Source organism: Triticum aestivum, chromosome 4A (assembly GCF_018294505.1).
Source record: "Triticum aestivum cultivar Chinese Spring chromosome 4A, IWGSC CS RefSeq v2.1, whole genome shotgun sequence".
Lineage (NCBI taxonomy): Eukaryota > Viridiplantae > Streptophyta > Magnoliopsida > Poales > Poaceae > Triticum > Triticum aestivum.
In genome coordinates this window covers 329585795-329729973 of record NC_057803.1, presented here as the reverse complement: position 1 = coordinate 329729973, position 144179 = coordinate 329585795, and positions in this window count along the sequence as shown.

The following is a 144179-nucleotide window of genomic DNA, read 5'->3' as shown; positions in this document are numbered from 1 at the left end:
TAATGAGTTAGTTACAGGATGATGCATTACGGAACGAGTAAAGAGACTTGTAGGTAACGAGATTGAACTAGGTATAATGATACCGACGATCGAAAATCGGGCAAGTAACATAATGATGACAAACGAAACAACATATGTTGTTATGCGGTTTGACCAATAAAGATCTTCGTAGAATATGTAGGAGACAATATGAGCATCCAAGTTCTGCTATTGGTAATTGACTGGAGATGTGTCTCGATCATGTCGACATAGTTCTCGAACCCATAGGGTCCGCACGCTTAAAGTTCAATGATGATTTGTATTATGAGTTATGTGATTTGATGACCGAAGTTTGTTCGGAGTCCCTGATGATATCACGGACATGACGAGGAATCTCGAAATGGTCAAGAGGTAAAGGTCGATATATTGGAAGGTTATATTCGGACACCGAAATGGTTCCGAAGTGTTTGGGGTATTTTCCGGAGTACCGGGAGGTTACCAGAACCCCCGGGGAAGTAGTGGGCCTTAATGGGCTTTAGGGGAAAGGAGAGAGGGGACTCAAGGGATGGCCGCCCCCTCCCCCCATGGCTGGTCCGGATTGGACTAGGAGGGGGCGGCACCCCCTCTTTCCTTCTCCCCTCTTCCTCGTTCCCTCCTTCTCCTAGTTGGGATAGGAAAGGGGGGGGGGCGAATCCTACTTGGACTGGGAGTCCAAGTAGGACTCCCCCTTTTGGCGCGCCCCCCCTTGGGTCGGCCTCCTCTTCCCCCTCCTATATATACGTGGGAGGGGGCACCCCAAAGGCACGCCAAGTCTTTTCTTAGCCGTGTGCGGTGCCCCCCTCCACAGTTACACACCTCAGTCATATCGTTGTAGTGCTTAGGCGAAGCCCTGCACCAGTAACTTCATCATCACCATCGCCAGGCCGTCGTGTTGACGGAACTCTCCCTCGTCCTCAACTAGATCAAGAGCTCGAGGGACGTCATCATGCTGAACGTGTGCTGAACACGGAGGTTCCATAAGTTCTGTGCTAGGATTGGTTGAATCGCGAAGACGTTCGACTACATCAACCGCGTTACTAAACGCTTCCGCTTTTGGTCTACGAGGGTATGTGGATACACTCTCCCATCTCATTGCTATGCATCTCCTAGTTAGATCTTGTGTGATCGTAGGAACAATTTTGAATTTGTACGTTCCCCAACACCACCATGATGACATACAAGGACATGGACGAAATATTCAAGATGGCCTTTCATAAATTTTGTCCATAGCTTAATATAGGTGTTATGCCACCTTATTTTTGGGCCCGGCCCATGTAATTTTGAAATACACTTTATAAGTTGTTTTTAGAGTCCATATTAATAGCGAAAACGACTTAGGATAGAATTTAGTCCCACCTTTCCTGGGGTGGATGGAATTCCCCTCTATCTCCCTATAAATGCAGCCCTTAGGGCGTTATTTAGACATGGATTTTGTTTACATTAAAATTTCGCCATAGCTACAACTTCGCATCCTTCGTTTGTGTTCTACGACCAGACCAAGATGTCACAGAACCCCACTTCCATTAATAAAGGTTTCCTCTTATATTCACAATATTTAGATTGCAACTTTAGTTTCTTGCTTGTTCCTCGTTTGCATGCAGGAAATAGACCCTCGTGGTCAGGTTAATCCTGCTCCGACGTGGTTAGTGACCTCTCGGAGTTGGTTTAGAGATTTCTCAGGTGCGATGTCCTCGCAGGTTCGTAGTCAGATCATGAAAGTCTACTCCTCCAAAAATGATAGCCACCATCTCATGGAAAGATAGGACACCTTTTCCCCTATCAACAGGCCAGTAGGAATTGGATGGCGAAGAGCTTGGGGTTCATCATTGCGTCCAAGGCCAGCAAATGGTACTTTTGTGCCTCGAACGCCAACTGATACTCTGCCCATAGTGCTAGTGTGCGAGAGTTGCACCTATTTTTGCATCTCCACCTTGGTGGTGAACTCTTCCCAAGTGGGCACGCTATGGGTCTGGCAATACTCTTGCAACCAATGTTCCGCATGCCCTTCGATGTGGAGCATCGTTGTGGTCTCCAGCTATGCGGCGGAACACAGTACATGTCGAAGTAGGCGATGCATTGATCGATCCAGAGGTTGGGCGCTTCCCCTTTGAAGCGCAAAAAACCGTGCTTGGGTGGCTTGACTGTGTATTCCTCCGCCTGGTGCCCTTAGATGATGTCCCGGGACACCATGGTCACCACGGTCGAAGCTGCGCCCAAGAACATCTTGGACGATCGCATGGAGAGGAGGGGCGGCCCAACATTGACGAGGTGCGTGTGTGCCCCTAGATGGGAGGTCCGCATCGCTGCTCCAGAGATAGCTGGGGTTCTCTATCTTGGGTCGTTGCTTGTTGTCGCTAGAGCACGGCGGCACACCGGGACAATGGGGGATCGTGGTGGTCCGGCACCTCATCAATGTCCGCTAGAGTAAGATCCATCTTTTTGTGGAGATTGGCCAGATTGGTCGAGACATGTGCATTGAACACGAGTTGCGATTCGAGTTCCTTGTCAGAAGTGAGCTTGCTCTCATCGAACCGTGTCAGGAGGGACTGCAGAAGTGTTTTGAGATCATCGATGGACTCATACATGGCGGCGACGATGTGATGTGCTTGCGTAGATGGTTTGGATGGGGCACCGTCGCACTTGCTCCAAATCCGGCCAACCCCCATGGGAATTTTTTGCGGATCTCACCGGGGCAAGCCGGCACCCGCAACGGTAGATGTTATGGCAGAGCGAGAGTATGTGAGGTGCAACGGCAAAAAAATTTGTGGGGTGGGGGGGCAAAGCCAGGCTCTGAATACCAGTTTTTCACGACCTTGGAAGGGATTGAGATCAAATAGATGGGGAAGTGGATGAGATCCAGACTTAGCAAGGAAGTTTTCTTTCTATGGAAGAAGATGAGAGACATAGTAGGTGAGGATCAGGTTCAGGTACAAATCACGCATGCCTTGCTTTTTCTCCACTGACAGCTAAATACTCTCTTCTCTCTCGCTCGTGGGACCATGCCAACAGGGCAGAGGGTGTCCTACCATCACATGTCCATAGCATCGTCCACTGCGATGCAGGTGTGACATGTCCTTGCCCATCTCTGCGTCTTGCGCGGCGAGGGGCTAGGTGCGGGCGATGGCATCATGGATGGCTTGAAGGCGAGGACGACGACACCAACGACTCCTAGTTATTCTCTATCCCATGAGTGAAGGGCGAGTCAATGGCCTCGCGGATGGCTCGGCCTCCTCATCCATCTCTTTGTCACCCATGCTTGTCAGCTACTTCTGCCGCCGGGAACAAGAGTGGAGTGGGAGGATGCGAGAAGCAAGAAGCAAGAAGGGAGGATGGGGTGGCGGCCATGGGTGGGCATCCTTGCAGGAGCATGGATGTGGGCAGGGGTACCAACCCTAGCTGACAAGAGATAAGAAAAGGCCGCTGCGGTGCTGCCCAATGAGAGATGTGTTTGATCGCTTACTCTTTTTGTCTATCTATATCACAGGTCAATAGTCCAAAACGCGCTGGTGTCGACACACCAACACACCAATCTATCGCTCCAATTGTCCATCGCGAACAGTGCTAGCCATGCGGACCGCATCTTAGAGCATCTCCAACAGGATTGCTATTCTAAATTGCTAAACACTTGGTATAGTAAGAAAGAGAAGACTTAGCAACCCCAAAAGTTTTTTACTCTAACAACATTGCTATAAGTTTTAGCAATCCTCCCAATGACATGTGGGGACCGGTGCCAGGCGCAGGTCAATAGGAATCTAGGGGGCGGTATGGTCCACTTGTCAGCGGAACAAAGGGATGTAGGGAACCACAAAAACTGGGCTGCTAAAAATTATAGCAAGTGCCTCTCCACTTTGTAAATATACAAAGTGTGGGTGCAAATATAGCAAGCTTTGAAAAAATGTGGGGGGACCACTTGTACAAAGGATGTTGTTGGAGCAACGTTTTTGGACCAAATTGCTATATTTTCACTTTTTAGCATTCCTAGCCAGATATAAAAAGGCTATTAGATATGCTCTTTGTTTGATGCTTGCTAGTATTGATGTCAGAACTGCTCCAAGAGAATAGTCAGGTGATTGATGTTGGGTGTAACCCTAATGGTCGATCTTTCATGAAATGGAGGGGATTTCCCGAAGAACACGATAAACACACAAGAGGAAAACAGTCAAATCAACTTGATCCAATCACAGATGTGCTAGGTCCAAGTACACAATGAGGAAACAAAGGTCCAAATCCAACAAAGGGGATACAAAAGGGAACTAGTTCATCTCCATGAAGGAGGTCTTGTATCCATAAAGGATCTTCCCTCAAGGGGGACTTGAATACAATTGAGGGATCTTCTCCTAGGAGGCCTTGATCTCCAAAGGAGTAGGGGTACAAGTGGATGAACAAAGCTCTATCTCCAAAATGAGCTATCACAATGCTAACCCTAAAGTGGTGGAGGAGAAGGAGTACATATTCTAGGGGCGAAGGGGTAGATGGGCTTCGGCTCAACTCATGCACGCAGGCAGGGCCCGGATGATCCGGATGGTGGTCCAGATGATCCCGGCTTTGGCAGTTCGGATGATCCAGGCGATCGTCCAGGTCGTCCGAGGATGACGTAAAGGTTGTTGGTGGTTCGGATGTCCGGGTCCCAGTCTAGGTTTGTTCGGATGATCCGGCTTGATGTAGTCATCGGGCTCTGTAGCTGAAGCGTCCAGCTCCGTCCAGATGATTCGGGCGACCGTCTGGATCATCCATGGGTGACGTAGAGGCTGCGGGTAGTCTACATGTCCGGGTCCGTCTGGATGATTCGGACCGGGGTACGGGTGATCCAGCTTCTCTTGGAGGCTTATTGTAGTCTTTGAGCTCTATAGCCTACAACATGTGCCATCTCCATCTAGGTTGCCCCGCCCGGTCAATGGCGACGTCCACGACTCCTGTGCCCGGCTCGCTCACTCACGACTCCCGCATTCACACGCCAGTCTGCCGTCCATGGCGAAGTCTGCGCGCCCTCGCCCACATGGCCTACTCTAGAACAGGTTGCCCCTTTGTAGTGCAAATTGGGCACCAATCTCTTGACTAGATCGGATCGGGACTCCGGGCCGTCAGCCATCACCACCATATCCAGGAGGACGTCTATTAGGTACCCAGTACTATATTGACTCAATCACCATGAATTTGCTTACATCTCTCAAGTTACATGGAGGAAGAAGGATATTAGAGGAGGGAGACGATGAGGAACCAGAGAAGAGATAGAGAGATGCTAGCCAGCCAAGCCAAGCCGAAGCCTTCCGATCCAATCTGAGTCGCTCGTTGCGGTCTCCACGCGCATTTGTAGTCACTGCTTCCTGTTGTATGTGCAGGCCCAAGTCCCAAGAACAGCCCAATGTCCAGTCCAGGTAACACGATAGGGGAGGTTGCTGACAATCCCTCCCCCATAAAATACGGCTTGTCCTCAAGCCGATAGCATACTCGCCCTCCTGGATCCCATGTCATATGCAAGAAGATCTTCGCAGAACATTTCTGATTGTCAGCACATGGGAGTCTCTTAGTTTGACCAAAGTTGAGACAAAAAATTATCATCAGAGGTGGTAGCACTGAGTTTGGAAGGAATGACTGGAAAAACTGGTTGCCACCATCAAGATACAACAAGTGAAAAGACCATGCAATTTTCCATTGGAAATCTCAAAACGATTGTGCATATTCGGTTCATTCTTTAGTAGCATGGAACTCACACATGGCATTGGATAATTCCAAGAATTCATATCTTTTGAACATAAGTCTGCATACTGAATCTTTGTGAAACATGGCCATACTATCGAAACACCCAGGATATGTTGGTGAATCCAATCTTTCAGTTTGACAAGACACCATCTCGCAGCTTCATCAACTAATGGTCCGGTGCAAGAAGAAGGTCCGATGCAAGAAGAATTATCACTGTCAGACTCCCAAAAGTAGCAAAAGCTCATCTCTCCATGGTTAGATGTTCCCCAATAGCAAGCAACTCCATCATTTTGGTGAATTGCAACCTGTAGGAGGATATCTCCTGACCAAGACACTGCTCGTCAGCCATATTTCCACTGATGGCTCCTCTGTGATTCGGCTTGTACTCTAGTTGAATTTGCGATTTGCATGAGATTTTCGATGATACTCAAGGTTAGGAATGATAAGGATAGCTCCCAGGATGGCCAAGGTTTCACTTCTATTAGGAAAAGTGAATACTTCTGTAACTTCTCAATGCATGGATTACTTTCCAACAAAAAGAGACCATTCCTCAACCCAAGTATCTCCTCACCTAGATCCAGAACACCAAGAGGGAACAAAATCCATGACGTCAAAAATATCAACAAGGATTGACCTGGAAACATTTGCGAACCAACCATGCAAAATCTGGGAGTCTGAACTATGTTAAAGTTTACGTAGATTACAACATTTCCCTTCCTCCATAGGTCAGCCACAAGAAACATGGATGTTGACTCCTTCGGAGTTAATGGCCGGACTGGGGAAGACATATTGGTGAAAGTTTCACTTCCTCCAAATTTGGTACGAGCACAGGATGATGACACAATCAACCACGCAAGTTCCCATCGGCAATAGTAAGGACCAGAATATGAAGCACCTGTTGGGTAAATGTTCAGAGCTAGTACCCCGGATGTAATTTGATGTTGTAGCTCAGAAGAAAACTACCATGGAGGGCCTGGCTGTACATATTTGTCCTCTAACTGTTGTCCACCATCCATGAAAGTTTCAATCATAGAACCGGGTGTAGCTTCATTCCAGAATAAGTGCATAACTGCCCCTATGAACAAGACTTGCAAAGGAATTGCAGTGTTGTGTTGTACAAGATTATGAGCTTGAAAATTTGCATTAGTGCCACCTCCTGGAGATCAACCCAACTAAAAATTGTTGTAAAACCACTTGCACGCACATACTGGATTAAACCCGTAGCACTCACTCCAAAAACATAACAAACTTGCCCAACGAAACCCTCAAGCAATGCACTAGCTAGCTGCATATACTGAATAGATGAACACCCTTTTTGAATGCCCCCAAGTTCATCATCCAAGGACCACAACAAAATAGGATTGCACAGACCACTGACATCACCAAATAGGAGCAGCATATGTGATTCCAGAGCAGCAAGGGTAGTACTAATTAACCGCTCTTCTCTAGGAACAAAACATGTATGTTTGATCATTAAAGGCCCTTTGTGAACATATTCCTGAACCAGATACTTGGACTTGTAACAGGCTTGGCCACATCTCATAATGAAACCAAAGAAGGCCTCCCAAAGAGCAATCGAAAAATGACTTGCTCCTTTCAGAGTATTGGTCCTCAATTCCGCGCACTGCACCATATCGGTCATAGATATTTCAACTCTAAATGAGAGCCATCCATTGTCACTAAACTGCTGCATAAGTGGCCAAAAAATGCAGGATACTCTCAAGTGCATAACAGGCTTCAAAAATCGCAGAGAAACCCAATAAGGAGTACCCAGTAGACTTTCAACAGTTATAGTGGAATGGTCTTGCTCACAAGGATCCGCAGAAGAAACTAAGCCTTCCAGTAATTTGTCAATTGATTCTTCCATTGAAGCACAACCATACACAGGCTCATATTTCCAATACTTCCAGTACTCATCAACAGAAAGTAACTCAAAACTAAAGTTTCCAAACTCCACATTCAAACAATGGTAACGAGGGGAACTAGATGTACTCAAGGTAATTCCGGTAGCATAGTAATTGAGATTTTCGTACGGCTGGCTCAGGAATAGCTTCTCAAATATACCTTGAGGTGGTAGTGGCCAAGGTGGTTCCCAATGAACTGGAGAGCACTGGTATGTCGATGACACATGGGACGATATGCCGTCATCACTTTCAGAACACGCACTCAAACCGGTTTTGAGCAGAACCAAGGAAGGATCGACCGTGAGCTTGCCCATAGAGGTCGCGATCTCGGAGAAGACATCAAGGGCCATCAGGAACTGGTCCACCATGAGCAAGGGCACCTCAATGACCTGGATATGCCCTTTGTCGGGGTCACGACCCGTAGTCGAACAGGTGGGGTGCGCCACTGAGGAGCAGCCACCAGTTGCAGCGAGCTCAGGAACGATGTCGGTGGTGGTCATGGATGAAGGTGCTGCCGCAGATGATGTGAGCACTGACTCCTCAGACGCATTGCCGCTTGGGCACCCCATCGAACATGTGGTGTGTGTTGGAGAGCTACCATGGTGGAGTCAATTTCAAGCACCTCGTCGCTCACAGCGAGCTCCAGAATGGTGTCACCGGTGGTTGTGACGGGGTGGATGCTGTAGGAGAGGCGAACTCGGAGGGAGTCAAGCTGATGGCGCCCATGGACGCCTTGAGTTGGAGCTCATCAGTGTATGTAGCGGGCACCTCATCATGGCGCTCGACCGCGGCCAATGCTGCAGTCCACTCCGCGTTGGGAGTGTCGTCATACAAGCACGAGGGCGCCATCCCGTCATCATTCGGCATGGTGATGGTGGTGTAAACCAGCAGGACGAGGTCAACGACAAGGATGCAGCAGCCCTCGTAGATAGCATGGCCATCCAGGGCATCTTGAGCTCGCGCCGCCCTCCATCGAGACTGGAACTTGATGTAAGCCTCCATGCCGTACATCCCGTCCACCATCTGCTCGTACGCACAACTCACATATCCATTACCAGAGCGATGGAACAACTGGCGAATCGACTAGATGGAGACCACCTGACGAAGATCGCTGATCCGGGCATGTAGAACGCCCTTGGGGCAGGTGAATTTGTGGATTGGCATTTTTCCAAATAGGTTGTAGGCAGTGCTGGAGAAAATTTTGATTTGGAAATTTGGGGCTAGGATCTATGGCTCTAAATACCAAATGTTAGGTACCCAGTACTATATTGACTCAATCATCATGAATTTTCTTACATATCTCAAGTTACATGGAGGAAGAAGGATATTAGAGGAGGGAGACGATGAGGAACCAGAGAAGAGATAGAGAGACGCCAGCCAGCCAAGCCAGGCTGAAGCCTTCCGATCCAAGCCGAGTCGCTCGTTGCGGTCTCCACGCGCATTTGTAGTCGCTGCTTCCCGTTGTATGTGCAGGCCCAAGGCCCAAGAACAGCCCAATGTCCAGTCTAGGCAATAGAATAGGGGAGGTCGCTCACAACGTCATCGACTTCCAGGTCGCTGGCCGCTGCTCCCCGCCGGCCAAAGCTCCTAGGCCGCTGCTCTAGTTCGGCTAGGACGCGCGCTGCCTCTGCTCCTATAGCCGAGGCCCTCCAGGCCGCATCGCTCGAGCTGACTCCCTCGACCGCTGCTATCAAGTGGTCATCATCTTCGTTACCGGCCGCTTTTGGGCTGATTGGTATGCGTGCTTGAGCCAGAACGGGCCAGGACTCCAGGCCGCATCGCTTGAGCTGACTCCCTCGACCGCTGCTATCGAGTGGTCATCATCTTCGTTACCGGCCACTTTTGGGCTGATTGGTAAGCTTGCTTGAGCCAGAATGGGCCGAGACTCCAAGCCAGTGATACCTATTGGCTGCTTTGGATTGTTTCCACTATTTTGGGCTCCATTGTTTTGGCCTGATTTTTGTTGGTTGTCTAAAAATAAGAAGAGAGACACTAAAAAAGAGTAATAATGATGTCTCCTTCAGGCTTGCATCTCCGTCGCTGCCCATGGTCTTCTGACGGTGTTCGTTATATTGATCCTGTCTCACACATGCAATGTCGCTCAATGCTTGGTGCTCGTCCGTCTGTGACGCTGTCCACTACAGCTTCTTAAGCGGGTTGTGCTGGTTGCTATTCGTCGACTCTTCTCGCAACTTCTTCTCGCGATGGTCGTGCCTGCTCTACATGTAACACCCACGATGCGGCTATATCTCCCACGTGTCAGAGCACGACTTAGAGGCATAACCGCATTGTAGGCATGTCGCAAGAGGTGTAATCTTTACACATCCCATGTACTGAATAAGAAAGAGATAAAGAGTTGGCTTACAATCGCCACTTCACACAATACATAAAATAGCATTACATCATCCAGAATACAATCAAGGTCCGACTACGGAACCAAATAAAGAAAGACTACCCCTAATGCAATAGGTCCCCGATCGCCTCCTCCTTGCTGCCTCGCATGTCGCGTGCAGGAGCTCCGCCGCCGCGACTTCTGGCTCCGGCCTCCGCCGGCCGCTCCTTCCTCGGCCTCGGCCTCGTCCCCGACTACCCAGGCCGGAGTTCCCACAGCAGCGCCTTGGACAGGAGGTCCCTCACGGCCGCCCGCTGCCGTCCTTGTCCACGCCCAGAGGAGCGTGTCTGCCGAGCTCTATTAAGCCCCTCGTCGGCCCTCCTCTACGCCGTTGCCTCACCAGCACGCTATGCCTGCGTCTCCTGCGATGCTACCAGAGGTCAACTCCGGCGACCCCGCACCTGCATCTTCGCCGACGCCGTCCATCTCCGTCGCGCCCTTCTTCCTCTACTTCGACCATAACCCCCGGAGGCCGCCCCTCGCTTCGGTTGCACATCCACTTTTTGTTGCGGTTGACGCCAAGTTCGACCACCGAACATGGATTAGCGCCAAGTACCCCGGCGGCCCTCCAAGAATTGGATTCGACAAGTTCGACGATGCTCTTGTACAACTATGTTACCGAGACAGGCAAGACCGACCACACGAAACCCCCAAGTACCACTACGCACGAATGCGTCAAGGTTGCCTCAGATATCGCCAAGTACACCACCGAAAAGACCACACGGATGCTTGAACGAGTACTGAACGAAACGCCGAGTACCACGACACGACCATCGACATGTACCCCTACACCGCACCGAAATGCCAAGTTCGACTACCGCCAACATGTGCAACTACCACCACCGAGATCATGAGAACCTCTACCGTCGACCCTAGAGCATGCGAGAATGACTACTTCCACTACGAACGTCCCAAAAACGTATACTTCCCCTACACCACATCAAACTCGAACCTCTCCAATAACGCACGCTTCAAAGTTATAACCCCAAGACGACCGCCCGTGAATGAATGCATGTGTGATGTATGAGATGCTCGTGCATGCTTCGTGCTCAAATTGTCTGTGCATGTTGCCCCTCTTTTGCCTTGTCACCGTCGTCGACCCGTGGGAACCCGGTAACCGGGATCACCCCATCATCTTTTGGCACGCTCCCGCCACACTTTCTTTTGCACCGACGTATCACTGAGTTGTCAGAACCGGAATGTTGCCATTGTAACATTTCCGTTTCGCCGCCGTGGCACCCCTTGTTCCTTCCACCATGGCGACAAATGCCTCATATCTTATCATGTTAACTTTTCCATAAAACTTGCATAAACTTGCGCATGTCATTCGCATCATGATAACAATATTTAAAGTAGGTAAAATTGTTGTTTACATTAAATTGCTAAATGCACATGAGGATTTACCGGAATTGTTGTTTGATGTTTCCGGCCTCATTTAAAATGCCTAACTGTGTATTTTTACTCATGTTTCACCTCTTACCATGCTTAACAACATTTAATATTGTTGAGTACATAAACGAGATCGAACTAAATAACTTGTTGTGGTGTTTCGTCAATATGCAACTCGTTGCATATTGAGCTCCACTTAATTTGTAGAATTGCTTGTGCATTTTGCCATGCCATGCCTCTTTAAACCGGACATGCATCATACTTGGTTGTGCATCATGCCATGTGTATGTGGTGGTTGTTTACTATGTTGTTTGCTTCTTTCTGATGTTGCTTCTTTGGATTTCGATAACGTCACGTTTGAGAGGATTTGTTTGACTCCGTCCGTTTGTCTTCTTCACGGACTCGTTCTTCTTCCTTGCGGGATCTCAGGCAAAATGACCATACCCTCTAAATCACTTCTATCTTTGCTTGCTAGTTGTTCGCTCCTTTGCTATGCTGCAATACCTACCACTTGCTATATCATGCCTCCCATGTTGCCATGTCCAGCCTCTAACCCACCTTGTCCTAGCAAACCGTTGTTTGGCTATGTTACCGCTTTTCTCAGCCCCTCTAATAGCATTGTTAGTTGCAGGTGAAGATGAAGTTTGTTCCTTGTTGGAACATGGATATGTTTGGGATATCACAATATATCTTGTTTACTTTAACGCACCTATATACTTGGTAAAGGGTGGAAGGCTCGGCCTTATGCCTGGTGTTTTGTTCCACTCTTGCCGCCCTAGTTTCCATCATACCGGTGTTATGTTCCTTGATTTTGCGTTCCTTACGCAGTTGGGTTATAATGGGAACCCCTTGACAGTTCGCCTTGAATAAAACTCCTCCAGCAAGGCCCAGCCTTGGTTTTACCATTTGACACCTAAGCCTTTTTCCCTTGGGTTCTACAGAATCAAGGGTCATCTTTATTTTAAACCCCCGGGCCAGTGCTCCTCCGAGGGTTGGTCCAAACTAGAGCACCGTGCAGGGCCATCCCTTGGCAACTTGGGTTACGTCGGCTCCTGTACGCTTAGCTTATCCGGTGTGCCCTGAGAACGAGATATGTGCAGCTCCTATCGGGATTTGTCGGCACAGCGGGTGGTCCTGCTGGTCTTGTTTTACCATTGTCGAAATGTCTTGTAACCGGGATTCCGAGTCTGATCGGGTCTTCCTGGGAGAATGAATATCCTTCGTTGACCGTGAGAGCTTGTGATGGGCTAAGTTGGGACACCCCTGCAGGGTTTTGAACTTTCGAAAGCCGTGCCCACAGTTATGGGCAGATGGGAATTTGTTAATGTACGGTTGTAGAGAACTTGACACTTAACTTAATTAAAATGAATCAACCGCGTGTGTAGCCATGATGGTCTCTTTCCGGTGGAATCCAGGAAGTGAACACGGTTTTGGAGTTATGTTTGAACGTAAGTAGTTTCAGGATCACTTCTTGATCACTTCTAGTTCACGACCGTTCTTTGCTCCTCTTCTCACTCTCATTTTCGTAAGTTAGCCACCATATATGCTAGTGATTGCTGCAGCTCCACCTCACCACCTATTTCCTACCCATAACTTAAATAGTCTTGATCGCGAGGGTGTGAGATTGCTCAGTCCCCATGACTCACAGGTTACTTCCAAAACCAGTTACATGTGCCGATGATGACCGTGTAGGTGACGGAACCGAGCTCAAGGAGGATCTTGATGAAGGTCGTGTTCGTTGTGTTGTTTCATTTCAAGTCGATCAGTAGTGGAGCCCAGTTGGGGCGATCAGGAACCTATTGCATTAGGGGTAGTCTTTCTTTATTTGGTTCTGTAGTCGGACCTTGATTGTATTCTGGATGATGTAATGCTATTTTATGTATTGTGTAAAGTGGCGATTGTAAGCCAACTCTTTATCTCTTTCTTATTCAGTACATGGGATGTGTAAAGATTACCTCTCTTGCGACATGCCTACAATGACGTTATGCCTCTAAGTCATGCTCCGACACGTGGGAGATATAGTCGCATCGTGGGTGTTACACTACACCAACTACTCTCTCGACTTCTGTGCACGATGGTGACCGCTCTACGTCGACTCCCTCAATGGCTGCCACATGCGGCCCTGCGTCGACTCGCTACTCTCGGTTGACTCTACACGCGGCTTCCATGCATGGTGGTGACTGCTCATCATCGGCATGTGTTTCTACCTCAACTTCTCCTGTTGTGTCCTTCTCTGCGCGTGAGATTGCGTAGCTACCATGTGATGCGGAGCATCCTACGGACATCACCATGTCAAGAGCCCGTTTGACAAGTGACATGTGTGACATCGGCTTCACATACATAAAGATGAATCATCTCCTTTACATGTACTCACTTGACCCTTTTGAGGATGGTATACTACTTGACACTTTTCCCATGTGCATGCATAGTTATTATCGAAGCTTCACGTATGTTGACGAAGAGTGCAAGCACCAAGGAATGGCTACACCATCCGCGAGGGAAGCCTAGAAGAGAAGAAGAAAGAAGACGATGCTGCTGAAGCTACAGTAGCCGGACATCCGGGCCAAAGGGTCGGACATCCAGTGCATGTGCAACCACGCAGGAGCTGCATCAACAGACGACCAAGACATCAGCAGCCAGACATCTGATCCGTGTGCCTGTACATCCGTCGCCTTCCCACCAACCTGACATCTGGCCTTCCCCCAGAAATCCGGCATCGACAACAGAACAAATCACTAGTTAGGCCACCGTTGGGCCAGACATCCGGCATCCCACAAAGCCCCGGACATCCGGCCCCTAGCTAGGACATCCGGCGCCTGCTTGCCCGTCGTGTCGAGCGAGAGGCCCATGTATCCCCCTTCTCACTTAACCCTTCGTGGACTTGCCTATATATACTCATCCCCCTTCCTCTAGTTAGGGATAGCAAATAGGATAGCTCATTTGTATGTGAGGTTTGCTCCTTTACCACTCCTCTTAATAGAGAGAGGAGAGAGAAAGACCACTCCATGGTGATCAAGACCTCCATGTGAGAAGATCCCTAGTGGATTCATGACCCCATCTAGGTAAGATCCTTCAAGGATTCAAGACCTCCTTCATGGAGATGAACTAGTTCCTTTGTACCCCCCCCCCAACTACAAAAAAGACACATTTGTGACATTTTGGGCCGAACGAAAAAAATTTGTGTCATGCTTAGGACACTTCTATGATGATAATTGTGACAAAACATGTTATCATCATAGATGCGGTGGCTCCTACTTCTGTGACAAAAAATCATGATAGAAAATGGGCTTTTCGTCCTAGGCGGGCAAGAGACACACCTGCATGACATTCTTTGGGTTGTCCATGATGGAAAAAATCATGGTAGAAGCAAGGGCGGGGAAAATTTCAGGGAGTTCCCGGTTATGGTGGGTGGTCCGGTCTGAGTGATGCACGGAGGGATTGCGTGTTTCTCTCGTACACGTACGCGCGTGGGTGCGAGGCGTTGTGCTCTAACTGAACCCGAGCGAGGCGTTCGCCTACTAAACCCGAGCGATTGCACTGGCTACGAGTTACTGAATCCGCACGATCGATCGATCCCTGGCTATTAACTAAACCCGATCGAGGGATTCCTTAGCTACTGCTGCTAACAGAAGCCGATCGAACCTGCTGCCTCTTGATGAATAGTGAACGTGGTGGTTGGTTGACCGAGTCGACATGTGGTGGTTGGATGAACAGTTCCTGGTGGGGGTTGGATGAACAGGACCCCGTGGTAGTAGTAGTAGTAGGACGTTGTCACGGGATGAACAGGACCTCGAGAGGAGGGCCGCCATAGCCGAGCTGGTTGGGGGTGGATGAACAGGACCCCGTGGAGGGCTGGTTGAACAGTAGCGGGGGGAGGGCTGGATGAACACTAACCCGTGGATGAACGATAGCTTGTGGAGGCAGGAGGAAGACGCGGTGGATGAACAGTGCAGGTGGTAGCTGAAGGAAGTCGACAGTGGGTGAACAGTAGACCGTGGAGTCCCGCTTTGCGGTATGCCACACCCCTCCGATGAACAGGACCCCCGCCTCGACCATAGCGCTTCAACACAAGTATGTTTCCTCCATTTTGCAGTACACCACACCCCTCCTGATGAATAGGACCCCCATTTCGACCGTAGTGCTCCAACACAAGTATGATTCCTTCATTTTGTGGTACGCCACACCCCTCCCGATGAACAGGACCCCATTTCGGCCGTAGTCGGTCGAACAGAAGTCCGTTTCCTCCGTACTGCGGTACGCCAGACCATGTTTCGGCTGTTTCGTCCAAGCCGGTTGGCTCCCATTGAACAGGACGAGTTCTGACCCAGTCTGTTCCCTCTTGATGAACATGACATTGTTTCTCCGGTCCGACCCTGCCGGTTGACTACCCGGTGAACAGGACGTCATTGCTGCCGTCCGTTCCCTCTCCATGTACATGAGCCTGGTCGTACGTATGCGCGAGTACGCGTTCGAGACCCCGCCCGTATGTATGTACGTGGCCGTATTTTTTGGCATCTGGCTGTACGTGCGTGTACACGGTTTGGAAGGGACTGCCCGACTGCTATGTCGGGGCTCTACTACTACACGTGCCGCTGCTTGCTCGGCCACGGTTCATCGTTGTAGAGAGATCGGTCGACCAGTATGTACGTACAAGTTCATGACCAGAATGACAACGCTATGTACGCTTCGACCAGGTGGGTCCCAGCTATCAGGGAGGATAATGAGGCACTTCCTTGCGTGCGAAGTTATTGATGGTGGGTCTCAGCTGTCAGGGGGAAGGATTCATTTTTTTCCCGCCTAATATGGAGGCACTTCCTTGCGTGCGAAGATGTTGTTGGTGGGTCCATCTATCAGCCTCACCGTGTACACTACTCTTCCGATGGTTGTCGTTCGTTGACCATGTTGACCACGCCGTGCAGATAGCACCCAGGCGGTGGATGACAGCGAGGCATGGGAAGGGAACGATGTTGAGCCAGGGAAGATGAGGCAGGTGGATGCCCACACGGAGGGGAGTACGAGGGTTCACTGGTTCGGCTGCAGTGTAAGGTTGCCATCGCCGGAGAATAACAGGGGTGTGGGTGAGTAGAGGGAAATCCTGCCCAGTAGTAGTATGGTCGGGCAGTGAGGCCTATGCGGCAGCACAGCCGACCATGGGAGGCTGGAGCAGGCGGTACGGCGGGTGCAAGTCTAGGTGGTTGGCGCAAGAAGACCAGAGGTTGAAGACGCAGGTTGGCCGTTGGATTAACATCCAACGGTCAGTGCAGCTAGAATCGTTTATTCACTAAGTTGACAAAGCCCTGCGTACGCGTTAACTTAGAAGGCCCTCAAATCAGCCTCCAAATCTGGTGGGTCCCAGCGAGCAGGGGGAATCAATTTTTTTCGCGTAATAAGGTGGCACTTCCTTGTGTGCGAAGATGTTTTCTGGGTTTTTTAATTTCTTCTTTTTCGAGTTAGAATAAAAAGAAAACAATTTAGCATCTTCGATACAATCTATATTTTCATGAAAAGGATCATAATAAAGCTGGTGGGTCCCAGCTATCAGGGAGAGAAAACTTTTTATTTCCAGTTAATAAAGGAAGCACTTCCTTGCGTGCGAAGATGTAGCTGGTGGGTCAAATCTGTCAGGGGAGAAATTATTTGTTTTCGCATAATACAGGAGCACTTGCTGCATGCGACCATGTGCCATGTTGGTCCCTACTGTCAGCCACTCCTCATACATGCCTCATCCGATGGTTGTTGTTTGTTGACAAAGTTGACCACGCCGCACTGAGAGAACTAATGCAGTGAATGATGGTGAGTCCTACAAAGGGAATGACCCGGAGCCGCCGAAGACACGACAGTGGATGCCCACGCGGAGGGGAGTATGAGGGTTCGCTAGTTCGGCTACGGTGTGAGGCTGATGTCACCGAAGAAGAACATGAGGAGTTGGTGAGTAGAGGAATGGCCTAGACGGCATTTGGGAATAGAGTGGGCCGATTAAGCCTTCGTGGCAGCACAGCCGGCCACGGGAGGCGGTACCGCCAGCGGTGGTTTGGGCGGCTGAAGCAAGAATATCCGAGATCGAGGAAGCACTACAGCCATTCGATGGACATCCAACGGCCACTTCTGCTAGAACCGTGTCTTGACTATAAGTTGACAAAGCCTTCTGTACGCCTTAATAGGCCCACAATCCTTCCGTACGCGTCACTGAATATAATTCTGAAAAAATAGTAGGCCCACATGTGAACATCACATCTGTGGCAGAGAACATATAGCCCATTTGCCATTTGTAATAATGTACAACCCATTTTTGAACTCTAATGGAATTTACTACAACCCATTTACACTCTGTTAAAATTACAACCCATTTTCTAGCCAGGACAACGATTAATAATTTCAACCAACCTCTCAAAATAGAATTCAACCAAAAATCCCACATTTTGATGGGATCCAAAATATTTTTATCCCGAAATTTCGAGTCAGATTAAATATAATTTCAAAATGAATTTGTATTAGGTAAAAATCTAACGAAATATCACGCGTGCAATAAGTAATAAAAGTAAGATTTCCAAATTCAAAAGATAATATTTTTGAAACTAATTACCTGTTTGGTGCGTTTTGTATATTTACAGCCCAGTTTTTATAATGACATCTCATTTATTATTTCTTAAAGCCCATTTTCTTGTTTGACCTAATGCATCCCTCCTAGCAAAGATTTACAGCCTAGCGGGGCGAAGAATAAAAAGTTGATCTTGGTTGGGTATTCCGCAAAAAATATAGCTGGGCTAGCCATTTTCAGCTCGAAAAAAAATCTAGGCTGGATACTTGGTCGACATAAAATAATATCCTAGGCAGTACATGCCACATCCCACTCAGTTGATTCCCTGCTCCTCTGAACAACAACAAAAACATCGCTCGAGAAAAACTCCGCTTACACCTAAAAAAACAAATACTACTCGACCTGCTGGGTCCCAGCTGTCGGCCGTGATGGTGTGGGACCGTTATGTCAGGAAACCAGGAGGAAGCAAAAAAAATTATAGTTGTATATAATAAGGAGGAACTTGCGTACGTCCGACTATGGCCCTGGTGGGTCCCTACTGTCATCCTTTCCAAGTAAAGTCATCTCCTGATTCCTCATGTTCGTTGACCATGTTGACAATGCTCGGCGCCATGGCGAGTGCAACAACTCTAAGGAAGACCGAGAGGTCCTCGTGGGCCCTATGGATGGTCTGATACAACACCCGCTGCTCATTCAGGAAGCCAGGATCATCGGACACCTATGAGCACCATCGAGAGACTGAGCCGGCATGAAACGGTAAGGCCGTGCTTGGGAGCTCTAGATTGTTTGTCACTTGTATTAAGATAAAAGTGTAATTTACTCATCACCGCAAACAACGCATAAAATACAGGCGTAATGAAACCAACGGCCCAAGGTCTCTAATGAAAACTGGCAAGTTACGCGTATAATTTGAGAGACCAGTGTATATTTTACTAGTCGAAATCGACCAACCAAGCACTTCGCCCAAGACCATCTGCTTTTATGTACAAGCATCAGTTTTACAAGCGGTTTTGGTTGGAAAACGACGATCCAATCACGGCCTAAGATGATGAGTTGGTCGGAAGATCATATGGTTTCACCTCTAACCTGCCCGAGTTGTCGTATAGGCTATGAATGAAACATAAGACGATGAACTTCTTAAGCAAAGAAACAACAAAAGAGGATGATCTTCTTAACATGCAAATCACTGGCATTAGATCAACATGCAAAACAATATGAAGCATTATTCTCAGGGGGCATGGTGAACAGCTCGTGATGCCGCATGACATGACATCCCAAGCTAAACTTTGCAATCGAACTCACAAGGTCTGGCATTACATAGACAACATTCAGAACAAACTCTTAAAATACCTTACATAAGTCAACATTCATGTGACTATGCATCTCAGGAGAGTAAATATTTACTTCTAAACTGAACACAACAATAGGAAAAAATGATCGACGCTGCTCACAGCAATGGGCGTCCCACTAAAAAATATCAAATGTATGTCTTTTGGCTAACATCAATGAGCAAAATTTGACAAGGTTTTCCAATTCCAATATATTAAACTAATGTATTCTTGCTAAGATCAATGATTAAACTTTGACAAAATTTTCGCATTCAAATATGTAATGCCTATGACTGTGGAAAGGGCAGGGTTTGTCATCAGTTTCCACATTGAAATGGGACATGGAGCCGGATTAACCAGTGTATACTTTTGTGCAGTTCAACTGAAATCAAACAATGTCTTGTGTAGCAAAATGGATTTTGTATTTATTTGCTGCAAGAAAACAAAGACACATCAGCACACACATGAATATTGGCCAGTGTCAACCCACCAATTGCTGGACTGACAAACTAAAAATATGGTAAGTAAATTACCATTCCCAGGTGCCCATCATTGTTGCTTAGAGTGACATTGACAGACTTGGAGTCCTGTCCTAGCTTCTTGTACTTGTGTGGGTACTTGTTTGCCCAGTGTTCCTCTGAACCACAAGTAAAGCAGCCATCTCTCTTATTATCTTTCTTATTACCCTTCTTTAAGGTAGTATTCTGCTGGACAGAGTTCTTTCCCTTGAACTTGTGGGAATTCTTCTGCCTTGAAGACATTGGTAGCTCCATTTAGACAGGCATGGTTTGTCATCAGTTTGCACATAGAAATGGCACATGGAGCAGGATAACCAGCGTATCTTTTTGTCCAGTTCCACTGAAATCAAAAAATGTCTTGTGTAGCATGGTGGTTTTCGTATTTATAAGTTGCAAGGCTTTGAACATGTTGGCAGCTCTACTCAAGTACATAGTCCGATGGCTCAAGGTGAAAATGAATGATTAGAGAACCATTCGATGTATTGTGCATGATGAAGTATTATGGAGGACACGAACCATCTGAACATTTTGTGCAGTTCCACTAAAATCAAGTTGAGCATCCCTGTCTGCATAAATACAGAAAAAAGCATGATGAATATAATAGTGGTACTAGTTGATTAAACATATGCTTACAACTATAATCATCTTCATTATCTTAACAGGAATAGATAGCAATACAATAGCTTGAATTAAACATTTATTCAAACAAATAAAATAATATAAGTAGCATAACATAACAAAGCACAATCATGTGGATGAAGGCCTATACTGACCTTGTTTGTTATAGTTGCGTCGGCAACTGACTTGGTCATACCTTTCCTTGTGGAGTGAACTTTGCACTCCATGTGTTGTTGAGTTGCCCATGCTCTCTACACACTAGTCATGTCACCAGCATCTACTAACACTCTGTAAAGATTCCCGATCATTCCTTGTGTAATGTAGCGCAAACAGTGACTGTTCTTTCTGCAAAGTGGAAAGACCAACTGGGCCCAGTAATGGAACAGTTTGCCTTAAACACATTGGCTCCTCTTGTGTAGTTCAACTGAAATCAAAGTCGAAATAGAACCAAGCAGAAGTTTTGATATCCCTGTATGCAACAATAGGTATAAGGGAAACAATTACTAAGAAATAACGATTGATGACTTATAATCCCAGAAGAAAAAACATGTACCTTATCTTAATGGGAAACAAAGTAGGAGAGTAGCAATTCTCAAACAGTGTGATTCATTCATATTAACTAATACATTATCTTAACAATGCCTTGTTTCAACATGTACAAAGAAGGACAAAGCAGAAAAGTACCATTCCTAAAACAATGCGACTGATTCATATTAACAGAGACATTATCTTAACAATACCTTGGTTAAACATGTAGAAAGAACTACAAATCAGGACGGTATCTTTTGCAAAACAATATAACAGATATATAATAACAGAGACATTATCTCAACAATACATTTCTTAAAGATGGACTTTGGCCGATCCCTAACAGAAATGGTACTCCCACCGATCCCTAACAAGTGTTGTAGTTTTGAACTAAGATTCAGTAGTAAGTTCTGAGAGTGGCATTGTTTAATTTTACCAGTGGCATTAGATTAACAAAAAGCATAAACAATTCCAGGGAAGAGTGGGCGCAACAACACCATGTGCTTCCATCTACTTATAAAGGGAGTGATTGTAACGCCCTGAGACCGATGTGCCAGGTGTCTTCCAGTTATTCGTTGTTGTTGCGTTGTCATTGCTTGCATGTCATGCATTGCATATCATGTCATCATGTGCATTTCATTTGCATACATGTTCTTCTCATGAATCCGAGCATTTTCCCCGTTGTCCGTTTTGCATTCCGGCCCTCCTATGTCACCTGGTGCCCCTTTCTACCTCTTTTCGTGTGCGGGTGTTAAACATTTTCGGATTGGACCGAGACTTGTCATGCGGCCTTGGTTTACTACCGGTAGACCGCCTGTCAAGTTTCGTGCCATTTGGACTTTGTTTGATACTCCAACGGTTAACCGAGGGACCGAAAAGGCCTCGTGTGTGTTGCAGCCCAATATCCTTCCAAAGTGGCCCAAAACCCACCTAAACCTCCTCCATCATCTCGGTCGTTCCATCACGATCGCGTGGCCAAAAACCGCACCTCATTTGGACTCTCCTAGCTCCCTCTACCTATAAATATGTGTATCCCTCCGAATTTCTCGCACGGGCAAACCCTAGATCCAACTCCCTCCGCGCCGCCGGATATGTCCGCTCGCCGGCGGATGCGTCCATCCCGCGCCACCTCACTCCGGTGAATGAGGCATCGCCACGTCACCCGCACCGCCGCCTCAGCCAATCCTGTGCCGCCACCTGTCGCCGCCACCGTCCCCGCGCCGCCGGGCCTGAGACGCCCAGATCCGGCCTGCCCGGCCCGGATCCACCGCGCCGCCCTCCCGATCGAGCCGTGCCGTCCGCCCCGCCGTCTTCTTCGCTTCTGGTCGCCGCCTAACACGCCGTGCCCCACGCCTCCCGCTGCCCTAGTCGCCGCCCCGCGCCGCCCGCGTTTCTCCGACGCGCCACCGCACGCTTCGCTGGCCGCCACCTCGCCGGACATCGTTGTAACGCCGCTGCCTTCCTCGGCTCCTGCACCGCTCATCGCGCGCCCGCGCCTCTTCACCACCCTCGCGGCCGAGCTCTACTGCTCGATCTCGTCGCTGCTCCGGCAGGCGCTCGCCGGAGTCTTAGCCGCCCCTCACCGGAGTTCATGCAGCTCACCGGAGATCCTCCTTTGTCACTGGATCCGGAGAAGAAGCGGGACCAGATCCACCGGTCCCTTCAACCAAACGGCTGCTTCCCCACGCCCCGGATATCCTCATCCCGTGTTGACTTTTTGCGGAGGTAAAATATCCACCAAGTCCCCGAAGTTTCCAGATTCATATGCCCATTTTCATCGCATCATAACTCATCATCCATGACTCCGATTTGTGCGTGTAGCATATCAAAATGTTCGCCTCGACGAGTACATCATTTGATCTCACTGCATCATTTTCATTTGATCTCATCTTGATACCCAAAATGCTGTTGGAAGAGGGCTATGTGGTGAATTTGTCAAATATGTTTCAGCAAATGGCATTTTGTCATTTTTGCCATGTCTAATGTGTGCATGATATGATCCTGAGCTCTACATGTGTCTTGTTATATTCCATGCCATCTTTACAGAGATGCTTGCCATGTATTTTTGTGATATTTGTGGTGACTAGAACAAGCTTGCAAAGTAGCGTAATCGGTAATGCTGATTTCAGGGACTTAGTTTTTCACCAAGTCCTTGTTCTGTTTTTGTCGGTATGCCATATGTTCATGTTGTTTCCTAGTGATCCATGCCTCTTTTGAGAATCATCAGTAAGGATGTTTTGTTAACATTGTGGTGCTCTATCCATCCATGTCTTTGTTTGCAATTATGGAGCAACCTAGCTTGAGTCAATCGAGCTCTACTTTTGCTATAAAGTGAATCCTGGCAGATCGTTGACATGTTTAGCGATTTTGCCGAGGATGTTGCTATTGGTCCGTGCATGCTATGTTGTTGTTCTTGCCATGTCTAGCTTCTATGCCATGTCTTCTTGTTGGGTGTATGCTTTGTTTGTCATGCCATGCTCTGTAGTGAGTGCATCGAGCTCGTAAACATGCCTACTCGTTAACTGATTTGCATGCTCCAGTTTTTCACTAAGTCTGAATCTGTTTATGTTTTTGCCATGTTCACATGCTTGCAATTGTATTTTTTGATCCCTTTTGGCTCAAGGTCACTAAGGTACTTTTGTTCAGTGCTTTGAGTAGCTTCATGCCATGCCTTGCTTTGCCATGTTTAGTTCATGTAGCATGTACTTTTCATGCTCTAAAGTGTGCTTCCTGATGATAAATTCCAGACTTGTGTTAATTTCACAAAGTCTGAAACCTGTTATCATTTGCACTTTTGCCATGCTTGTTTGAACCTGTTATTGAGTGAATTAGCCGTAGCTCAGTATTCATCTTTTTTCAAGCATCTTGAGTGGATTCCTGCCTTGTATTTTGTTGCCATGTTTGAGTGCTGTAGCTTATTTATCTTGATGCATTTAGATGGCTACTTGCTGTTTATCGCAGACCGATGCCATATTTGTTTTGCTTGCCATTTCCAAACTGTGCATCCGATTCCGGTGATCTTTATATCGATTTCAACCGAAATCATCTCACCTTTCCAGTGGCACTCTTGGATTTCCAAGTTGAGGCCAGGTTCAATCATTGCTTTCCAAACCTTGCATATGCATCACATATCGCATCCTGCATATCATACCATGTTCATGTGTTGTTTGTTTACTATGTTGTGTGCTTCTTTCCTGTGTTTGCTCCTTCGGGTTTGTTCCGGTAACGTTGCGTTTGTGAGGACCCTTTCGTCTACATTCGTTTGCCTTCTTCATGGACTCGTTCTTCTTCCTTGCGGGATTTCAGGCAAGATGACCATACCCTCAAAATCACTTCTATCTTTGCTTGCTAGTTGCTCGCTCTTTTGCTATGCCTATGGTGCGATACCTGCCCCTTGCTTATCATGCCTCCCCTATTGTTGAACCAAGCCTCTAACCCACCTTGTCTAGCAAACCGTTGTTTGGCTATGTTACCGCTTTGATCAGCCCCTCTTATAGCGTTGTTAGTTGCAGGTGAAGATTGAAGTTTATTCCTTATTGGAACATGGAGATGGTGTTCCTTGTTGGAACATGTTTACTTGTTGGGATATCATAATATCTCTTATTTAATTAATGCATCTATATACCTGGTGTTTTGTTCCACTCTTGCCGCCCTAGTTTCCTTCATATCGGTGTTATGTTCCTGGATTTTGCGTTCCTTATGCGGTTGGGTTATAATGGGAACCCCTTGATAGTTCTCCTTGAATAAAACTCCTCCAGCAAGGCCCAACATTGGTTTTACCATTTGCCACCTAGCCTTTTTCTTTCCCTTGGGTCGGCCAGCCCAAGGGTCATCTTTATTAAATCCCACGGGCCAGTGCTTCTCTAAGTGTTGGTCCAACCTAGAGCACCGTGTGGGGCCGTCCCTTGGCAACTTGGGTTACGTTGGCTCCCGTACGCTTAGCTTATCCGGTGTGCCCTAAGAACGAGATATGTGCAGCTCCTATCGGGATTTGTTGGCACAGCGGGTGGTCTTGCTGGACTTGTTTTACCATTGTCAAGGATGTCTTGTAACCGGGATTCTGAGTCTGATCGGGTCTTCCCGCTAGAAGGAATATCCTTCGTTGACCGTGAGAGCTTGTGTTGGGCTAAGTTGGGACACCCCTGCAGGGATTTGAACTTTCGAAAGCCGTGCCCGCGGTTATGGGCAGATGGGAATTTATTAATCTCTAGTTGTAGAAAACCAGAAGTTGACCTTAATTAAATGCACCAACCGAGTGTGTTACCATGACGGTCTCTTTCCGGCGGAGTCCGGGAAGTGAACACGGTGTTGGAGTTATGCTTGACGTAGGTTGTTCTAGGATCACTTCTTGATCATAGTTTTATCGACCGTCCCTTGCCTTCTCTTATCGCTCTCATTTGCGTATGTTTAGCCACCATATATGCTAGTCGCTTGCTGCAGCTTCACCTCGTACCTTTTACCCTTCCTATAAGCTTAAATAGTCTTGATCGCGACGGTGTAAGATTGCTGAGTCCCCGTGACTCACAGATACTTCCAAAACCAGTTTGCAGGTGCCGATGTTACCGAGCAGGTGACGCAACCAAGCTCAAGGAGGAGCTCGATGAAGATCTTGTCCTTTGTCTTGTTTCGTTTCTAGTTGATCAGTAGTGGAGCCCAGTTGGGGTCGATCGGGGGACCTTGTCGCATTTGGGGTTGCTCTTTATTTTGGTTCCGTAGTCAGACCTTGATTGTACCTGGTTGATGTAATGCTTTATTCATGTAATTGTGTGAAGTGGCGATTGTAATCCAACTATGTATCTTTTTCCCTTATGTATTACATGGGTTGTGTGAAGATTACCTCACTTGCGACATTGCTTTCAATGCGGTTATGCCTCTAAGTCGTGCTTCGACACGTGGGAGATATAGCCGCATCGAGAGCGTTACAAGTTGGTAATCAGAGCCTTCCCCGACCTTAGGAGCCCCCTGCTTGATCGAATTGCTTGCGTATTTGAGTCTAGAAAAATGTTTTCAGTCATTTAGGAATTATATATATCAGAGAGTTAGGAATTCTTTTTACTCCCCAGTCCCTTCGTCGCTCTGGTGAGGCATCCTGACGTAGAGTTTTGACTCTTCTCTTCTCAAATTTCACTAAAAAAAATTAGGATCACGTGGGTATCTTGGAATCGTTCCGATGGTTTTGTGACGAGAACATTGTTCTTGGTGCCTCCTGTCATTTAGGGGTTGTGGTAGTGTCCCGGGGAGTTGAGCTCCGAGGTGTTGTCGTCACAATTTTATCGTTGCAGTTCTGGAATACCTGAGTTTAGTTTTGCCGACATCGAAAATCTCTTTTATGCAGTTGTTGGTGAATAACCTCGACGCCACCCAGTACTGGGGCGGGAGTTCGGGAGTATCGCCATAACTCGTATAACGGATGCTTTTCGAAGGTTGAGGTAGACGATTTCCGAAGGTTTCTTGGTTATGTGTTGAAGGATGGATACAGCTGGATGTAGGATTTGCTAGTTTTGGGTGAGATATTATGCTTCCCCTGTATCCCCAACACCTGATTGCATAACCGGAAAATTTCGGGAGTTTATAAGTGGGAATTCAAGTAGCTCTTAGGATATCTTTCCAACAGATGTATGATATGAAATTGGGGTCCGACGTCTAGTGGTCCGCCTATTCACGGTTGGTTTTATAGTGGTCTCGTTGTGTCTTAAAGAGTCCTTGGCTATGCCGACTCGGGGACGCTTCGTATGTCATGTGCACTGCCTTGTACATGATGGTGTTGTACGATCGAGCCCGTGTAGGCCCCACCACGAAAACTTCGGACGAAATCTCTATCATATGTTTGTTCCGGCTTATTCTGCAAGCCAATCCTTTGTTTTTGTTTTGAGTTGTGGTATTTGAGTTGCTTCAAAGTCAAATGTTGATTCCATACCTTTCCTAAATGGTGTTCTCATACTCCTATGTGAATACTAATCCTTCTTGATTATCGAGATTGTCATGTCAATCCTTTTCAATGGTGTGTTTCTCTTCAAGTGGATCCGTTCATTTTCAACATTTGCAAGATTCAATCTCAGCTTTCTCAACGGTGTTCGTTTCATCCGGCCCAATTTGTCTTTTGTTTTACCCGCCCATCCACCCTTGTTTTTCTTCAAGGACTCAGATTTCTTAATCAAGTATCCTTCGATTCATGTGATGTCTCTCCATTCTTTTCCTTCATGTTCTTACCCGGTGATTCGCATCAAGATTCTGACAGAACCTCAAGTTATCATTATTCGTTCTTTTTTCTTCTCCAGTGGATTCAATTCAAGCTTTGGTATTGAGCATAGTCTTTTCTTTTGCCCAATGCTTTTCTTATGCTGGTGCACCTCATAATCATTCCCCATTTTCTATTCAATTGTTCCGGAGTGCTCAAGATATTTCGAGGATATTCTCTCATTCAAGCCATTTATTTCAACCGGGGCAATCTCTCTTTGAAATTATTCAACGGTGGTGTTTATTTTTGAGTGGGCCCTAACCCACAGGTCATTTTCCAGGATCTTACCTGACTCTTCTTATTTTTCCCGGAGCTATCCTCAAATTTCTTTTTGAAGTTTGACGTAAGAATGATTTATCATTAGTCAAATGTCTTTCTCCAAGATCTTCCAAATTCTTTTCATCATCGGTTCAACTTTTCTATTCTTCTTTATTCCGGAGTGTCTCAACAATTCACGGTGGTGTTTCTCGTCGTCTTTTTGATCATTTGAAGACCGAAGAAGAGTTTTACCTCCCTATCTTATCCATTCTCTCAGAGATTCATGGTTCTAGTTCAAGGCCATCCTCTCATAATTTTTTGATCGCGAAAATTCTTTTCGTTCCTCCAGAGCCCATCATTTCAGAAGACTTATTCATTCTCAGCCTTCAGCTATCATTCTCCAAATCTTATCGGTGCATCATTCAAACATTCTCTTTTCAGTTCGTGATCTCTTCGTTCTTTTGTATCTAAACTCTCTCATGTATCTTCGTTCATTTGTCAATTCTTACCCAGTGTTTGTTTATCTTCTCTTCGTTCAATTTAATTCTTACGGTGGTTCATTCAAGATTTCTCTTCCTTGTTTATCATATCAATTCATTTGTTGTTTCAATTCTACCGGTGGTTCGTCAAAGACCTTTCCAAGTGTATGTTATATCTCTCTTAATCTTTTCTACGAGAATAAGTAATATGTCAAGTACGTTGCTTGTCATCAATTAAATTGGTGAAGGTTAAGCATAATATAATTCTTATTCTTGTTTCATCCATATGTTAATCTTTTCTTCCGGAGTTCGTTCACGATGATTAAATTCTTGATTTCAAGTGCTCGTTTTTCTTTCCTGGAGTTCCAAGCTCTAATTATCACGGAGATCCATATAAATCTTTACAAGGTTTCTCCTTGTGTTTCCAACTTCTCTTTATTTTTGTTATTCTTTTTGTTTACCGGAGTTCTTCATGAAGGTTCTACATGATGGTTCATAAAGGATGTTATTTCTTCTCCAAGTTTTTCATCAAGATTCTTTTCTAAGAAGCTCAAGCTTTCTTCATATTGTAATCCGGAGTGCAATTCTTTCTTCCGTATCATTGGAGGTGGTATTATGTCATTCTTGATAATTTGAATTCATGTTTCATGATTCACATGTTGTCATGAATGAGATATTTTAAATCCATCAATCTCGTCATGTAGTCGGGCCTTGATTGTATCTGGTTGATGTAATGCTTTGTTCATGTAATTGTGTGAAGTGGCGATTGTAAGCCAACTATGTATCTTTTTCCCTTATGTATTACATGGGTTGTGTGAAGATTACCTCACTTGCGACATTGCTTTCAATGCGGTTATACGTCTAAGTCGTGCTTCGACACGTGGGAGATATAACCGCATCGAGGGCGTTACAGTGATGCAGAGTTTGTTGTAACAAAGAAACAAGCATCATGTCTAGGTTGGTCCCATTTTTGTTCACTTAATGGGAAAAGACAGCAATTCAATAGCTTCAAGTCAACATTTATTTAAAACAGTACCAATACAAGTAGGACAACATCTCAAAACACACTGCACGATCATGTGGATGAAGGCAGGTACTGACCTTTCATGACACGGTCAAGATCACCTATGAATCTGCCAACACGAATAGGAAATGCAGTATCGTTTTGTGTAGTTCAACTAAATCAAGCAAAGTCACCGGTGTGACATTTTAGTTCACTATAGCAACAAGTTGCATAGATATCCCTGTTTTAACATAGGCAAAAAAAGGCAACAATTACCGGCCAATAAAGGAGGATGAAACATACGACGACAAAAAGAAGCATCTAACTTATCTTGATGGAAAACAAAGTAGGACAATACTATTTCTAAAACGGTTGCATTGATTCATATTAATAGAGACATGCTCTTAAAACAACATTCGTTAAAAATGTAATTGTAGCGATCCGACCTCAAACAGTCAAATCTCTGTGCATAAGTGTCATCCCTGGATCGGTAATGCTGACACACACAGTACTTCTAAGGATTTATAACAGAGTTGCAATCACACACTTATTACTTCAATAGTCTCAAGAGAGAACTTAATACATTAATATGGCTTAAGGCCATCTAAATACGATAACAGCGGAAGGCTTGGAAGATAAAGTGAGTCCATCAACTCCAATGGCATAGTTGAGTGCACGACAATGACTTAGCGCACCTTACTCTTCGTCTCAAAAGTCTGCAACATAATATGTTGCAACTCAAAAATGGGCCAGCACATGGAATATGCTGGCAATATGACACTGTAGAGCAAACGAACAAGTAATAGCTACAACTGTATGCATATTTGGCTGGTGGAGGCTCTACGGTTAATAAGTTTTTGCGAAAAGCCAATTTTTCCCTACAACAAAGGAATATAATTTGTTTAACAATCATGCTAGTTGATAAACATTTAGAAGGTTCCTCCAACTCAATCCCAATTAAGCAGCATTAGTAACCCAACAAATTAATTTAGAGTGTTGAGATCAACATGATAATCCAAGAACCAGATACTCAAGATGTCCATAACCGGGGACACGGCTAACCATGATTAGTTTATAAACTCTTCAGAGGTTTGCGCACTTTTCCCCACAAGATTCGATCTCCTCCGCTGGATTTCTCGCACTACATGGTGTTTGAGAAACGGATGACCGAGACACAGTCTTTCAAAAGCATTAACTCTTTACTCTGGGTAGACAGTACCACCTACATCCCCTACATCTGCTAGCCTACCACTAAAAGAGGTCACACAACAAACTCAACTAAGCCAGAGACCATAATGGCTTGTGGCTGCACACGGAAGTTTCTAGCATGAATAATCTTATGATCCCTTTGAGCCTGGGTGGCGAACCATACAATGATCACACTGGTACTCCAGGATATCCTAGGACAACATTGGATTCTCCATGTGCCCGCAACCAATCCACCTAGATATGTATTTAAGTAGCCACCTTAAGTTAAGCATTAAATAACAATCTCACATCTGTCATGGATACACTCAAACCCAATCCACGTCTACAAGCATAGCATAGCAGTATAAGCATATCGTATAAGTAACTCCCAGGGTTTGATAGTAAAAGGGTAATAGGTTCTACCTCATCATATACTTCCCAATACCCACATGTTAAGAGATCCTACTCATGCAATGTTTGAGGGTTGTAACTAATGCATAAGAACTGGGTGATAAAAAGGTATGATCAAAGTGTTACTTTCCTTGCTGACAATCTACAAACCCGAGAGACTCGTAGTAGCACGCTTCGCACTCCAAAAACTCTATCGCAAACAAACAATAGCATACATAAGCAATCAAGCAAAGATGCAAGGGTAAAACTCAAATAAAGAGATCCAAACTGAAAGTTCAACTGAAGAGCTTCGATTTGCAAAAAGAATCAATCGAATCGGAGCTATGGAACTGAAACTACGATCAAAAGAACTTCAAAATCAAATATGCTTGAAACCAAATTTTAATTTATCAAAATCATGTTCAAGTTATTAACTGGAAAGAGTGCTTCAAGACGAAGATTTTGGCGTTGGTTTCATTGGATTTGGACGAACGGTTGATAAGTTGCAAGGGTTTGAAGCTCAGGGGCTAATCTACGATAAAAGTAATCGCGGATAGGTCCCTGGCAAAAATAAAACAGAAAAAGAAAAATATATCAGATGAACGTCCGCTAATAGAGGCAACTGAACGAAATCGTTCGTTATCAAAACTAAACGAACGAACTTTCATAAAATAAATCTAACTGAAGAAAACCGATCTAAAAACCCGATCTAGGGTTTTAACAAAAAACGGCTGCGGCTTTTGCGGTTTTACCGGTTCGCGAGCGAAAACCGGCGGCAGCAGCATCGGAAACCGGTGAGGCGGGGCAGCGGTGCGGTGCGGCATGGCGGCGGCATGGCAGCTACGGGCGGCACGGCTCGGGGCTCGGGAAGGGTGGAGAGGGGCGGCGGCATTTATAGGTGGGGGGCGGCGCTAGCTTCGGGGAGGGGCGACGCGGGGCGGCTCAGGATCCAACTCTGGTAGGAGTCCGTCACGGGCACGGCGACGAAGGGCGGCGAGCAGGCCGCCTGGGCCTTCGGCCCAGTTCGGTCCGGGAGTTTTTTTAAAACAAATTCCGTCGAAGAAAAATCCTAAATAAATATTAAAAAATTGTAAAAATGCCAAAAACAATTTTTACCATCTAAATAAAATATTTAGAACAAAGTGAACATTTTTCTGGCCTAACAATGCAATTTTGAAAAATGCATATTTTTCAAATTGAAATAAAATAGCAATAAAATCCCAAATAAAATATTTATTTAATTTTTAACATTTTTCCTCCCATATTTATTTTATTTTGGAGAAGTCCTTTTATTTCCTCTCATTTTATTTATATTGGAAATATTTCGGAGAGCAAAATATTAAAACCAAAATGATCCTCTTTTCAAATTTGAGAAGAATTCAAATATGAAAATAGTGAAATCCCAACTCTCTCCATGGGTCCTTGAGTTGCTTAGGATTTCAAGGATCACAAACGAGATACAAATAAAATATGACATGCATATGATGATCTATGTATAACATTCCAAATTGAAAATTTGGGATGTTACAAACCTACCCCCCCCCCCTAAGATGAATCTCGCCCTCAAGATTCGGGTTGGTTAGAAAATAGGTGTGGGCTGTCTTTTCGTAGATCATCCTCTCGTTCCCAGGTGGCTTCATCCTCAATATGGTGGCTCCACTGAACTTTGCAAAACTTGATAACCTTGTTGTGCATAACTCGGCTTGCCAACTCGAGAATCATGACGGGTTTCTCCTCATAGGCCAAATCACTGTCCAACTGAATTGCTTCCAGGGGCACTGTATCTCTCGGAGGAATATCAGCCATCTCTGCATGGCACTTCTTTAACAGGGAAACGTGAAACACATCATGAACTCCTGATAGTCCTTCGGGTAACTCCAACTTGTAGGTAACTTCTCCCATACGTTCCAAAACACGGTATGGTCCTACAAATCTCAGGGATTACTTTCCCTTAACTCCAAAACGTTTAACTCCTCGGAGAGGTGACACACGAAGATATGTACTATCTCTGATTTCATAGACTACCTCCTTGCATTTTGAATTTGCGTAACTCTTCTGCCTGGACTAGGCTACCTTCAGTCTGTCGCGAATCAACTTAACCTTCTCTTCGGATTCTTTGATCAAATCCGGTCCAAACAACTGGCGATCTCCGACTTCATCCCAAATCAACGGTGTCTTGCACCTTCTCCCATACAAAGCTTTGGAAGGTGCCATCTTCAAACTAGCTTGATAACTGTTGTTGTATGAGAACTCTGCTTAAGGTAAATTATCATCCCAACTATATCCATAATCTAATGCACAGGCTCTCAACATGTCCTGCAGAATCTGATTGACTCGCTCTGTCTGTTCATCTATCTGTGGATGAAAGGCTGTACTGAACTCTAGCCTGGTGCCCAAAGTCTGGTGCAGCTGATTCCAAAACTTAGAGGTAAATTGTGTCCCTCTATCTGATATGATGGTCCTCGGAACTCCATGCAGACATACGATCCTGGTCATATATATCTTGGCCAACTTCGCACTCATATAGGTGGTCTTCACTGGGATAAAGTGAGCCACTTTGGTCAAACGATACACTACTACCCATATACAATCATATCCCAATCACGTCATGGGTAATCCGGTGATAAAATCCATGCCAAGCTTGTCCCACTTCCATTTGGGTATCGGCATAGGCTGCAGTAATCCTGTTGGCTTCTGATGTTCTGCCTTCACTCTCTGACATACATCACATACTGCCACATACTCGGCAATATCCGTCTTCATACCCGTCCACCAGAAATGTTCCTTCAAATCCAAATACATCTTGGTGTTTCTGGGGTGTATCGAGTATGGCGAGTCATGGGCATCCTGAAGTATTAACTTCCTGATCTCCGCATTATTGTCTACATATACACAGTCCTCAAACCATAAAGTGTCGTGCTCATCCTCATAAAAACCTTTGGCTTTTCCTTCGCTCATTTTCTCCTTTATCTCAGCAACCTCCTTACCATCCTTCTGAGCTTCTCGAATCTTTCCCAATAATGTCGACTGAACCTCCATTGCTGCAACAAAACCTCGTGGAACTATCTCCAAGTGATGCTCCTTGAGATCGTCAACTAGCTCCTGCAGAAATCTTCCGCTTACGAGGGTATTGGCATAACTCTTTTGGCTCAAAGCGTCTGCTACGACATTGGCCTTTCCTGGATGATAGTGTAGCTTCATATCATAATCCTTTATAAGCTCCAACAATCTCCTTTGTCTGAGATTCAGCTCCTGTGTGAAAATGTACTTCAAACTCTTGTGACCCATGTACACATCACAATGGTTTCCAATAAGAAAGTGTCTCCAGTTCTTAAGTGCATGAACTACAACTGCTAACTCCAAGTCATTCATGGCATAATTCAATTCATGCGGTCGAAGCTGTCGTGAGGCATATGAAACAACTCTTCCGGCTTGCATAAGTACACCTCCAAGTCCTAGGCGAGAAGCATCACAATATACTTGGAAATCCTTGCATATATCTAGCAAAATTAGCACTGGGGCTGTAACCAAACGTTTCTTCAACTCCTGAAAACTTGCCTCACATTCATCTGTTGTAACAACCCGGATGTAACTTGCCATATTTGTACTTTGACTCTTGCCATTTTCAGCCTTAAGTTATGAGATTCCCTTCGTGGTTGGGTTTTGTCTTCGTTTTTCATTTTGTTCATGTCATGCATTTCATATCATGTCATCATGTGGATCTCATTTGCATACATGTTCGTCTCATGCATCCGAGCTTTTTCCCCGTTGTCCGTTTTGCAATCTGACACTCCTACGTGCACCGGCGTCCCTCTCTTGTCTCTTTTTCGTGAGCAGGTGTTAAACATTCTCGGAGTGGACCGAGATTTGCCAAGTGGCCTTGGTACACTACCGGTAGACCGCCTATCAAATTTCATGCCATTTGGAGTCCGTTTGATACTCCAACGATTAACCGGGGAACCGTAAAGGCCTCGTGTTTGTTGCAGCCCAACACCCCTCCAAAACGGGCCAATAACCCTTCCAAACCTCTCCCATGTCCTCCGCCGTCGGATCACGATCGCGTGGGCGAAAACTACACTCCATTTGGACACTCCTAACTCATCCTACCTATAAATATGTGCACCCCTCCTCAAATTCGGGTCCAAACCCCAGATCAAATCGCTCCCGCCGCCACCGGACACGTCCGCCGCCGCCCGCAGCCAACCACAGCGCGACACGTCACCGCCCCTGTGCCCACTTCGCCGCCTCCCGCGTCAGCCATGCCGCGGGCCCAGATCCGGCCTTCGCCGGGCCCGAACCGGGCCGCGCCCTTGCGTCGCCGCCCGCCCGCGTCTTCACCGCGCGCCGCCGTCATCCTCCACGGCGCCCCTGCACCTCCCACCGTCACCGACATGCCCTTGCGCCTCTCGCCGCCCGCGCCCACCGGAGAGGCTCGCCGCCTCCGCCGCACCTCTGCCCGCTCCGGCGCCGTCCCCGGCCTCCTCCGGCGAACCCCTCCTCGTCCGCAAGCGCCGGCGACCACCCCTCCAACTCCGGCGACCTCCAACTCCGGCAATCCTCGATCTGCGTGCCACTCAAACCTTAGATTTGGTTGTCTGAGAGGTTGATTTCTTCTAAGTCCCTAATGTTTTTATGCTCTATTCATTGCATCATAACTCCATGTCTGTAGCTCCATTTCATGCGCATGATATACCAAAATGTTCGTTGGGAGATGCTCTTCATTTCATTCCATTGTGACATGCTTGTTTGAGTCCATCTTGAGGCCCAAATAACTAATGCAAGAGTTCTATAACATGTTTGCTCCTGTTACTTATCAGTTTGGGGTGATTTGTCATTTTTTGTCACATTTGTTGTGTGCATCATATGGGCATGAGCTCTACATGTGTTTTGATCTATGTCATTCCATATTTACAGGGGTGCTTGCCATGTATTTTTGTGATCTTTGTGGTGACTAGCACAAGCATGCAAAGTAGCCTTCGTGATATTGCTGATTTCAGGGACTTCCGATTTTGCTAAGTCCTTGTCCTGCTGTTATTTTTATGGCTTGTAACCATGTAACCATGTTCTCTATCCAACCATGCCCCTGTTTGTAATTATGGAGTGCCCTAGCATGACCTAATATTTCTCTACTTTTGCTATAAAATGTTCCTGGCAGACTGTTTATGTGTTAATCAATTTTTCCATGGTTGTTGTAGTTGATCCATGCATGCTATGAACTTTTCATGCCATGGTTAGCTTCACGAACATGTCTTCTTGCTGGTAGGATGCTTATCTTGTCATGCAAGGCTTTATGGTGAGTGATTTAAGCTCGTAAAGATGTCTTCATAATTCTATTTATGCCATGCTCAGTTTTCTGCTAAGTCTGGATCTGTTAACGAAACTTGCTACGTTTACATGGGTGATGTCATATCTTCTGTGCCTTTTTGGCTCATGGTCATTAAGGGACTTTTGTTCTGTGCATTCAGTAGATTCATGTCATGCCTTTTCTTGCTATGATATGTTCCTGTATCATATTGTTTGCTTGCCCTAAACATGGCTTCCTGATGTTATTCCTAGCATGTTAGTATTTTCACAAAGTCTATGAAGCTGATATCTTTTGCTCTTTTGCCATGCTTGTTTGAACTTGCTCTGGTGTGTTTTAGCTGTAGCTCAGTGTTCATGTTTTGTCAAGCATCTTGAGTAGATCACTGCCATGTGCTTTGTTGTTATGTTGGAGTGGAGTAGCTTAGTTTCTTGTTGCATTCTAGATGGCATCGTGCTGTTAATCGCAGAATTGTGACATTCTTGTTTTGCTTGCCATTTGCAAACCGTGCATCCGATTCCGGTGATCTTTATATTGATTTTGACCGGAATCATCTCAACTTTCCAGCGGGACACTTGGTTTGCCAATTTGATGCCTTGATCAATCTTTCCTTTACGAAGCACGCATATTCATTGTATATCACATCTCGCATATCATGCCATGTTTTGCATCATGTTGATTGAGCATTGCACCGTGAGTGATTGTTGGTTCCTTTGCTTGTGTTCTTGCCTTGGGTAGAGCTGGGAGAGGAGTATGTGACCGAGGAACCTGTTAAGTACGCTTACGAGGATCAAGTTTTCGTCAAGTCTGAGAACTCTGCAGGCTAGATGACCATACCCTCGAAATCACTTCTATCTTTGCTTGCTAGTAGCCCGCTCTATTGCTATGTCGCGATACCTACCACTTGCTATATCATGCCTCCCAAATTGCCATGTCAAGCCTCTAACCCTCCTTTCCTAGCAAACCGTTGTTTGGCTATGTTACCACTTTTGCTCAGCCCCTCTTATAGCGTTGCTAGTTGCAGGTGAAGTTGAAGTTTGTTCCTTGTTGGAACATGGATATTGTTGGGATATCATTATTATATCTTGTTTACTTTAATGCACCTATATACTTGGTAAAGGGTGGAAGGCTCGGCCTTATGCCTGGTGTTTTGTTCCACTCTTGCCGCCCTAGTTTCCGTCATACCAGTGTTATGTTCCTTGATTTTGCGTTCCTTACGTGGTTGGGTGTTATGGGAACCCCTTGACAGTTCGCCTTGAATAAAACTCCTCCAGCAAGGCCCAATCTTGGTTTTACCATTTTCCACCTAAGCCTTTTTCCCTTGGGTTCCACGAACTCAAGGGTCATCTTTATTTTAACCCCCCCAGGCTAGTGCTTCTCTAAGTGTTGGTCTGACCTGGGCGATGTCCAGCGCCCCCTGGGCAACCAGGGTCTATGACAACCCGACGTCTTGCCCATCCGTTGTGCCCTGAGAATGAGATATGTGCAGCTCCTATCAAGATTTGTCAGCACATTCGGGCAGCTTTGCTGGTCTTGTTTTACCATTGTCGAAATGTCTTGTAACCGGGATTCCGAGACTGATCGGTTCTTCCAGGGAGAAGGAATATCCTTCGTTGACCGTGAGAGCTTGTGGTGGGCTAAGTTGGGACACCCCTGCAGGGTTTGAACTTTCGAAAGCCGTGCCCGCGGTTATGGGCAGATGGGAATTTGTTAATGTCCAATTGTAGATAACATGAAACTTAACTTAATTAAAATGCATCAACCGCGTGTGTAGCTGTGATGGTATCTTTCCGGCGGAGTCCGGGAAGAGAACACGGTCTCATGTTATGCTTGAACTTAAGTAGCTTTAGGATTACTTCTTGACCACTATTAGCTTCTCAACTGTGCTTTGCTTCTCTTCTTGCTCTCTTTTGCGTAAGTTAGCCACCATACATGCCAGTGCTTGCCGCAGCTCCACCTCACTACCCTCTTCCTACCCTTAAGCTTAAATAGTTTTGATCATGAGGGTGTGAGATTGTTGAGTCCCCGTGACTCACAGATACTTCCAAACAGATGCAGGTGCCGATGATGCCAGTGCAGGGGACGTTACCGAACTCAAGTGGGAGTTCGACGAGGATTCGGGCCGTTACTATGTTTCTTTTCCGGATGATCAGTAGAGGAGCCCAGTTGGGTCGATCGAGGATCTAGCATTTGGGGTTGTCTTTCTTTATTTTGGTTCCATAGTCAGACCTTGTTTGTATTCTGGATGATGTATGATATTTATGTATTGTGTGAAGTGGCGACTGTAAGCCGACTCTTTATCCCTTTCTTATTCAGTACATGGGAGTTCGACTATAAGATTACCCCTCTTGCAACATGCCTACCATGCGGTTATGCCTCTAAGTCGTGCTCCGACACGTGGGGGATATAGCCGCATCGTGGGTGTTACAAGTTGGTATCAGAGCCTTCCCAGACTTAGGAGCCCCCTGCTTGATCGAATTGCTGACGTTGTTGAGTTTAGAACAAAATGTTTTGAGTCTTAGGATTATATATATCGGAGAGTAGGATTCTTTTTACTCCTCAGTCCCTTCGTCGCTCTAGTGAGGCCTCCTGGCGTAGAGTTTTGACTCTTCTCTCCTCAAATTTCACTAAAAAAATTTAGGATCACGCGGGTACTTGGAATCGTTCCGATGGTTTTGTGACGAGAACATTGTTCTTGGTGCCTCCTGACATTTAGGGGTTGTGGCAATGTCTCGGGGAATTGAGCTCCGAAGTGTTGTCGTCACAATTTTATCGTTGCAGTTCTAGAGTACCTGAGTTCGCCGACATAGAAAATCTCTTTTATGCTGTTGTTGGTGAGATAACCTCGATGCCACCCTGCACTGGGGAGGGAGTTTGGGAGTATTGCCATAACTCATATAACGGATGCTTTTTAAAGGTTGAGGTAAATGATTTCCGAAGGTTTCTTGGTTATGTATTGAAGGATGGATACAGCTGGATGTAGGATTTGCTAGTTTTGGGTGAGATATTATGCTTCCCCTGTATCCCCAACACCTAATTTCATAACCAGAAAGTTTCGGGAGTTTATAAGTGGTAATTCAAGTATATCATAGGATATCCTTCCAACAGACACATGATACGACATGGGGTCTATCTTATGCTTGTTTCCGGTTCTTTTGCAAGTCAATCCTTTGTTTTGTTTTGAGTTGTGGTATTCGAGTTGCTTTGAAGTCAAGTGTTGATTCCATACCTTTCCTAAGGGGTGTTCTCATAATCCTATGTGAATACCAATCTGTCATGATAATCGAGATTGTCATGTCAATCCTTTTCAACCGGCGTGTTTCTCTTCAAGTGGATCCGATCATTTCAACATCCGCAAGATCACCTCTCGGTTTTTCCCAATGTTGTTCGTTTCATCTGTCCCCAAGTTGCCTTTGTTTTCCCGCCCGCCCACCCCTTTTTCTTCGAGGACTCAGATTTCTTAATCAAATATCCATCTTATTGATGGGAATCTCTCCAATCTTTTCCGTCAATGTTCTTATCCGGTGATTCTCAGGAAGATTCAAACGGAGCTTCAAGTTAATCATTATTCTTCCTTATTTTATTCTCCGGTGGATTCAAGTCAAGCTTTGTCGATCATATCCATTCTCGTTTCAAATGCTTACCCATACCAGTGCATCCCCAAATCGTTCACCTCTCGCTATGCATTTGTTCCGGAGTGCTGAAGCTATCTCAGAAGATTTAAGCTTCCATTCTCAATTCGCTCAAGTTCTTTTCAGGATGTTATCTCATTCAAGCTATTTAATTCAACTTGTGCAATCTCTCTTCAAAACCATTTCAATGGCGTATCTTTTGAGCGGGCCCTAACCCACAGATCTTTTCTCAGGATCGTACCTGACTCTTCTAGTTTCCCGGAGTTATTACCAAATTCTTTTCCAAGTTTGACATAAGAATGGTTTGCAATCAGTCATATGTCTTTCTTCAAGATCTTTCAAAAAAATTCATTGTTGGCTCAAACTTTCTAATTTTCATCCTAGAGTATCTCAACAAATCATGGTGGTGTTTCTCGTCGTCATTTCTTGGATTTTTGAAGACCGAAGAAGAGTTTTTCCTCCAAATCTTACCCCTTCTCTCAAAATTCATGGTTCTAGCTTGATGCCATCCGCTCATAATTGTTTCCGATTGTGAGAATTCTATTCAACCAGCTGGAGCAATTCAGGAGTCTTTTTAGTTTGATTCTCTGGAGGCCATCATTTCGGGTTTATTCATTCTCAGCTTTCAGCTCCCATTCTCCAAATCTTACTGGTGCATCGCTCAAGTACTCTCTAATCAGTTCATGATCTCTTCGTTTCACTTGTATCTAAATTCCCTCAATTATCTTCATTCGTTCTCTAATTCTCCCCAGTGTTTCCTTATCTTTTCTTCATTCATTTTCAATTCTTACGGTGGTTTGTTCAAGATTTCTCTTCCTTTGTTTTTCATATCAATTCATTCGTTGTTCAACCCCACCGGTGGATCCATCAAGACCTTATTCAAGTATGTGCTATATCTCTCTTCAATCCTTTTCAACGGGAATAAGTAGTATGCCAAATCCGCTGCTTGTCATCAATTTAAATTGGTGAAGGATAAGCATATGGTAATTCTTATACTTGTTTCGTCGAGTGAATTGAATTCCTTATTCCGGAGGTTCAGCAAAATTCTCAGTTTCTATTGTTTCATCTTTTCTTTTCCCGGAGTTCCAAGTGCTCTCTATTATATCATCACGAAGATCCATCTAAATCTTTGCAAGGATTCACCCTGTGTTTTCAACTTATCTTTCCTTCTATCATCCTTTATTACCGGAGTTCTTCATGGAGGCTCTTCATGTTGGTTCATCAAGGACTTAATTCCTTCTCGAAGTGGTCATCAAGATTCTTTTTAGAGGAGCTCAAGCATTCTTCATCTTGCAATCCGGAGTGCAATTGTTCTCCCTTATCTTTTGTGGTGGTAATATATCACTCTTCCTTCACAAGAATGAGATATTTAAACCCATCACTTTCTTCCTTAGAGTTATCTTGGTATAGTTTTCACCTAAAGCCTTCCATTGGGAATGTTGCTCCTTGTCGTGATTACCTATGATCCATGTTTTCTTATCACCTTGGTGGAAGAAGATTTTATCTTTTCTAGCTCTCAATCAAATCTTTTTCTCGTGAGTGGCAGGTTGTTACCTCATAATTTTGAGATGTATTCCTTAAACCCATATCAAGCTTATCCTTTCATTGTTGATAATCCAACAACTCTGTTCTAGCATTTGTTGTAAGCGTGCTCTCCCAAGATCTTGTTTCCCTCCGTTCATTCCATTCTATTCTTTCATTTCTTCCAGAGGCATTGTGATGTTGCTCTTTTCTCCCATCATCTCGAATGGTGACGATCGTGTTCTTTTCGTGCTTATCCATTTAATCAGGGTGGTGTGCCCTCTGCTCAAGTTCTTTTCGCCTTATCAAGTCTTGCATCTCTTTTCAACCGGAGTACTGTCCGAATTTGTTCTTCCTTGTTCCTCTTTTCTAATGGAGTGTTTTCAACTTCCTTCATCTCCGTTGTATTCTTTTCTCAAAATTGTTTAACATCTCAAGGTTCTTTGGTTTCACTCGTTTGTCAAAGAAGCAACTTAGTTTTACCTCTTATCTTCCTCTTCCTTTTCCCTCCGGTGCCATGTGATTATCAAGAATTGCCTAGAACTTTATCAATTGTTTCCCCGGGCAAGAAAATGTTAGCTAATAATTGCGTCCCGAATGTTTCTATCGAGATGGGCGTCTACAAATTTCTGGCTTCTCCAATTGTTCTTGGCGACTCTGATATTGATCTAATTCTCGGCATGGACTAGATTTCTAAGCACAAGGCTTAGCTTGATTGTGTTGCCAGAGAAATTCAATTGACACACCCTTCTGAGGAAGTGATCATCTATGCCGCTCGTGATGAAACCATTCGGTTGTTTTCTCTCAATGAGAAGGGTGAGTTGAATGCCATCTCTCAGATTCTAGTCGTTTGTGAATATCAAGACGTCTTCCCAGAAAAGCTTCCGGGGATGCCTCTTCACTGGCCAGTTGAATTCTCTATTGATCTTGAGCCTGGCACGAAACCTGTTTGCAAACGTCCTTACAAGCTTGGACCAAAGGAATTGAAGGAATTGAAGAAACAACTCGATGAACAAGAGCGTCTGGGTCTGATCAGACCGAGTTCAACTCCATGAGGATGTGGTGTTCTTTTTGTCCAAAAGAAGGATGGCACGGAACGACTTTGTGTCGACTACTGCCCATTGAACAAGAAAACAATAAAGAACAAGTACCCACTTCCCAACATCAATGAGCTTTTCGAGCAACTTAAAGGTGCCCAAGTATTCTCCAAGCTTGACCTCTGCATGGGTTATCATCAGATTCGCATTCGTAAACAAGATATCCCCAAGACAGCATTCAGAACAAGCTCTGGTTCTTATGAATATACTGTCATGTCTTTCGGCCTTGTCAATGCACTTCATCTTCAACCCTTACACAAATGATTTCGTCCTGGTGTATCTCGATGATATTTTGGACTTTTCCAAGAACAAGGAGGATCATGCCAAGCATTTGAGATTGGTACTCGACAATCTCAGAGAACATCAATTCTATGCGATGTTTTCCAAGTGCGAGTTCTAGCTTGATGAGGTTCTCTACCTTGGACATATCATCTCCGCCAAGGGCATTGTTGTTAATCCCGCGAAGGTTTCTGCAATTGTGAATTGGGAGCCTCCTCAGAATGTGAAGCAGCTCTACTGTTTTCTTGGGCTTGCAAGCTATTGTCGAAGATTCGTTGAGAATTTCTCTAAGATTGAAAAGCCTCTTTCCATCCTCCTCCAGAAACATGTCAACTATGTCTGGACGCTTGAGTGTGATGTGGCTTTCAACACCCTGAAAGAGAAGCTAGTTACAGCTCCTGTTTTGACTCCTCCTGATGAATCCAAACCATTCAAAGTTTTCTGTGATGCCTCTCTGCAAGGTCTCGGTGCTGTGTTAATGCAAGAGAAGAAAGTTATGGCTTATACTTCTCGCCAGTTAAAGCCCAACGAAAAGAACTACCCCACTCATGACCTCGAGTTGGCGGCAGTTGTCCATGCTCTATTAACGTGGAGACATCTCTTATTGGGAAGGAAAGTGGACATCTTCACTGATCATAAGAGCCTCAAGTACATCTTCACTCAGCCAAACCTCAACCTCAGGTAGACTCGTTGGGTCGAAATGATTCAAGAATACAATCCGAGTATTGAATATACTCCAGGCAAGGCTAATGTCATTGCAGATTCTTTGAGCAGGAAGGCTTACTGCAACATCTTAATTCTCAAGCCCTTCCAACCGGACCTTTCTGAAGCTTTCCGCAAACTGAATATCCAAGTTGTTCCTAAAGGCTTCCTTGCCAATCTCCAAGTCTCTCCTACTTTGTAAGATCAAATTCGTGAGGCACAATTACTTGATGCCATGGTGAAGAAGGTGAAAAATGGGATTGCCAAGAGTCAACCCAAGTACAAGTGCTATCGCCTTGATGACAAAGATACTCTATTCTTCGAGGATCGAATTGTGGTTCCTAAGGGTGATCTACGTAAAGTCATTATGAATGAGGTGCACAATTCCCTTCTATCCATTCATCCTAGAAGTACAAAGATGTACCATGACCTCAAGCAGTCGTATTGGTGGACTCAAATGAAGCGAGAAATTGCTCAATTCGTGAATGAATGTGATGTCTGTAGAAGGGTGAAAGCAGAACACCAATGGCCAGCTGGTCTCCTCCAACCTCTTGTCATTCCAGAATGGAAGTTTGACCATATCGAGATGGACTTCGTGACTGGATTTCCCAAGTCCAAGCGTGGCAATGACGCTATCTTTGTTGTCATCGACAAGCTTACAAAAGTGGCTCATTTCCTTCTTATCAAAGAATCTATCATAGCAGCTCAGTTGGCAGAGCTATACACCTCCAGGATTGTCTCCTTGCACGGCATTCAATAGTTGATATCTTCAGATCGTGGAAGCATCTTTACTTCTAAGTTATGGGATTCCTTACAGAAGACCATGGGCACCAACATTCGCTTCAGCACAGCCTTCCATCCTCAAACTCGTGGACAAGTTGAGTGAGTCAATCAAATTCATGAAGATATGCTCAGGGCTTGTGTCATTTCCTTCGGTATGAAGTGGGAAGATTGTCTTCCATATGCCGAGTTCTCCTACAGCAGTAGTTTCCAAGCGAGTTCGGCCAAGGCGCCATTCGAGATACTCTATGGAAGAAAGTGCCATACTCCTCTTAATTGGTCAGAGACCGGTCAACGCCAACTTCTTGGCAATGACTTAATCACAGAAGCTGAAGAAATGTGCAAAGTCATCCGTGAAAATCTCAAAGCCGCGCAATCATGCCAGAAGAGTTACTATGATAGCAATCATCGTGACTTGGCTTTCGAGATCGGAGACCATGTCTACCTCCGCATCTCTCGAATGAAAGGTACTTGTCGCTTCGGTATCAAAGGGAAGCTTGCCCTAGAAACGTGGGTCCTTTCAACATCATTGGCAAAAGAGGCGATCTCGCCTGTCAACTTGAGCTTCCGTCCAACTTCGCAAATGTGCACGACGTGTTTCACGTGTCACAGCTTCGCAAGTGCTTCAAGTCTCCTGACCGCACCATCAACTTCGAAGAGATTGATCTCCAAGAAGACCTATCTTATCATGAGCATCCCGTTGCTATTCTTGAAGAAACCGAGCGCAAGACTCACAACAAGTCTATCAAATTCCTGAAAGTGAAGTGGTCACACCATTACGACCGAGAAGCCACCTGGGAACGCGAGGACAACCTCCGTTCTGAATATCTGAAGTTTTTTCAGTCCTAGATCTCGGGACAAGATCCTTTCGTAGTGGTGGAGTGTTGTAACACCCCGAATGTAACTTGCCTTATTTGTAACTCTGACTCTGCCACTTTCGGCTTTAAGTTATGAGATTCCCTTCGTGGTTGGGTTTTGTCTTTGTTTTGCATTTTGTTCATGTCATGCATATCATATCATGTCATCATGTGCATCTCATTTTGCATACGCGTTCGTCTCATGCATCCGAGCATTTTCCCCGTTGTCCGTTTCGCAATCCGACACTCCTATGTGCACCGCCGCACCCCTCTTGCCTCTTTTCATGAGCGGGTGTTAAACGTTCTCGGAATGGACCGAGATTTGACAAGTGGCCTTGGTACACCACCGGTAGATAGTCTGTCAAATTTCGTGCCATTTGGAGTCCATTTGATACTCCAACGGTTAACCGGGGAACCGTAAAGGCCTCGTGTGTGTTGCAGCCCAACACCCCTCCAAAACGGCCCAAAAACCCATCCATACCACTCCCATGTCCTCCGCCGTCGGATCACGATCGCGTGGGCAAAAACTACACTCCATTTGGACACTCCTACCTCCTCCTACCTATAAATATGTGCACCCCTCTGAAATTTCGGGTCCAAACCCTATTCTTCTTCCACCTTGCGCGGCCGGACAAGTCCGTCCGCGCCGGACGTGTCCGCCGAACGCATCACCCCGGCCAATCCACAGTCGCCAAATCAGCCGCCGCCACCACGCGCAATCCACCGCCGCCACGTCAGCACCGCGCCTCCCTCTCTCTCCTCCGCGCCCGTCGCCGGCCCGCGAGGCCCGCGGATCGCCTGCGGCCGCCCGACCTGCCCCGCCGTCGTTCGCCGCTTGCCTCCTCGCCCGCCTCCGCGCCCGCGCTGCCCCGTTGCTCCGGCCGCCGCCGCCGCCACCGACCCGCTTCACCGGCCGCCGCCCTCCGCCCGACGCAACCTCGCCGGCCCTCTCCTCCAACTCCGGCGACCGGATCCGGTCCCCCCCCCAAGCGTCTCCGGCCACCTCCGCCTCATCTCCGGCCACGTGGGACGAAGTTCGGCGAGCTATTCCGGTGAGTACTCCGGCCGGGCTCATTTTCCTTGCCAGATCCGAACCCTAGATCTGAGGTTGACCCCCCCTTTTTCTTCTATGTCTTTACCTGTGTTGATTTTAGGGCCCTGTTCATTGCATCATAACTCCATGTCTGTAGCTCCGTTTCATGTGCATGATATATCAAAATGTTCATTGGGAGATGCTCTTCATGTAATTCCATTATGGTCTGCTTGTTTGAGTCCATCATGGTGCCCAAATCGTTGATGAAAGAGTGCTATAAAATGTTTGCTCCTGTTACTTAGCAGATTATGAGGATTTGTCATTTTTGTCACATTTGTTGTGTGCATCATATGGGCATGAGCTCTACATGTGTTTTGATCTATCCCATGCCATCTTTACAGGGGTGCTTGCCATTTATTTTTGTGACCTTTGTGGCGACTAGCACAAGCATGCAAAGTAGCCTTCGTGACATTGCTGATTTCAGGGACTTAGAATTTTACTAAGTCTTTTTCCTGTTGTTATTTTGATGCCATGTATACATGATGCTATAGTGAGATCCATGCTTGTTTTGAGTTGCATCAGTAAGGATGATTTGGACATATGGTTATGATCTATCTATCCATGCTCCTGTTTGCAATTGTGGAGTGCCCTAGCATGTCTTAATCTTGCTCTACTTTTGCTAGAAAATTTTCCTGGCAGATTGTTTACATGTTAATCAATTTTGCCATGGTTGTTATAGTTGATCAATGCATGCTTTGTACTTGCTCTTGCCATGGTTAGCTTCATGAACATGTATTCGTGCTGATGCTATGCTTATCTTGTCATGCAATGCCTTGTGGTGAGTGATTTGAGCTTGCAAAGTCTGAATCTGTTTATAAAACTTGCTATGTTTACATGGGTGCCATCATATCTTTTGTGCCTTTTTGGCTCATGGTCAGTAAGGGACTTTTGTTTTATGCATTTAGTTGATTCATGCCATGCCTTTTTGTGCTATGATCTGTTCCTGTAGCAAGTTGTTTGCTTGCTCTAAACATTACTTCCTCATGTTAATTCATGGCATATTAGTATTATCACTAAGTCTGTGATGCTGATATCTTTTGCACTTTTTCCATGCTTGTTTGAACCTGCTCTTGAGTGATTCAGCCGTAGCTCAGTGTTCATGTTTTGTCAAGCATCTTGAGTAGATCACTGCCATGTGCTTTGTTTCTATGCTGGAGTGCGGTAGCTTAGTTTCTTGTTGCATTCTAGATGGCATCATGATGTTAATAGCGGAATTGTGCCATTCTTGTTTTGCTTGCCATTTGCAAACCGTGCACCCGATTCCGTTGATCTTTATCTCGATTTTGACTGAAATCATCTCATCTTTCCAGCGGCACACTTGGTTTGCCAAGTTGATGCCTGGTTCAATCTTTCCCTTCCGAAGCACGCATATGCATTGCATATCACATCCCGCATGTCATGCCATGTTTTGCATCATGTTGATTGTGCATTGCACCGTGATTGATTGTTGGTCCTTTTGCTTGTGTTCTTGCTTCGGGTAGAGCCGGGAGACGAGTACATGTTTGAGGAGCCTATTGAGTACGCTAATGAGGATGAAGCTTTCGTCAACTCTAAGAACTTTGCAGGCAAGATGACCATACCCTCGAAATCACTTCTGTCTTTGCTTGCTAGTTGCTCACTCTATTGCTATGCCGCGATACCTACCACTTGCATTTTCATGCCTCCCATATTGCCATGCCAAGCCTCTAACCCACCTTTCCTAGCAAACCGTTGTTTGGCTATGTTACCGCTTTTGCTCAGCCCCTCTTATAGCGTTACTAGTTGCAGGTGAAGATGAAGTTTGTTCCATGTTGGAACATGGATATTGTTGGGATATCATTATTATATCTTGTTTACTTTAATGCATCTATATACTTGGTAAACGGTGGAAGGCTCGGCCTTATGCCTGGTGTTTTGTTCCACTCTTGCCTCCCTAGTTTCCGTCATACCGGTGTTATGTTCCTTGATTTTGCGTTCCTTACGTGGTTGGGTATTATGGGAACCCCTTGACAGTTTGATTTGAGTAAAACTCCTCCAACAAGGCCCAACCTTGGTTTTACCATTTGCCTACTTACCACCATATACCTTCCCTTGGGTTCTGCAGACTCACTGGTCATCTTTATTTTAACCCCCCCCCCCCTGGGCCAGTGCTCCTCTGAGTGTTGGTCCGAACTAGAGTCCTTTGCAGCGCCACCTCGGGGAAACTCGAGGGTTGGTTTTAGTTGTACGGAGTGCTCATCCAGTGTGCCCTGGGAATGAGATACGTGTGACTCCTATCGGGATTTGTCGGCACATCGGGCGGCTTTGCTAGTCTTGTTTTACCTTTGTCGAAATGTCTAGTAACCGGGATTCTGAGTCTGATCGGGTGTTCCTAGGAGAAGGAATATCCTTCGTTGACCGTGAGAGCTTGTGATCGGCTAAGTTGGGACACCCCTGCAGGGTTTTGAACTTTTGAAAGCCGTGCCCGTGGTTATGGGCAGATGGGAATTTGTTAATATCCAGTTGTAGAGACCTTGACACTTAACTTAATTAAAATGAATCAACCGCGTGTGTAGCCGTGATGGTCTCTTTTCGGCGGAGTCCGGGAAGAGAACATGGTCTCGTGTTATGCTTGAATGTAAGTAGCTTTAGGATCACTTCTTGATCATTTTATAGCTTCTCGACCATGCTTTGCTTCTCTTCTCACTCTCTTTTGCGTAAGTTAGCCACCATATATGCTAGTTCTTGCTGCAGCTCGACCTCACTACCCTTTTCCTACCTTTAAGCTTAAATAGTCTTGATCACGAGGGTGTGAGATTGCTGAGTCCCCGTGACTCACAGATACTTCCAAACAGATGTAGGTGCTGATGATGCCAGTGCAGGGGACGCTACCGAACTCAAGTGGGAGTTCGACGAGGATTCAGGTCGTTACTATGTTTCTTTTCCAGATGATCAGTAGAGGAGCCCAGTTGGGGCGATCGGGGATCTAGAATTTGGGGTTGTCTTTCTTTAATTTGGTTCCGTAGTCGGACCTTGATTGTATTCTGGATGATGTATGATATATTTTATGTATTGTGTGAAGTGGCGATTGTAAGCCGACCGTTTATCTCTTTCTTATTCAGTACATGGGATGTGTAAAAGATTACCCCTCTTGCGACATGCCTACCATGCGGCTATGCCTCTAAGTCATGCCCCGACACGTGGGAGATATAGCCGCATCGTGGGTGTTACATGTCTGTCCATTTGAACTTAGTGTCCTTCTTCAACAACTCCGTCATGGGCTTCGCAATCTTCAAAAAATTCTCAATGAATCTCCAGTAATATCCCGCGAGTCCTAGAAAGATGTTGATCTCCCCTACCGAGGTGGGTGCTAGCCAATCAGTGACTGCATGAACCTTGGTAGCATCTACTACTATACCCTCTCCCGATATAACATGTCCAAGAAATCCAACTTCTTTCAACCAAAACTCACATTTTCTGAACTTCGCATATAACTGATGTTCCCTGAGCTTCTCGAGAACTAAGCGCAAAAGCTCCTTGTGTTCCTCTTCATTCTTCAAGTATACCAAAATATCATCAATGAACACCATTACAAACTTATCCAAAAACTCCATGAACACCTTATTCATCATACTCATGAAATCAGCGGGGGCGTTAGTCAATCCAAATGACATGACAATGTATTCATATAGCCTGTACCTAGTGGTGAAAGCTCTCTTTGGTATATCCTCTTCTCGGAACTTCAGCTGGTGATATCCTGATCGCAGATCGATCTTGGAAAATACTTTAGCTCCATGCAGCTGGTCAAACAAATCATTGATCATCGGTAGTGGGTACTTGTTCTTGATCGTCACCTCGTTTAAGGCATGATAATCAACTACCATTCTTAAAGATCCATCCTTCTTCTCAACTAAGAGCACTGGCGCTCCCCACGGTGACCAACTTCGTCGAATTTAACCTTTCTCCAATAACTCCTTAATCTGCTTCTTAATTTCCTCCAGATCATTTGCGGGCATCCGGTATGGTCTCTTTGATATTGGTCCGGTGGCTGGCAACAACTCTATCAAAAATTCAATGTCTCGATCCGGCGGCATGCCTGGTAGTTCCTCTGGAAATACATCTGGATAATCCTTCACTACAGGCACTTCCTCCTAAACAACTCCCGAGAGGGCATTTTCTTGGGTTCTTCTTGGCGCATGCCTGGATACATACTTAATCATTTTTCCCTCCGAGGTGGTGAGCAGAATTGACTTACTAGCCTAGTCAATGTTCCCTCCATACTTCGATAACCAATCCATGCCCAGTATTATATCCAATCCTTGTGACTTCAAAATTACTAGGTCAGAGGGGAAAACATGGCTATCAATGGTTAAGGGTAACCGATCACACCATCGGCTGGCCATATACTCTTCTCCTGGCGAGCTTACTAGCATGGGTGTCCTAAGGGCTAAGGTGGGTAACTTAAACTTTTCCACGAATCCCCTTGATATGTATGAATGCGATGCACCAGTATCAAAAAGAACGAGAGCGGTAAATAACTTAACCAAAAACTTACCGATAACTGCATCTGGTTATTCTTCAACCTCCTCTACGTTGACGTGGTTCACCTGACCTCTGGTGAAAGGATTGGGCTTCTTCCCAGAGCTTCCATTGCCATTTCCATTCTTTTCTTCAGAACACTTGGTGGCATAGTGTCCAGTCTTCCCGCACTTGAAACAAGTAATGTGACTTAGATCCTTCTTGGCGGGCATTGCTGGGTTGGAAAGGTTTTGGCTGCTGCTTCCTCCATTTCCATTCCCAATCCTGGGCCCACTATGGTTATGTGAACTTCCTCCATTGTGAGTATGGCCTCCATGGTTATGGGTGTATCCTCTGAGATAGGGGTAAATCGAGGATTGTACTGAGCTCTAGAAATGTACTTCCTCTCTCCATTCTTTCGTTTCTGGCTCTCTATCTGCTGCTATTTGTTTTCATTCATCCGGGCCTGGTCTACGAACTCCTGGTAGTTAGTGAATGTTGCCACCATCAACTGCATAGTCATCTCATCATTCAGCCCTTCCATAAACTTCTATTGCTTCGCGGCATCTGTGGCCACATCATCTGGGGCATAATGGGCTAACTTGCTAAACTCATCCACGTACTACCCCACAGTACGGTTTCCCTGGCGTATGTTGCAAAACTCATGCTTCTTCATATTCATTTCTCCTGTAGAGACATGGGCTATGCGGAATGCTTGCTAAAACTGATCCCATGTGACATTAGATATGGGAAAAGTGGATGTGTAATTCTCCCACCATGAGGCTGCGGGTCCATCCAGTTGGTGTGCGGCAAAGCGCAGCTTCTCCGCATCTGTGCAACCTGCGGTGGTCAACTCCCTTCCAATCCTCCGTAGCCAGTCATCAGCAACAATCGGCTCGGTGCTACTGGAAAACACTGGTGGGTTGAACCTCAGAAAACATGCTAGGTTGTTTCCTTGGTTCTGGACTAGTAGCTGCATCAAGGCATTCTTCTGTTGGATCAATTGAGTGAGCTCCGGTGGGAAGAGAAATCCGAGGTCACGTCTCGAAAGCATCTGATGGGTTTAGAGGGGAGAGTTTAGAATAAAGTGAGTTATAGTGAGAAAGTACTACCCATATGCACATGAGGCAAACACATTCATATCACACCACTCAATTTCAAACAAGGGCATACAATCGATCTAGCTACCGTTACAAAATGCTCAGACTACTTCTATATACATGGGGGTAATTCTACTGATAATATGGTGGTCATCTAGAAATTTTGATCGGTGGAAGACTCCACGATATCAGCTCCAGCTTCGTCTTTGTAATCATCATCACTACTGTCGGGGTTGAAATCGGTGTCCTCGATGATGATGTAGTCCTTGATATGGTCGTCATCTCCTACTCGCGCAGGGTCTCTCATGAATACTCCTAGCTTCCTTGTAAGGTCGTCATTCTTTTCTACTAGTATTGCGACTTCCTCATCATATCCGTCACGTGTAGACTTGAGTTCCTCTTCAAGCTCCATGTTCCTTGTCATCACCTTCTTCAGATCTATCATGCTTACACACATTTGGTTCTATTGACAACGAGTATGTTGGTTTAACTCCTGGATGAAAGCTACAATGGACCTGTCCCTCCTGGTGCTGATTATCTCCCATTGCTCATCTCGGTGCCAACATATCTGGTAGATGGTGTACTTAAGATCCTTGTGATAAACTTCACCGATGCATCCCATGGCAATGTGGGCTGCCATGCTCTTTCCTAGACTCCAGGTTGGTGCATCAAAGGAAAACTCTACGGGCTTAGTAATTGGCGTGAATGTCCTTGCTGGAACTTGAACTCGAATCATCCAACACTCCTCTTCTGGTAAAGTGGCAGTGTATGTCCCGGTGAAGCTTGGTATTCCGATGTTTAGGTACCTGGTGACTTCCTTCAAGTGTCGTCCAAAGGGTGTATCTTCGTCCGGTTGTGCAAACTTGTTCCTTGGGTCTGCCATCTATAGAGTGGAAAATGTAGAGGTGTCAGAAATCTTGAGTGACTGATGGTTTATCTTAGTGGTCGCGTCCTACAATCAGCGTGTGCTCTGATACTATCTTGTAGTGATCCGACCTCAAATGGTCAAATCTCTGTGCATAAGTGTCATCCCTGGACCGGTAATGCTAACACACAGTACATCGAAGGATTTATAACAGAGTTGCGATCACACACTTATTACTTGGATAGTCTCAAGAGAGAACTTAATACATTAATATGGCTTAAGGCCATCTAAATATGATAATAGTGGAAGGCTTGGAAGATAAAGTGAGTCCATCAACTCCAATGGCATAGCTGAGTGAACGACAACGACCTAGCGCACCTTACTCTTCACCTGAAAAGTCTGCAACATAATACGTTGCAGCCCGAAAACAGATCAGCACATGGAATATGCTGGCAGTATAACACTGTAGCGCAAAAGAACAAGTAATAGCTACAACTATATGCATATTTGTCTGGTGGAGGCTCTACGGTTAATAAGTTTTTGCAAAAAGCCAATTTTTCCTACAACAAAGGAATATAATTTGTTTAACTATCATGGTAGTTGATAAACATTGAGAAGGTTCCTCCAACTCAATCCCAATTAATCAGTATTAATAACCTAACAAATTAATTTAGAGTGTTGAAATCAACATGATAATCCAAGAATCAGATATTCAAGATGTCCATAACCGGGGACACGGCTAACCATGATTAGTTTATACACTCTGTAGAGGTTTCCGCACTTTTCCCCACAAGACTCGATCTCCTCCGTTGGATTTCTTGCACTACTTGGTGTTTGAGAAACAGATGACCGAGACACAGTCTCTCAGAAGCATTAAATCTTTACTCTGGCTAGACAGTACCACCTACATCCCCTACATCTGCTAGCCTACCACTGAAAGAGGTCACACAACATACTCAACTATGCCAGAGCCCGTAATGGCTTGTGGCTGCACACGGAAGTTTCTAGCATGAATAATCTTATGATCCCTTTGAGCCTGGGTGGCGAGACATAGGATGATCACACGGGTACTCCGGGATATCCTAGGACAACACTAGATTCTCCAGGTGCCCGCAACCAATCCACCCAGATGTGTATTTAAGTAGCCACCTTAAGTTAAGAATTAATTAACAATCTCATTTCTGTCATGGATACACTCAAACCCAATCCACATCTACGAGCATAGCATAGAAGTATAAGCATAACATATAAGTAACTCCCAGGGTTTGATAGTAAAAGGGAAATAGGTTCTACCTCATCATCTACTTCCCAATACCCACATGTTAAGAGATCCTACTCATGCAATGTTTGAGGGTTGTAACTAATGCATAAAAACTGGGTGATAAAAAGGTATCATCAAAGTGTTACTTGCCTTACTGACGATCTACAAACCCTAGAGACTCTATCGCACACCGGAAACTCTATCGCAAACAAACAACATCATACATAAGAAATCAAGCAAAGATGCAAGGGTAAAACTCAAATAAAGATATCCAAACTGAAAGTTGAATTGAAGAGCTTCGATTTGCAAAAAGAATCAATCGAATCGGAGCTACAGAACTAAAACTACGATAAAAAAACTTCGAAATCAAATCTGCGTGAAACCAAATTTTAGATTATCAAAAGCAAGTTCAAGTTGATTAACTGGAAATACGGCTTCAAGACAAAGATTTTGGCGTTGGTTTCACTAGATTTGGATGAACGGTTGAAAAGTTGCGATGGTTTGAAGATATGGGGCTTATCTATGATAAAAGTAATCGCAGATAGGTCCCTGGCGAAAATAAAACCAAAAAAGAAAAATCTATAGGACGAACGTCCGCTAACAGAGGAAAACGAATGAATTCGTTCATTATCAGAACTAAACGAACGAACGTTCGTAAAATAAATCTAACCGAAGAAAACTGAGAAAACCGATCTAGGTTTTTTTTAAAACGGCGGCGGCTTTTGCGGTTTTACTGGTTCGCGGGCGAAAACTGGCGGCGGCGGCGTCGGGAGCCGGTGAGGCGGGGCAGTGTTGGGTGGCCGGGCTCCGCGGCGGCGGCGTGACAGAGGGGCGGCGGTGCGGTGCTGTGATGCGACGGCGGCGGCGCAGCGGCTGGGCGGCTACGGGCGGCGCGGCTCTGGGCTCGGGAAGGATGGAGAGGGGCGGCAACGACATTTATAGGTGGGGGTGCTGGCTTGGGGGAGGGGCAACGCGGGGCGGCTCGGGATCGGACTCCGGCCGGAGTGCGTCGCGGGCAGGGCAACGAAGGCGGCGGGCCGGTTGGGCCTTCGGCCCAGTTCGGTCCGGGAGTTAAAAAAACAAATTCCGTCGAAGAAAAATCCTAAATAAATATAGAAAATTTTAAAAATGTCAAAACAATTTTCACCGTCTAAATAAAATATTTAGAACAAAGTGAAAACTTTTCCTGGCATAACAATGCAATTTTGAAAAATGCATATTTTTCTAATTCAAATAAAGTAGCAACAAAATCCCAAATAAAATATTTATTTGATTTTTAACATTTTCCTCCAGTATTTCATTTATTTTGGAGAAGTCCTTTTATCTCCGCTCATTTTATTTATATTGAAAATATTTTAGAGAGAAAATATTAAAACCAAAATGATCCTCTTTTCAAATTTGAGAAAAAATTCAAATATGAAAATAGTGAAATCCCCAACTCTCTCCGTGGGTCCTTGAGTTGCTTAGGATTTCTAGGATCGCAAACGAGATGCAAATAAAATATGACATGCATATGATGACCTATGTATAACGTTCCAAATTGAAAATTTGGGATGTTACAATAATTTACTTTTAATAGTGGCATTGCTTCAATATTCCAACGGCATTCTTAGATTAACAACAACAAAATAGTTGTATGAGACATGGGACATGGGAGATGCTAGCACCATGTGCGTCCACGGGTATAAATGGGTGATGCAGAGTATGTTGCCAAGCAGCATACCTGCGTTGGTCCCATATTTTTTATCTTTGAACCTTTTTCCTATGTGAGGATAGCAAATCTAGTCCTGCACAACCTACCCGACCCCCCAGTTTCTTTCCTTTTTCAAAAAAGAGATCGGTTCCTTACAGATGTGTGTACTGGGTTACCCCCTTTTTCCCTTTTCGGCCAACAAAGCGGCTAGATAGCCAATCTGCACTACTTTCCCTCCCTCGTTTCCTCATTGAACCACGTCTTAGATTCATGCTCCACCCCACCCCACCCTTCTTTCCTCTTTGAACCAAGACCTAGATTCGACTACAGAATCAAAAAAGATTCGCATGCAGCTAGAGCATGACGGTTTCAAAGAAAGTTATACCTTAGGGTCGTCGGGATGTGGCTAGGCGTGCGGCGGGAGGCCGGATCTTCCCACACTATGTATGGCGGCAAGGAAGAAGGGATCGGTGTCCCTCCCGCACAGGCGCTGGGTGAAAGAGAATAGCGCAGCCAGCAGTGGATTGGCTCCCTCACCGAAGGCGATAGAGTGAACATTGCACCTCCTCCCCTTCCTAGTGCGACAGGATCCGGACGGCTCCTTCACCTGTTGTGTGTGGGGAGAGAGAGACAGAGGCCAATGCAATCTTTTTTAGATCTGGTGAAGAGGGTTAGAGACAGTGAATATAGCAAACCCTAGCAAAGGAACGCTGAGCCTCGAGCGTGTATATATATATGTAGTGCGGCGAGAGTGTGGAGAGTGCAAACACTAGCGAACAAGCGCTAAGGCTCTAGCTTATATAGTGCTTACTCCCTCCATTCCTTTATATTAGGTGCATTTGTTTTTTGATAAAATTCCACAATGTAAGGTGCATTTGTTCTAATTCCTCGTAATTCCGTTCCTGGCCCTCCAGAAATAGGAAATTATCTCTCACCTAATTAAATATATCTCTCTTTGTAGGCGAAAAAAAGGAAACTATCTCTCTCCCGATTGCATGTATCTCTTTCTTTCCTTGCCAAACTGATTTACTTGCAGCAAATCAATCAATTAGACAAGGGTAATTTCATCCTAAATTGTCTATAGTTGCGTGCCTTGGTCACCGTGCAAAAATAATACACCTTACATAAAGAAATGGAGGGAGTATATAGTACTCGTGTATACTACTAATATATAGTGGAGTGGTTTTCTTTTTCTCTCATAACAATTGTTTTAAATTTTGTAAGTACGAAACAAAACTCTTTATTTTACGTACCAGTGAAGAAAACTACTTACGATCAACTAACGATCCACGCGTCCTGGTTGCACTTCCTGTCCTTCAGGTGCAGTACACTACCGTCCATTAAGTGAACAACCACTCACGCGCCAAATTATCAGAAAGGTCTGAGAGTGTGTACAAATAAAGAATTTTAATTTAAGTTACCGAAAAGTTTGAGAGTATGTACAATTTGCCCTCTCTAAATAATTATGGTTTGTTGTGTTCGGCCCAAACTTGGTCAAACTTTACAAATTTTGACTTCAGTCAAATCTAATATGTAGAGTAAATAAAAATGGAGGGGTACTACGTCCAACCGGGTTGTTAGTCCACACCATATTTTTAATCAAAGTCTGACCACATATTTAGTTAATAGCTGGATAAATAAAATTACAGGGGTGCTGAAGACAAAGTTGTGAGAAGGCTTAGAAATCAATACAAAACTTATGCTCTTAGTACCAACATCGATGCTACTTCGAGGAAACATTTGGTTCATAGCCAATTGTGCGATAAAATTGCACCAGCGTGAAAGACGACTACGTCTCCAACGCAACCATGGTGACCTGATGCGGGATATCATCCTTGTGGGTAACAAGCAAAGAGCATTGATGGAAGCCAGCTTGTTTTCCATTGAAAATCAATTAGCTTCACCAGCCGATGCAACCATGAGACGCAACCATGAGCATCGATAGGTCATCTTGGTGATGCATCATCCATTTGGCATCAAGTTTGGGTGAGGCACCAATGAAGTTCGACAAATCCTCACTGTGGTCTGTTTCTTCTCGGTAATCAAGCTCGGGGAAGGAAGAACCACATGGCAGATAACTTTGAGGCGGAACAACAATGGCCATCCAATTTTGTGCAGTTCCACTAAAATTGAGGAAGACATGCCCGGGTATGGAGATACGCATCGCTGTTTGCAAAAATATAAAAAACGATATAGTGTTGTTACATTGTTTTAGCAGTGGTACAAGATTAACAGTGACATCTCAATTGTCAATAAGAATTAATGAAAAGTACACCAATAAACAGAAGCATCGTGACTATTTTGATGGGAATTAAACCAGGATACCCGAGAAAAAAAAGCAGGACAGAAGCATTTATCGATGCCTCTGGATTGACAGCATTACTTAAAAGGGACGTCACTTTAACATGGGCATTGCTTCATTTAACCAGTGATAGTATTAGATTAGCAACAGCAATAGGAGCATATGGACAATGACCGCACAACACCATTTACTTTTTGTCGAAAAAACATGTATACCTCCACCGAGGCATAAACCAGGACAACTTTTTGAGTGGCATTTCCTCTATAATAGTAAAAAATAGGTGATGTTGGACCAGCCGACGAACGCTAGCTACTTTACATGGGGAGCTAGGGAGTAGTGGCATAGAAGAAAACTCGTACGCAGTGACCTAGGTAGCTGGACCAGTACAATGAAGCATGAAATCCAAAAGAAGTTATACCTCAAGTGGGCGAGATGTCGCTTAAGCGGGTGGGCAGGATCTGCCCACACGACGACAGTCAACAAGGCACGAAGGACCTTCGTCCATGCCAGCGCCGACTCAGAGAGGACGGTGCACATTGGCTTCCTCCATCGCCGACGGCGACAACGTCAACGCTGCACCTCCTCACCTCCCGCATCGGACGGGATTTGGCCGGATCTGTGACCAGCGGTGTGGAGAGAGATAGAGTTGACACTGTCGTCTTGTTTAGATATGGAGAGGGTGAGTGAGCGAGACGCGAGAAACCCTATCAAACAAGAGGCTATATATACAATGGAGTAAAAAACGCTCCATACCAGTGGTTTTAAATAGAATACGCGCGTTCCCAGAAAAAAGAAACGAAAACTAGCTGGCAAATCTTTTTTTAACGTACCAAGAAAGAAAATTCGATCAAAAATACGCCCCCGCTTCTAGGTCGTAGTTTGTATCGCTCACGTGTGGTCCCCAACTCTCCATTATTAAGTGAACAAATTAAAGGGTCAAATTATTACGTATGTAAGCTACCTCTTCATGTAGAAATGCGCTCCATCATGTACTCGCAGGTATCTCGAAGGCAGAGTGAGTGCGTGTACATTTCTTCTTGTACATCGTAATCCATTTATCTCACTTCATATTATTTCCCACTCCTATGATATTCCTGTCCAAGGAACAAAATGAGGCGCTACTAAGTGTGTGTGTGTAGGGAGTACGAGACATCGATGGTGTGTACGAGTAGTCGCGAGAGTCGTTGCGCACACACACATAGACATAGCCATGCATATCCGTGTTTACGTAAAATTCCATCTGCATCTCCAATCATATTTGTCCAACTGGCACATTATTTACATTATTAATTATATACGCAGCAATGTTTACGTACAACATATCTTGTTTGCGGGCATCCGAACCGCTGCCACGCCAGCTCCTGACCGCTCGGGCCAATCCCAACCCTCTTCATCACCCGCACGTGCTTCCCGCCTAAAATGGTTAGTGCCGCATTCATGCCCGGCCAGAGCGGATGCGACCTCTCACTGGCGCCGACATTGAAGCGGCACACCGGCCGAGAGAGCACCGCCCGTGCCGCTTCCCGGTGCATGCAACTGCTCCACGTTCAAAGGTCGCCACGGCTGGCCACAACATGCATGTAAAAAGTTCTTCGGAGTCCATGCTACAGCTATCTGTCCTCCCCCTCCTCGTCAATCTCTTCCATTAGTGCTAGTACTCCATGGCACGATCCATTGACAAGCAGGTGGGAAAGTTATCATATACTTGGTTTGCAGTGAGTGGCATGTCGAGTGACCGTGTGGGGTGGAGCCGCGGAGGAGGGTGAGACACGAATGCGACAGACGTGATTTAAATGTTGGTTTTCTTGATGGCGCGATCAAACAAAACGTAATGTTGGTTTCCAAAAGAATACTATACTTCATGAGAGAGATAGAGTGATGGTTTGCTTCTTCCGTCCAATAACTGTACCGGGTCTATGTGAATTGGCGGCACATTGGTCACTATTAATGCGGTGGTAGAGCGTCGTAGAGCGCCTGCACTCTTATTTATTTATTTATTTATTTATTCTGTGATAAAACTAACTTTCTCCACTCTTACACCGGAGGAGTACGAAACACGGCAGCCCAGTGACTGCATGGCCCACCTCCCATTATCACCATATTCCTCGGACATCATGCGACACCTCCGGTCCTTTTTTCTTTGTGTAGTTGTATATTTTACCACATGACCCACCATACACTCTCACATACTACCTCTGTCCCCTATGTAATTTATGCATGATATTAGTATATGATACTCCCCACTGTGAGTAGCCTTATACGCATACAAAAAAGGACCGGAGGGAGTACGAAGCTTTATGATTTTGTTTCATGTATGTATCCTGACTCCAAGGTTGCCCCATTACAACATTCCATAAAATACAAAGGCAAACTAACACGCATATTGATGCATCTCAATGATTCATAGATCATAGCCAATATTTACTTCACAACTAAAGACAAAAGTTGTGAGAGTGTGTACAAAAAAATTATTGATGTGGTCACTATGACCTAAACCCTAAACAGGATTTAATTTCTTGGCTAGGTAGAACCCGTCGAAGGAAAGATGGCTAGCACCCTCGGACCATACGATGATTTTGTGCAGTTACACTAAAATCGAGCTGAGCATCCCTGTTGGAAAAGATATTGAAGAAGTGTGATTAGAATAACAGTACTGGCACTAGTTCATGAGACATAAACTCATTACAAATAGAAGCTAGTAGAAGTAGCGAAAGATCCACATGGAGATGGAGCTACGTGGGGAGCTGCGGTAGTGGAGCAAGCCGACTCCAAAAGGAAGTTGTACCTGGGACGTTGGGTTGTAGCTTGAAGGGCGGTTGGGAGGCGGCAACAGCCCATATCGTGGGGACCCCCGATCGGGATGCACCGACAGTGGGTTTTCTCCCTCGCCGCTATCGACCGTGTCTATGCAGAACATTGTGCCCTTCCCCCACCGGCGGGATCAGGCCGGATCTGTGACCAGTGGTGTGGCCACCGTCATCCTATGCTTATGAATAGAGCAACCCAAGCAAGCAGGCTTGTAGCTTAGGCTCCTGCTAGTGTATATATAGCGGGCTGGTTTTCTTTTTCTCTCCATATCAACTGTTTTATATTGCGTACGTGTCATTGAGGAGTGAAATGATGGTTGCGTCTTCTGACTAACTTACTATGTGATTTGACTGCTCCTGAGTGGCCCCTACACGTACCCCCCTACGTGTATGACCGTTCCTGAGTCTCACTTGTAATTATCTCTATTTTCTTGCATGACACATAGACAGGATGGGCATAGAGGAATTTTTTTACTGCACATTGTTACGTAGTACTACTAGTACCTACTCCCTCCTTGCGGTTCACTACTAGTACTCCCTCCATCCTGGCTTATTGGTCCCCTTTATGCTCAATTCATGGGCTCGTTTTCCTCAAGAAATCGTCTTTACCAACGTATTAATATCGGGAATGCATGCATGAACAACAAATGATTAAACCTTGCATGCAACATTTTGACAAAGCATTGACTTAGGAACATGTGAATGTGAGGGACTACAACCTCGTGCATGCATGTAATAGTCACACGTACACATGGATGCAAAAAATGCGCGCGACACCCTAATGCATGCATGTCCGAGAACACAACAGAACACACATGGTCACACTCAAGTGCTCAACCTACACATGCATGCACACACATACTCAGCCAAGGTGAGCTAGTGATTGTTTAAACACCGGAAAATGTATATATTGTCCGCAATGAGCATATTATGAAGTCCACTGACTGCATTTTTACAAATATACAGTGCCAGACAGTGTATTTATCATGTTTCAAATGAATCCATATTAACCGAAAAGGAGGCAGTATGGACTAGCATTACTTTGTTGTGTCCTGTCAACTTGCCGAACAAGGAGAAGCTTGTAGGACGGGAGAAGCTTGTGCGTGCTGGCTCCTAGGACAAGGAGAAACTTTTGACTAATGCAAGCTCTCCCTCGCTCAAGCGGTGGACGTGCAATAGTTAATTCGGTGTCAAATTGCCAGAAGCATACACTGTACTAGTACAATTATTGTTCGACTTCCCGAAGAGGCGAACAACCAAGCGCAAAGTTTACTACTCCAAGTACTAGTACTACGTAGTACTACTAGTACTACTATACAGGTATGTACTACTAGGAACCGGATGGTGGAGCGTCTGCACTCTTATTTTATTTTAATTTGTGATAAAGCAATCTCCAACACATTTGGTTCTCTTCGAGGGTTCTCGCATGTGATAATGGAAGTTGATTGCATGGAACACTCACCAAAATTCTTGCTTAATTTTGGCTCCTATCCTCTTAGAAATAGGAGCACTTGGTATTATTTTCTGTTTTTTGTTATTCAGCATGTAAACGGGCCAGCAAACCTTGCAGTGCATCTTTGTGCGAACCGTGCTTACTGCATTTTGAATGTGACCAAGAGATGGCTTGATGAAACACCTCACTTCCTTCTTATTTTCTTGTGGGGTACCTCGCTTCCTAGTGACCAGTCTCTTGGCTGATCGTCCTAAGAATGCTTATATATGAATAAAGCTCTCTCATTTACCCGCAAAAAAGATTAAGCCATGTTAACCAGAAAGGAGAGAGTATGGAATAACACTACTTTTTGGTGTGTCCCGTCAACTCGCAGAATGAGGAGAAGTTTGCAGGACAAGGTGAAGCTCTCTTATGCCATCTCCGTCTACCTCAACCCTGGTGGCTCGCTGGACAACGAGAAGCTTTTGACTAATGCAACCTACCATCGCCCAGGCGGTGGACGTGCAGCAGTTCATTCGATGTTAGATTTCTAGAGGCATACACTATAGTACCATCATTATTCGACTTCCCAAAGAGGCGAAGAGCCAAGAGCAAGGTTTAGTAGTACGAGTAGTACAACTACTAGTAGGCTGCTGCCAATGCATGGGTGCTTATATGAGATTCTAAGCACATTAAATAGCTTAGCAACTATACACCCCAATACATAGGTGATTAGCTTATGGTAGCTAAACTTGCTTCATTTAATGATTTAGCAACTAAAGCTCTTCATGTATTGGTGGGCTTCCTTCATTTAAATGTTTTCCTAGGTTCACACGCTTAGCATTATTTCTTGCTGGGGTCACCACACCCATCTCTCTCCTCTTAAATAACTTGCCACATCAAGAAATTTGCCCATGTGGAAGGCTTAGCACATATACAATGTGGAGCATTGGGAGGGGACGTATATAGGTACTAGGAATCACATGGTGGAGCATTTGTACTCTTATTTTATTTTAATCTCTGATAAAGTACACATATATTCAGGAGAAGTGCGGAAAACGACAGCCCAATAGTACTATTAAAAACATCGAACATGTAATGATATTGATCAACCATGCTCAAATATATCTTGGCCTCTATGCGAGCCCATCTATGTGTTCTCACTCCTCGTCTCTCAAGGAACAGCGGGTTGGCCATTTTGCCGTCAATTGAGATCGGTTTGCTCACAATCTGGTCCCACATGTCAGCGATATGCTAAGAGGAAGTGCGTTGACCGACTGGCCATACGCATACTTGGTTTTGCACCTTCATACTACTCCCTCCATCACAGTTTATTGGGCGCGCTTCATTCTCATGCATTTCTCTCCATGCATTTCCACCACCAGAGAGATTTTAGACGCATTTGGTTTAATGCTAAATTAAATAGGGCGTGGTAATCGCAATCAAGTCCACAATTTTCTCTCAACGTAGGTGTGTACACGGAGTGGAGTAAGTGCAGCATGTGTGTACCCGGGGTGGAAGCACTACATGCATGTGTGTACGTATTATTTCCTCTAGTAATAGACGCCGTACTATAACTACCAATGCTATTTTCAGGCCGATCGCTAGTCACCTTGGTCCCAGAGATTGTTGTAGCGTGCTTTATAAACAGTGACGGAGGGAGTAATATGAGCGGATTCAAAGAAGAGCGTATTGATGGTTGCTTCTTCCGAGCAACTTACTGTGGGAAAGGTGGGGCTTATGATTTGACTGCTCATTACTCACTATTAGTGCGGCGCAACGATCGGGCGGAGTCTCCCATTTGGCTTGGTACTACTCGCTTTGTTCTTAAATTTTGTCTTTCTAGAGATTTCAACGAGTGAATACATACGAAGCAAAATGACTAAATCTACACTCTAAAATATGTCCATTTGAAATTTCTAAAAAGATAAATATTTTGGAACGGAGGGAGTATAATTTTGTGCATGGCATATGGACCCGGATGCGGAAGAGGTTTCTAGCAATGCTATCAAGCTTCCAACATTTGTTTACATAATTGACATACTATACAAATAATTTTGCAGGGCCATGAAATTGTGCAATGCTCTAAGATTTCAGCTTTTGTTTCGTGTGTCTTGCCATCCATGCTCTTTCGGAAAAATTAAAAAAACTAACTTCCTTGCTAATGCATCTCAATGATTAGCATATCAGAGCTAAATATTTACATCACAACTGAAGACAAAGTTGTGAGAAGGTGTTAAATTAAAATTGATCCATGCTTTCATTGGCAGCAACTTTCCCCTAGCTCTGTCTAAATCAACAAGGCATGTTGGGAAAAATTAGCTTTCAGGAGCATGCAACTTTCTGATCATTTTGTGCAGTTCCACTAAAATAGAGCTGAGCGTCCCTGTTCCAAAGATATTAAGTGTGATTACAATAATAGAGGATTGTTTATGAAACAATATACACACAAATAGAAGATGATCACCTTTGTGGTCTCTCTTAAGACTAACTAGTTGGAGAAGATTAAGCAAATAGTTGGAGAAGATTAGGCTCGGAGCTGGATGAGGAGGATAGAGCAAAACCAATCTCCCTTTGTGCAGTCGGACTGAAATGTAGAGACATTGCCCTTGTGACATTTTAGCACAACTGCATAAAACACTCTTAAGAAAAAGTGATTTATGCAGCTCACTAAAAGGTCGCAATAGCAACGAGGTGAAATGGATAGCCCTGTTTGCAAAGAATAGGTAGAAAGGAAACAATTACTGGCCAATAACAGTTGATGACACATACGGCAACAAAAAAGTAGCATATTCCTTGTCCTAAGGGAAGATAACAGCATGGTTGTGTTTATCCAAAATAGTGTGAGGACGAGATTGCAATATGGAAAGTACGCCGGACGAGCTACATTTTGGGCAAAGAACTAGGGAAGATCCACATGCAATATTTTCCACATGTAGTGACGTGGGAAGATGGCCAGTGGAGCAAGGCTGAAGGGGATACCTGGGGGTCATCAAGATATAACTAGGAGGGCGGAGGCGTGTGGGATCTACCCATACTGCGGCAGCGAGCAAGTGGCGTAGGACCTACCGTGTCAGAGCTTGGTCAAAGAGAACGGTGGGTACCGCAGATCGTGACGTGCTGCCTCGGCACCGTCGAACAGAGAAACAATGCACATCCTCCCTTTCCGCCGGCGGACGAGATGCAGTAGGATTAGTGACCAACGGTGAGAGAGAGAGGCCACCGCCGCCTTGTGTGAGATACTCTAAAGAGAGACAAACCCCGACAAGCAGGCTCCATTGTATATAGTGGAGCAGACTACCTTTTTCTCCATAAAAATCGTTTTATATTCTATGTACATGCCATTGAGCGATATAACTTTATTTAAAAATAACGCGCCAACGCATCAAGTCGAAATTTATTTCGTGCACGCGTGGTACACGACCTCCGTAGGTAAACAACCGCTACAAACGCTCAAATTAGCACGCGGGCTTCCATTTCGTACAGAAATGAGCTCCACTGTGTACCCGTGCGGGTGTGGCTGGGCATGAAGCGTGAGTATGTGCACCTATTCTCTTTGTGTACGTACACCACCTACGTGGTTTTGTGTGAGAGATATACAAACATAGAGAGACATAGTGTGTGGGTTGTGAGTGTTTTTTTGGGGAGCGTGAGAGATAGACAGGGAATATGTGTCCATGATATTTCAATCAAAAAATGTAACATAGGCAATGTGTGTGAAATAGAGTCTTGGATATATCATATATATAGAGGGGGCGATCCATGAGAAGAGAGGGGAGGTATCATCAGCGTTAGGTATCCATTGAATCAAAGAGAGGGATGATGTGTGTGTGTCTATGTGTGTGCGCGCGCGATTGATAAGGAGTGCCATCGAATTTGTGTGTGCCCACATCAATGATATAGGGTGGCTAGCCTGCCTAAACGTGAGAGGGGACAGATGCATTTTGTCTCTATGGCATGGATACCTAACTACAACGCACGGCTATTAGTGTGTGTGGGGGTGGGGGCAGAGACCTAACTATAGAGGTAGAATGGCTGGTATATGTGTGGAGGAGGAGAGAAACCTATTTTATGTATTGAGGGAGATCGTTCGGCATCCATGCATATGTGTAGGGGATGAATAATGTTGGAAGAGAGACAGAGCTAGAGCGTCAGAGGGGTTGGTGGTGGAGTTGCTCCTCACAAATGGTGGGAGAGGCTTGCTAGACAAACGGAGGGCACACCTACAATATTAATAAGAGAGGGGATGCCTACCTGTCTGTGCACCTGCATGTGAGAGACGGGTCAGGAGGCATGCATGAATGATGAGGGGGGACGATGTGGTGGTAAGCAAACGTAACTAGATAGGAAGATCAATCATCCTTTGTCGGAGAAAGGAGAGATAACTTGTGAGGTACATCGATGATGCATGGGGAAAAATAGTTAAAGTCTACCTAGCTAGGTATATGCAGGGAGATCGATCGGCATACATGCATGTATGTGTTAGAAGAAAATAAGGCCCAGAGAGAACGATAGAGAGACAGGGATGCACAGCTAGGAGGTGGTGCGTGAGGCATACTATATCAAGGGGGAAGGAGTGTGCGAGTACGAGATCGATGAAAAGAGGGGCGGGAGTGAGGCATGGGCGATGAGAAGAGAAGAGGGAAATCTTGTGTTTGTGGTAGGCACACCTGGCTAGAGGCTTATCGATCGGTGTGTGTCGGAAAGAAGGACCTGGGGGCCTACACACACTGCGGGTGAACGACCTACAGTGAAAAGACGAATTTGCGCAATGGAGCTAGAGAATGCTGAGGGAGGGTGAGAGGGAGGCGGATGTGTGCATGCATGAGAGAAAGTTAGCGCTAGCTACAAAGGTAAGAGGATTGTGTGGATGTAAAACATGAATAGAGATCATAATTCATTATAAAAGTGTATTCGGATGTTTGAAGAATTTATCATAGTGTTTCAAACCGACGCATGTGTGAATATATATATATATATATATATATATATATATATATATATATATATATATATATATATATATATATATATAACGGTGATACACATGGTGTGGTTATGAACATGTTATACTACATATAATATATTTCTCTACTCATATAAAAATCCTAGTCGGTGATGATGGTGTGCCTGCCATCTTGTAATATGCACCGTCCGATCTATATTTGACAGATAGAAAGCAAACTATGACAATTTTACAAAAGATACCCGCACCTCTCTCCACATTTATAGATAAGGCCTTGCCTCGTTCATACTTATCTCCCACAACCTCATTGCTGAGAAATTAAAAAAAGGAAGTCTCTAGAACAATCTGGCATGGTGGCCGCTGCCGGCGCCGTCCATCCCCATGGCCTCGGCCTAGTCCGACCACCAGTCACCACCATGCCCCACTCCTCCTCACCTTATCTCTCACCTTTATCGAGATATCATTTTTTCGATGAAATTTTCCAGATACCATTTTTCTGATAAAATTCTCGAGATATCATTAGTTTTTACACATGGGATTAATCCTGCATGGGTTAATCACAACAGATGTTTTGTAAAAAAATGCATCTTGATGTTCCGTGCAATGCATGGGCATCTTGCTAGTTATATATAACAGAGTTGGTGATGATGGTGTGCCTGCCATCCTGCAATATAGGTCCTCCGATTTATATCTGATAGATAGGAAGGAAACTATGGAAATTTTGCAAAAATATACCCACACCCCTCTCCACATTTTCTCCCACAAGATAAACTACTCAAACAAATGCATCTTGATGTTCTGTGCAACGCATGGACATCTTGCTAGTACTACATATAATATATATAGAACATTGATTATAATTTGTGATAATGTGTGGCTTTTGCAGCTCAGGGCTAAATACTTGTCATAATGTAGGGGGTGGGGCATTATACTTTGTCTGATAAAGACGGTATACGTATGGAACATGGTTTAGATTATGAAGATCTAGTTAGTACATCAAATGTACTATTATTTGGAATCAACATCAAGTGTATTCAAAAATTTGAATTCAAGTTCATATAGTACACATAGTTCATATCTACCTCTATAATAATCATGTGGTGTGTTGTTAAGATAATACACAAATGATGGTTTAAGTTGCCAACAATCATGATTGTAGATTCTTATTCAAATAGAGAAACAAATTCAAATTTAGTTCGAGTTGCAGCGGTAGTATAGACATTTGGAATGCACTAAAATGTTCGTATGAGTAGATTACATGCATTTTACAGCCATCAAAAAATTTAATTGGACATAAAATGGATTCATAGCTTTGAATATCATTTGTACAGTTAAACGGGACAAGACTCTCTCTTTGTCTGGTGTGAATAGTTTTTTTTGTTGTTTTTTTGTTGAGGTAAGTGTGAATTGATTTGGTATGTACTCCCTCTATAAAATGATATAAGAGTGTTTAGATCACCAAAATAGTAATTTAAACGCTTTTATATTAGTTTACAGAGGGAGTACAGTATTACATATTAGGCTTGTCCCTAAAATTCAACCCGCGCCTTGTTATATCTTGAAAATTTAGATATCGTGCTCCCAAAACTCGCGCCTTCACAACCCGCGCCTTGCTATCCCAAAATTACAACGCGCGTGAAAACTCCCTCTAGCTGCCAAATCCCGACACACAAAATCCCCCTTCTAACCCTGAGCTGAAAGGGCCGCTAGTTCAAATTGGTTGGGGTACTTTTGTAACACACCCTACATTTTTGACAAATGCGTCCCTAAGTCATGGTCCCACCCTCCTCCGTCCGCCACCTCACCGCTACCCGGCCGAAGCCTCTTCCCTGACAACGTCGTCCACCGCAACAACTCAACGTCCCCCATCCACCTCCCGGATGAGGATCCGTCGTCGATCTCATCGTCCCGCCGGTTCAGCCGCCCGACCTCCACCTCCAAGGATCTGCTTCGATGATCGCCTTGTCTATCACGGCTGCTCCATCCCCACAGCGCCGCCTTAACCTGCTCCACCGGAACCGTAGCATCCTACCGACTCGTCGGACGAAGCAGAGGCCTACTTGGCCCACCAATTAGGTTGTACACTCATTGCATCGCACCTTCTCCTTAACTCGACCTCCTGGCACCGATGGTGCTCCATCCCGCACCCCCATGGCGTGGCTACCTCGAAGCCGACGCTGCGGGTGACATCTCCATGGTGGCTCTCACCTAGTGCGAGGCCCCTTCGGCGGAGGCGGCCATACCAGCCGAATCTGCTACTGCTCTAGCTCTCTCTCGCTCGCGCTGCTGCTGCTACTCTGGCTCTTGCTTGCTCACTTGCACTACTGCTCTATTCTCCCATCACTCGTGCTGCTGATGCTGGTACACGGGTTGCTGTAGCTACACGAGTTGCTGCTCTGGCTCTAGTTCGCGCTGCTCCTCTAGGCGTTGCTGCTCCGACTGCTATCTGCTACTATCTCCCCGTCAATCGCCTGCTGATTTAGAGCGGCCTAAACTACATGTGAAGTGCCTCTCTGCTACCAGTGCATTCAATTTTGACAGTAACATTCTGATTCCACAGTAAATTTCAGTTTCGACAGTTAAGTTCAGAGTCAACAGTTTTTACCTCTTCTGTTGTAGTCAGGTGTTTTTTGGTGATCTAAATTTTACATCTATCACTTTTTGGTAATTACATCATCTATTGGAGATGCTATTAGAATCCCACTTGAGATAAACGATGTACATCTTGTACTGCTTCAGCCTCGACGTCTTATGATACATCTCCATCGTATCTATAATTTTTTATTGTTCCATGCTATTATATTATCTGTTTTGGATGTTTTATATGCATTAATATGCTATTTTATATGTTTTTTGGGACTAACCTACTAACCTAGAGCCTAGTGCCAGTTTTTGTTTTATCCTTGTTTTAGAGTTTGGCAGAAAAGGAATACCAAACGGAGTCCAAACGGAATAAAACATTCGCGATGATTTTTCTTGTACCAGAAGACACCCAGGAGACTTGGATTGCAAGTCAGAGGAGCCTCGAGGCGGCCACAAGGGTGGAGGGCGCGCCCCCGACCTTGTGGGCCCCTCATAGCTCCACTAACCTAATTCTTCCACCTATATATACTCTTATACCCCAAAAACATCTAGGAGAGCCACGAAACCACTTTTCCACCGCCGTAACATTCTGTACCCGTGAGATCCCATCTTGGGGCCTTTTCTGGTATCCTGTCAGAGGGGGAATCGATCACGGAGGGCTTCTACATCAAAACCATTGCCTCTCTGATGAAGCATGAGTAGTTTTCATCATATAGCTTGAGTTAATTCCTCTACATCATGTCATCGTGCTTAATCCGTTACTCTTTTCTTATGAGCTTAATACTCTAGATGCATGCTGGATAGCGGTCAACGTATCGAGTAATAGTAGTAGATGCAGAATCGTTTCGATCTACTTGACCCGGACGTGATGCCTATATTCATGATCATTGCCGTAGATATCGTCATAACTTTGCGCTTTTCTATCAATTGCTTGGTAGTAATTTTTTCACCCACCGTAATAATTTCTATCTTGAGAGAAGCCACTAGTGAAACCTATGGCCTCCAGGTCTATTTTACATCATATTAGTTTTTCGTCGACTTGCCAATTCATGTTGTCGTTTCCTTACTTTGCAGTCTTTTACTTTCCGTTCCATAAACCAAAAGTACCACAAATATTACTTTACTGTTTATCCATCTCTATCAAATCTCACTTGGCAAATAACCATGAAGGGGTTGACAACCCCTTTCGTCGCGTTGGTTGCAAGTTGGTGTGTGTTTGTGTAGGTATTCGGTGGCTTGTTGCGTAGTCTCCGACTGGATTGATACCTTGGATCTCAAAACTGAGGGAAATACTTATGCTCCTTTGCTGCATCACCCTTTCCTCTTCAAGGGAAAAAACAACGCAAGCTCAAGAGGTAGCAAGAAGGATTTCTGGCGTTGTTGCCGTTGAGATCTACACCAAGCCAAGACATACCAAGTACTCATCATAAACTCTCATCTCTCGCATTACATTATTTCCTATTCGCCTCTTGGTTTCCTCTCCCCCACTTCTAAAACAATTTTCAAAAAGATTTTCCTTTTCTTCGCCCTTCTCCCGTTCGTCTTTTCATCTGCCTTGATGTATTATTTGGCTCGTTTGCTCATTTGGTTGCAATAATTGTGTATTTATTAAAAATCAGAGAACCTAAGATTTATGGATCCTCATCTGCATGCCAATCTTTTTAAGAGATCCAATTATGATGACCAATTGCTTGTTAGTTTTGTGCACTAGATTAACTTTATGAAGTTTTGCTTGAAATTTGTGAATCTGAAAATTGTGATGAAGTACTTTATGAAGTGATTCACGATAGATCTTTGAATAAAAAGCATGGTTGCAATGATGTTATTATTAATTATATTAATGTTAATTGTGCTAATAATATGCAAAACCCTAAGCTTGGGGATGCTAGTTTTGCTATGTCCACTACTTGTTGCAATAATCATGATTGGGGTGATTCTTCTTATGATCTTGAAAATTTATTTAAGCACCATGATGAATATGAGATTGATAATAATGTTTGCAGTAATATTGAAAGTGGGTTTGTAAGAGTGTCAACTTTAGATCCCACATATTTGGATAATGTTCAATCTTCTGAAGTTTTTGATAAAAGTGGGTTCGGAGAGGTCATGACTTTATTTTATGATAATCCCACTATTTTGGAATAGTGTCAACTTTGCATACATGTGGTTCATAAAGAGATTATTTTATGTGATAGATATATTGTTGAATTTTCTTATGATACTCCATGTAATTATTATGAGAGAGGAAAATATGGTTGTAGAAATTTTCATGTTACTAAATTACCTCTCTTCATGTTGAGATTGCTGTCGTCTCTTTCTTCTTCCTCGCATATGCTAATTTTTGCTTGCCTTGATAAATTGTTTAATTATAAAATTCCTATGCATAGGAAGTTTGATAGACTTAGATGTGTTTTTCACATGCTATATGATGCTCTCTTTGTTCTTCAATTCTTGTCTTTCATGTGCGCATCATTAAAATTATCGATGCCTAGCTTAATGGCTTTAAAGAAAAGTGCTTGTTGGGAGACAACCAATTTTTTACTTGTTGTTTTCCATTAAATATTTCATCTAGCCTCTAGTTAGATGTGGTCTTATGTCTTAATTAGTGTTTGTGCCAAGTAAGACCTTTGGGATAGCTTACGGTGATAGATGATTTGATCCTGCTGAAAAACAGAAACTTTTGGGCCTAGGAGATTAGTTTTCATTTTTTATAGAAGAACGATCAAATACTTAGTATTTTTGCAGATGATTTATAAAGAAATTATCTAGTACTACCTAATTTCTCAGAATTTTTGGAGTTACAGAAGTATTATAAATATCTAGATTGCTATAGATTGTTCTGTTTATGACAGGTTCTGTTTTTCGCGTGTTGTTTGCTTATGTTGATGCATCTATGGCTAGTATCGGGGGGGGGGGGGTATGAACCATGGAAAAGTTGGAATACAGTAGATATTACACCAATATAAATAAAGAATGAGTTCACAACAGTACCCAAAGTGGTGATTTATTTTCTTATACTAACGTAGCTAACGAGATTTTCTATTGGACTTGTGGGTTGTGAAGTTTTCGAGTTTTGGGTAAGGATTTGATGGACTATGGAATAAGGAGTGGCAAGAGCCTAAGCTTGGGGATTCCCAAGGCACCCCAAGGTAATATTCAAGGATTTCAAAAATTTGAAGCTTGGGGATGCCCTGGGAAGGAATCCCCTCTTTCGTCTTCGTCTATCGGTAACTTTACTTGAGGCTATATTTTTATTCACCACATGATATGCATTCTGCTTGGAGCGTCTTGTATGATTTGAGTCTTTGCTTTTTATTTTGCCACAATCATCCTTGGTGTACACACCTTTTGAGAGAGACACGCAAGAATCGTGATTTATTAGAATACTCTATGTGCTTCACTTATATCTTTTGAGCTAGGCAAAAATTTGCTCTAGTGCTTCACTTGTATCTTTTTAGAGCACGGTGGTTGTTTTATTTTATAAAAATTGATGAACTCTCGTACTTCACTTATATTATTTTGAGTGTCTCTAAACAGCATGGTAATTTTCTTTGGTTATAAAATTAGTCCTAATATGATAGGCATCCAAGAGGGATATAATAAAAACTTTCATATAAAGTGCATTGAATACTATGAGATGTTTGATTCCTTATGATTGTTTTGAGATATGAAGATGGTGATATTAGATTCATGCTAGTAAGTATTTGTGAATTTGAGAAATGCTTATGTTAAAGTTTGTGAGTCCCGTAGCATGCACGTATGGTGAACCATTATGTGATGAAGCTGGAGCATGATTTATTTTTTGATTGTCTTCCTTATGAGTGGCAGTCGGGGACGAGCGATGGTCTTTTCCTACCAATCTAACCCCCTAGGAGCATGCGCGTAGTACTTTGTTTTGATGACTAATAGATTTTTGCAATAAGTATGTGACTTCTTTATGACTAATGCTGAGTCCATGGATTATACGCACTCTCACCTTCCGCCATTGCTAGCTTCTCTAGTACCGCGCAACTTTCGCCGGTACCATAAACCCACCACTATCCTTCCTCAAAACAGCCACCATACCTACCTACTATGGCATTTCCATAGCCATTCCGAGATATATTGCCATGCAACTTTCCACCATTCCGTTTATTATGACACACTCTATCATTGTCATATTGCTTTGCATGATCATGTAGTTGACATCGTATTTGTGGCAAAGCCACCGTTCATCATTTTATACATGTCGCTCTTGATTCATCGCACATCCCGGTACACCGCCGGAGGCATTCACATAGAGTCATATTTTGTTCTAAGTATCGAGTTGTAATTCTTGAGTTGTAAGTAAATAAAAGTGTGATGATCTTCATTGTTAGAGCATTGTCCCATGTGAGGAAAGGATGATGGAGACTATGATTCCGCCACAAGTCGGGATGAGACTCCGGACAAAAAAAGAGAAGCCCAAAAAATGAGAGAAGGCCCAAATAAAAAAATGAGAGAAAAAGAGAGAAGGGACAATGTTACTATCCTTTTTACGACACTTGTGCTTCAAAGTAGCACCAGGATCTTCATGATAAAGAGTCTCCTATGGTATCAATTTCATATACTAGTGGGAATTTTACAGTATAGAACTTGGCTTGTATATTCCAACGATGGGCTTCCTCAAATTGCCCTAGGTCTTCGTGAGCAAGCAAGTTAGATCCGCACCCACTTAGTTTTCTTTTTGAGCTTTCATAAACTTATAGCTCTAGTGCATCCATTGCATGGCAATCCCTACTCACTCACATTGATATCTATTAATGGGCATCTTCGTAGCCCATTGATATGCCTAGTTGATGTGAGTCTATCTCCTTCTTTTTGTCTTCTCCACAACCACCATCTATTCCACCTATAGTGCTATGTCCATGGCTCACGCTAATGTATTGCATGAAAGTTGAAAAAGTTTGAGAACATCAAAAGTATGAAACAATTGCTTGGCTTGTCATCGGGGTTGTGCATGATTTAAATATTTTGTGTGATGAAGATGGAGCATAGCCAGACTGTATGATTTTGTAGGGATAAGCTTTCTTTTGGCGTGTTATTTTGAGAAGACATAATTATATTAGTATGCTTGAAGTATTATTGTTCTTATGTTAGTATTAAACTTCTGTTTTGAATCTTACGGATCTGAACATTCATGCCACAATAAAGAGAATTACATGGATAAATATGTTATGTAGCATTCCACATCAAAAATTCTATTTTATCATTTACCTACTCGAGGACGAGCAGGAATTAAGCTTGGGGATGCTTGATAAGTCTCCAACATATCTATAATTTTTTATTGTTCCATGCTATTATATTATCTGTTTTGGATCTTTTATATGCATTAATATGCTATTTTATATGATTTTGGGACTAACCTATTAACCTAGAGCCCAGTGCCAGTTTCTGTTTTTTCCTTGTTTCAGAGTTTCGTAGAAAAGGAATACCAAACGGAATCCAACCAGAATTAAACTTTTACGATGATTTTTCTTGGACCAGAAGACACCCAGGAGACTTGGAGTGCAAGTCAGAGGAGCCTCGAGGCGGCCACAAGGGTGCGGGCGCGCCCAGGGGGTGGGGCACGCCCCCCGATCTTGTGGGCCCCTCGTAGCTCCCCTGACCTAATTCTTCCTCCTATATATACTCTTATACTCCAAAAACATCTAGGAGAGCCTCGAAACCACTACCACTTTTCCACCGTCGCAACCTTCTGTACCAGTGAGATCCCATCTTGGGGACGTTTCCGGTATCCTGCCGGAGGGGGAATCGATCACGGAGGGCTTCTACATCAACACCATTGCCTTTCAAATGAAGCGTGAGTAGTTTACTTCAGACCTACAGGTCCATAGCTAATAGCTAGATGGCTTCTTCTCTCTCTTTTAATCTCAATACAAAGTCCTCCTCAATGTTCTTGGAGATCTATTCGACGTAATACTCTTTTGCGGTGTGTTTGCTGAGATCCGATGAATTGTTGATTTATGATCAGCTATGAATATTAATTGACTCTCCTTTGAATTCTTATATGCATGATTTGATATCTTTGCAAGTCTCTTCGAACTATCGATTTGGTTTGGCCAACTAGATTGGTTTTTCTTGCAATGGGGGAAGTGCTTAGCTTTGGGTTCAATCTTGCGGTGTCCTTTCCTAGTGATAGTAGGGGCAGCAAGGAAAGTATTGTATTGTTTCCATCGAGGATAAAAAGATGGTTTTTTCATCATATTGCTTGAGTTAATTCTTCTACATCATGTCATCTTGCTTAATGCGTTACTCTGTTCTTATGAACTTAATACTTTAGAAGCATGCTGGATAGCGATCGATGTGTGGAGTAATAGTAGTACAGGCAGAATCGTTTCAATCTACATGACACGGACGTGATGTCTATATTCATGATCATTGCCTTAGATATCGTCATAACTTTGCGCTTTTCTATCAATTGCTCGGCAGTAATTTGTTCACCCATTGTAATAATTTCTATCTTGAGAGAAGCCACTACTGAAACCTATGGCCCTCGGGTCTATTTTACATCATATTAGTTTTCCGTCAACTTGCCAATTTCTGTCGCTGTTTCCTTACTTTGCAATCTTTTACTTTCCGTTCCATAAACCAAAAATACCACAAATATTACTTTACTGTTTATCCATCTCTATCAGATCTCACTTGGCGAATAACCATGACGGGATTGACAACTCCTTTGTCGTGTTGGTTGCAAGTTGGTGTTTGTTTGTGTAGGTATTCGGTTGCTGGTTGGGTAGTCTCCTACTGGATTGATACATTGGTTCTCAAAACTAAGGGAAATACATATGCTCCTTTGCAGCATCACCCTTTCCTCTTCAAGGGAAAAACTAACACAAGCTCAAGAGGTAGCATCTTACGGCTCGCCGGAGCTGCTCCAATGACAGAACCATACATCACAACAAAGCAGTGCCCTGGACGCCAACCACAGATTCCTCAGATCTTCCTCCACACCTCCGACAACCATCTTTGCCTCAACTTCTTCATCAACCAATCCAATGATGCCGAGGTCGACACGGCTATGGTAAAGAGGTTGTACACTTGTCGCATCACTTATGACTCTACATTCATGTCGATTCATTAGGGCTATTTTGGTTCAAAGGAAAAACTGAAGGAAAAATATAGCAATAGGAAATTTTCCTATGGCACTCTACTATTCATTTATTCATGCATTTTGTTGAAAGGAATGGAGCAAAACATCCACGTGGACCTACTTTTCAAAATCCTATTCTTGGAATCAAGACCAAGTGCATTAGTGGCAGAATAACATTCTAACTGTACACGCTTTCATATGGTTTCACTTTAATTTGGCCATGTTTCTTTGCATTACTCTGCTCTTCCAATTCCTGTGAACCAAACACCCAAGTTGACAGAAATCATGTGTTTACAAATGCTCTGTTTCCCACATGCATTCTTATCATATTCCGGTGTTTTTCCTATCCTTGCATTTTTACAATCCTGCAAGCCAAAGAACCCCTTACAAAATTACTTCAGTTACAGGTAGGTGTCGAAGAAAACTGTGTGTGGTTTGTCCTGCTCCTGCTGCGACATCGTCCACCTCACCTGAGCTGATCCATCGACAGAAACATCCACCAAAGCAGACATCACGACTCATGACCATCTTTCACCGCCTCAGATCTCCTTCCCTGCTGCCGGCACCCACCGCAATGGCATCACCATCATCGACTCAGGAGATGAACCTGAGGAGTACACGGGTCCATAAGAGAGGTCACACTCTTTTGTTTCTGCTTATGTTATGCATTGCTTAATATTACCTACTACTTTATCATCCTGTTCACCTCTTAGACTCCAAGTTAGATCCAAATTAATTTTCAAAATTGAGTTTAAAATTACTTGTGGGGCACATATCAAGGCAGCAATGAATAGTATCTATGTCTATTGGCTGGTTCACCTAGGGTATGCCTATGTTGTTCATCTTGGGTGGGACACAAATAGTAAAGCAATAATCATCTGTCTTTTTATTAAATTAAAGCTATCATCAGCTTGCTATCATTATTTTTGGATCCATCCACTGGTTGTTACCATCACTCTAGATTTCTGCATGCTCTCCTTACACAATCTCACTATATTTTTTTGTATGCATGACAGATAATGTACACAGTGATGCTGAACATGTAGATAAAAAGAAAAGAGTTTTTGCACGGCAATACAATGTCATGCAGACATCGCTCCATGTGGGTTCAATGGCAAACCGTCCCCCCTCTCCAGATTGTAATCCAGAGGAAGATATCTGTTCTAAGGTGGATCCAGACGCAGCTAACCACTCCTATTTACCCCCCAAGGTGTTTTATCTAACTTGGCATGATGATGTTAGTCATATCATGCATATGTTACCTTGCAGTGCCTACTTTCGACATCATATGTCTTATTTACTTAGTTTAGAAATGTTATGTAATGCCACCTGCTTAGTTTCTATATCATATATGGGAATTATGCAGTCTCATCTCTTTTACCCAGCCGTAATATATGTGAAATATGCAATGCCATCCTGTTTAAATAGGCATTATATATTCGAATGATATCTTGCCCATCCTTTTCTTCATTACATTTCCATTTGTCGAGAATGTTTGTACATTAAACTGCTCTTCGTGTGAATCATCCATTTGAGTTGGTGATGGAAAAATCTGGAGTGAAAACAAGGTCTTCAGAGAAGACAATGCTACCTATCAAAGTAGATCTCTTGCTGGGTCCAGATAGCTCCTCAGAGATGGATTCAGATACAGATGACCAGTCATATTCCCCCACCGAGGTGTATGCTCTAACTTGGCACGGTTATACTGCTCATATCATGCCTATGGTGTCTTGCATTGCATAGTTTAGACATCATATACACAATATTCAACAACATGTTCTTAATTCAGACATCATATATGTGAATGCCCTCTGATTAGCATACAAATCACATATGTGAATTAAATCATCTGATCCTGATTACTTAGACATGTATGTGAATTATGTCATGCGAACCTGTATACTAAAGACATCATATAATTATCTTATGCCATCCTGTTTAGTTAGGCATCATATCTTTGAATTATGTCATGCTATGCTACCCACTTTAGATAGACATCATATATGTGAAATTATGTCAAGCTATCCTTTTTAGTTAAACAATATACATGTCAACTATTTCATGCCCTCTTTTTTCCACACTATCTATTGCATATGTCTCTCGTACAATGTCTGTACATTCAACTATGTTTCTTGTTTATCAGCCATTTGAATTGGAGCGCGTGATGGAAGTATCTAGCAGAGTAAAACACGTGTTCAAATAAACCAGTGCTACCTCCTGGCGGAGATAGAACCCCGATTGTACATGCACGAGAACCATTCCTACCACCCATAACCTAGACTCTCGCAGATTGTACCCCTATTGTGATGGACAGAGAACCAGCTTCACCCGATCTAACCCCAACCCCAGCAGATAGTAACTCAGTTCCTGTTGACACAACACCATCTCCACCATAGAGCTCCCAAACAAGAGCAGTTAGTAAGGCATCTCCAGTGCCCAAAGTGCCAGTACTACTACAGCTAACCCCAACTCCACCAGTTAGTACTCCTATTCCTGCGGAGGAAGCACAACCAGCCATTCGTAGTTTAGCATCTATCACATTTGATGTTGTTAAATCCTATGTGTGTATCTTCCCACCATGGAAATATTATAGTGAAGATGAAGGAAAATGCCAGTTGTAGGTGCTGTCCAGGAGTTATGTGTAAGTAATGTTATTCATGGCAATTAATTTGCTTTGTCCCATACATTCTACCTCCATGATGGTTATAATACAACAAATATTCCCATTTTTCTCTATAGAGAAGGACTGATTTGGAAACCTAGGATGAGTTAACCTATGCTAATACCTCTGCTATCTTGAAGAATGCTTGGTGGCAATATCAGAATTACCTGAAGAAAATGTACTTCACTGGCAAAGAAACTCATCAAATTCCCTTGCGTTCTCCTAAGACACATTACTGGACGATGACTGGGAATACCTTGTTCTGTACTGGTCCCGAACCAAGAATATGGTAAGGTCTATGAGCTCATTTTTTATTTTTTAAGTACTATATGTCGGCGTCTTACTATATCTGTTCATGTAGAACAAGTGCTTAAACCTGAAGAACAACTATTCTCATTTAAGATTCTGATGCTATCATGTATACTGCTTTGATCTTTTATCACTGTATTTTATCATACAAACTTATTTTTAAATTAAAGGATCCAATCGAAACTCCAATGGCACAATAGGTATGTTTACGGATGTTTCTTTAACAGGTTTCCTCTTATAAATAGCTCTCTTGATTTCAATTTCAATTGTGTATACAGTTGACTTCTCATATCATGCACATTACTAGCATCACAATAGAGCCAATAGTGTTGTTGTACATGTAGACCTGGTACCCATCTAAAATCTTGTTGTGCCATGTAGTTTCCCATGCTTTGTATTCTTTCAGTGTTGCATTGTCTTGAACTGATATGATTTCAACCGTGTCTCTATTTTGATCTGGCAAGACAATGAAGTGACCATAGGACATAGATATTTGTTTGTTTGATGCTTTTATTATGTACTACTTGGCAATAGAAGACTTGGTATTTTAATCATGTCCACCTTACTAATGAACTGGTTCACCAAAATGAGTTTCACATACTAGTACATGCTAAACCTGTTATGTGTCTGCTTGTTTCTTATTTTAGAATGCTAACAGAATATTGGGTAAGGGTGCCTTATTAAGAAATGGTAAAGAAGTAATGTAAATAAGGTTCAGGATAGTGAGGCATCCTTGTTGGTCTCCAACAAAGCTGATGAAACAGCTAAGGAATACTATCTTGAACATAGTGAGACAACCCCAAAGTCCTATCTTGGTTTAGTGTTCGAGTTACTGGCCACTACCGCTAGCACAAGCTATTCATACTCATAGTCTGAATCGGTTCGGTTTCTTGAGTCTCAACTACAAGCTGAAAGATATCAATTAGCTGTGCTGCGACAAGAAGCCGAATGATTGAGGAAGTCCCAGGAGCATTCAGATGCATACTTTCTGGTGTTACAACAAGCGTTGGAAGATTTTAGCGCCAAACAGGACAAAGCTAATAAGCTTGCTAAGATTATTGCCAGCATGGTGGATACCTAGGATAACGTTTCTTGAGCTCTTCTGTAGTTGTTCCAGTTATGGACTTGTTTTGTTGCCGCGTTTATTTGCACTGGTGGCCAATTTAGACGGCCAGTGTATGTAATATGTTGCTTTGTTCCCTATATTTGCACTGGTGGCGAACTTTGATGCCCAGTGGATGTAATATGTGTAATAGCCTTAATAGCCTAGCATTAGTTGCCTGCTTATTTATTTCCTTATTATCTTGTTTAGTTTTTTGCTTGTAGTCGCTGCATTTCTTTTTCCGCGTTTTTCTAGTGGCCACAATAACCTATTTTTATAACTAGGCCACAATAACATGGCAACACACGGACTGTTGTAACCATGGTCCTGCTACCTTCTGTAGTAACCATGGCCCACCTACGGGCCGTATTGTCCATGGGCCTTCTACGGGCTGTAGGATCCATGGGCCTTCTACGGGCCGTCTAATCAACGGGCCTTCTATGGGCCGTATAATCGTTTCGCCAAACATGGGCCATACTATTCACGGACCAATAACGGTCCGCAAAATGGGCCGTAGACAGGCTAGAGTGGAAATCGTCTGTTTTATGGCTCGGCCATAACAGGTCGTTAATAGGCCATATTTGATGACGCTATGAAAACAACCCAACGGGTTAACTGGCCACAAACAGGCCGACTGTAGCCACGGGCTTGATACGTCCATTTTGCACCATGTTTTTCTACTGTTATTTTATGATGTTTTTATCCATAATAATGCTTTTTGGAGTAATTCTAATGCCTTTTCTCTCATAATATGCAAGGTACACACAAAGAGGGAGAATTCCGGCAGCTAGAGATCTGGAGCTGGAAAAGCTACGTCAGGCTACCTATTATGCACAACTCCAAACAGTCTGGAGAATATTTATGGAATATATGAAGAATATTGGAGCAAATAAGTACTAGAGGGGGCCCACCAGGTGGGAACAACCCACCTGGGCGCGCTAGGGAGCCTAGGCGCGCCCTAGTGGGTTGTGCTCACCCAGGCCCACCTCTGGTGCCCATCTTCTGGTATATAAGTCATTTTTACCTAGAAAAAAATGAGGGGAGGACTTTTGGGATGGAGCGCCTCCGTCTCGAGGCGGAACTTGGGCAGGAGCACTTTTTCCCTCCTGGAGGGGGAAATCATCGTCATCATCATCACCAACAACTTTCCCATCTTGTGGAGGGCAATCTCCATCAACATCTTCAACAGCACCATCTCATCTCAAACCCTAGTTCATCTCTTGTGTTCAATCTTGTTATCGGAACTATAGATTGGTGCTTGTGGGTGACTAGTAGTGTTGACTACATCTTGTAGTTGATTACTATAAGGTTTATTTGGTGGAATATTATATGTTCAGATCCATTATGCTATATAATACCCCTATGATCTTGAGCATGTTTATCACTTGTGAGTAGTTACTTTTGTTCTTGAGGTCACGGGAGAAATCATGTTGCAAGTAATCATGTGAACTTGATATGTGTATGATATTTTGATAGTATGTATGTTGTGATTCCCTTAGTCGTGTCATGTGAACGTCGACTACATGAAACTTCACCATATTTGGGCCTAAGGGAATGCACTATGGAGTAGCAATTAGATGATGGGTTGCAAGAGAGACTCAAGCTTAAAGCCTAGTTTATGTGCTATTCCGTAAGGGACCGATTGGATCCAAAAGTTTAATGCTATGGTTAGAATTTATTCTTAACACTTTTCTCATACTTACAGATGCTTGCGGGGATTTAATCATAAGTAGGAGGTTTGTTCAAGTAAGAACATCACCTAAGCACCGGTCCACCCACATATCAAATTATCAAAGTACCGAACACAAATCAAACCAACATGGTGAAAGTGACTAGATGAAAATCCCGTGTACCCTCAAGAACGCTTTGCTTATCATAAGAGACCGTTTTGGCATGTCCTTTGCCTCAAAAGGATTGGGCTACCTTGCTGCACCTTTGGTACTATTATCGTTACTTGCTCGTTACAAATTATCTTGCTATCAAACTACTCTGTCACTTACAATTTCAGCACTTGCAGACATTACCTTGCTGGAACCACTTGTCATTTCCTTCTGCTCCTCGTTGGGTTCGACACTCTTACTTATCGAAAAGAGCTACAATTGACACCCTATACTTGTGGGTCATCAAGGCTATTTTCTAGCGCCATTGCCGGGGAGTGAAGCGCCTTTGGTATGTGGAATTTGGTAAGGAAACATTTATATAGTGTGCTAAAATTTACTGTCATTTGTTACTATGGAAAGCAATCCTTTGAGGTGTTTGTTCGGGGTATCTTCACCTCGACCAGAACCACAATTAGCTACCCATCAACCTACTGCGCCTACTGAACATATTGAATATGAAATTCCTTCAGGTATGATAGAACAAGTACTAGCTAATCCTTATGCAGGAGACAGAACCGAACATCCTGATATGCACTTGATATATGTAGAACAAATTTGTGGATTGTTCAAACTTGCAGGTTTACCCGGAGATGAAGTTATGAAGAAGGTTTTCCCTTTATCTTTGAAGGGAAAAGAATTGCACTTGATATATTGGATCTTGGAATTGGAATCGATTGAAATTGGAGTTCCATCAAAAAAATTATCCTATCCATCTAGTTCATCATGATCGGAATTATATATATAATTTTTGGCCTCATGAAGGAGAAAGTGTCGCTTTAGCTTAGGGATGGCTTAAGTTAATGTTATATTCATGCCCCTATCATGAGCTCTCAAGAGAAATTATTATATAGAATTTTTATGCTCGGCTTTCTCATAATGATCGATCCAGGCTTGATACTTCTTGTGCTGGTTCTTTTATGAAGAAGACTACTGAATTCCGGTGGGATCTTTTGGAAAGAATTAAATGCAACTCTGAAGATTGGGAACTCGACGAAGGTAAAGAGTCAGGTATTAAGCTAATGTATGATTGTGTTAAATCTTTTATGAATACCGATGCTTTTCAAAAATTTACCACTAAATATGGACTTGACTCTGAGATAGTAGCCTCCTTTTGTGAATCATTTACTACTCATGTTTATCTCCCTAAAGAGAAGTGGTTTAAATATCACCCACCAATCAAAGAAGAAATTAGAGAATCGGTACCAGTTCTAGAAGAAACTATACTTTATAATGTTGATCCAGTTGTTCCTACTGCTTACATTGAGAAACCACCTTTCCCTAAGGATAAAGGAACATGCTAGAGTTGCAACTATGGTCAAAAAAAGTTACATTAGAGCACCTAAACTTGATGAACAAATTAAAGTAGAACCTTTTATTTCTATGGTTAAGGATCTTTTGGAGGAAAATGTAGATGGGCGTGTTATTTACTTCTGCAAAGAAGCTGCTAGAATTGCCAAACCTGATAAAATGGATAAACATAGACCTGTTGTTGGCATGCCTGTTGGCTTAGTTAATAGGAGATCATTGTTATCATGGTTTATGTGACATAGGTGCTAGTGTGAGTGCTATTCCTTATTCCTTATATCAACAAATTATGAATGACATAGCACCCGCAGAGATAGAAGACATAGATGTTACTATTAAACTTACTAATAGAGACACTATATCACCAATTGGGATTGTTAGAGATGTTGAAGTCTTGTGTGGGAAAATAAAATACCCTATTGATTTTCTTGTTCTTGGTTCCCAGAAGATGACTTTTGCCACATTATCTTTGGTAGACCTTCCTTGAACACCCTTACTGCTAGAATAGACTGCAAGAAACAAACTGTTGGTGTTAGTTTTGGTGATGAGTCTTATGAGTTTAATTTTTCCAAGTTTAGTAGAAAGCTTCTAAAAAAATTTCCTAGTAAAGATGAATTAACTGGTCTTGCTTCTATTGTTGTGCCTCCTACTGATCCACTAGAACAATATTTTCAAGACCATGAAAATGATTTACATATGCATGAAAGAAATGAAACAGATAAGATTTTGTTTGAACAATGTCCTCTGCTTAAACACAATTTGCCTATTGAAACTCTAGGAGGTCCTCCTCCACCTAAAGGTGATCTTGTGTTTGAATTAAAACAATCTCCAAACACTTTGAAATATGCTTATCTTGATGAAAAGAAGATATATCATGTTATTATTAGTGCTAACCTTTCAGAACATGAAGAAGAAAGATTATTGAAAGATCTAAGGAAGCACCGAGCTGGTTTTGGATATACTCTTGATGATTTAAAGGGGATTAGTCCCACTCTATTCAACACAAGATTAATATGGAACCTTATGCTAAACCCGTTGTTGATCACCAACATCGGTTTAATCCAAAGATGAAAGAAGTGGTAAGAACGAAAATAGTAAAAGTTCTGGAAGCAGGTATAATCTATCCCATAACTGATAGTAGATGGGTAAGTCATGTTCATTGTGTCCCTAAGAAAGGAGGTATAACTATTGTTCCTAATGATAAGAATGAACTTATTCCACAAAGAATTGTTACAGGCTATAGAATGGTAATTGATTTCATAAAATTAAACAAAGCAATTAGAGAAGATTGTTACCCTCTACCTTTTATTGATCAAATGCTAGAAAGATTATCTAAGCACACACATTTTTGCTTCCTTGATGGATACTCTGGTTTTTCACAAATACTTGTTTATCAACCTGATCAAGAAAAGACCACTTTTACTTGGCCCTTTGGAACTTATGATTATAGACATATGCCTTTCGGTTTATGCAATGCACCTGCTACCTTTCAAAGATGTATGACTGTTATATTCTAGGACTTCTGCAAAAACATCGTTGAGGTTTTCATTGATGATTTCTATGTTTATGGGAAGTCTTTTGAATATTTTTTAAGAAATCTTGATCGAGTTTTGCAGAGGTGTGAAAAAGAAAATCTTGTCTTGAATTGGGAAAAGTGCCACTTTATGGTTAATGAAGGTATGGTCTTGGCCATAAAATTTCTGAAAGAGGTAGTGAAGTGGACAAAGCTAAGGTTCATGCAATTGAGAAAATTCCATGTCCTAAAGGTATGAATGGTATTCGTTGCTTCTTAGGTCATGCTGGTTTCTATAGGAGATTTATCAAAGACTTTTCTAAAATTTCTAGGCCTCTCATGAATCTTTTGCAAAATGGTATTCCTTTTGTTTTTGATGATGATTGTTTAGAAGCCTTTGAAACACTCAAGAAAGCCTTAATTTCTACACCTATTATTCAACCACCTGATTGGGACTTGCCTTTTGAAATTATGTGTGATGCTAATGATTATGCTGTTGGTGTTGTTCTCGGACAAAGAGTTGATAAGAAACTGAATGTTATTCATTGTGCTAGTAAAACTCTAGACAGTGATGAACGAAACTATGCTACTACTGAAAAATTATTCTTAGCAGTGGTGTTTGCTTGTGATAAATTTAGATCTTATATTGATTCAAAAGTAATTGTTCACACCGATCATGCTGCTATTAAATATCTTATGGAAAAGAAAGATGCTAAACCTAGACTTATTCGACAGGTTCTCTTGCTACAAGAATTTGACTTACATATCACTGATAGAAAAGGAGTTGAGAACCCCGTAGCTGATAACTTGTCTAGGCTTGAAAATGTGCTTGATGACCCACTACCTATTGATGATAGTTTTCCTGATGAGCAGTTAGCTACAATCAATGTTGCTCATAACACTCCTTGGTATAGTGACTATGCTAATTACATAGTTGCTAAATATTTACCACCTAGATTTACAAACCAATAAAAGAAAAAATTCTTTTATGATTTAAGACATTACTGTTGGGATGACCCACATCTTTATCAAGAAGGAGTAGATGGTATTATTAGACGTTGTGTGCCTGAGCATGAACAGGGGCAAATCCTACAGAAATGTCACTCTGAAGCTTATGGAGGGCATCATGCTGGACACAGAACTTCTCATAAGGTATTACAATCTGGATTTTATTGGCCTACTCTCTTCAAGGATGCCCGTAAGTTCGTCTTATCTTGTGATGAATGCCAAAGAATAGGTAATATCGGTAACTATTAAGAAATGCCTATGAATTATTCACTTGCTGTTGAACCATTTGATGTTTGGGGATTTGATTACACAGGACCTTTTCCTTCCCCTAATGGGTATACACATATTCTGGTTGTTCTTGATTATCTTACTAAGTGGGTAGAAGCTATTCCAACCAGTATTGCTGATCACAACACCTCTATTAAAATGCTTAAAGAAGTTATTTTCCCAAGGTTTGGAGTCCCTAGATATTTAATGACTAATGGTGGTTCACACTTTATTCTTGGTGCTTTCCGTAAAATGCTCGCCAAGTATGATGTTAACCACAGAATTGCATCATGTTATCATCATCACTCTAGTGGTCAAGTTGAACTTAGCAATAGAGAAACAAAGTTAATTTTGCAAAAGACTGTCAATAGGTCTAGGAAGAATTGGTCTAAGAAATTCGATGATGCACTTTGAGCTTACAGAACAACATACAAAAATCATATGGGATGTCTCCTTATAAAATAGTTTATGGAAAAGCTTGTCATTTGCCTCTAGAGTTAGAAAATGAAGCATACTAGGCAATCAAAGAGCTCAACTATGATTTCAAACTTGCTGGTGAAAAGAGGTTATTTGATTTTAGCTCTTTAGATGAATGCAGAACCCAAGCTTATGAAAATGCTAAGTTGTTTAAAGAAAAAGTCAAAAGATGGCATGATAAGAGAATCCAAAAGCGTGAGTTTAAAGTCAGAGAATATGTTCTTTTGTACAACTCTTGTTTCAGATTCTTTGTAGGAAAACTCCTCTCCAAATGGGAAGGACCCTATGTTATCGAGGATGTTTATCTATCTGGATCTATCAAAATAAATAATGCCAAAGGTACTAACCCAAAGGTTGTTAATGGGCAACGAATAAAACATTATATCTCGGGTACGCCCATTAATGTTGAAAGTAATATTGTCCAAATTTTGACACCAGAAGAACACATAAAAGTGTCCTTCCGGAACACTCCAGAATCATGAAAATAAGGACCTACGTGATACGGTAAGTAAACAGACTACGAAAAATCTGCAAAATATTTTTTTCAGTTTTAGAATATTTAGAAAAATAAGAAACTTCTAGGAAGTTTACCCTAGTGGGCACAAGACACCAGGGCGAACCTGGCTTGCTTGTTTCCCAAGATAAAAAATCTTTATATACCCCCCGAACCTATTGACCACCGTATCACGGGGAAATCTTCTGTTCTCTTTTCTTGCTATTTTCGGTCAGATCTGTTGAGCCAGGCATCATGTCTTCTTCTTCCTCCAACAACATGGAAGAGGATGCTTGGTTGATGAAGATTGAGCTAAAGAGAGAAGAGCCTGCAGAAGCTATCAAGGGAGACGATAGCAAGGAGGCTACCGTAGGTCAACCCCCGGTGTTCGAGCAAGCACTGCCAGCCGAGGAGGAAGAACAAGAAGATATCCTTAAACCTCACTATGCTCATCTTACTCCTACCGAGACTGAAGCCTTTTACGTCATTGAAACGGTTCGTGTGTAAAATAAGTATCCCACCCATGAAAATATTCTGCATCAAGAGCACATCATCCACCTCTTGGGCATCATCCATCGATTAGAGAATCTCTTGATCCTTAAGGACATGATTGCTTCATCACCACCACAACCGTCTTCTTCATCACCAAAAGAAAATTGAGTATCGGGTATGGGCACTCCCCTTGGCTTCCGCCAAGCTTGGGGGAGGTGCCCCGGTATCGTATCATCCCCACTATCTTTTGCCTTTACTTATTTTAGTTCGATCTTTTGCTTTTGATGGATAAAAGTTTAGTTCAATCATTTCTTTTCGAGAGTTTTCTTAGTGATCTATCCTTGTAATCATGCGCGAGATATATATAAAGTTTAGTTTGAGTTTTTGCTTTCTTCACTTTCATGTTGCAATTAAAAGAAAGGAAATAAATGAAAGAAAGGAAATAAATGAAAAAGATCATATGCTAATCTTATGGAGGTGATGACACCACATAAGGAAAAGTATAAGTAGAAAATTTTGTTAGAGATTGACAAACATAGCATTAGTCAATGATGCAACTCATGAAAGAATTAATAAGGGAAGAGAAGATTCACATATAAATATACTATCCTAGAAATGTTTTGTGATTGTGAGCCCTCATCAAAATATTATATGCCAAAATTGTTGACGTTGGACAAGGAAGACAACTTAATGGTTTATTTTTGTTTATATTCACATATAAGTAATATTGTAATGGATACTTTAACATGTGGTGCTTGCCCAATATCTTTGCTAGCCAAAAATTCCACACTATGTAGAGATACTACTTGTGCATCTAGAAACCCTTAAACCCAAATCTTATTTTCAAGAGTCCACCATACCTATCAAGGGATTGAGAAAGATCACTCAAGTAAGTTGTCATCAGTGCAAAAAGGCAATAAAAATTGCTTCTATAAGTGTGAGATCATTTAGTGCAAGAGAAAATTGAGCGTTGTACGAACTTGTGATGGTGAAGAATAAAAGCGACAGACTGCATAATAAAGGTTGCTATCACAAGGGGCAATACAATGTGAAGTTCTTTTGCACTAATGGGTTGAGCATACAAACAAATAAGCGCATGGGAACCTCTGCTTCCCTCTGCGAAAGGCCTATCTTTTACTTTTATGTATTTACTTTTATGCAAAGAGTCCAAAGTTCTCTCTATTCCTTTTTTATTTTTCTCCTTTGGCAAGCATCATGTGGTGAGGAAACATCTAGGCACATATGTCTAGTTGAATATAGATAGCATGAGTTATTATTATTGACATCACCATTGAGGTGAATACGTTGGGAGGCGAAACTACAAGCCCCTATCTTTCTATGTGTTAGGTTGAAACGTTTTGCTCATGTGTACGCGGTGAGTGTTAGCAATCATGAAAGACTATATGATGGTTGAGTATGTGGACTTGCCGAAAGGCTCTGATACGTGACCCTTCTTGAAAAGATGATGAACTGTAGTTACAAAGTTGACTGACAACACAGTTTGTTAGTTTCTAATAGAGTTTTTGCTTTATACTTCAATAGTGTGATGAATTGTCACTTGTTCATGAGAAGTCGATGATAAAAGTTATATGATAAGAGTCTTATGTTTGAGTTTGTTGCTGGTATAATAATCAACATGATGGTGTCTGTATTTTGTTTTTATCAACACCTCTCTCTCTCTAAGCATGTGGACATGTTTTTCGATTTCGGTTTACACTTGAGGACAAGTGAGGTCTAAGCATGGGGGAGTTGATACGTCCATTTTGCATCATGTTTTCCTACTATTATTTATGATGTTTTGATCCATAATAATGCTTTTTTGAGTAATTCTAATGCCTTTCCTGTCATAATATGCAAGCTATACACAACGATGGAGAATTTCGGCAGCTGGAAATCTGGACCTAGAAAAGCTATGTCAGGCTACCTATTCTTCACAACTCCAAAGAAGCTGAAACTTCACGGAGAATTTTTATGGAATATATGAAGAATATTGGAGCAAATAAGTACCAGAGGGGGCCCACCAGGTGGGCACAACCCACCTAGGCGCGCTAGGGAGCCCAAGCGAGCCCTGGTGGGTTGTGCTCACCCAGGCCCACCTTCGGTGCCCATCTTCTGGTATATAACTCATTTCTACATAGAAAAAATAAGGGAAGGACTTCGGGGATGGAGCTCTGCCATCTCAAGGCGGAACTTGGGCAGGAGCACTTTTGCCCTCTGGTGGAGCGATTTCGCCGGGGGAACTTTCCCTCCCGGAGGGGGAAATCATCGCCATCATCATCACCAACAACTCTCCCATCTTGGGGAGGGCAATCTGCATCAACATCTTCAATAGCACCATCTCATCTCAAACCCTAGTTCATCTCTTGTGTTCAATCTTGTTACCGGAACTATAGATTGGTGCTTGTGGGTGACTAGTAGTGTTGATTACATCTTGTAGTTGATTACTATATGGTTTATTTGGTGGAAGATTATATGTTCAGATCCATTATGCTATTTAATACACCTCTGATCTTGAGCATGTTTATCACTTGTGAGTAGTTACTTTTGTTCTTGAGGTCACGGGAGAAATCATGTTGCAAGTAATCATGTGAACTTGTGTAACATCCCAAAATTCTAAATTTTGGAATGTTATATTAAATAGATAGATTTGATTGGTTGCTTGATTGTTGTGTGATTGATTGAGTGAAATTCGTAACTTTTTGAAAGTTAAATGAGAGGGGATAAAAGGACTTTCCCAAACTTTAATTTTTGCATTTTGATCTCCATGAATTCAAATGCTTTTCAACACAAAACCCTAAAGAGAAGATGACATGACTTCTTCCATTTAAATCAAATGAAAAGGGTTGTTGAAAATATTCGAATTGCATTTGAAAATATTTCCAGTTCTGAAACTTAAACAACTCAATGATTTTCATGAGAGAAGATAAAATGACTTCTTCAAAATATATGAAATATGAGTTGGAAGTTTTAAAAGAATTAAATTCAAAGTTCTTTTGAATTTATTTTCAATTTGGAGTTATTTGTGTTTTATTCAAATTATTTTTTTCCAAAAATAAAATACATGGAAATTAGGGTAACATAATTCCCTACATCAGAAAATTGGAGATAAATAAGTTTGAAATCATTTTTGTATTTTTTTAAATTGATTTTTATTGGATTTTTTAATGCAGGAGCACTGTTTGAATTATTAGAATTTGTCTGTATTTTATTTAATGCTAGAAAAATGTTCATGTTATAGAAAATCTTTTTCTGAAAATTTTGGTATATTATATGCCTATGTAATATTTTTATTTTTGTCTGAGAAAATGCTTTATAAAAAAGCCCAGCCGGCGCAGCGCCGCGCCGTCCCACCCCGGGTCATCCCCGATCACCAGCGGGAGACCCGCCCGACCACGTCGCTGGAGACCGCCTCGCCCACGACTCTGCCGCCGCCTCCGTTTACCCCCCCTCCACGCCACCTCCTCCTCTCCCCTTAAATAGCGCGGCCCCGGGCCCCGCCTCTCTCTCCTCGTCGCCACGCGTCGCATCTCGCCGAAGCCGAAGATCGCTGCCGCCAACCGCAGCCGCCATCGCCCCGCGCTGCCGTCGCCCGTGCCTCCGTCCGCCGCCTGCTTGCGCGCGCCGCCTTTCCGCCTCGCCTCGCCGCTGCTGCCGCCCACCGCCGCACCCCGCCGCGAACGCCGGAGCTCGCCGGACTCGCCGTAGTCCGCAGCCTCGCCAGAGAGCTGCCGGTTTTCCACCGAAGACCGCCGAACCGCCAGGGACCGGTATAAAAACTGATCCCTAGATCGGTTATTTTGGGTTTCTCGGTTTTTCTTTAAAACGCGGTTTTTTCTTTTAGTCTATTTATTTGACGAGGTTCATTAGTTAGGGTTTGCACCGAACGGTTCTTCGTTCGTTAGCGTCCGTTAGGGAACGTCCGTTTAGTAGCCTTTTCGTTTTATTTTATTTCTACCAGGGACCCGTCTGTGATTAAAAGTTTTTACAAACTAGTCCCTAAACTTCAAACGATCATTACTTTTCGCTCGTTTGTCCAAATCCAACGAAACCAATGCCCACTTCTTTGTTGTGATCTCCTCTATCCAGATAAACAACTTAAACATATTTTTGAAAGTTTAAAATTTGAATTAGACTAGATTTGAATTCAAACTTCATTTGATCATAACTTGAGTTTTATAACTCCGTTTGAGTTGATTCTTTTTGCAAATTAAAGCTCTTGACCTAAACTTTATGATAAGGCAAAATTCACATAATTTTGGTACTGTTAGAAATTTTTTTATGTTACAAGAGTTATTTGCTTGGTTTTGATGTTTTCCGAATTATTTTCTTTGTTCTCTCCGATCTTTGAGTGATTGCTTATGTGTGGTTACTATTGCTTGCTCACGATAGATTGACCGGAGTGTGACCAAGTAGAACCATCAGGAGTTTTGAGTGCGAATCATCTTCATCAACATTGCAGGCAAGTTCACACTTTGATCATATTCCTTTCATACCCAGTTTTTATGCATTAGTTTCACCCTCAAACATTGCATGAGTAGGATTGATAACACGTGGGTATTGGGAAGTAGTTGATGAGGTAGGAACCTATTGCCCTGCATTCAAACCTTGGGAGTTACTAGTATGATATGCTTATATTGCCATGCTATGCTCGTAGACGTGGATTGGGTTTGAGAGTATTCATGACAGATGTGAGATTGTTAATTAATGGTTTACTTAAGGTGGCAACTTTAACACACATCTGGGTGGATTGAGGCACCTGGGTATTCCAGCGATTGCCTATTTAGGCACCTGGTATTCCAGCAATTGCCTGTATTTTTTGGACCGCCACCCAGGCTCAAAGGGATCATGAGATTATTCATACTAGAAACTTCTGTGTGCAGCCACAAGCTATTAGGGGCTCTAGCATAGTTGAGTAAGTCGTGTGAACTCTTACAGTGGTAGACTAGTAGATGTAGGGGATGTAGGTGGAACGGTCTACCCATCGTAAGGTGCAAACGCTTCTGAAAGACTGTGTCTCGGTCATCCATTTCTCAAACACCATGCAGTGCGAGAAATCCAACGGAGGAGATCGAGTCTTGTGGGGAAAAGTGCGCAAACCTCCACAGAGTGTATAAACTAATCATGGTTAGCCGTGTCCCCGGTTATGGACGTCTTGAGTATCTAGTACTTGGATTATCATGTGAATCTCATCATGTGACTTTAATTAATTTTGCTGGGCTTTAATGATAATGCTTAATTGGGATTGAGAATGCTGTCAACCATTCTCGATGTTTAACAACCACCATGATAGTTAAATAAAACTTATTCCTTTGCAGTACGGAAAAATTGGCTTTTCCCAACAACCTTATAACCATAGAGCTTTTCCACCAGCCGTATATGCATGGAGTGATAGCCATTGTTCATCATTCTCTATGGTGTGAATTTGTCAGTACATTCAATGTACTGACCCTTTGTGGCTGCAACGTCTCATGATGCAGGATTATCTTACGACAAGTAAGTGATACGTTAGGTTTACGATTTCTACACTCAACCTTGCCGTTGGTGTTGATGGGAATCCACAACCTTGTTACTTCCGCTATTTTGGATTGAGGTAATAGTATTTATGTTACTTTATACATGTGATTTACCTCTGTTATAAATCCTCGAGTACTGTGTGTTAGCATACCGATCCAAGGATGACACTTGAGCACAGAGACTTGATCCATTCGGGTCGGGTCGCTACAAGATGGTATCAAAGCACATGTTGACTGTAGGACGTGACCCTAGAAACTGGCAAGCCCATAGGAAAGATTTTTCTCTAAAACTTTACTTTTCAAAAAGATCTTTTACCTCTCTTCTCTTCTAAGCTTATTCAAATATCCCCTTTTAGTTAGACCATACCCCCTTTTCCATTTTGACCACACGAAGATTCGACTAATGAGACCACTCCAAGAAGTACAAGATATCGGACAACCGAGATTATTCGGAATGAAGAGGATTTTACCATACATTATGATAATGGAAACTACAACTGTTGAACACTCTGAAGACTAGGAGAATTGGAGGCTCCGAAGAATTTCCAGATTTGTGTGACCTAGGAAGGCTACCCTTATGGAACTTGGCAGACTATGGAAGTTGTCAATACCCGAGATCAAGGTGTATCGGAGAAAGACCGGAGCATGGAGAGTTAAAAACTCAAAGTTCTGTCAAGGAAAACCCTAAGGCAGGACATATCAACTATGGAGAGATAGCTCATGGAAATGACAAGAGCAGAACCACAGCATCCATGAGGTTATCGCATGCTTATGATATTTTCACCATGCTAAGTTAAGCATGCATATGCATGGAAGGATTGGATGGTAGAAGGCTGATGGAGCATCTATCAACAAAGGATGTAGTTTTAACCTTAGCTGGTGTATCACCAGGATCTGGAGAATTACATCAGGAATTTTAAGACGGACCCGCAGGAAGCCGTATTTTGACAAAGGAAGCATTTTGTGAAGAACTTAGGTCCAAGAAGCTGAAGTAGCCAAGCTGGAGGAGCAAAACCTCGAGATACCGGAGATTCGTCAGAAACTAAAGGACAGTAGGACCATGGTTCATGCGAAGGATGTTGAAACCGGAAGTTTGGAACGCAAGTCCAGAATATTCAAGGACGTCACGAGAGACTTCGCGTCAACGGAGTTGATCTGGCAAAAGAACTTGAGAAAGACAAGCATGATCGGAAGAAGCCATTAGAGGCATGAATAAGGCTTGAAGAGTTTGGAGATGTTGAAGCTTTATTGACCTTTAGAAGACCCAACCCCTGTTATATGCCTACGCTAGATGTGACGTTTGTGAGCTGTCATTTGTTTGATGTTTTTCCGACAGCCACAGATAAAATCTGTCTTTTCAAATCCATTGTTTGTATTTGTCGGATTTCGGGTTCTGGCAGACCCTTGAGGTTCGAACACTAGGGTGCGCGTGGAAATTTCGCCTCCTACCTACCTGCACCCCTCCGCCATGCTAAGATCTAAACTAAGGAAAGAACAACACAAGAGACACATGGTTTATACTGGTTCGGGCCACCGTTGTGGTGTAATACCCTACTCAAGTGTGTGGTGTGTGGATTGCCTCTTGGGCTGATGATGATGAACAATACAAGGAAGAACAGCCTCGCGAGGGTCTGTTCTTGGCTGAGGCCATGAAATGCTGGGAGGAGTTCAGCCACCTTTCTCTCTCTCTCTCTCTCTCTCTCTCTCTCTCTCTGCCCTGCTCTCCTTTGGCCGACCGATCCCCTTTGTTGTGTGGGTGGCTGGTCCTATTTATATAGGCCCTGGTCCTCTTCCCAAATATTGAGCGGGAAGGGAGCCAACAATGGCGGGCTAATTTGAAGGGGGACAGCAAGTATCAGCTATCCTGACAAAAGTAGTCTTCGCCTGCGCAAGGCTCTGGTGATGACGCCGTCTTGGGCTCCACGGTGACCTCCATCTCATAGTCCTCCTGGTCTTGGTCTCGTTGCACCGAAATGGCAACCTTTGCCTGATGCCTAGGTACTCCGCGGCTGCGCTTGCCCCCTTTGCACCAAAGAGGAAAGGAGGACACTACGCGGGCTGGCACCCGCCTGGCGCCCTGAGTTGTCATGGCTTGCGTCATGGGCAGGTCGTGAGGTACCCCGCCTTGACCTCTCCGCCTCCTCGTGAGCCAGCCTGACGAGGTCGTGCCTGAGGAAGATTCGCATCGTCCGCCTTGCGAGGCTTGGCCCCTTGCGAGGGTCTTGGGTTTGTGTTGGTGAAGATGGGCCATGCTGGGCCCCCTTTGAGCCACGCCACAGGCCGCAGGCAGGCAAGTCTGGGGACCCCCGTTCCCAGAACACCGACAGTAGCCCCCGGGACCAAGGCGCGCCCGGGCTTGGCCGTACAGGGAGGCGGAAGGGCGAGAGCGAAGCGCCGCGGGCCCTAACAGCCTGCGGCCTTGGGCGCCGCGTGGCGGTTGACTGGACGTGGGCGCCTTAGCAACCGCGTGAGTTGATAAAGGAGTGGCATCCGCCTAGGCCCTGCTTCTTGCTTCATCCGGCTGCTGCTCAGATCCCCTTTCTTCCGCCTCTCCTTCCTTCCTCCGAGATTTCCAGATCTGCTCTGACCGCGCGGCCTAGGGAGCCATGGCGCCTCGTCAGCCCCCGGCCGCAGCTTGGTACTCGTCCGCCTTGGACACGCCGAACATGTCGGAGGCGAGCCTTGCCCGGTTGCGCCAGATGGCGATGGCGTGGGGCATCGACGGGGAGAAGGTGTTCAAGGCCGGCTTCGCCACCCCTGAGGGTCAAAGGAGCACCTTCTATCCGCTCTTCGTAAGTGCCATTGTTGCTGGCCTGGTGCCTCCATTCTCCGAGTTCTTCTTCTCTGTCCTCCGCCATTACAAGTTACAGGCTCTGCATCTCCATCCCAACTCCGTCCTTCTCCTGGCAATCTTTGCTTATTATTGCGAAGCACATGTTGGCGTGCCCTCACTGGCCTTGCTGCGCCACTACTTCTACCTCCGGACCTCTCGTGGGACTGCTTCCGCGTGCGCGAGCTTCGTCGCGTCCGGCGGCGCCATTGCCATCTCGAACTCTGGGAAGAGGATTGAGGGCTTCAGGAGCAAGTGGATCTTGGTGGATGCTGGGCGCATCCACCCTCGGCTGATCCTGCCCACGGAGCAGCCCACGAGCTCCAGCGACTGGGGTCGAGCGGAGCTCACGGATCCCCGCGCGAAGACGGTGTTGGAGAAGATGGACGCGGATCTGAGGCCGGCCGACATGGCGGCGGCGAAGCTGACCGGCGCGTCGCTGCTGAGGGAGTTCCTGGAGCACCGGCTGGCTCCACTTCGGCAGTACTCGCTTCCAATGTGGATGCCCCGTCCGAACCCAGCGGCCTTAGCCGCCGGAGACCTGGCTGCGGTTCTCCAATCTGTGGTCGGGGGCAATGTGGCGAGGTTGGAGGGCGCTCCTACGCCCTTGTTCCTCCACAATGACTGGGAGCAGGTGGTGAAGTCCATGCCCGTCTTCAACGGGGATGGGCCAGTGCCCCTGGAAGCTCCCGAGGAACCGGTGGACGTGCCCTCCGGTGACTCCAGCGGAGAGGAAGAGGGAGGGGAGCGCGGAAAGGGGCCTGACTCCGAGGCGACTGACGGAGAGTCGAGGGCTCCCCTCCCCCGGTGTAGGTCCCGCGTTCTCCGCCTCTCTCCGAATGATGACGACGAGGATGATGATGAAGACGACGACGAGCAGGACGGCGGGAGCTCGCCCCCGATCCCGAAGAAGGACAGGACCGGGCTGATCTCCCGCGGGTCTCTTCCGGCCCCGGGGCGAACCGCAGACGCACCTTCTGCCTCCAAGCTTCCTGAGGTCAACCCTTCCAGCCAATTTTCAGGCTTCAAATTTGGCCGGAGGCCGCTTGAACTCACTGGCGGCGACCCGTAAGCATTCGATTCTTGTCTTTATCTCTTGCTCTACTTCTGAGGCTTGACGTCCGCATCTTTGGATAGGTTGGCGCCCGCAACAAAGAAGCCTAAGGGGGCTCCCGAGGTCCCATCCGTGGTGGCGCTTCTGCCCGCGAAGGAAGGTGACCGCGATGCACAGGCTTCTCCTGCCCGGTCGTCCTCGCGAGGTTTGGCTGGGCCGGCTGGGGCGAGCTCAGCCCCCACAGCCCAAGTGGCTCCCGAGGTGCTCTTGCCTGCCGCCGCCACTACAGCTGCCGGGGCGCGGCAGACTCCGCCTCAGGATGCTGCGACTGCGCTGCCGCCTTCTCCTCCTACTCCACCGGCCGCTGTCCCTCCGACTCCTTCTGCCGTTCTGGATCGTGCTGTTGCTGAGCTGGACCGACTGCAGCAGGATCTTGTTGGCGCCGACCCCCGCTTGGTGGTCGGGCATTTGGAGCTGGCTTCTGGATGGGTTCACTCCGACACCTCGATTCGGGCGGCGCTGGTCCAGGCCTCGACGGCATGCGACGAGGAGAAGCAGGCCGTCCTGGAGGTGAAGGCTGCCCGTGATGCAGCCTTGGGGGAGGTGGTCGACATCCGCGGTCGCTGCAAGGCGCTGGAGGGTAAGCTACAAGGCCTGCGGGATCGGCTCGCGGAAGAGGTCCGCCTTCACCAAGAGCAGGAAGAAGGCGTGAAGGCTCGCGAGGCAGCCGTCGAGGGCCGGGAGGCCAAGCTCAGGAAGCGCCGCGCCCACCTAGGCGCGCTGGAGCAGGAGTTGGGGGCGAGGAAGGCCGAGCTGGACGGCAAGGCCCTGGTTCTTGCCGAGGACCGCGCGGCCTTCACGGAGTTGGAGGTGAAGGCTCGCTCCTCGCTGAGGACACTTTACGACAGCGGCCTGGAGAGCCCGCTGGCTGGCGCCGAGGACGGCCCCGCCAAGCTGCTTCCCTTCCTGGTTCACGCTCTTGAAGATGTCGCCCTTGGCCTTGGTCCCACGGCCGAGGCTGAGGCGCGTGTCCTGTCTTCTGCAGCACTGACGCGGGTCCTCACCCACATCTACCTTCGCGATCCCGGTGTCGACCTCGACAGCCTGCTGGAGCCAGTGAGCGGTGAGCGTGCCGCTGCCGAGGCCGTGAAGGGTCGCGCGGAGGTTCTGCTGGGGAAGTTCCGGGCCTTCAGCACCAAGCCGGAGCAAGGACGGGGCCATGGTCCCGATCGGAAACCAGGACGGGGCCATGGAGTGAGGGCCTACGTGACCAGTTAGGCTCCTGAGTCGCGATGCTCAGGAGTTCCCCTTGACGCTCAAACGGCCTCGTACCTTGGCTTCGCTCGGGGAGAGACGCGCGACGAACCAGGCCCGCGGGGACCTGGCCGGGCGGCGTGCGTCTGGGTGTGACCCAGGCGCAGCCCCCATGCCCAGCCCCCTCGCGCGGCACTCCCGAGGGGAGGCGTTACGATGAGGCTAGACACTGAGCTCTGCGCTCCCTGAGGTTGATGCGGCCCGGGGGCCACCCTCAGTTGTTTATCACCAGCGCGGAGCATAGTGCTACCGTATGTGTACGGGCATAGCCGCTGGTACATGGGAGGGGGCCCCCTCCGGGAGGAGCCCCCGAGGCGTGTACAACCCCGCCCTGACACGTGGCTGGCACGGTAGGGCCTGGCGAGGTGTATCTGGGCATCCGTGAGCCAGCGCGGGACTCACAGGGCCCTACCTCTAGGCGGGTTGGGCTTGGCACTGGGCCTTATCTTGTGATGTGTCCCTACAAATTTGGTTAGATGTCGGCACTCTACGTCCTCGGGTCCCGGCCCTCGAGCTGGTCTCAGCCGTCGCTGGTATGCCAGGTCGTGATGCCATGGACAAGGCCAGAGGGTGAGGGCTGGAGAGCCAGTAAGAGCCTTGAGTCGCGATGCTCAGGTGCCCCCCCTTTAACGTGCAAGTGGTCGGCACAGAGGAGAAGAGGTGTCGTGGACCAGCGTCAAATAATCAAGCATGGTGGGTCTAACGCATGATCGGAAATAAACGCATTAGGGATACATGCCACTGGGCCTGGCCCGAGCGGCTTGGGGATCATGCAGCCTGAGGGGCGCCCCCAACAAGGTAAGCTAAAAACATGGAATAAAGGGATACACGCCGCAGGGACGGACCCACGTGGCCTGGGAATAATGCAGCCCTGGGGGCACTCCCAGCTGGAAGTAAAACTCGAAAGATGTCACCTGATGATGTTGAGGACGAAGGGGTGTTGGTGTAGCAGGCTTGGGGGGCTGCGGGAGCCGATCCTCATGAGCCCCCAGGCCTAGGGGCCTTGGGAAACTCTGGAGGCGCTGTCGGCTCCTCGCGGGCCATCTCCATCTCTGCCAGGGCTGCGGAACGCCTGGCCTCTCGTACCTCCGTGATGCCCCTCATGAGGCGCTGGTACGTGTCAGCCGCGTTCGGCAAGCCGTAAGGCATGTGAACGTAGCTGTGGGGTGGACCTCCGCAGCACCCCACTCGCGAGGGCTAGAGGCGCTCCAGAGAGACGACTTGGTTGAGCCCTGGTATGTCGATGCAGACGCGCAGCCCACCATCCTCGCATGGATGGGGGGCCACTGCTGGTAGGCGGCGGGCGCCTCTCATGACTCTTGACTCCTGTAGCTCCTGAATGGCCTTGCTGACGAATTCCTGTGGGTCTGGATCTCCTTGCCTTGCTCCTTCTTGAGGGAAACGTGCTTCAAAACACGCCTCCATGTGGTGCCCAAGCGCCTCCCTCGTGACCCTAGCTAGGTCGGTGGCCCTCCAGGGGGGAGCCCCCGAGCCCTGCCTGGGGAGGGCGCTGGGCGCGCTTTCCTAGGCGACGGAGGGAGGTTCCCCTGGGCAGGCGTGGGCCCTGAGGGGCATGCCTCCTGAGGGGCTGGGCCGGACGATGTCTTCTTCTTCTTGGGGGCGGTCTCGGGAAGCCTCCTGCTTCCGCAATCCGAGTCTTCCAGTGATGCGGCCTAAGAGGCTCGTTCCAGGGAACACACCGCGTCCTTCTCTTCACAGGGCACCGTGATGACTCCGCCACTTCCTGGCATCTTGAGGACATTGTAGCCGTGGTGAGTTACGGCCATGAACTTGGCCAGTGCTGGGTACCCAAGGATGGCATTGTACGGCAGGCGAATGTGAGCGACGTCGAAGTTGATGAGCTCGGTGCGGTAGTTGTCGCGTGCCCCGAAGGTGACAGGGAGGCAGACCTGCCCAATCGGGACCGTGGAGCCGTCAGTGATACCGGAGAAGGGCTTGGTTGGCTGAAGCTGGCTGTAGGGCACTTGGAGGTTGTTGAACGTCTCCACAGACAGGACATTCCTGCCCCGCCATCGATGAGGGTCTTGGTGAACACCATGTTGCTGATGATTGGGGAACAAAGCATCGGGAGGACTCCGGCTGTTGCCGCACACTTGAGCTGATTTGCTGAGCTGAATGTGATGGCGCACGCCGACCACCTGAGAGGGCGTGTGGCTTCGAGTCTGGGGAGTACTGCGTTCACTTCGCGGGCGAACTGCTTGAAGATGCGCTGAGAGGCTGGGGCTTGTGCTCCGCCCAAGATGCAGGCGATCGCGCGCGGCTCCTGGAAGCCCCCAGCCTCCTCGTCCTGATGGCGGTCCTCGTTTCTCCTTGGCTGCGGTGGCAGTGGTGGGAGGCCTGCGTTGCCTAGCGGGCGATCCTCGCGAGGCTGATCCCTCCATCCTCTCTCACAAGGCGGGTCTTGCCAGCGATCCTCGCGAGGTTGGTCGCGCCACCCTTGGCGCGGCCCACGGTCTTCCTAGCATCCTGCGTTTCTTCCTCCTCCTCGACCGTAGCCCCGGTCACCGCGGTCGGGGCGACGGCCGATCCTTCCTTCACGCACGGCTCAGAGTTCTTGGCATTCATTGGTGTTGTGGGTGTGGAGGTCGTGGTACACGCAGTACCGGCTGCCCTTGGGAGGTTCGGGCTGATCTCTGCCCTGCTTGGTGTCTGGTTCTGCCGCGAGCACTGTAGCCCCCTTGCGCTTCACATCCTTGGCCTTGAGTTTCTTCTCTTCTGGGTCTACGGCAGGCAGCTGGAGGAGGGAGAGACGCCCCTCCTCAGCCCTGGCGCACTTGTTTGCCAAGTTGAACAGCTCCAAGAAGTGCACAGGTCTTCATGCATCGCCAGCTCCTCCTTCATCTTGACATCGTGCACTCCATCGGAGAAAGCTGAGATGATGGCCTCCTCAGTCACCTTGGGGATCTTGTGGCGTGCGTTGTTGAAGCGCTGGATGTACTTCTGTAGGGTCTCCCCGGGTTGTTGCTTGATGCGGCGCATGTCGCTCACGGCGGGCGGCCGGTCGCGAGTACCTTGGAAGTTGGCGATGAAGCGGGTGCGCATCTCTTCCCAGGAGGAGATTGTGGCTGGAGCCAGGTTCAGGAGCCAGGTGCGGGCCCCGTCCTTGAGCGCCATGGGAAACCAGTTTGCCATGACCTTCTCGTCTCCGTTGGTAGCTTTGATGCCTAGCTCTTAGAGCTGGAGGAACTTCGCAGGGTCGGCCGTGCCGTCGTAGCGAGGAGGCAGGTCTGGTTTGAACTTGTCGGGCCACGCAACGCTGCGTAGTTCGGTGGTGTAGGCGCGGCAGCATGCTGTGGCCATGGGAGGCCTTAGGTGACGGAGATCCTGGTCTTGCATGTCCCCACGCGCTGGAGTAGGGGGATGGTCGCGACTTGCTGGGGCAGGGAGCGCCCGGGCAGCTTCTGGCGGGCGAGGGACTTCTTGGCAGCTCTGTTCTTGCTGCGCTGGCACCTGACGGAGCGGGTTCCGCCCAGGGGCCATGCGCCTTGGAGCCATGGCATCTTCTTGAGGAGGAGGCGGCCGGGGCGCCGCCGGAGCCTCTTCACCGGCGCGGGGCGGGGTGCGGTGCAGCGGAACGGACGGCGTGGAAGAGCCCCCTGCAGCGCGGACGAGCTCGCCGACGCGGTCGAGCCATTCTTCGTAGACGTAATCGACGGGATGGTAGCGCAGGAGCTCGTTTGCCGCGATGAGTGCAGCCCGAGCCTCCATGGGCGCGCGGAGCGCGCGGGACGAAGATCCAGCTGGGGCGAGCGAGGGGGTTGCGATGCGGCCGTCTTGCCGCACGGACGGATGCTGGGACGATGCTTGCCGCTCGTCCCCTGCCAGGCCGGTGGCGGTGTTGAAGGCAGGTGACGGGGAACGGCGTGGATGCCCGCCGACAGGGGCCGTCTGGGCGACGCGGGAAGTGAGTGCGGCCCGGCGCTCGGCATAGGCCCGACGAGCGTTAGACATGGGCGTGACGGTCGGAGGAGAACGGGGCGGTGGAAGACGAATTCCGGCGCACCACTACCTGGCGCGCCAAATGTTGGATTTCGGGTTTCGGCAGACCCTTGAGGTTCGAACACTGGGGTGCGCGCGGAGATTTCGCCTCCTACCTACCTGCACCCCTCCGCCATGCTAAGATCTAAACTAAGGAAAGAACAACACAAGAGACACAGGGTTTATACTGGTTCGGGCCACCATTGTGGTGTAATACCCTACTCCAGTGTGTGGTGTGTGGATTGCCTCTTGGGCTGATGATGATGAACAATACAAGGAAGAACAGCCTCGCGAGGGTCTGTTCTTGGCTGAGGCGATGAACTGCTGGGATGAGTTCAGCCACCTTTCTCTCTCTCTCTCTCTCTCTACCCTGCTCTCCTTTGACCGACCGATCCCCTTTGCTGTGTGGGTGGCTGGTCCTATTTATAGAGGCCTTGGTCCTCTTCCCAAATATTGAGCGGGAAGGGAGCCAACAATGGCGGGCTAATTTGAAGGGGGACAACAAGTATCAGCTATCCTGACAAAAGTAGTCTTCGCCTGTGCAAGGCTCTGATGATGATGCCGTCTTGGGCTCCACGGTGACCTCCATCTCGTAGTCCTCCTGGTCTTGGTCTCTTTGCACCGAAATGGCAACCTTTGCCTGATGCCTCGGTACTCCGTGGCTGCGCTTGCCCCCTTTGCACCAAAGAGGAAAGAAGGACGCTGCGCGGGCTGGCACCCGCCTGGCGCCCTGAGTTGTCATGGCTTGCGTCATGGGCACCTCGTGAGGTACCCCGCCTTGATCTCTCCGCCTCCTCGTGAGCTAGCATGACGAGGCCGTGCCTGAGGAAGCTTCGCATCATCCGCCTCGCGAGGCTTAGCCCCTCGCGAGGGTCTTGGGTTTGTGTTGGTGAAGATGGGCCGTGCTGGGCCCCCCTTTGAGCCACGCCGCAGGCCGCAGGCAGGCAAGTCTGGGGACGCCCGTTCCCAGAACACCGACAGTACTATGTGCATCCCTCTCTCTCTCTCTCTCTTACCCCAAACCCTTGGACCCAATAGAGGATGAATGGAGATGAGCTTGTACTTTCTAGACCAATGAGTCAGTTGGAGACAGACCGATGGATTCAGAACATGGAGGATCATATGAAGAATAACCCTATAGTTGAAAAGGATATGACCCAACATGCTCTTCAGTGTTTTGAAAGAGGTGCTGCTACTTGGTGCAGGATGTACCAAACCATCAATGGATGGCAAGGAGTAACCACTTGGAAAGAATTTAAGTTGACCTTGCCAAAGTCTTGGTTTGTGTCCCAGAAGTTGAAGTCTTATGGAAAGGATATGAAGGAACCTTGTGCATGCAAGATTTGTGGAGAAATAGGACACACCCATAAAGAACACAAGGATGAATGCCCTATTGTGAAGGAAGTTACCCAGTTGAAGAATGCCCAACTAGGCAGATTACTTGTTTCTTGTGTGAAGGGACTACCCACTACCCTGCTCAGTGTCACATTTACCCCATGGTACAATGACCCATGCAGCAGAAGAAAGGAGTAATGAAAGGAGCCCTCATGGAAATTTTAGAAGAAACTTTAATGAAGGAAGAGGTGGAGGACACACCCAAACAAGAACCAATTAAACCCTACACTAAGTCTTGCTTTTCATGTGGAGAAGAAGGACACATCTCCCAAAATTGTTTGAATGGGGATCTAGTAGAATTCCCGACAGAGGAAGTAGAATATGACCCACAGGAAATAGAAGCCCTGATTGGAATGGAAAAGTCCAGGAAGAGAAACCGATTGGAGCCCAGGAGGGACCTGAGTCATATCACCTGTTACAGGTGCAAGGAGTCAGGGCACTACCTCAACAGTTTCACAAAAAGGAAACCCCGATACTTGTCAGAAGTAATATGTTTTAGTTGTAATGGAGTAGGGCACTTTGCCAGAGAATGCCCCAAGGAGAAGGAAACTTGTGCTAGATAGTTGAGTTTGCAACAAAAGAAATGGAGTAGTAGAAGTGGGAACATTTTCTTTTATATTGAGGTGTTGAGTTGAGACATGTAATGGAGAAGCGAGAGATTGTAATCATTTGAGAATGAATAAAGTAGCATCATTGGTACTGATATGGATTTTATGAGTTGTTACCCTATGAAGAAGAATTTTGATCATTTTTGAGGATATGAAAAATATGGTCTATGGAAGATTTGTGCATTTTAAGGGTGGTAGTACCCTGTAAGAACCCTTGACCCCTGGAAAAGATAAGGATACTCCACTGAGTGGATTTCAGATAAAATGAATATGAGTTTTGTCTCGATATGTGTGATGCCCCAAGAGTATGTGGGATGAAGTTGGAGACCGTCAGTTGTTTGGACCAAATGTGATCAAGGAGTCAGAAGAGAATGTTAAGTTGATTCGAGATAGACTAAAGGTAGCTCAGTCTAGGAAGAAGAGTTATGTAGACTCAAAAAATGCAAGGAGGTAGTCTATGAGATTGGAGACAGAGCATGTATCCGTCCCCACTGCGAGGAGTTAAACGATTTGAAGTTAAGGGAAAGTTAGCCCCGAGATTTGTAAGACCATACCGAGTTTTGGAGCGTATGGGAGAAGTGGCCAACAAGTTGGAGTCACCCGAAGGACTGTCAGGAGTTCATGATGTGTTTCACCTTTCCCAGTTGAAGAAGTGCCATGTAGAGATGGCCAATATTCCCCTATAAGGACGCTTGACCCTGGAAAGGATAATGATATTCCACGAAGTGGAATATGGACTTCATAAGTATAAGTTTTTATCTCGGTATGTGGAATACCCCACGAGGATGAAGAGATGAATTACTATTGGATATAAAGGAGGTATGATGTTGGTATTATGGAACGATTATAACTCCATGATGAGTTTGAGTAATCACGTCTTAGTCTTGTACAAATAGAAGGAAGGGAGACAATACAATTGGATGGATTTTAAGTATGCTAGGAAGCTGGAAGTTGGATGTTTTAATAATGATCAGTTGCCCGATGATAGGTTCAAGGTTTACAAGTGATGAGATGGGCCATAACCCACAAGCCCCAGGACTTGCCAAGAAGCAAGGACACTCTTGCTGAAGGAAAAACCCTGGAAGAAGTTACAATTTTATCGATAGACAATCTTATAGGAGTAACGCAAAACCTGAGGGTTGGGAAGGAACGATAGATGTTTGTTTGGCTTGCAGAATCAATGGATTTATCCGAACTTGGTTCATCGACAAGACAAATTCTGCAATGCTTGTGAGGATGACCGAGTCTTCGAATGCGAGATTCGCTAAACCATGTACAAGGTAATGATTTGGGTGCGGGATGGATTGATCACCATACCGACTTACTCTTATTATTCGCCTTGCTTTATGGGATGGTAAATCTGAGTGACTTACCTATAGTAGAGAGACGATGATCAAAACCCTGTTTAAACCTTAGGATGGTATAAGAATTTTTTCCTCCTTGTACAAGGCAGCTTTTGCCAACCGTAGGTTATACAGTGAGGATCAACCGAGACCTAGTTCCTGCAGGAGAAACCATAAATAGTTGACCACCATGAGATATCGATAGCTGTTAGGTATTGGCGTCAGACCCGTCAGCTAAGAAGACCCAGTCTCGAAAGAACCTTACCAAGATTAAAGACAGAAGAATTGAGGAAAAGGTTATGCCACTACCTAAAGAGCCCAGATAAGGAATTATCCTGAAGATCTGAGAAGACCGGCCCTGTCAAGAATAAGGATGGAGTATATGAGTATTGATGGGATCGTAATGATGTTTCAAAGGGTGGTAGCACCCCAGACCCCTGGAAACGATCGATGGATTTAGAGAAGACCCCAAACCTAACCTATTTCTTGCTAGCCTCTCCGAATCTCGAGGACGAGATTCATTTTAAGGGTGGTAGGTTTGTAACATCCCAAAATTCTAAATTTTCGAATGTTTTATTAAATATAAAGATTTGATTGGTTGCTTGATAGTTGTGTGATTGATTGGGTGAAATTCGAAACTTTTTGAAAGATAAATGAGAGGGAATAAAGGGACTTTCCCAAACTTTCATTTTTGCATTTTGATCTCCATGAATTCAAATGATTTTCAATACAAAACCCTAGAGAGAAGATGACATGACTTCTTCCATTTCAATCAAATGAAAAGGGTTGTTGAAAATATTCGAATTCCATTTGAAAATATTTCCAGTTCTGAAACTTTAAGCAACTCAATGATTTTCATGAGAGAAGATAAAATGACTTCTTCAAAATATATGAAATATGAGTTGGAAGTTTTAAAAGAATTAAATTCAAAGTTCTTTTGAATTTATTTTCAATTTGGAGTTATTTGAGTTTTATTCAAATTATTTTTCTCCAAAAATAAAATACATGGAAATTAGGGTAACATGATTCCCTACATCATAAAATTGGAGATAAATAAGTTTGAAATCATTTTGTATTTCTTAAATTGATTTTTATTGGATTTTTTAAAGCAAGAGCACTGTTTGAATTATTAGAATTTGTGTGTATTTTATTTAATGCTAGAAAAATGTTCATGTTATAGAAAATCTTTTTTCGAAAATTTTGATATATTATATGCCTATGTAATATTTTTATTTTTGTCTGAGAAAATGTTTTATAAAAAAAAGCCCAGCCAGCCCAACGCCGCGCCGGCCCACCCCGGGTCGTCCCCGATCTCCAGTGGGAGACCCGCCCGACCACGTCACCGGAGACCGCCTCGCCCACGACTCCACCGCCGCCTCCGTTCGCCCCTCCTCCACGCTACCTCCTCCCCTCCCCTTAAATAGCGCAGCCCCGGGCCCCGCCTCTCTCTCCTTGTCGCCCCACGCCGCATCTCGCCGAAGCCGGAGATCACCGCCGCCAACCGCCGCTGCCGCCGCACTTTGCTGCCACCGTCACCCCACGCTGCGCGCTACCGCCTCCCGCGCCTCCGTCCGCCGCCTGCTTGCGCGCGCCGCCGTTCCGCCTCGCCTCGCCGCTGCTGCGGCCCACCGCCGCACTCCGCCGCGAACGCCGGAGCTCGCCGGACTCGCCGGAGTCCACAGCCTCGCCGGAGAGCTGCTGGTTTTCTGCCGAAGACAGCCGAACCCCCAAGGACCGGTATAAAAACCGAACCCTAGATCGGTTATTTTGGGTTTCTCAGTTTTTCTTTAAAACGCGGTTTTTTCTTTTAGTCTATTTATTTGACGAGCGTTCGTTATTTAGGGTTTGCACCGAACAGTTCTTCATTCTTTAGCGTCCGTTAGGGAACGTTCATTTAGTAGCCTTTTCGTTTTATTTTATTTCAGCTAGGGACCTGTCTGTGATTAAAAGTTTTTACATACTAGTCCCTAAACTTCAAACGGTCATTACTTTTCGCTCATTTGTCCAAATGCAACGAAACCAATGCCCACTTCTTCGTTCTGATCTCCTCTATCCAGATAAACAACTTAAACATGTTTTTGAAAGTTTAAAATTTGAATTAGACTAGATTTGAATTCAAACTTCATTTGATCATAACTTGAGTTTTATAACTCCGTTTGAGTTGATTCTTTTTGCAAATTAAAGCCCTTGACCTAAACTTTCTGATAAGGCCAAATTCACATAATTTTGGTACTGTTAGAAATTTTTTTATGTTACAAGAGTTATTTGCTTGGTTTTGATGTTTTCCGAATTATTTTCTTTGTTCTCTCCGATTTTTGAGTGATTGCTTATGTGTGGTTACTATTGCTTGCTCACGATAGATTGACCGGAGTGTGACGAAGTAGAACCATCAGGAGTTTTGAGTGCGAATCATCTTCATCAACATTGCAGGCAAGTTCACACTTTGATCATATTCCTTTCATACCCAGTTTTTATGCATTAGTTTCACCCTCAAACATTGCATGAGTGGGATTGATAACATGTGGGTATTGGTAAGTAGTTGATGAGGTAGGAACCTATTGCCCTGCATTCAAACCTTGGGAGTTACTATTATGTTATGCTTATATTGCCATGCTATGCTCGTAGACGTGGATTGGGTTTGAGAGTATTCATGACAGATGTGAGATTGTTAATTAATGGTTTACTTATGGTGGCAACTTTAACACACATCTGGGTGGATTGAGGCACCTTTGTATTCCAGCGATTTCTTGTTTAGGCACCTGGGTATTACAGTGATTGCCTGTTTTTTTGGACCGCCACCCAGGCTCAAAGGGATCATGAGATTATTCATACTAGAAACTTCCGTGTGCAGCCACAAGCTATTATGGGCTCTAGCATAGTTGAGTAAGTTGTGTGTACTCTTACAGTGGTAGACTAGCAAATGTAGGGGATGTAGGTGGAACGGTCTACCCATCGTAAGGTGCAAACGCTTCTGAAAGACTGTGTCTCGGTCATCCATTTCTCAAACACCATGCAATGCGAGAAATCCAACGGAGGAGATCAAGTCTTGTGGGGAAAAGTGCGCAAACCTCTGCAGAGTGTATAAACTAATCATGGTTAGCCGTGTCCCCGGTTATGGACGTCTTGAGTATCTAGTACTTGGATTATCATGTGAATCTCATCATGTGACTTTAATTAAATTTTTTGGGCTTTAATGATAATGCTTAATTGGGATTGAGAATGCTGTCAACCATTCTCGATGTTTAACAACCACCATGATAGTTAAATAAAACTTATTCCTTTGCAGTACGGAAAAATTGGCTTTTCGCAACAACCTTATAACCATAGAGCTTTTCCACCAGCCGTATATGCATGTAGTGATAGCCATTGTTCATCATTCTCTATGGTGTGAATTTGCCAGTACATTCAATGTACTGACCCTTTGTGGATGCAACGTCTCATGATGCAAGATTATCTTACGACGAGTAAGTGATACATTAGGGTTACGATTTCTACACTCAACTTCGCCGTTGGTATTGATGGGAATGCACAACCTTGTTACTTCCGCTATTCTGGATTGAGGTAATAGTATTTACATTACTTTATACATGTGATTTACCTCTGTTATAAATCCTCGAGTATTGTGTGTGTCAGCATACCGATCCAGGGATGACACTTAAGCACAGAGACTTGATCCATTCGGGTCGGGTCGCTACAACTTGATATGTGTTTGATATTTTGATAGTATGTATGTTGTGATTCCCATAGTGGTGTCATGTGAACATCGACTACATGACACTTCACCATATTTGGGCCTAAGGGAATGCATCGTGGAGTAGCAATTAGATGATGGGTTGCGAGAGTGACAGAAGCTTAAACCCTAGTTTATGCGCTATTCCGTAAGGGACCGATTGGATCCAAAAGTTTAATGCTATGGTTAGAGTTTATTCTTAATACATTTCTCGTAGTTGTGGATGCTTGCAGGAGGGTTAGTCATAAGTAGGAGGTTTGTTTAAGTAAGAACAGCACCTAAGCACTGGTCCACCCACATATCAAATTATCAAAGTACCATACACAAATCAAACCAACATGGTGAGATTGACTAGATGAAAATCCCGTGTACCCTCAAGAATGCGTTGCTTATCATAAGAGACTGTTTTGGCCTGTCCTTTGCCTCAAAAGGATGGGGCTACCTTGCTGCACCTTTGCTACTATTATCGTTACTTGCTCGTTAAAAATTATCTAGCTATCAAACTACTTTGTTAGTTACAGTTTCTGCACATGCAAACATTACCTTGTTGAAAACCACTTGTCATTTCCTTCTGCTCCTCGTTGGGTTCGACACTCTTACTTATCGAAAAGAGATACAATTGATCCCCTATACTTGTGGGTAATCATGGCTGAATTTGGCCCACAAGTGGAACAGGCCAGTAACGGATTGTAAGTAACCAAATTCTGTAAATGAGCCGAAGAATAAATGGGCCCTTAGAAGGCCGAAAGTTAACATGGGCTGGAAATAGCTGACGAAATAATGGGTTGTTAATGGGTATAAAGCGATACAATGTTCATTATGGGCCAGTTTCATCTCAGGCCTTTAAAGAGCCCAGAGTTACAAAGGGCCTCCTATGGGCCGAAAGACGTCAAGGGCCATACATGGGCCGGAAGTTACGACGGGCTGAAATCATATTGGATGGCCCAAATGACGCTACCGGGCCAAATTTGGGTAGGCCGTAAAGGGTCGTGAGTTAGCGGGTTGTAAATGGGCTATATGCAAACATGCCGTTGACAGGCTTTCCATGGGCCGGCCCGCTACCTTTTGACCAAGTCAAACGGGCCGGCCTTTTCACTAGAATGGGCCTCTGCTGGGCCATGCCACGTGTTGACGTATCATAGGCGCCTTTGGTCCAATGAGTGGATGACATCTGTCCCAACGGTGAGCCGACATATGGTACCTCTGGCCATTGAGAATTTTACACATGGAAAATCCTCATTGGTCCGGGCTGTTAACTGGTTATCGAAGCCAAACCGGAACCCGATAGCTTAACAGTGACCTGTTACGGTGGATGCCACCTGTTCGTTACCCTTGACGAAAGCAATTCTATGACGTGCGATTTATCGTAATGGAAGTGGACACTTCCGTGATGATAATTTTGGTAATGTCATGGAACACTTCTACGATAGCACATGTATGACTATCTTGATTCTGTCATAAAATAGTCATGGATGTACATGCATGACAGAAAACGTGACCTACTATGACAAACATGTATCATCACGAAAGTGAATTTTTTGTAGTGCCCATTGTTGGATTTGGACCTTTGTATCCCTCTTCGTGTGTTTGGATCTAGCACATGAGTGATTGGATCAAGTCAATTTGACTGTTTCCTCATGTTTCCCCTCCTGTTTTCCCTTGTGTGTTCATCGTGTTCTTCACAGGATCCACTCCAATCATGAAAGATCAGCCCCTAGGGTTCCACCCTACATCATCTTGGTATCATGAGCCACGTTGATCATGAATTTCGAGTCCCTACCCCCGCTTTCTAGCCTAATTTTGCTTGATTTTGTCCTAAATTTGAAAATCCCCACCAAAAATATCCCCATTTTTTGTGATTTGTTGATTTAATGATGTTTTGTTGGATTTGATCCATGAATTTGACATGTTTCGAGTGGATCTAGCTTCTCCACAAATTTCTCCACTTTCCATCCATGAAATACATCAAAGTTTGCCCCTGAGATCATTAATTTCCGCCCCAGAATTGAGTTCATCCTCGGATTTGGAGCATGGACATCCGATCCGTGGCCCTAGACATCTTGCCCCCGGATAACTGGCTTGTAGCCCGAACATCCGGCTCTTGGAGCTCAAATTTCCTTGCGGTTCTGGACATCAGGCCCCGGATTTCCGGCCAAGCCCCCGAATGTCTCTTGTGTCACAAGATTGTTCCCGCATATACACAATTGTTATCTTGGTTTCTGCATTTCGCACAGTGGACATAACAAAAAATAGAATAATATTTTAAGAAAAGAGAAAAACAAAGAGCTTGTAAGAAATAGCCATAGCACTGCCACATTGCATATCATACTACCATATTGATCATCTTGGATCATCGTGTGAGAAACACCGGGTACCACACATACATAACATACTTGGGATAGAAAGTTGGTACATTTTGCATCTTATAGGTTGTGCAAAAGTGTCATATCCGCCTATTGAGCAATCGTGCTAGCGTCTCTCTTGAGTTGTGCAACACGAGCGTTTTCCATGGATTCCACATTTTGTGCTCATTCCTTGGTTGCACTACCCCATCTATCCATCCGTGTGTGTTTTTCCATGTACCATTTATTGCTATTGGTCTACTTGTTGCACTTGCGACTTTGTGAATCTCTTTCCACATTATTGAGTCTTGCTAACAATTGCATCAATTTTTTTCTATCACTATCCTCACCAAGCTACTCAATAAGTCTTACTTGTCTAGGTGTGAGAATTGAAAAGATCCGGTACCAATTGTGTTATTTCCATATTACATATTTGATGATCATTGATCCATCTTCAATATTGGATAAGGTACATTGGTCTAGTTCTTCCCTTTCTTCCACTCACATTTTCTCGAATCTTGTGCTGGATAGGCAAAGCACATCTACTTCGGTCTACAACAACAACAACGAGTTTGGTGCCATGAAAAACAACTCAGACGCCAACATGGATGCTCAAATGGAGGAGATCAAAACCCTCATCAAGTCCTACAAGAGATGTTCCTCATCTTTGAGAAGAGGCTCAAGTGCACATCCTTCCGAGCTACCATCTCCGGCAAGGTCACATCGGCATCAACACCATCACCGACGAGAACGTGAAGGTCAAGAGCTCAGCACCAACCACCGCTCTATGACTTCACCATCTACCTTGGCATTTTCACCAAGTGACTTCAAGGCATCTTCGCCAACAAGCAACCCAAGACTACGCTCATGAGAAGCTCCCCAAGCTCAAGTCCGCGACTTCCATGAGCTACAACGACCTCGACACCGACCATGTGGTTCCTCTCTTTGGCACTCAAGACCCCGAGGAGTATCTCGAGTGGGAGCGCAAGATGGATGACTACCTCAAGCTACTTCAAGTCCCTCCTGAAGATCGAATGAAGTGGGCCACAAGTAACTTCCACGACTATGCATCGACATGGTGGCTTCATACCCCTTCTAAGACCTTTGACATGAGTTGGCCCAAGACGAAGAGAGCTATGCGGCAAGAGTTTTTGCCTTCCACATACACAGAACATCTTCTACGCTAATTGGGAAACACCATCCAAGGATCCAAGTTCATCGACGAGTACTTCAAGGAGACGAAGAAAGCCTTGCAACGAGCCACCGTGCACAACCCTATTTCGATGAATTTCCACTTCATGATGGTATTGAATAAGGATACCGACAAGACTACCTTCCACGAGAACTACACGCTCGATGACAACTACTTTGGTGCTCTCATAGTGGAACAAGAATTGATGAAGGCCAAGCCTTCTTCACCCCAAGCTCACTTCATGACAACCAAGCTCCATGGCGACGAGCATGAGGATAGTACCACCAAGATGTCCAAGCTCGACAAGATCCAAGATGATTCTCCCAAGTTCGACTTCACCGCCATCCCTCTTTGTGGCAGTGATGATGCCGAGTCTACCACGGCTCTTTTGAAGATGGCGGGGCGAGGATTATGACTATGGAGTCTCTCAAGGAACATGCTTTGGATGTGAGCGACATGGTGACGAGCAAGGATGATGCTTCCATCTTTGGAGGCGAATGACGGAGTCCTGGATTAGGGGGTCCTCGGGTTGCCGGCTCGTATAACATGGGTCGGACTGTTGGGCCACACCGTATCCAGATTGAAGACTTCCTATGCCTTGAAGTGCACCCCAAGTCATGATGGACGATCTGATATTTCCTTCGTGTAACCGACTATCTATAAATCCTAGTACCCCTGGTGTCTATATAAACCAGGGGGCTTAGTCCGTAGAGGCTAGAGGAACAATAACCATCCTACTAGTTTAGTTCGTCTGATCTCATGGTAGATCTACCCCATAACCCCCTTATACACAAGATATATAATCAAGCAGGACGTAGGGTTTTACCTCTTCGAGAGGGCCCGAACCTGGGTAAAGATCGTGTCCCACGTCCCCTGTTCCCCATCGATCCAAGGTCCACAGTTCGGGACCCCCTACCCGTGATCCACCGCTTTTGACACTGACATTGGTGTTTTCATTGAGAGTTCCGATGTTGGATCACCGAAGGACCGATGGCCCACCCGATCATCAGAGACGGCATTAGCACCGGGGGCATCGTTGTCCCTAGGCAACTGATATGTCTCCAACATATCTATAATATTTGATTGTTCCATATTGTTATATTATCATTCTTGGATGTTTTATAATCATTTTATAGTCATTTTATATTAGTTTTTGGTACTAACCTATTCACATAGTGCCAAGTGCCAATTGTTGTTTTTGCATGTTTTTTACATCATAGGTAATCAATATCAAACGGAGTCGAAACGCATCGAAACTTTTTGCATATTTTTTTTGACCAGAAGACACCCAATGGGCTGGAGAAGCGCCTGGGGGTGCTCCGAGGGGAGCACAACCCACCAGGGCATGCCTGGGGGCCCAGGCGCGCTCTGGTGGGTTGTGCCCACTTCGGGTGCCCCTCGGACCGCCTCTTTGCTCTATAAATACCCCAATATTCCAGAAACCCTAGGGGAGTCGACGAAAATCAATTGCAGCCACCGCACAGTAAAGAACCACCAGATCCAATCTAGACACCATCACGAAGGGGTTCACCACTTCCATTGGTGCCTCTCCAATGATGCATGATTAGTTCTTTGTAGACCTTCGGGTCCGTAGTTAGTAGCTAGATGGCTTCCTCTCTCTCGTTTGATTCTCAATACATTGGTCTCTTGGAGATCCATATGATGTAATCCTTTTGCGGTGTGTTTGTTGGGATCTTATGAACTTTGAGTTTATGATTAGATCTATCTCTTTTTATCCATGAAATTTATTTGAATCTTGTTTGATCTCTTATATGCATGATTGCTCATAGCCTCGTATTTATTCTCCGATATTTGGGTTTTGTCTGGCCAACTTGATCTATTTGTCTTGAAATGGGAAGATGCGCTTTGTAGTGGGTTCGATCTTATGGTGCTTGATCCCAGTGACAGTAGGGGAACCGACATGTATGTATCGTTGCTACTAAGGATAAAACGATCGAGTCTATTTCTACATAAATAAATCTTGTATACATCATGTCATTGTTCTTATTGCATTACGTCGTTTCTCCATGAACTTAATACACTAGATGCATGCTGGATAGTGGTCGATGTGTGGAGTAATAGTAGTAGATGCAGGCAGGAGTCGGTCTACTAATCTTGGACGTGATGCCTTATATTGATCATTCCCTGGATATCGTCATGATTATTTGAAGTTCTATCAATTGCCCAACACTAATTTGTTTACCCACCGTTTGCTATTTTTCTCGAGAGAAGCCACTAGTGAAACCTACGGCCCCCGGGTCTCTTTCTCATATTATTGCCTTTGCAATCTATTTTATTTACCTTTTATTTTCAGATCTATTAAACCAAAAATACAAAAATACCTTGTCGTAATTTATTTTATTTGGAATTTGATCTATCAATCTACTACAATTTATTCACATCTGTTTGCCAATTTCTGGCGCCGTTACCCGAAAGGGGTGGACAACCCCTTTTACACGTCGGGTTGCGAGTATTTGTTATTTATGTGCAGGTGTGATACGTCTCCAACGTATCTATAATTTTTGATTGCTCTATGCTACTTTATCTACTGTTTTGGACTATATTGGGCTTTATTTTCCACTTTTATATTATTTTTGGGACTAACCTATTAACCGGAGGCCCAGCCCAGAATTGCTGTTTTTTGCCTATTTCAGTATTTCGAGGAAACAGAATATCAAACGGAGTCCAAACGGAATGAAACCTCCGGGAACGTGTCCTCTCACCGAACGTGATCTAGGAGACTTGGACCCTACTCCAAGAAGTTTCCGGGGAGGTCACGAGGGTGGAGGGCGCGCCCCCCTGGGCGCACCCCCTGCCTCGTGGGCCCCTCGGAGCTCCACCGACGTGCTCCTTCCGCCTATATATCTCCATATACCCTAAAAACATCCGGGAGCAACATAGATCGGGAGTTCCGCCGCCAGAAGCCTCCGTAGCCACCAAAACTCAATCTAGACTCGTTCCGGCACCCTGCCGGAGGGGGCAGTCCTCTCTGGTGGCCATCTTCATCATCCCGGTGCTCTCCATGACGAGGAGGGAGTAGTTCTCCCTCGGGGCTGAGGGTATGTACCACTAGCTATGTATTTGATCTCTCTCTCTCTCTCGTGTTCTTGAGATGATACGATCTTGATGTATCGCGAGCTTTGCTATTATATTTGGATCCTATGATGTTTCTTCCCCCCTCTTCTCTCTTGTAATGAATCAAGTTTCCCCTTTGAAGTAATCTTATCGGATTGAGTCTTTAAAGACTTGAGAACACTTGATGTATGTCTTGTCGTGGATATCTGTGGTGACAATGGGATACCACGTGCCACTTGATGTACGTTTTGGTGACCAACTTGCGGGTTTCGTGACATTGGGAACCTATGCATAGGGGTTGGCACACGTTTTCATCGTGATTCTCCGGTAGAAACTTTGGGGCACTCTTTGAGGTTCTTTGTGTTGGTTGAATAGATGAATTGAGATTGTGTGATGCATATCGTATAATCATGCCCACGGATACTTGAGGTGACATTGAAGTATCTAGGTGACATTAGGGTTTTGGTTGATTTGTATCTTAAGGTGTTATTCTAGTATGAACTCTAGGGCTGTTTGTGACACTTATAGGAATAGCCCAACGGATTGATTGGAAAGAATAACTTTGAGGTGGTTTCATACCCTACCATAATCTCTTCGTTCATTCTCCGCTATTAGTGACTTTGGAGTGACTCTTTGTTGCATGTTGAGGGATAATTTTATGATCCAATTATGTTAGTATTGTTGAGAGGACTTACACTAGTGAAAGTATGAACCCTAGGCCTGATTTCCTATCATTGCAATACCGTTTACGCTCACTTTTATCATTAGTTACCTTGCTGTTTTTATATTTTCAGATTTCAAATACCTTTATCTACCATCCATATTGCACTTGTATCACCATCTCTTCGCCGAACTAGTGCACCTATACAATTTACCATTGTATTGGGTGTGTTGGGGACACAAGAGACTCTTTGTTATTTGGTTGCAGGGTTGCTTGAGAGAGACCATCTTCATCCTACGCCTCCTACGGATTGATAAACCTTAGGTCATCCACTTGAGGGAAATTTGCTACTGTCCTACAAACCTCTGCACTTGGAGGCCCAACAACGTCTACAAGAAGAAGGTTGTGTAGTAGACATCAAGGTTCCATTTACATATTGTTGCTTGGTTCTCCTACTAGTTAGATAAGCTTTGTTTCATCACTGAGGGAAATACCTACCGTCATTGTGCTGCATCATCCCTTCTTCTTTGGGGAAATACTGAGGTAGCTTCAAGCCGCATCAAAAAGAATTTCTAGTGCCATTGCTAGGGAGGATCTTCAACATATACCAGGTTCCTAATCACAAACTCATCTCCTCGCAATTTACATTATTTGCCATTTGGCTCTCATTTTCCTCTCCCCCATTTCACAAAAATTTGCCATTTTATTAGCCCTATTTTTCGTTCGTCATTTTCTTGCCGGATCTGTTTTTGTGTGCAATCTTGTTTGCCATTATTATCATCATGGATAGTTCTTCCTCTGTTGTGTGCACTCCCGAGAACGAAGTTCTCAACTTTAAACAAAGGGGAGGAGAAAATTTAAAAGATGCCTGGTATAGAATTTTCAATGCTGATAATAGATCTATCCTAAGCAATCTAACGTTGTTCTTCTTCGTTGTTTTTATGTGGGCATCACCACTTGGTATAGATTCGTCCTTGATACGATTACCCGTGGAAATTTCTTGATGTGTCCCTCTCTTGATGCTTTTAATTCTATGGGAAATTTAGTAGGCGCACCACCTCTTATGATTAATGAAACAACTTTGACTCTGGAGCATGTTATGGAAAGATCAGATGTTATTGAAAAGAAAATGCTTACTGAAGAGCATATTGAAAACTTGGATAAAAAGATGCATAATTTTGCTACTAAAATTGGGTCAAAAGTGGGAGATGTTTTCAAGTTGTTAAAAGAAAAGGGAACTGTAATTCATGAAAGAATTGAAGAAAGTCCTTCTCGGATTGATAAACTAGAAGAAATCTTTAGTAATTTGAGCATGGCTTTGCTTCCGCTAAAACTATTGAAAAAACTCCCGTAAAGATTGGCAAGACTAGTCAAGTTATTAAGAGCAAGGGTGCAACTTCTAGTAATAATAGTAAAGAGGATCTTAAGATGATTTGTATTCACCTGGATTTTGTTGAAGTTATAAGAGATCCCTTTAGGAAGAATGAATTCTTTAAATTTTTTCCTAGGAGTATTATCATTGAAAATCGTTATGCTAAATCTCTGAAGAATTCTAAGTGTTTGATTGAAGAGCTGAACAAAGATGAAAAAACTAAGATCCTTGATTTATGCCTAGCTAGGGGCGTAAAATTATACCACTTGTTGGGAGCCAACCCAATGAATAAATTGTTTTTGCTTTTTGGTTTCTGTTCTTGAGTGTTAGCACAATTATGCTACTGTCATGATTGTGTTTTTTGTGTTTTAATTAGTGTTTGTGCCAAGTAAAGCCTTTAGGATCTTCTTGGGTGATAGTTGTTGGATCTTGCTGAAAAATAGAAACTTTCGTGCTCACGGAAATAATTCTCATTTCTAAATAGAGAGAGATAAAATACCAATTCAATTTGCAGAATATTAATATACAAATTTCCCATGTCTTCCTAAATTTTTAGAGTTTTTGGATTTACAGAAGTATTCAAAATATCCAGATTGCTATAGACTTTTCTGTTTTAGACAGATTCTGTTTTCTTTGCGTTGTGTGCTTGTTTTGATGATTATATGGTTTTCTTTGATGAGTTTCTGCCATAGAAAAGTTGGAATACAGTAGACATAATGCAAGAATAAAATATGAATTGGTTTTCTATGGTACTTATAGTAGTGATTTGTTTTCTTACACTAACGGATCTCACGAAGGTTTTGTTGAGTTTTATGTGATTGAAATTTCCAGTTTTGGGTTATCTTACGATGGATGAAGGAATAAGGAGTAAGAAGAGCCTCAGCTTGGGGATGCCCCAACATCCAAAGCTATTATCCAAAGAGATCAAGCAACTAAGCTTGGGGATGCCCCGAGTGGCATCCCCTCTTTCTTCTAATGACCATCGGTATTTTACTCGAAGCAATATTTTTATGCGTCACATACTATGTGTTTTGCTTGGAGCGTCTTGTATGATATGAGTCTTTGCTTGTTTTATTTTGTGTTTTTAGTCTTGATTCCTTGCTGAACAGACCTATTTGAGAGAGCCAAAATTAGGTGATGACTTGCTAGAATTGCTCTCTATGCTTCACTTAAATTTTTATGAGCTATGGACTTGCTCTAGTGCTTCACTTATATCTTTTTGAGCACGATGTGTTTTTGTATTTTTGAAGAAATGCTCTCTTGCTTCACTTAGATTTATTTGTGAGTTAGTACAATTTTCAAGAAATTCTCTCTTGCTTCACTTAAATTAATTTGAGAGAAAGAAATATTATGCTCATGATCTTCACTTATATTTGTTTGATCTTATCAAAAGCAACACATGAAAATTAGTTCCAAATGATAGATATCCAAGAAGGATATAATAAAAATGTTCATGAAGATCATTGGACAAAATAAACTTGATTCTTAGTAATAGTTATGAGATATGATGATGTGGTATGTGAGTCATGTTGATGAGTAATTATGCTTTAGTAAGAATATTGGTGTTAAGGTTTGTGATTCCCTATGCAAGCATGAAAGTCAATAGTTATGCGATGAAATTATATCCTACTTGTGGTGCATTATTTGGTGTTAATTATGCTTAATGCTTGCTTATGATATTATTCATTTCTTGGTTGGTCGCTTCTCAATCTTTTGCTAGCCTTCATTTTGCACTAAGTATGCTCACTACTTGTTCATCCAAAACCCTTTAAACCAGTTTTGCCACATGAGTCCACTATATCTACCTATATACGGTATTCTTTTGTCGTTCTAAGAAAATTTGTATGTGCCATCTCTAATATTCAAAATAAATTTCTCTTTTGTGTGCTCGTACCGCTCGCGAGGCGGTGAGGGGTGGCTCCTATTTTCCATGCTAGATGTGTTATCTCATGATGAGTGTTTATTCACTTGTCATTGCACGAGAGAAAGGTAAAGGTATTAGGGATGCCTAGTCTCGAAATGAAAAATTAATTTACTTTATGTTTTCAAATAATAAATTCCATGGAAAAAGTGTTGGTATGGAAGGCACCCATGGATACGGTTAGCCATGGAAAGTGAAAGCATGGGGGGAAAAGGAATAAACTTTAACTTCCGGTTGGGAACCACCTATGATATATCTAGCATGAAAAGTGTTGGGAACTCTAAGTCGTTTTCGTTGGTGGGAAAAGTATGCGTGTCAAAATGTTGTTATCTCTCAATTTCCGCTTTGAGATCTGGCACCTCTACAAATCCATACTTCCCTCCGTGACGCCTTTCTTTTACTTTATGCAATTTTTATTTTTGAATTTGAGTCTCCATCTTCTCTTCCAAAGCACCAAATAGGGGGCACTATGATTGTACTTGAGCATTCGGTGTAGTTAATATGTGAGTGTGTTTAATGAATGGATCAATGATTGAGCAAGATGGGCTAGGGATAACTTATTTTAGCGTTGATATTTTGACAGACTTGGTTGCCTATTGATATGCTTGAGTATTTAAGTTATCATGTTACACCTAGACTATTGCTTTGAACAATATAAAAGTCCAAATGTCCATGCTATAAAGAAAAGAATATGAGATGACATGTTAGGCAGCATTCCACATCAAAAATTCTGTTTTTATCATTTACCTACATGAGGACGAGAAGGAATTAGGCTTGGGGATGCTATTGCGTCTCCAACGTATCTATATTTTTTTATTGTTCCACGTTGTTATATTATCATTCTTGGAGGTTTTATAATAATTTTATATCATTTTTTGGTACTAACTTAACATAGTACCAAGTGCCAGTTGCAGTTTTTTGCATGTTTTTTACATCGCAGGTAATCAATACCAAACGGACTCCAAATGCAGCGAAAATTTTTGTGGATTTTTTTGGACCAAACGACACCCAATGGGCCGGAGAAGCACCTAGGGGGTACTCCGAGGGGAGCACAACCCACCAGGGCGCGCCTGGGCCCCCAGGCGCGCCCTGGTGGGTTGTGCTCCCCTCGGAGTACCCCCTAAGCGCTTCAGGGTTGTGCCCACCTCGGGTGCCCCCCGGACCGCCTCTTTACTCTATAAATACGCCAATATTCCAGAAACCCTAGGAGAGTCCATGAAAATCAATTCCAGCCGCCGCAGAGTCCAGAACCACCAGATCCAATCTAGACACCAACACGGAGGGGTTCACCACATCCATTGGTGCCTCTCCGATGATGCGTGAGTAGTTCTTCGTAGACCTTCGGGTCCGTAGTTAGTAGCTAGATGGCTTCCTCTCTCTTGTTTGATTCTCAATACAATGGTCTCTAAAGAGATCCATATGATGTAATTCTTTTGCGGTGTGTTTGTTGGGATCCGATGAACTTTGAGTTTATGATCAGATCTATCTCTTTTTATCCATGAAAGTTATTTGAATCTTGTTTGATCTCTTATATGCATGATTGCTTATAGCCTCGTATTTCTTCTCCGATATTTGGTTTTTGTTTGGCCAACTTGATCGATTTGTCTTGCAATGGGAAGAGGTGCTTTGTTGTGGCTTCGATCTTATGGTGCTTGATCCCAGTGACAAAAGGGGAACCAACATGTATGTATCGTTGCTACTAAGGATAAAATGATGGGATCTATTTCTACATAAATAGATCTTGTCTACATCATGTCATCGTTCTTATTGCATTACTTCATTTCTCCATGAACTTAATACACTAGATGCTTGATGGATAGTGGTCGATGTGTGGAGTAATAGTAGTAGATGCAGGCAGGAGTCAGTTTACTAATCTTGGACGTGATGCACATATAATGATCATTGCCTGGTGAGGGAGTCCTGGACTAAGGGGTCCTCGGGCGTCCGACCTGTTATCCATGGGCCGGACTGATGGGCTGTGAAGACATGAAGGCCGAAGACTGCATCGTGTCTGGATTGGACTCTACTTGGCTTGGAAGGCAAGCTTGGCGACCGAAGATTCCTTCTGATGTAACCGACTCCATGTAAACCCCAGATCCCCTCGGTGTCTATATAAACCGAAGGGGATAGTCCGGAAAGGACAGATACATATAATCATTACCATACCCATATAGGCTAGGCTTCTAGGGTTTAGCCATTACGATCTCGTGGTAGATCAACTCTTGTAATACTCATATTCATCAAGATCAATCAAGCAGGAAGTAGGGTATTACCTCCATAGAGAGGGCCCGAACCAGGGTAAACATCGTGTCCCCCGTCTCCTGTTACCATCGATCCTAGACGCACAGTTCGGGACCCCCTACCCGAGATCCGCCGGTTTTGACACCTACATTGGTGATTTCATTGAGAGTTCCACTATGTTGTTGATGAAAGGCTTGATTGCTCACCTAGTCATTAAAGACAACATTACCGCAGGGGTAGTTTTGGCCTCGGGCTAAACTCTCCGGCTGGGCGACTTTACTATGATCGCCCATTCGGCCGCGGAGCCGACGATGACCTCTCGGGCCATCGAAAATCCCCTTCGCATCAACTCCGAGCACTCCAAGCAGATGGATCCGGTTGAGTTTTTGTCCTTAAACGAGCTCCTAGATCGCATCGCCGCTTTGGGAATTGTCACAGATTATGATCAGATCGGGCCTAAAATCGATCAGGGAGAAATCGAAACTCCAATGGTTACCCACCAGATCGCGGTAGTCCTGGAGCAGGATGGCGAGTCTTCTTCTATATTGAAGACGGAATTTGTTCGGGTCGCCGTTCATGAAGAGTCGTATACTCACCCACGAAAGGACGCAACCAGCCCTCCGAACATAGCATCGGACGACGGTTCCGAACAATCAGAAGATATTCCGGAACCGGGACTGTCTAGTACGGAACCCGGACTGTCTAGTCCGGAACCCGGACTATCTAGTCTGGAAGGTCGTCCGACTCCGGACAACCGGTTAGGTCGGGGTTCGGATTTAATTCCACCCACCCACCCAGACATAGAGGCTCTCATGAGCATAAAACAGCAATCTCAGGAGAAGGTCCACCCCTTTTGGGTCAGATTCCTCCTTGTCAAGGACAAGGTAAAAGATTGCCGTGACGAGGACACAATATCAGCGTTCTGCAAAAACTCTTCGGACGAAGGAATCCTCGACGTCATCAATCGCCAGTACATACTAAAATTTCCTGACTTAGCAACCATGATACAAAAATACTGTGCGATGGAAAGCGCCTAGGAAACTTGGGCAGCTCGCTGGGAACCACCAGCCCCAACCCAACTTCCCCTACAGGCGAAAGGGGCGTACCCTCGTGGCACGCCCAATCCAACAGTCAAAAAACACAAAGCCACTGTACGACACGACACCGTTCTCGAAGGGTGCCTCGATGGCCCATGCAAAATACATAGAACAACAGATACCGTGGCAACCCACAGCCTTAGAGCATGTTGGATACTACGACAGGTAGCCAAGAGCGGCGAGGACATCCTTATCAAGGACGCCCAGAACAACACCCCCAGAAGACAACGACCCAAGAGTATTGACAGTCTTCGAGACATTCGCTTCAAATAACAAGCACAAAAGGGCACTTCGCGAGCTCAACGAAGTCTGCCAAATCGCTGTAATAAACCCATGGAACGACACGGATATAACATTCAATGCTGGTGACGAACCAAAGTACAAAACTATATGAGCACCAGCCGCGTTAGTCCTCGGCCCCATCATGGATGGGTTTCGACTCACAAAGGCCCTCATGGACGGCGGCAGCGGATTAAATCTCATTTATGAGGACACACTCCATAAAATGGAAATAGACAGGAGCCGCATCAAACAAAGTTACACAACCTTCCGGGGAATTATTCCTAGCCGGAGAACTATCGGTCCAAAGAAATAACCTTTCAATTGGCCCCTTTCAGCAGCGGATATCATGCCCTATTGGGGCGGGATGCTTTTACACACTTCCAAGCAGATATATGATGCTCAAAATGCCAGGACCAAATGGTATAATCACTCTCATCAGTGATCCGGACATAGCACTCCGCGCTGAAAACAAAACCGCATCCCTGGCCCTGGAGGCGCTATCCGGAGCCCTCGCGGCCGAAGAATTAACCGCACTACACTCCACAATGGACAGGGACGATGTGATCCTCGAAAAATGCCCCAAATCCACCTCGTTCAAACCGGCAGAAGAAATAACCAAATTCCAGGTCCACCCAACGGACCCCAAGAAGACAGCATCCATCGTAGCTCAGCTGAACCCAGCAGGTGATGCCACACTACGAGAATTCCTGCCCAGAAACTAGGACATATTTGCCTGGCACCCTTCGGATATGCCAGGGATCCCACGCAAGTTGGCCGAACATAGCCTCAACATATTAAAGGGATTTAAATCAGTCAAGCAAACACTCCGGCGCTTTTCCAAACCTAAGCGACAAGCCATGGGGGAGGGGCTGACCAAGCTCATTAAGGCCGGATTCATCAGAGAGCATCCGGACTGGCTGGCAAACCTAGTAATGGTACCAAAGAAAGATAAATCCTGGCGCCTATGTGTCGATTTCAAGGATCTCAACAAGGCATGCCCTAAGGACCCTTTTCCCTTTCCCCGCATTGATCAAATCATTGACGCCACCGCAGGACACGACTCACTGTGTTTCCTTGATGCATACCCCGGATACCATCAAATCAAATTGAAGGAATCCGATCAGGCGGCAACAACATTTATTACCCCATACGGGCCATTCTTCTTCAATACCATGCCCTATGGGCTCAAGAATGCCGGCGCCACATATCAACGCATGATCCAAACATGCCTGGAGAAACAGATTGGCAAAACAATAGAAGCTTACGTTGATGATGTCATCATCAAAACCAGGCACGTGGAAACACTAATGGACGACTTGCGTCTTACATTCGACAACCTCAGGGCATATGACATCAAGCTCAACCCGGAAAAATGTGTATTTGGTGTCCCCGCTGGAAAACTGTTGGGCTTCATCGTCTCCAATAGGGGAATCGAAGCAAACCTAGCCAAAATCCGAGCTTTGTCACAATTGGCTAAGCCAACAGGCCTTAAACAAGTTCAAAAAACTTGCAGGTTGCGTGGCATCTCTAAGCCGCTTTCTCTCCAGATTAGGAGAAAAGGCGCTGCCACTCTATCGCCTTCTACGACGAACCGACCACTTCGAGTGGACGGACGCAGCAACAGCCGGACTGGAAGAAATAAAAACCCTTCTTGCGAGCAATCCAATCCTGGCCGCACCAAACGCCCGCAAACCGATGTTATTATACATATCGGCAACACATCAGGTGGTGAGCGCCGTAATCGTCGTTGAACGAGAACAGGACGGACACAAATTCCCGCTTTAGAAGCCAGTATACTACGTATCTACTGTCCTTACACCATGCAAATCCCGGTACCCTCATTATCAAAAAATGGCATACGCGGTCTTCATGGCATCCCGAAAGCTCCGTCACTACTTCCAGGAGTGTTCCATCACGGTGGCCTCCGAAGTACCTCTCAACGACATTATAAACAACTGCGATGCTACAGGCCCGATTGCCAAATGGTCCATTGAGCTCCTGCCATTTGACATTATATATAAACCACGTCGAGCTATCAAATACCAAGTCCTAGCCGACTTCATCGCCGAATGGACAGAGGCTGAACTCACTAAAGAGTACGGCACATACTCCAATTGGGTCATGCACTTCGACAGCTCCATAATGCTGGCAGGGTTAGGAGCGGGTGTCGTTTTAACGTCCCCTACAGGAGACGTCGTCCAGTACGTTCTCCAAATACTATACACAGACTTCAATAATGCAGCCGAATACGAGGCCTTATTGCATGGTCTCCGGATGGCTGCCTCCATGGGCATACAACACCTAGAAGTGCGCGGGGACTCAAACCTTGCAATATCTCAAATAAATGGAGATTTCGACGCTAAAGATCCAAAGATGGCAGCATAGCGTAACGTAGCCATAAAAATGTCGGCCTGGTTCGAGGGGCTCGAGTTCCATCATGTGGCTCGAGAAAGTAATCAAGCGGCAGATGTTCTTGCTCTTATTGGCGCTAAGCGCGACCCGTCCCACCTAATATCTTCCTGGAAAGGCTCTTTAATCCATCTGTGGTGTGGCAGGGGGAAAACGGCAATACTAGTCCGGACCAAAACATAACTCCAGATCCTGGAAACACCGACATAACACAGTCGGCGCATCTCATCATGGTAGTTGTTGCCCCATGGACCGAACCCTTCCTGGCCTACCTTAATAGGAAGGAGCTTCTTGAGGACCAGAATGAGGCCCGCCGCCTTGTCTGGCGCTCAAAGGCCTACAAGGTTCATGATGAAGAGCTCTACAAGAAAAGCGCCACCGGAGTCCTTCAACGATGTATATCCGAGGAAGAGGGGCGATAGCTCTTGGCTGAAATTCATGCCGGACTCGGAGGCCACCATGTCGCGGCTCAGGCCCTTGTTAGCAAGGCCTTCCGTATAGGGTTTTATTGGCCGGCGGCCCGAGCGGATGCACAGGACCTTGTCCAACGTTGTGTTAGATGCCAACTCTTTGCCAATCAAAGCCATATGCCCCCCCACTGCCCTACAAACAATCCGCATCACTTGGCCTTTCACGGTCTGGGGACTCGACATGGTTGGACCCCTTAAAGAGGGAAGCCACAAGAAAAATATCTGCAGGTTATGGTGGACAAATTCACTAAGTGGACAGAGGCTAAACCGGTCAATACGGCTGAGTCCGTCCCGGTAATAGACTTCATATCCGATGTTGTGCACCGTTATGGTGTCCCACACAGCATCATTGCTGACAACGGCTCCAATTTCACAGACGACGAGGTAAAAACCTGGTGTAATAATCTGGGCATTAAACTAGATTACACCTCCGTCTACCACCCACAAACCAACGGTCAAGTCGAACACGCTAACGGTCTTATTATGAGCGGCCTCAAGCCTAGACTAGTGCGGTCTTTGAAAGAATCAGACAAGCACTGGCTTGAGGAGCTCGACTCCATACTCTGGGGGCTATGGACCATGCCCAACCGTAGTGCCGGGTACACACCTTTCTTCATGGTGTATGGTGCAGAGGCCATATTGCCCTGCGATATTATTCACGACTCACCTAGAGTGCGTATGTACGAAGAGAGAGAAGCCGAGCTCGATCAGCAGGACAGCCTAGATGCCCTGGAGGAGGAAGGCAATGTCGCAAAAGCCCGTTCAGCAGTTTACCAACAGCAGGCTCGAAGATATCAAAGTAGAGAAGTATGGGCCAAGACTTACAATGTTGGCGAACTCGTTCTACGCCTCCCAGAGAATAAAAAGGACAAACTCAAGCCCAAATGGGATGGTCCCTTCATAATTGACGAAGTTCTCACTGGAGGAGCGTACCGTCTTCGCGATGCATCAGACAATCGCCTCGAGCCGAACCCCTAGAATGCAGCCAGACTACGGAGATTCTACACCTAGCGCTAAACCCCTGATAGGCCTCCGTCGTATCTACTTTTACAAACACTTTTGCCCTTGTTTTGGACTCTAACTTGCATGATTTGAATGGAACTGACCCGAACTGACGCTGCCATTTGCACCACTGCCATTTGCATCCAATACTGTTAGTTTACATTGAGTATGACTTGACTGGATCTCTTTTACCATGAATTACAATGTCTAGTCAGTCCTTGATCTTTAAAGGTGTTCTGCATTTATGTTTTGCTGTCTCAGAAAGGGCTAGCGAGATACCATCTTGTTATATCATATTATGATTGTTTTGAGAAAGTGTTGTCATCCGGGATTTATTATTATTGCTCGCTAGTTGATTATGTCATTGATATGAGTAAACATGAGACCTAAGAGTTATTGTGAATATGGTTAGTTCATAATCTTTGCTGAAAACTTGAATGTTGGCTTTACATATTTACAACAATAAGAGCAAACAAAGTTTGTAAAAGTTTTTCTTTATCACTTTTAGTTTGTCAACTGAATTGCTTGAATGTTTATTTGAAGTTTGTCAAACTCTAAAACTACAATGTTTATTCAAATCATGCAAAGGTTTAAGCTTGTGGGAGTTGATATGTCTCCGTTGTATATACTTTTCCAAACACTTTGGCCTTGTTTTGCACTCCAACTTGCATGATTTGAATGGAACTAACCCGGACTGACGCTATTTTCAGCAGAATTGCCATGGTGTTATTTATGTGCAGAAACAAAAGTTCTCGGAATGACCTGAAACTCCATGGAGATAATTTTTGGAAATAATAAAAAATACTAGCAAAGAATCAAGGCCAGGGGGCCACACCCTAGCCACGAGGGTGGGGTGCGCCTGCCCCCCTGGGCACGCCCCCTTGCCTCATGGGCCCCCTGGAGCTCCACCGACCTCAACTCCAACTCCATATATTCACTTTCGGGGAGAAAAAATCAGGGAGAAGGATTCATCGCGTTTTACGATAAGGAGCCGCCTCCAAGCCCTAAACTCTCTCGGGAGGGCTGGTCTGGAGTCCGTTCGGGGCTCCGGAGAGGGGAATCTATCGCCATCGTCATCATCAACCATCCTCCATCACCAATTTCATGATGCTCACCGCCGTGCATGAGTAATTCCATCGTAGGCTTGCTGGATGGTGACGGGTTGGATGAGATTTGTCATGTAATCGAGTTAGTTTTGTTAGGATTTGATCCCTAGTATCCACTATGTTCTGAGATTGATGTTGCTATGACTTTCCTATGCTTAATGCTTGTCACTAGGGCCCGAGTGCCATGATTTCAGATCTGAACCTATTATGTTTTCATCAATATATGAGAGTTCTTGATCCTATCTTGCAAGTCTATAGTCACCTAGTATGTGTTATGATCCGGCAACCCCGAAGTGACAATAATCGGGACCACTTCCGGTGATGACCGTAGTTTGAGGAGTTCATGTATTCACTATGTGTTAATGCTTTGGTCCGGTAATCTATTAAAAGGAGGCCTTAATATCCCTTAGTTTCCGCTAGGACCCCGCTACCATGGGAGGGTAGGACAAAAGATGTCATGCAAGTTCTTTTCCATAAGCACGTATGACTATAATCGAAATACATGCCTACATTACATTGATGAATTGGAGCTAGTTCTTTGTCACCCTAGGTTATGACTGTTACATGATGAACCGCATCCGGCATAATTCTCTATCACCGATCCATTGCCTACGAGCTTTCCATATATTGTTCTTCACTTATTTACTTTTCCGTTGCTATTGTTATCATCACTACAAAACACCAAAAATATTACTTTTGCTACCGTTACCACTACTATCATATTACTTTGCTACTAAACACTTTGCTGCAGATACTAAGTTTCCAGGTGTGGTTGAATTGACAACTCAGCTGCTAGTACTTGAGAATATTCTTTGGCTCCCCTTGTGTCGAATCAATAAATTTGGTTTGAATACTCTACCCTCGAAAACTGTTGCGATCCCTATACTTGTGGGTTATCAACCCCTTGTTCGTCTCCTCCTCCGTCTTCTGAAAAGCCAGGGGTCTTGTAAAAGTTCTCGAAAGGACAGTCCGGCTGCGCCTGTGCATCAGCCCCCGTCTTCATGGCAAGATTTGAAACCTGGCTGCGGGAAGTACGGCCGCTCGAACCTCAAAATACGGTCCGGCACATCTTTCTCCTGACACATGGATAACAGGAAGGTCACGGTTGGACGTGACTGCTCAGGTGCAGGTTGGCGAATTCATACCTCTTCGATGACGGCATGGCCGTATCTTCGTTTGCTTTCCTCTTGGAAGGCTCGCCCGGAGTGGGGGACGCTCTCTTCGGAGGTACCCTTGGAGTAGTACGGCGCGCCGAACCCTTCCCCTTTTGAGCACAAGATAGTGTGGTGGGTAAAGAGGAAGGAGAGATCTCTTTTGAATAAGGGGTGTTCGGATCACTTACGTGTGAAGCTGGAAGAAGACCGGGGTAATCGGTGATGATGGCAACTTCTGTGCCATCGTAGCTCGTCTGGTAAAACACCCCCTCCACAAGCACCACAAATATTTCCGGATCCTCTTCGAACCCAGGATTGAGCTCCCGGTTGTGGTCCTCCGGCTGTGGGGCGGGACTATAAAATCCCTCGGTGACCTTTCGCCAGTGTTATCATAAGCAAATAAGCTATAAGTTTATCAAAGGCAATTTGGAGATGGAAGGAGTAAAAACAGAGGGGTCAGGCCTTACCCAGCTGAGAGGGTTATACATAGAATACCCATCCCGAAATTTAATGCGGGAGAAATTCCTTTTCCTCCCCTTTGAATAGTTCGGCTTATATCTTAGCCAAAGCGGCAGGGGTATCCGGATCTTTCCGGCTAGAGCGAGAGGTGCCGTCCTCCCCATTGTAGTGCCACATTGGAAGCCCTCTGTATTAGAGCGGCTGAACCCCTTGCACTATGGAAATCGCCATAACCTCGATTACTGTGAGTCCGGACTGAGTGAGCTCGTTTATCCTGCTCATCAGCTGACGAACCTCCATGCCATCTTCCTCTTCAAGACTCCGGGGCGCCAACTGTGGCGTTTCTGCAGCGGGATGCGCGCAAATTCAGGAAGACCCTTTCGAATCGGGTCGGGAAGCTCAACGTCCTCTATATAAAACTATTTAGAGGGCCATTCATCGGGTGCCTTCCTTGGTGTGCCGGATGGATATCCGGTATCGACGACGCGCCATACTTCGGCTCCGCCCACTTCAAATGTTGACCATTCATGATTGCGCGGGACGAGACAGAACAACTTCCTCCACAATTCGAAATGAGCCTCGACGCCCAGGGAAAGTTCACATAAAGTGACGTAACCCGCAAAGTGCAGAATAGAGGCCGGAGTGAAGTTGTGTAGCTGGAGGCCGTAGTATTGCAGAAGCCCTCGGAGGAACGGATGGATTGGAAATCCAACGCCTCTTAGCAGGTAGGGGACAAAACACACTCGATCTCCCCCGGACGGATTGGGGAAGTCCTCTGCCTGAGTCCCCTCATTGAAGAAAGCTAGCCCCGATCAAACAGGGATTAGATCTGCATAGGGAAGGAATCCCTGCATTTGCAACTTCGTCAATCAGCTATGAGACACGGAACACCTCTCCCATTCACCTTTCTCTGGGCCGGGACGAGCGGAGGAGCTGGGAGCACTAGCCATGCTGGAATGGTTTCTCCTAAGCGGTCTCTGGGGATTTCTTCCGCGTAGCACTGAATGTATCAGGGATCCAATCTCTTTCAGTAGGCGCTCTTCCTCGCATGGATGGGGTGTTATTCGCAAAAATACCCGGACTTTCCACATTCACTCGACACGTGGAGGATAAAGATTATTCAATGCGTAGAAGCTAAGGAGGAGACATTGGATTAATGGCCGAATACATTACTTGGAGATCATTGAAGGGGGAACCTGCCTTGCAATGCCGAAGACAATATATGCGCCAAGCACCTCGCTGTTAAAGACTGGTTCGGGGGCTACTGATGGAGTCCTGGACTAAGGGGGCCTCGGGCGTTTGGCCTCTTATCCATGGGCCGGACTGATGGGCTGTTAAGACATGAAGGCCGAAGACTGCACCATGTCTGGATTCGGCTCTACTTGGCGTGGAAGGCAAGCTTGGCCACCGAAGATTCCTTCTTATGTAACCGACTCCACGTAAACCCTAGATCCCCTCGGTGTCTATATAAACCGAAGGGAATAGTCCGGAAAGGACAGATACAAATACTCATTACCATACCCACATAGGCTAGGCTTCTAGGGTTTAGCCATTACGATCTCATGGTAGATCAACTCTTATAACACTCATATTCATCAAGATCAATCAAGCATGAAGTCGGGTATTACCTCCATAGAGAGGGCCCGAACCTGGGTAAACTTCGTGTCCCCCGACTCCTGTTACCATCGATCCTAGACGCACAGTTCGGGACCCCCTACTCGAGATCCGCCGGTTTTGACACCGACACCTGGATATCGTCATGATTATTTGAAGTTCTATCAACTGCCCAACAGTAATTTTTTTACACACCGTTTGCTGTTTTTCTCGAGAGAAGCCACTAGTGAAACCAGCGGCCCCCTGATCTCTTTCTCATATTATTTGCCTTTGCGATCTATTTTATTTGCCTTTTATTTTTAGATCTATGAAACCAAAAATACATAAATACCTTGCTGCAATTTATTTTATTTAGCGTTTGATCTATCAATCTACTACAATTTATTCATGTCCGTTTGCCAATTTCTTGCGCCGTTACCCGAAAGGGATTGACAACCCCTTTTACATGCCGGGGTTGTGAGTATTGGTTTTTTGTGTGCAGGTGTCGTTTACGTATTGTTGCTTGGTTCTCCTACTAGTGTGATAACCTTGGTTTCATCACTGAGGGAAATACCTACCATCTATGTGTTGCATCATCCCTTCCTCTTTGGGGAAATACCGATGTAGCTTCAAGCTGCAACAACAACTGTTTGGGTTTGGCAGCGTCATCTCATGCGCCGACTCGACTGGGCATCTCAACCCGATCGACAACTTCGCTCCTGAGCATCAGATCAGGTTCGGCGGCCTAGAGTATGTCACTGACACTCGGCGCGATCTGGTCCTCACTAATTCTCAAGTTCGCCCGGGGCGCTCGAGGTCCCAGGGTCATCCGCTTTGAGGCCACTCGCTGATCCGGCCTCCGGATCAGCTCTCACCTCACGCTCAGTTTCAGACCCTAATATGATTGACGTGTCCAAATACCCAGAGTCAACCCTGGTTAGTCTCGCCCTCTCTACCACAGACCTGGCTTCACGCCGTTACACGGCATTGACATCTGGTAACCAGGAGTCACGCCTGGCCGGACCCACTTTCCTTACTCCGGATACGGCTTCGAGCCATGGTATGTCTTCGGGAAATGCAGCCCGAGAACCCATTCTGAAGGTTTACCCCGAATACTCAAGGAGGAAGGATCCTACAGATCTTTCATCGCTAAACAGTGCACTAGTCCGAATTCGTGCCATGGGAGACTTCGACGGCCAGTCCTCTGTTTATGACCAGGTTGGGCTGAGGCCAATGATAGGGAAATCGCCATACCGCCCATCACTGACCTTGTTGCCACTATTGAGGAAGTGATCGAGGGAGCACGGTCATCGAAATAGAAACAAGCTATATCCCAATTGGCGGTGGCCTTGCTCGGGACTCGAGCCAGTGATCCGACTCCCACCCCAAAGAAGGCCCTAGACCCCGATCAGCAATGCGATCTCGAATCTTCACCATCTGGCCTGAACAATGAGGAATCCAAATTTGGGATGTCGAACACTTATAATCGTCCTGCGTTGCCCCCAAAGCTCTGAATATGCCATCGGCTGGAACACCCAATTTTTTCCCACCCACCACCCACGAGGAATATTCCCTAGAATCGGGATGGGACCTGGTACACGTTAAGCAGCAACCTGGAGGATCAGTCCATCACTATTGGGCTACATTCTTGCTGGTTAAAAACAAAATGATATATTGCTACGATCAAGAAGCAATATTAGCTTTTTTTGTTTAATTTCCGGGACGAAGGAGTCTTGAACGCCTTCGCCAGTCATCATGTCCAGAGCTTCACCAAATTATTAGACCTGGTTCGCAAATACTGCGCCATGGAAAGCACCTAGAAAGAACAACAAATGCGTGTGAAGTCAAACCACGCCGAACAGCCGAGTACAATCTGGGAAAAGTGTTCCCATGCTGTAGGATCGAAAGTATGTCTAGAGGGGGGTGATTAGACTACTTGAGCAAATAAAAATCTAGGCTTTTCCCAATTTTAAGTCTTGGCAGATTTTAGCAACCGAGCACAAATCAAGTAATCAACCTACACATGCAATTCTAAGAGTATAGCAGCGGAATGTAAAACAATTGCATATGAAGGTAAAGGGAGGAGTTTCGAGGGAGCAAACACAATGTAGACATCGAGAGTTTGGCATAGTTTCGGTAGGTGGTGCTATCGTACATCCACGTTGATGGAGACTTCAAACCCACTAAGGGTAACGGTTGCATGAGTCCACGGAGGGCTCCACCCACAAAGGGTCCATGAAGAAGCAACCTTGTCTATCCCACCATGGCCATCACCCACAAAGGACTTGCCTCACTAGGGTAGATCTTCATGAAGTAGGCGATCTCCTTGCCCGTACAAACTCCTTGGTTCAACTCCACAATCTTGACGCAGGCTCCCAAGTAACACCAAACCAATCTAGGAGACACCACTCTCCAAAAGGTAATAGATGGTGTGTTGATAATGAACTCCTTGCTCTTGTGCTTCAAATGATAGTCTCCCCAACAGTCAACTCTCTCTCATAGGATTGGATTTGGTAGAAAGATGATTTGAGTGGAAAGAAACATGGGAAAGTCTAGAGATCATGGTTTGAATGGAATATCTTGACCTCAACACAAGTGTAGGTGGTTCTTTCTCAGAAAATGTATGTTGGAAGTGTAGGCATATTCTGATGGCTCTCTCCATGAATGAAGAGTGGTGGAGGGGTATACATAGCCTCCACACAAAATCTAACTGTTACACAAAAATCACCAAACTCGGTGGGACCGAATCGTAAAACTCGGTAAGACTGATTTGGTTCATAATGTGACCGTTAGACATTTCGGTGGGAACGACATGTCAACTGGGTGGGACATATTCCATTAGGGTTAGGGCATAACGTAATCTCGGTGAGACCAATTACACAAACTCGGTGGGACCAATTTTGGTAAGAGACAACAGAGAGTTGGTCAGGCAAACTCGGTGGGACCGATTCGCTCATCACGGTTAGACCGAAACGTTACGAAGGGGAAACAGAGAGTTTGCATTGCAATCTCAGTGGGACCGATCACTCATCTCGGTTAGATTGAAACATTACAAAGGGAAACAGAGAGTTTGCAATCCCATCTCGGGGAGACCGAGATCCCTATCGGTGAGACCGAAGTGACTAGGGTTTCTGGCAGTGTCTATGTCAAGTGAACTCGGTGGGGCCGGATAGAAGATTTCGGTGGGGCCGAGTTTAACTTTCGGTTTGGGACATATGTGGATATGAGAAAGTAGTTGAGGGTTTTTGGAGCATATCACTAAGAATTTTGAGCAAGTAACTCATTAAGCAACATCTCACCCCCTTTTAATAGTATTGGCTTTTCCTAAGGACTCAATGTGATCTTGGATTGCTAAAAGTAAAATGAAGAGTCTTGTGCTTTGAGCTTGAGCCAATCTTTTTCCCTTATCATTTTGTGGGGTCCACTTTCTAATCCATGCCATGCCAATCATTGAGCTTTCCTGAAATATTTATCTTCAAATAGCAATAGCTCAATGAGCTATATGTTGTTAGGAATTACCAAAACCACCCAGGGATAGTTGCACTTTCAATCTCCCCCTTTTTGGTAATCGATGACAACATATAGATCAAAGCTTCAACAAATGATAATAAGATTGAAAAACATCGTCGCTTTGAGAAGTATGTGATAAGCAAGAGCCCCCCCCCCTAAATTTGTGCATTATTTAAAATTTGCTTTTGAATGCAAATGCACAATCGATTAGGTTCATGGGTTACTCTTCCATGTCACATACATTTTGGTGGAGCGTTCAAAATGATAGAAATTAATAGCATGCACTCGTCACCAATATAAAAGATACCATCACTGAACAAGCACTAAGGTAGCAAATGATTAACCACATGATCACATAAGTATCTCACACGGACATAAGGACATAAAGTATCTCACACAAGCACACACTAAAAAAGTTCAACCAAAGGCAAGAGAGATAAAAAGCAAGACACTCTCTCTCGAAGCCTACGATCTATACATATTTCTCCCCCTTTGACAACAAGTTACCAAAAAGTTCGAAAATGCATAGTGCTATAAGTCTCTCCGGCTTGGTCTTTGGGAGGTGGTGTAGAGAGAACTCCAAGGACGAAGGCTTCCGATGATGTAGTTGGAGCTAGTGGAGGTGGAGTGGGTGCTGGAGGTGGCACTGGGGCTGTAGCTGCTGGTGCTGACACTGTAGCTCTAACATCTGAAACTGTCACTGCAACAGATCTTGGACCTCGTGGCACACACTGAAAAGCATCAGTAGTTGCCTTTCCTCTCCTCTCCTTTGCTTCCTCCTGAGGCTGCTCAACTGCATTCTGAATCTCAGTCACCTTCAGATCAAGATCATAGAATTTTGTCTCCACAATCCTCTCCAGGCTCTCCTAATTCTGAGTCAGGGTGGCCAAGCCCTTCTCAACCCTAAGTGTATCTTGAATCAGATAACCTAAATGATCTTGCTTACTCTTCAGGAAAACTTGAGATGCTTCTTCAACACTGGACATCTTGGCAGCTTTCTCAAACTTTGTCGTGGCTCTCTTCCCCTGGACTTGAGCTGATGAAGGTTCCTCCTCATTCATCACAATAGTGTTGTCTATAAATTCAGGATGTAAGGGTAGATGCTCCTTGTCCAGCAAATAAATTCTTGTGCCCATCTTAGAATTGATGACCTCCTGAATATGCGGAGCATACCCACAACTCCTCTTTTGATCAGCAGCAGTCCTCTTAATCATTTCTACAATCAAACTCATAACTTTGAACTTCTGAGGAACATCAAAGATTTGCAGCATGTTGATGGAGTGTCTTCTGATCATCTAGTGTTCTCCTGACTTGGGTAGCAACGTGTGCCTTAAGATACAGTTAATGGTAGGCAGACCAAACTACAAGAAGTGTACAGATCCAAGATTGTGTGTTTCCAAAGCCTTATCAGGGATCTCTTTGTACATGTTTGCCATGGAGTTGTTGTCTTTCTTATTGGTGGCATACACATCCAAGTCATCTTCATGTTCTTCAGGGGCATTGATTAGCTTGGCCCATTCTTCAACTGTGGACTGGTACCTGGTACCTTCAGACTTCCATACTATCCTTCCATCTGGATAGAAGTGGGCGGTGGAGTAAAACTGCATGATCAGCTCAGCATTCCATTTGGTGAGCTTTTGTCCAATGAATTCATCTACTCCACATGCCTTAAAGCTGTCATATACTCCTGGGAAGTGATCTTCATTCTCCTGGATGTATTCCCAATCGACCCATTTCATGCCACACACAATGGGCTTCTTGTCAAGCAAAATTGTCTCATAGAAGTTTGGTTGTTCCTTTGTATGGAACCTGTAGTAAACTGTAGTCCTCCTCCTAACAGCATAGGGATCAGACTGTCTCCACAATCTCAGTCCTGCATCTTTCCTGATGTGCATGTCCTTAGCGACTGGATGAGCATCATTGTGGTCAGGAATTTTGGGCTTCAACTTCCTCAAAACATGAGAATCATCTTCCTCTTCTTCAGCTTCAGCCACTTGGGCCTTGTTCTTCTCCTCAGCAGGTATACTCCTGGTGTTCCTCTTGGGTTTTGGGGGTTTCTGAGAAGCAGCCTTGGGAGCAGATTTGGGCTTAGATGGAACAACCCCTGACTTAATTGCATCTCCCATAAGCTTCTGAGACATGGGAGCTGGTGCAGCATCCTCTTCCTCCTCCTATTCTTCTGGATCTCTCATAATGGAGGATCTACCAAGCGCTCTGGCAGTGGTCTTCTTGACCCTTTCCTTCCTCTTCATTCCTTCTCCAACAACCTCTTCAGTTGGCTTGGAGGTTTCAGTAGTTGAGGCTCTCACCTTTAAGGTTGGCACCCTCTTGGCAGGAGCCTTCTTGTGCAAGCTCGGCTTAGTTGATGCAGCTATGCCATATTCCTTCTTCAGCACCTTCTTCTTGGAGCTGACTTCCTCCTCAACAGCCACATACTCCTCATCTTCAGAAATCTGAGGTTTTCTTCTTCCATGACCTAGTGGCTGCCTTGGGCAAGTTGCTTGGTGTGCTCCTGCTGCCATCATCAAAAGTGCTAGAGGGACTAGTGCCCTCACTCAATTTCACCTGTTCCTCTGACTTGTTCTGGCTTTCGCTTTGATCTGACATCTCTGCAAACTTACTGACAGAAGACCCTGTCAATAGATATAGATGATGTAGAGTCGATGAGCATCACAAAGTGCAGAGTTTTAGCAAAAATGTGACTTAAAAACTTAGTTTTAGTTCTTCACAAAAAGCATTTCGGAGCTACCGATTTGTAAACTCGGTGATACCGAAGCAGCTTTTGGAACCTAAACTAGTGAACTCGGTCACACCGGGTCACATTTCGGTGGCACCGAGACTGCTAGGGTTTCACAAAGAATCAAACTCGGTCACACTGATTTGCAGTTTTCGGTCAGACCGAAAGTGCAACTGCAATGGCCTAAGCCAAATCGGTCAGACCGATTTCTACAATTCGGTCGGTCCGAGATGAGTTCGGCGAAGACCTAACCCTAAATTTTCAAATGCAATCTAATATAAAGGATGTTTTCAGTGGATAGATTGATTGCATACGTGGTCATGATCATGGCAAAGTAATGTGCTACGAATCGGAGTTAAAAGAATAGCACAAAGGATCATACTCGTACCCTAATTCGGCGGAGTTCACTATGGCAGCAACGGAGGGGCAGAAATCCATTGACGGTGATGGAAACCAGTGGTGGGAGGTCGCGGGCGGCGAGAGGACGATCCGGAGACCCGAGGCGGCAGAGCAGGATACGTGCGGGCTGAGAGGTTTCGAGGAAATTTCCAAAATCTCACCCGTGGGTTTATATATCCTGACCCTGTTGGTGTGACCGAGTGGAACAACTCGGTGGCACCAAGATTCAGAATCGCAAGCAGTTGCTGCAACTCAGTGTGACCAAAAAGTTCTAATCGGTTGCACCGAGATTGAAAACCTAGATCAACTTAGTGATCTCGGTGTGACCGAAATGGATGACTCAGTCATACCGAAATGCACAAAGAGGTTTTGGAAGTTTAAGTCTATGACGAATCGGGGACTCCAAGTGCTCCTCACACATAGTGGTTCGAATCTGGCTTGATCAAACTTTGTGATGTAGCATGAACAGATTTTGAGAAGAGAAAAGCATAGATAGCTAGAGGGAGTTCTTAGGCATTCTTTTCCATCCATTTGGCAAAGGAGAAAAAGCCAAACAATCAAAGCAACAAATGGATGTCCTCGAATGAGTAAAATATGCATCCAACATGATCACACAATAAAAATACAAATGAAATATGTGACGAAGCATGCACAATCACTCTAGCATCTATCAAGCAATTTGGTGATGACTAGGTCATCTATATATGAGTATATTGACTTAGGAGTCAAATGAGAACATTTGATCATAGGTCATACTCATCGTTTAAGCACAAGTGGGGTTGCCACTTTTACACAAAGCATTGTTGTGCTCACATTGTTAGAGTTGCTTTAGCTCAATTGATTAGAGTAAAGCTCCCCCTAGATGTGATATCCCTCCTAAGAGGGATGAACTAACCTTGGGTTTTGTCGATGATGACTTCATGTAGGTGTTGAAGATGTAGATGCTCAATGTTGATGTAGATCATTCGGAGCAATCTTTTTGAGTGAGTTGCACTTTCAATACCTACATGAGTTAGTCCCACAAGGAACAAACAAGGATATCCATAGACATAGAGTGATGGTCACATAGGATGATGTCCATGAAAGCATTAGGTTACCTTGTCCCTTGTCCTACCAACAAGAGGGTTTGTGACTCCTTGAACTAGTGCAAGATATGGAAATTGTCTGCACTTGTCCTTGCCAAGATGATAAGAGTGAAGTATGTTTGCGGAGTCACCCTCAAGAACTTCTTAGTTCTTCTTCTTAGGGATCCACACCATCTTGATAGGAATCCTTGGAGTTGTAGTCATACATCACAAGCTTGAACATTGTATTACAACATCTTCAACTCTTCCACGGTAGCTTCACAGTTCGGTTCTCTCCCATCAAAGAATTCAACTTGCAAGCCAATACACACAATAGCCCAAACAGCGGGGTTATGTCTAAGAATATGCATTTTCATCTTATGCTTCCAACTAGAAAAATTAGTACCATCAAAGCAAGGACCTCTACGGTGGTAATTTCCCTCACTAGACGCCATACTCTCCTAGGTTGTGAGACCAAGGCTATGATTGCCAAAAGCTATGGAAATCAAAACAAATGGAGAACAAAGCTCTAATACCACTTGTAGGATCGAAGGTATGTCTAGAGGGGGGGTGATTAGACTAGTTGACCAAATAAAAATCTAGCCTTTTCCCAATTTTAAGTCTTGGAAGATTTTAGCAACTTAGCACAAATCAAGTAATCAACCTACACATGCAATTCTAAGAGTATAGCAGCGGAATGTAAAAAAATTGCATATGAAGGTAAAGGGATGAGTTTGGAGGGAGCAAACGCAATGTAGACACGGAGATTTTGGCGTGATTCCGATAGGTGGTGCTATCATATATCCATGTTGATGGAGACTTCAACTCATGAAGGGTAATGGTTGCGCGAGTCCACAGAGGGCTCCACCCACGAAGGGTCCACGAAGAAGCAACCTTGTCTATCCCACCATGGCCATCGCGCAGGAAGGACTTGCCTCACTAGGGTAGATCTTCATGAAGTAGGCGATCTCCTTGCCTGTACAAACTCCTTGGTTCAACTCCATAATCTTGACGGAGGCTCCCAAGTGACACGTAACCAATCTAGGAGACACCACTCTCCAAAAGGTAATATATGGTGTGCTGATGATGAACTCCTTGCTCTTGTGCTTCAAATGATAGTCTCCCCAACACTCAACTCTCTCTCATATGATTGGATTTGGTAGAAAGATGATTTGAGTGGAAAGCAACTTGGGGACGGCTAGAAATCAAGATTTATGTGGTTAGAATGGAATATCTTGACCTCAACATGAGTGTAGGTGGTTCTCTCTCAGAAAATGTATGTTGGAAGTTTAGGCATATTTTGATGGCTCTCTCCATGAATGAAGAGTGGGTGGAGGGGTATATATAGCCTCCACATAAAATCTAACCGTTACGCACAAATCACCAAAGTCGGTGGGACCGAATCGTAAAATTCGGTTAGACCGAATTGGTTCATAATGTGACCATTAGGCATTTCGGTGGGACCAACATGTCAACTCGGTGGGACCGATTTCATTAGGGTTAGGGCATAACGTAATTTCGGTCAGAGCGATTACACAAACTCGGTGGGACGGATTTTGGTAGTAGACAAATAGAGAGTTGGTCAGGCAAACTCAGTGGGACCCATTCTCTCATCTTGGTTAGACCGAAACGTTGCAATGGGGAAATAGAGAGTTTGCATTGCAATCTCGGTGGGACCGATCGCTCATCTTGGTTAGACCAAAACATTACGAAGGGAAACAGAGAGTTTGCAATCCCATCTCGGGGAGACCGAGATCCCTATCGGTGAGACCGAAGTGACTAGGGTTTCTGGCAATGGCTATGTCAAGTGAACTCGGTGGCGTCGGATAGAAGATTTCGGTGGGGCCGAGTTTGACTTTTGGTTTGGGACATATGTGGATATGAGAAAGTATTTGAGGGTTTTTGGAGCATATCACTAAGCATTTTGAGCAAGTAACTCATTAAGCAACACCTCACCTCCTTTTAATACTATTGGCTTTTCCTAAGGACTCAATGTGATCTTGGATCACTAAAAGTAAAATGAAGAGTCTTATGCTTTGAGCTTGAGCCAATCTTTTGTCCTTAGCATTTTAGTTTGTTGCTATTGCTTTCTTCATAACTTACACATGTTCCTATGACAATGAGATTATGCAACTCCTGAGTACCCTAGGAACACTTAGTGTGCTATCAAACGTCACAATGTAACTCGATGATTATAAGGATGCTCTACATGTGTCTCTGATGGTGTTTGTTGAGTTGGAATAGATCAATATTAGGATTTGTCACTACGTGTATCGGAGAGGTATCTCTGGGCCCTCTCGGTAATACACATCACTATAAGACTTGCAAGCAATGTAACTAATGAGTTAGTTGCGGTATGTTCCATTACGGAATGAGTAAAGAGACTTGCTTGTAACGAGATTGAACTAGGTATTGAGATACCGATGATCGAATCTCGGGCAAGTAACATACCGATGACAAAGGGAACAACGTATGTTGTTATGCAGTTTGACCGATAAAGATCTTCGTAGAATATGTAGAGACCAATATGAGCATCCAGGTTCCGCTATTGGTTATTGACCAGAGATGAGTCTCGGTCATGTCTCCATAGTTCTCGAACCCGTAGGGTCCGCACGCTTAACACTCGGTGACGATCGATATTATGAGTTTATGTGTTTTGATGTACCAAAGGTAGTTCGGAGTCCCGCATATGATCACGGACATGACGAGGAGTCTCGAAATGGTCGATACATAAAGATCAATATATTGGAAGGCTATGTTTAGACATCGGAATGGTTCTGGGTGAGTTCGGGCATTTTCCGGAGTACCGGGAGGTTACCGGAACCCCCTGGGGAGTATATGGGCCTTATTGGGCCTTAGTGGGAGAGAGGAGGAGGAGGCCAAGGTGGAGGCCTCCCAAGCCTAATCTGAATTGGGTGGGGGCCGCCCCTCCCCCTTCCTTCCCTCTCTCTCTCCCCCTTCCTTTCTCTCCTACTCCAACAAGGTGATGTCCCACCGGGAGTAGGACTCCCCCCTCGGGGCGTGCCATAGAGGGCCGGCACTCCCTCTCATCCACTCCTTTATATACGAGGGAGGGGGCACCCCATAGACACATAAGTTGATTGTTTATCCGTGTGTGGTGCCCCCCTCAACAGATTTGCACCTCGGTCATATCGTAGTAGTGCTTAGGCTAAGCCCTGCGTCGGTAACTTCATCATCACCGTCAACACGCTGTTGTGCTGACGAAACTCTCCCTCGGTCTCAGCTGGATCTAGAGTTCGAGGGACATCACCGAGCTGAACGTGTGCAGATCACGGAGGTGCCGTGCGTTCGGTACTTGATTGGTTGGATAGTAAAGATGTTCCACTACATCAACCGCGTTACTTAACGCTTCCGCTTTCAGTCTATGAGGGTACGTAGACACACTCTCCCCTCTTGTTGCTATGCATTCCTAGATAGATCTTGCATGATCGTAGGAAATTTTTTCAAATACTGCATTCCCGAACAGTGGTATCAGAGCCAGGTCTATGCATAGATGTTATATGCACAAGTAGAACACAAAGGAGTTGTGGGCGTGGGTATATACATATTGCTTGCCGTCACTAGTTGATTCTTGATTCGGCGGTATCGTTGGATGAAGCGGCTCAAACCGACATTACGCGTACGCTTACGCGAGACTAGTTCTACCGACGTGCTTCACACATAGGTGGATAGTGGGTGTCAGTTTCTCCAACTTTAGTTTAATCGGATTCAATGAACAGGGTTCTTTCTGAAGATCAAAAAGCAATCACTATACCGCGTTGTGGTTTTTGATTCGTAGGTAAGAACGGTTCTTGCTAGAATCCCGTAGCAGCCACGTAAAACTTGCAACAACAAAGTAGATGACGTCTAACTTGTTTTTGCAGGGCATGTTGTGATGTGATATGGTCAAGACATGATGCTAAATTTTTGTATGAGATGATCATGTTTTGTAACAGAGTTATCGGCAACTGGCAGGAGCCATATGGTTGTTGCTTTATTGTATGAAATGCAATCTCCATGTAATTGCTTTACTTTATCACTAAGCGGTAGCGATAGTCGTAAAAGCAATAGTTGGTGAGACGATAATGATGCTTCGATGGAGATAAAGGTGTCAAGCCGGTGACAATGGTGATCATGACGGTGCTTTGGAGATGGAGATCAAAGGCACAAGATGATGATGGCCATCTCATATTACTTATATTGATTGCATGTGATGTTTATCCTTTATGCATGTTATTTTGCTTAGTTCGACGATAGCATTATAAGATGATCTCTCACTAAATTTTAAGGTATAAGTGTTCTCCTTGAGTATGCACCGTTGCTATAGTTGGTCGTGCCGAGACACCACATGATGATCGAGTGTGATAAGCTCTACGTTCAGATACAATGGGTGCAAGACAGTTTTGCACATGCAGAATACTCGTGTTAAACTTGACGAGCCTAGCATATGC